We start from the raw sequence: 144,179 nt of genomic DNA on the forward strand, positions 1-144,179 counted from the left end.
AAACCCAGGAAGCTTGGTAGAATTTGAGCACCACTGGCCAACTCCCACATCCACACCAGAATTCCAAAGAATTTTTATCTCATTTGAGGCAATGAAAAATGGCTTCCTAGAAGGTTGAAGGCTTTTTATAGGATTGGATGGATGCCACCTCAAGGGTGTCCATAAAGGTGTGTTGTTAGTTATAATTGCCCTTGATGGGAATAATGGACTATTTCCTATTGCATTTGGTGTGGTGGACAGTGAGAGTGAAAGTAGCTGGACATTCTTTCAGAATCACTTGCACACCGTTATTGCTACTGGGACTGAACCAAGGCATTGGTGTTTCATGTCAGACATGCAGAAGGTATATTCCTCTCTTATTTAATTTTTTTTTTGTTGTATTCTTATTTAAATTGTTAATAACATGAACATGTATGTCATGTATGGATTCAATAGGGTCTTGAACAAGCAATAACCAACATTTTTCTTGATGCTTCTCATAAGAGATGTTGTAGACATCTCTTTAATAACTTTAAGAAGAACTACCCTGGGTTGATGGTAAAAAGATATTTTTGGAGGGCTGTTAGGGCATATAATGCGCTTGATTTTCAGGAAGCTATGAACCATTTGAGGGAGTTGTCACCTAAAGGTTATGATTGGTTAATGAGAAATGTTTTAGTTGAGAGTTAGTCTAGGCATGCATTTAAAGAGAGGGTTAAAAGTGATCATGTGACAATCAACATGGCAGAGAGCTTCAATAGTTGGGTGGGTGAACTTAGACATAAACCCATTTTAACTTTGTTGGATGGAATAAGGACTAAACTGATGGAAAGGATACAAAAAAGATTTGAAAAAGGGTGACTTTTCAGGAATGGTCACCCCTAAACATAAGGAAGAAGTTGAACAAAGTTTTGGAAGATTCAAGGACTTGCACTGTAATATTTGCTAGTGGTGAAGAATATGAGGTCATGGATCAGGGATTTATATATGTCATTCACCTTGGTAGGAGGACTTGTATTTGCAATTCATGGCAAGTCAATGGTTTTCCATGTAAGCATACAACAACAACTATTGCTTATAATATGTATAACATTGAGAGGTTCTATGATTCATTCTACACCAATAGGCAGTACTTGGCTGCTTATGAAAACATGATCCATCCAATTGTTGATCAAGAATTATGGCCATCTACTAAGGCTGAACGAGTAGATCCTCCAACTTTAAGAAGGTTACCTGGCAGACCTAGAAAGAACAGAAGAAGAGAAGTTGATGAGCTAACTGCAGATGTTAGTGAGGTGAGAAGGTCTCTAACTGTGAGATATAAGATATGTAAAGCATTTGGGCATAATAGGAGGACATGTCAAATAGCAGAAGTGAGAAATAAAGGGTGTAGCACACAGGCCAATGTTAACCACAAGCAGCATGTATTCCATGTTCTATTGCTTGTTTTATTTCAATAAATTATATGAAATCTTATTTTATTTAACTTGTTCTATAACTTTTGTTGTGTCAGCCACAAGTTAGAAGAAACAACATCACTCAAAGTAGTTAAGCAACTGCAGACCGTTCATGTATGAATGAGCAGCAGGTATACTTTTATTGATTGTTTTTAGAGCTCATTATTTTAGTTAATTTCATAAAGTATTTAAATTAATCATATATAGAGAGGGAGGGGAATTGGAAGGGGAGTCGATATGAACCGACAATAGGTATAATTATTTTGTTTAGTTATTTTTATTCTCTGCGGGTTTTTTTTCAGCTTATAATTTTATTTTATTTATTAATATTTTATTTTTTTGGAATGAATCATATAAAGAGAGGGATAGGAATGGGAATGAGAGTAAATAGTATGAGTCAACCACAGGTTGGAGTCAATGTGAACCAGCAGCAGGTATAATAATAATAATAATTATTATTATTATTATTATTATTATTATTATTATTATTTATTTTTTAGGTTGTATTTTTCAGCTTATAACCTTTTTTATTTGTTTTAATGAATCATATAAAGAGTGGGAGAGGAATGTAAATTGGTGTCAATGCGAACAAGCAACATGTATAGTTTTTTTTTTTAATTATTATTTTTCCCTTTGTTCAGTTTTTATTTATTTGTTTGTTTGCATATAACCTATTTTTTTTTTTTTTTTGAATGAATCATATAAAAAGAGGGAGAGGAAAGGGTATTGGAGTCAGTAGTATGCGTTAGCCACATGTTGGGGTCAATGTGACCCAGCAACAAGTATAATTATTTTTTTAGTTTGTTCTTTTTTTTTATTTTCTTTTTTCTTTTTTCAAGTTTTTTTTTCACATATTATAATTGAATGAATCATATACAGAGAGGGAGGGGGATGGGAAATCTGAGTCAACCAACACCAGTTCCACCAACGGCATATTCTGCAGGAAGGGGAGTTAGTAATATGAATCTACCACCTGCAAGGATGAATGTTAACCATCAGCTGGTATAGCCTTGGTTTTTTTTTTTTTTTTTTTTTTTTTTTTTTTTTTTTTTTGTAACTTATAACATATTTTAATTAGATGAATCATATACAGAGAGGGAGAGTGATAGGAAGTCTGCTTCAACCAACACCAGTTCCACCAATGGCATATTCTACAGGAAGGGGAATTAGTGGTATTAATCAACCACCTGCAAGGGTAAATGTCAACCATCAGTTGGTATTGTCTTGGTGTTTTCTTTTGTGTATAATTTTTTTTTTTTTTTAAATAGTTGTATATATATTCAGCTGGTACAATCTTGGTGTTTTTTTTTTTATAAAAAAAATACTTGTATATATATATATATATATATATATATTCAGCTTACAATAAACTTCAATTAAATGAATCATATACAGAGAGGGAAAGGAATGGGAAGTCTGAGTCAGGCAACACCAGTTCCATTAACATCTTCTGCAGGAGAGGGAGTTAACAATGTCAACGAACTTGTATGTTTTTCTTTTTCTTTTTCTTCTTGCATTAAAAAATAACTAATCACCATTTCTGTTATGCATGCATAGGTTGGAACGGTAAACAAACTACTAGGACAGAGAGGGAAGGGAATCTGTGTAGGATCTTTCCATGGAAGGATAGTTAGCAGGGGAATGACACATTCAACAATGGGTAGCAATGTTGGTCATGCATGGTGCAAGCTCCTCAAGCCAAACCAATTAATTACAGTTCCATTTGCAAATATCTTTTTTATTTATAAACTTTGTAGATGAATGCTAAGTACTGATGTGTAGCTCTTAACCCAGGTTTTTTGTGTTGTGATACAAGAAATTGCAAATGATGTGGTACAATGTTTTTTTGGGGGATGCAAGTGACTTTTTTTTTTTTTTTTTCTGGTGAAATGAAGTTATGTAATGACAATATAGAACCTGTTGGGTCTTTTATTAATTATGTAGTGAAAATTATGTTCACTATTAATTATGAATTTTTATTATATTTTTGGTTTTACTTCTCTTCTTGTGAATTTTTATTAAGAATTTTTACTATTTTATGTTTTTGTTTTAACTTATAACAAGTTGATCTAATTTTATTGATTTGTCATATGTGGCAATCTTAATTTTTTGCAAGTTAGGCAAATTCAACTGAGATGATTTCATCTGTAAACAAATTAAATAGGACAAATAATCAATATATTAATAGAAAATCTCTAATACAATACAAATCATCAAATATAGAAAATATTCAATATAATATATAGAGAGAAAATGAAGGGAAATGAACCTGTTCGATGTGACGTGAAAAATGGAAGGAAATGTGTGCTTCATTTAGGCGGGAGCATATTGTTTGGGCAAAATGGTGTTCATATATATTTGGTGGGCAATATGGGCTTTCTGTAGTTTTAGATTGCTGACATCATCAATTAATTGACGAAAGTTTGTTTTAAGGGAGGCAAATGATATTTTGAATAATTGAGAGGAGTTGTTTGAGCTTTTAGCTAACTAGAGGGGAGGTAAATATAATTTGCCCTATTTTTTTTTAATCTGATTAGGAAAGTTAGAATTTAGCAATTTCTTTTCCTACTATTATCAGGATGGTCAAACAGCTTTTCTATATATATATATCCCATACAAAAAAAACTACGTACGTTTCTATTCTCTCCTCTTTTGAGCCCTATAAAGCTGCTCCCTTCTTCTCTTCCCTTGTAAGTGTAGCTCGCTCGGAGAAGCCAAAGCCAACCCATAGTTTTCTCTAACAAGTTCTGGTAAATAATAATTTCGATCTATTGGGATCCAATTTCACTCGAAACTCATTATTTGATGTTTTTCTTTGTCTAAAATTTGGATTATTTTGTTTTGGGTTTTGTGGTGTAAATTCCTTTTGTTGTTGAATTGTGCCGATTGGGTATGCAATTAATGGGTAAAATTGTTTTTTGTTTTTGGGTTGGGGTTGAGCTGATGCTGCACGGATTAGACTTGTGTTTTGTTCCGGTAAAAGTTAGAATCGTTTTTTTAGTGTAAATTTTGTTGTATTTTAGGAAGGAAAAAAGAATTAAAATTTAACAAAAATAATTTATTATTAATTTTTGATAATTTTCAGGAAGTTATGTTATTTCTAATCTCAACATCTACCTAGACTTTGGACGTAAGAATAAATATAAAATTTTACCTAAATAAAAAAATATTTTACTCTGAGCCTTAGTTTTTAGTTTTTATATTTGTTGCCATTACTTCATTAATTTTTTTAGTCCAATTATCTTTCTTTTTGGGTGTTTGATTTTAAATTCTTTGATCTCCTTTTGTTGATGAATCGCCGACTGGGTATGCTATTTATGGGTAAAAAAATATGTTTTTTTTTTTTTTCTTTCAATTTTTAATTTTTTCTGATTTGGGAGTTGAGCTGATGCTAGGATTAGAGTTATGCTGATTTTGGTACAAGTTCAGAATTTTGAGTTTAGTTTCTCTATCTGTTACAATTACTTTTTTTTTTTTATATTTATTTTTTAATTCAATTTTTTTTGCCTGTCACATTGTATGATTTTAATTTCTTATATGTTTTTATTTTTATTTTTTATTGATCTCCTTTTGGATATCTCTCCTATTCTATTTTCTCAATTGACAATCTCACATTAATTTCCAGGAGAATGAACCAGTACAGAAGCAGCAGCAGCTTTAGCAGTGTGGAAGTCGTGTCACAGTGCGATGACCTTGTAAATGAGATTTTGCTTCGATTGCCTCTACACTCCGTCTTCAAGTTCAAGTGTGTATCCAAGACATGGAACCGTTTGATCTCTGATCCTATTTTTGTTAATAAAAATAATTTAATGTATCATATACTATAGTATAATTTATTTAAATATTATTTGTAAATATAATATATATTATAATAATCTATATATATATATTTATATAGTTTAATATCAAGAAAATAAAACTATAAAAGAACCTGATAAAGTCGAGGCTAGAATTTAATTCTATAGCCTTAAGACAGATACGCCCCGCTACGGTGCTAACGGACTCTTCGGCGTCTATCTCCCAGGATACAACGACTTTTCTTCCTTTGGTAGTAGCACTTCAAACCAATGGAATAGGCGAACCGGCTCGGTGTAGTACTCTCTGATGAACTCAGACTCGGAGACCAGGATTGAACCCTAACTCGGAAACCAAGGTTCGAACCCAATCCAAACCAGTTTAGGTTGAACCCAAACCAGTGGGTAAACCGAACAAGAAGAATTAGAAGAAGAAATTCAGAAGAAGAGAAGAAGATTTCTGAATTTGGTGTGAAATGAAATGAACCCAATGATGGGTATTTATAGGCTTGTTGGTGCCTATTCTCAATGGGTGCACCCATAGTCCGAATGGGTGCAACCATTGTTGACCAATCAGAATTAAAAATCTGTTGGTGGTTTTTAATTTGTAAAGGGTGCAACTCTTGGTTCAAAATTTAAAACTGAATCCTTTTAATTCTGATCCAGCCCAGCCCTTTAATTTCGTCCAGTCCAGCAAGCAAATAACCCAACTCGGCTATTAATTCAGCCCAGTAAACAGGCCCATTTTGATAAGTCCAGCAACAAAATAAAATTACCACACAGGCCCATCCTAACTTTGGGTAAAAAGTTAAACCCATTTCACAATCAAGCCCCGCCCCGCCCTAGCCCGGACCGGACCGGGCGGGCGGCGCGCGCGTGTGGTAGTTGGTTCGGATCCAGGCTAGCCTAGGTCCTCCCCCTCTTAAAAACTTGGGTGCCCTTGGGCCCAAACCCAAATCCCATACTAGACATATATATACTCAAGGTTGCTTTGCTACTTTTTCGATGTGGGACAAGCATTTCCCACTTTATTCACACCCATTTAGGCTTTATAAATCACTTACTTTGGAGCCAATTTCTCATTCACCCGGAAACGGATTTGAGAAAATAAATATACCACGTTCATCTCCTCGCAGAGAGGAACGCGCTCATCAATAGATTCGCAAAAAATTCTTAGCGGAATCTTTTTAATAATCCTTCCAAAGTTTGCGTTTTCTAATGCCGTTTCCAACAATCCCCCACATGAATGAAAATTTTCGCAGTTTATTATTGGAGAAGATACAGACACTATAGAGAGTACTATTGGAAAGTTACTGCATCGGGATAGGTAGCTTTTGGCCTTGAACCTTCCCTAGTGTATTACTATCGGATTTACTAGCTAACCAGTGAACATTATGTCTTGAACTGTTCAGCCATTGATGTAAACCAAGACAATAGCAAACACACAATTCCTTCCCACACAAAGTCGGTTCTCACGGTTGTGTTCATATGGCCCTGAACAACGCCTGGTATTTCATGAGCGCTCCAGAAAACTTAGCCTTGGAAGTTCTCATAGAAGCGGCCCCACTTCACACTCATATAGGTGACTTCTTATTAAGAGTATCCTACCATACCCCACTTGAATTTTCAAGGTATAAGAGTCATTAAAAGCATAGCTTATCCTACTCATCGCTGTAGGTAACACTGTTTCATCATAGAAATGGGTAGAAGATTGAATCTTCCCAGTGCTTCTGGTGAGCCATTCAGAATTTCTGTTGTCCCTTTGAACCTAGATCTTGGGATCTCCAGTCAACTAGGTTGGGTTTCCATTAAGATGACTCGTTAGCTTTCGGCTTTAATCCCATTCCCCTCGATGAACTATATACTTGCTCTCTTGTCAAACCTTTTGTAAACGGATCCGCTAAATTATCTTTTGACCTGATATAATCTATTGAGATTATCCCACTTGAGAGCAATTGTCTAACGGTATTATGTCGTCGACGTATATGTCGAGACTTACCGTTGTACATATTACTTTGTGCCCTTCCAATTGCTGATTGACTATCACAATGTATACATATAGCGGGCACCGGTTTAGGCCAATTTGGAATATCTTCTAAGAAATTACGAAGCCACTCAGCTTCTTCACCTGCTTTATCCAAAGCAATAAATTCAGATTCCATAGTGGATCTGGCAATACAAGTTTGTTTTGAAGATTTCCAAGATATGGCACCTCCTCCAATAGTAAAGACATAGCCACTTGTGGATTTAGAATCCTTAGTATCTGATATCCAATTAGCATCACTGTATCCTTCAAGTACTGCTGGATATCTAGAATAATGTAATCCATAACTTATAGTATATTTTAAATACCTTAGAACCCTAATTATTGCAGTCCAATGGTTCTTTCCTGGATTACTAGTATATCTACTCAATTTATTAACTGAGTATGCTATGTCTGGGCGTGTGCAATTCGTCAAGTACATTAAGCTTCCTATAATGCGAGAATACTCAAGTTGTAATATGCTAGGACCAGTATTTTTCGATAAATGAAGATTTACATCAACAGGAGTCTTTACAAGACTACTATCCCCTTTATTAAACTTTTCTAATATTTTCTCAATATAGTGAGATTGAGATAATACTAGACCATCTGATGTTCTAGAAATCTTAATTCCTAGTATGACATCTGCTATGCCTAAATCTTTCATATCAAAATTTTTGGTCAACATCTTTTTAGTAGTTTTGATTATAACATCATTACTACCCATTATTAGCATATCATCCACATATAGGCACACAATGACATATCCATTTTGAGTGTTTTTCACATACACACATTTATCACACTCATTAATTTTAAAACCATTTGACAACATCACTTTGTCAAATTTTTCATGCCATTGTTTAGGTGCTTGTTTTAATCCATATAAGGATTTTACAAGTTTGCACACCTTCTTTTCTTTCCCTGGAACTATAAACCCTTCAGGTTGTTCCATATAGATTTCCTCCTCTAATTCACCATTTAAGAAGGCAGTCTTAACATCCATTTGATGTATTTCTAAGTTTTGCAGTGCTGCAATAGCTAGTAACAATCTAATGGATGTTATTCTTGTGACTGGTGAATATGTATCAAAATAATCCAGGCCTTCTTTTTGCCTATATCCCTTAGCAACAAGTCGGGCTTTATATTTTTCAATTGAACCATCAGGCTTCATCTTCCTCTTGAAAATCCACTTATACCCTAAAGGTTTAGTACCAGGAGGAAGATCCACCAACTCCCAAGTATGATTTTGCATGATGGATTCAATTTCACTATTTATGGCTTCTTTCCATAAATTAGCTTCAGGAGAAGACATAGCTTCCTTGTAGCTTTGTGGCTCATTCTCCAATATATATGTCAGAAAGTCAGGACCGAATGACTTAGACGTTCTAGCTCTTTTGCTACGTCTAGGTTCTTCCTTATTTTTATCATCTATAGACTCTTGGTCTATATTCTCTTGTATATTGCTATTAGCAGTATCATAATTTCTTTTAAGAGGATTTTTGCAAGGAAATATATCCTCAAAGAAATAAGCATTCCTTGACTCAATAATTGTATTGACATGGATATCAGGAATGTCTGATTTATGCACAAGAAAACGATATGCACTACTATTCTGTGCATAGCCTATGAAAATACCATCAAAGGTTTTTGGTCCTAACTTAACTTTCTTAGGAGTAGGAACCGCAACCTTAGCTAAACACCCCCACACTTTTAAGAATTTATAGGAAGGTTTTTGACCTTTCCATAATTCATAAGGTGTCACATTTGATTTCTTTTGAGGTACCTTGTTGAGAACATAATTAGCAGAGAGCAAAGCTTCCCCCCACAAATTCTGGGTTAAACCAGAACTTATCAACATAGCATTCATCATTTCTTTTAAGGTACGATTTTTGCGTTCAGCAACACCGTTCTGTTGAGGTGAATAAGGAGCGGTAGTTTGGTGAATAATACCATGTTCTGAACAAATGTCAGCGAATGGTATTTCGTATTCACCACCTCTATCACTTCTAAACATCTTTATCTTTTTTCCAAGTTGATTCTCAACCTCATTCTTGTAATGTTTAAACATTTCCAAGGCTTCATCTTTACTTCTTAACAAGTATACATAACAATATCTTGTGCAGTCATCAATAAAAGTAACGAAATACTTTTTCCCACCTCTAGTTGGCACAGATTTAAAGTCACAGATATCACTGTGAATTAATGCTAGAGGTTCAGTACTTCGCTCTATGGAGTGAAATGAGGTTCTAGTCAATTTTGCTTCTACACATGTTTGGCATTTTTGATTTAAATCAATATTAAATTTAGGTATAGATTCCATGTTAATCAATCTACGAATAGTATCATAATTAACATGTCCTAACCTACCATGCCATACATCAGATGAGTCAATAATATAAGCAGAAGAAGCACTAGCTTTATTATTATCATTAATAGCTTTGGGTACAACAGTCATTACATTGAACTTAAATAGTCCATTACTTAAATACCCTTTGCCCACATACACCCCATTCTTAGTCAGCACAAACTTATCAGATACAAAGACCAGCTTGAACCCATTCTTGCTTAGTAGTGACCCAGAGACCAAGTTCTTCCTGATGTCTGGTACATGCAGCACATTATTAAGAGTGAGCTCTTTCCCTGAGGTCATTAGCAGCTTGATTTTTCCTTGTCCTTCAACCTTTGCAGTAGAAGAATTCCCCATGTAGAGTTGTTCTTCATTATTTATAGTTTCATAGGTAGTGAACATCCTCTTTTCAGAGCAAACATGACGAGTTGCTCCTGTGTCCACCCACCATTCTCTGTTGTTGCTTACCAGGTTGATTTCAGAAACCACAGCTGAAAGATTTAACTCTGATACATCAGCTGTCAACTTATCTTCTTCAGCTATGTGCACCTCAGTGGTCTTCTTCTTGGGGTTATGATGTGTTTTGCGGCTACGACAATCTTTAGCTCGGTGTCCTAGCTTGCCGCATATGAAACACTTCCCAGTGAACTTCTTGTAGTTTCCTTGGCTAGGACCTTCTCCAGAGTGCTTCCTCTTCTTATTTTTCTGTCCTGCTTCCACTACATTTGCCTTTGACACTATTGAAGAATTTCCGGCTCTTTTTTCAGATGTACGGTTATCTTCTTCAATTCTCAGCCTGACAATTAAGTCTTCGAGCCCCATTTCCTTGCGCTTATGCTTCAAGTAATTTTTGAAATCTTTCCAAGTAGGTGGCAGCTTTTCAATGATTGAAGCTACTTGAAAGGATTCACTCAATGTCATCTTCTCAGCATGTATCTCATGTAGGATTAACTGGAGCTCCTGCACTTGGCTCACGACTGTCTTGGAGTCTATCATTTTGAAGTCCAGAAATCGTCCAACCACGAATTTCTTCAATCCAGCATCCTCTGTTTTATACTTTTTGTCTAACGACTCCCAAAGCTCTTTAGCAGTATTTATTGGACTGTACACATTATATAAGGTGTTGTCCAATCCATTGAGGATGTAGTTCTTGCATAGGAAGTCTCCATGCTTCCATGTATCAACAGCTCCAAGCTTGGTAATGTCTGTATCACCCTCATCTAACACTGGAGCAGTCTCAGTCAGATACTTGCTTAGATTCAGAGTTGTAAGGTAGAACATCATTTTCTGTTGCCACCTTTTAAACTCTGTCCCGTTGAATTTTTCGGGCTTCTCCCCATGACTGACGGGAACATTAGGCACAATAATACTCGTACTTGCCATTTGTCTGTTATATATTGATATACAGACCACGAGTCAAATTATAATTATAACAAGAATAATAATTAAATAATTATTACTATAGTATAAAGTTATCTGTCTTAAGATTGTTAATAAAAATAATTTAATGTATCATATACTATAGTATAATTTATTTAAATATTATTTGTAAATATAATATATATTATAATAATCTATATATATATATATTTATATAGTTTAATATCAAGAAAATAAAACTATAAAAGAACCTGATAAAGTCGAGGCTAGAATTTAATTCTATAGCCTTAAGACAGATACGCCCCGCTACGGTGCTAACGGACTCTTCGGCGTCTATCTCCCAGGATACAACGACTTTTCTTCCTTTGGTAGTAGCACTTCAAACCAATGGAATAGGAGAACCGGCTCGGTGTAGTACTCTCTGATGAACTCAGACTCGGAGACCAGGATTGAACCCTAACTCGGAAACCAAGGTTCGAACCCAATCCAAACCAGTTTAGGTTGAACCCAAACCAGTGGGTAAACCGAACAAGAAGAATTAGAAGAAGAAATTCAGAAGAAGAGAAGAAGATTTCTGAATTTGGTGTGAAATGAAATGAACCCAATGATGGGTATTTATAGGCTTGTTGGTGCCTATTCTCAATGGGTGCACCCATAGTCCGAATGGGTGCAACCATTGTTGACCAATCAGAATTAAAAATCTGTTGGTGGTTTTTAATTTGTAAAGGGTGCAACTCTTGGTTCAAAATTTAAAACTGAATCCTTTTAATTCTGATCCAGCCCAGCCCTTTAATTTCGTCCAGTCCAGCAAGCAAATAACCCAACTCGGCTATTAATTCAGCCCAGTAAACAGGCCCATTTTGATAAGTCCAGCAACAAAATAAAATTACCACACAGGCCCATCCTAACTTTGGGTAAAAAGTTAAACCCATTTCACAATCAAGCCCCGCCCCGCCCTAGCCCGGACCGGACCGGGCGGGCGGCGCGCGCGTGTGGTAGTTGGTTCGGATCCAGGCTAGCCTAGGTCCTCCCCCTCTTAAAAACTTGGGTGCCCTTGGGCCCAAACCCAAATCCCATACTAGACATATATATACTCAAGGTTGCTTTGCTACTTTTTCGATGTGGGACAAGCATTTCCCACTTTATTCACACCCATTTAGGCTTTATAAATCACTTACTTTGGAGCCAATTTCTCATTCACCCGGAAACGGATTTGAGAAAATAAATATACCACGTTCATCTCCTCGCAGAGAGGAACGCGCTCATCAATAGATTCGCAAAAAATTCTTAGCGGAATCTTTTTAATAATCCTTCCAAAGTTTGCGTTTTCTAATGCCGTTTCCAACAATTTTCTGCATCAATTACCAGTCCCAGAGAAAGAATTCTCCTCCCCCATTGTTGGGATTCTTTCGGGTTACTCTCACCAATGATCAGTCAATACTTAAGCTTTCATTCCTTCGAAATTGTAAAGAAAGGAAAGTTACAAAGTTGGATTACATTGAAAACTATTTAGTTATAGATAGTTCTCCTGAAGGCCTAATACTATGCAATTTAGAAACGTTCCAGGGTTTCAATTACTTCGTTTGTAATCCCATCAGAAACCAATGGTTTGCTCTTCCTACACCAAACAATGGACACGGTCTATCCTTTGTGAATTTGTCGTGTGAAGAATGTAGCAAAGATGGTGTGGTACATTTCAAAGTAATTGCAGCTTTCTTTGAGAAAGAGGAGCCAGCCACATATAGAAACTTTCTCTTCTCGAACAGGCGAATGGAGTGAATCATTTCTCACTTCGCCATCTGAATTTTCACTTGGGAAGTCGTATGGAGGTCAATCAATAGATGGGATCTTCTACTGGAAAGTTGGTGGTCATTTCATCGCTTATGATCCCAACATGGGGGAAAATCGTCTCTGGCTGATAAGGTTGCCTGCTCGTTGCACCAAGAAAGAGCATCAGCCATTTATGAATTTTATATTGGGACAATCACCGGATGGTTGTGTACGGTTTGCCATAGATGACAGAGATCAATTCATAGTCTGGGATCTCAAAAAGAAGCTTTCTAGTTATAGTTTATGTCACACTATACCAAGCAGTGAATGGATGCTGAAGGAAGTTGTGGGTTACAAGATGTTGAACATCATTAACTATCGCGCCACTGGTGGTGATCCTTACATTCGTCAGCTTAAAAAATATCCAAGTCTGAATGCGTTTCATCCTCGGAATTCAAAACTGGTGTATCTCCGGCGGGGAAGCGTGATATTTTGCTATGATTTTGAGACTCGAAGAGTGGAACGAATTCAGTATCATGGAAAGGGAACTGTCATGGCAAACGATAGATTAGATCCTTACTTCGAACCTCCTTGGCGCCCGTCTTTGCCCCGTTTACGTTAGTTTTGAACTCTTCCTAGGCTTAGGTTACATCAATTTAGGAAGCCTAAATAACAAATTGGTCTATTTTAACAATTTATTTTTTCTTTGATTGTATTAAACAAAATAGGTGCATTGACAATAATTTGTATTTTGGCAATTTATGAAGCCTAAATAATAAATTGATTTTTTTAACAGTTTATTTTGTTTTTGGTTGAATTAAATAAAATAGTTACATATGCGTTAAGACAATTGGTTTCATTCAGTTTCTATTTGCATCCAAATTCAAGTAGACTATTAACCCATCTTTTCACAACGCTCCTTCACTGTCATTGTTTTTTTTGTCCCAAGGCAACGAAAATAAAATCCATTTCAACAAGCACCATGGTAGCGTGACTTAGCATATTTATGCTATCTCTATATATATATATTCAGTTTGCCTGTCAAAATTGTAAAACGTTTGGTTGATGCAAATGAATTATTCATTTAAATGCCTAATTGAAGGGTTGGGGATTAAAGGTTGACACAAATCTTTTTGGCCGAATAAGACACTAAACACTCTTTAAAACTATCAAATCTTATGTGACTTATTGGTGCATATATTTCTTAAAACATTCTTTGTGAGGTTCTTGGAATTATTTTATTTGAGAGGTGTAATTTAATATTTTAAAATAAGAGTTTGGAAGACATTTTAGAGCTAACTAATAATTGTCAATTCATACGTAATTATTTTATTTATATAATTAAATCAAAGTGAAAATAAAATTTTAAAATAAACGATTTTGTTATTTAGGACTTCTAATACCATACAAATTTGAGATTCCAATTTATATTGCATTATCTGAGCTTTGGTTTTTTAAGTGCATTGTTGTCATTTGGGAAACATGGAAGCAGAAACCATTCTCGAGAAGGTTGCTGGAGTAAGCTGTTTGTACAGATGAGCTCCTCTGAATAAAATAAAATAAAATAAAAATTAGATTTTAAGTGATCAAACTAAAATAAAATTGCTTTAAAGTGACTTCAATTGGAGTGGTTGGGTGATGGTAGTGGCATGGCCAATAGTGGTGGCGGGGTGCTGTCGTCAATTGTGGTGGTACCGGGCTGCCGGTGGTGGTGGTGTCGTCAATTATGATGGTGGTGGTGGCTGTGGTGTTTCCGTTGTGGCATTGATTTTGGGAGTGGTTGTCAACTAGAAAAGAAAATAAAAGAAAAATTATAGTTTAGTGGCTAAAATCAAAGATAATAGCAGTAAAGTCACCATAAAGTTACAAAAAAATAAATAGTTACTAATATTATAATTATATGGCTCTTAAAGGACCATTTGAGGGTACTTTTGTCAAATAATTTTATGTATTTGCCAATAACAAGTATATAATTATTTTGTTTTTTTAAGTTTGAACACAGCCAAGAAGAAAGGGAAAGAAGGGTTGGAATGGGAAATACAAACACCACGTTAAATGCAAAGAAAATATGAAACTTCCCCCTCCCCACCGCCCTCCCCCCAAAAAAATAATAAATAAATAAAAAAAATAAAATTTAGAACTTATCAATAGAGCTGCAAATATACCGACCTGAGCCTTGGCATGCTCGGGCTAGGCTCGCCACAATCAGGGAGGCACTCCGGCTCGGTTCGAGCGAGCCAAAAATAGCCAAGCTCGAGCTCGGCTCATCAGAAGGGCTTGTCTGCGTGCTCACGCATGCGCGCGCGCACACACACACACACATATATAGGACACAGAGATAGACAATGCCAATATACACAGCACGTACATATACAAGTATATATAATACAAAACAGATTAGTGTTTAAATATAACACAAATATATCATATATATCAATGTGTTGAGTTATAGATCTATATATATATATATATATATATGTTTGTATATGGGTCAAGTGCAGAAAACACCCTTCAACTATGCTTAAGTGCATATCATACCCTTCCCGTGCAAAAAACACTCCTTAAGTTTCAATTTGGTGCAATCAAGTCCCTCTGGCACATTTAAAATAAAACTGGACTAAGTTCCCTTAGTCAACAATTTTATAAAATATATAAAAATACAAAATATTGTAAAAAGACTAAAATGGACAATAAACAGTGACGTCTTTGTTATACACACCCATTCTGCAATTCGGTCTGGGTGAGGCATCGAGACTACGGTGAGGACGGCGGTGATGAGATGGCAGAGGAAGGAATGTCGATTATAGGTATGAAATTGGATTAACTCAATTGCTTGAGCTGAGCTTTGTTGAGAGCAGAGCATAGGAGAAAAATTAACAACATACATTAACACTAAAAAAATTCGAGGGTGTGGGTGATGGTTTGGGGAATTGAAGGCGTCGCGACCCTTGGAGAGAAGGAGATCAGCGGAGGAAGGGGTTTCGACAGTGGAGGAATCGGCCATTGCCGCCTCTCCCCAACCACATCCGCCAAAGGCAAAGAACAACAATGGATAAAGGCACCGACTAACCCAATTGCAATCAAAACATAGTCCAATCCATTTGCAAATTTGAAACTAAAAATCTCACCAAATCCATATGAAGGTGGTGACTGGTGAGCTTTAATATATATATAAACAATGGAGAGACCCAATCGGCGAAGCAACTCCGGCGATTATGAACACCGACGAGACTCGAGAACTTGTTCGATTTTAAGTTCTCTGCAAGAGCTGTGAGTTGCCGATGTGAGCACCAAAAGCCGAAATTCAACGTCGTTGAATCTACGGCTGTGTAGTCGTCGTCGAATCTGCATCATCGCCGTCGGCTGTGTAGTCGCCGTCGAATCTGCTCTTGGGGGCTCTACGTCATCGCCGATATCTTCTTCGGCTTGCCGTCACGTGCGAATTGGGTATCTTCAACGCGATCTTAAACGTTGAATACGACCAATTTCACTTAATTGTTCCTATAATTATAGTTTCTATGATGACCCAAGTTTTTATAGTTTCTGTGATGGCCCAAGTTTTTCAACCCGGTGCGTTAGTGATAAACAGAAAGATGACCCGATAACGGATCCGAAATGCGGAAGCAAAAGACAAACAACGGTCTCTAGAGATACAACACGACTCTAAGACACCATTGTGACCCTCAATGAGGTCACGGAACCCAAAGGAATCAAATGGGGAAGCAACGTTTCAAAAATGAACAAGATTGAACCTAGGGGCAAAATTGTCATTTTCAGCTTAAAAGTGGGTGCCACCGAGCACACCATTGGAAAGATAACGAAAAATCAATGAACTTAGACTCAAAAATCGCTTAATTCGGAGTCCGGATGAAGAAGATATGGCTTACGGAAGAAGAATGGGCAAAACGGTCAAAAATGCCAACCCAAGGTCATCTAACCGGTTAAGAGGCCAAAAACAGTGACAAAAACGCTGCCCACACTCATCTAACCGGTTACGAAACCCCTCGTAACTGTTTAGATGTGAAGGGGCAGTAAGGGTGCGACCCAAAAACCTGGCAGCAGGGGTTTTTTCGAGAAAAATGAAAATTTGAGGGCCAAGATGACATTTTCTGGAAAAACTCAAAGAAGAGACACCCCTCAAAATTGAGTTTTCTACGTGACTCTTGAGGAAAATCTAAAAATACATAATGTGAAATGCCCAAAATGCCCTCCTAAGAAAACTGGTCTAAAGGGTCCAAAAAGCTGCTAAATTTAAAAACTGAGAACTGAACTTCGGATGCGATTTCTGATGCCAAGATGGCATTTTTTTGGAAAAATACAAAAAAGAAACCCCCCCTAAAATCATATTTTGTAATCAACCATATAAAGAACGAAATTTATTTTCCAAAGAAAATTCCCAAAATACCCTTAAGTCAGATTATGCAACAAAAGTGAAAAATGAGTCCGTAGGAGGCTCATTTCACCAAAGAAGAAGCTTTGCCTAGAAACGACCATGCACGCAAACGTAACTTACCTAGTAAGATGTGCTATAATGGTCCATGGCCCAAAAATATGGCCGATACAAAATATGACCCCCTAACGGCCAAAATGCAAAAAATGAAGTTTGAAACGAAAACTTGGAATTTAAAATCATGCGATGGTTTCAAAATGCCGTTTGGCCCTTGGGCACACTTCATACATGGTAAATGAACGCTAATGGAAGAATCAAAATGAAATTCCCACACCCAATGCAAACATGGTGAAGCAAAAACTCAATATTTTTCAATATTTTCATAATATTCCATGAAGTCAAAAATTACATAGGATACAAATTACATGTCATTGGCCTCCGGCCTCATCTCATACATGTCAAATACATCGTAAAGAGTGTACTCATGTACACATTACATATAAGGAATCAAATGTACACATGTTGACCTATAAGATTACAATTGGCATTCCAAGCCAACCTTCACCAAAAATGGAAGTCTCCAAGTCCGCAAACCATCCAAGCATAATGAAGACCTCAACTTTAATTTTGTACTTGAAATATGCCCCAGTATCGTCGGGGTGAGTAACATAAAGCTACTCGTAGGAAATGAGTATGTATCGACCTACGTTTTACAAGTTTGCATGATTTAATTATTGTGGTTCATTCCACCTAACGTCTATGTCAAAGGTGAGACTCAAGGAGCATCCTAACTACCTAAGATCATTTCTAGCATCAATCACCTCATTCATGCAATTTTAGCAACATAGGTTCATACTTACACAAAGCAACAACATAGGAGCATGCTTACACAAAGCAACAACATAGGAACATGCTTACACAATCAACAACATATAGATTCTCAAGGTTATCAACTTGAAGTCTAAAATGCAACATCAACTAAATATAACAATTTAGCATAATTAGAATATCTAATACCACACATCAAAACATAGATTCTCTAGGTTATCAACTAGAAATCTAAAAGTGTGAAATCAACTAAATATATCAATTTAGTATGGATGTACTTAACAACATCAAAATCGCCAATAGCCAAAACCACAAGTTAACAAGGTAAACATGATTGCCAACTTGGAATTGAATGTGAAAACAACCAGTGGAATACTTGGACATCACGCTCGGAATTCTGCCGAGACCTCAATGGTTATTCCGAGCACTAACCCGTAGGGAAGACCACCCTAAGTGCGCACTATCTCAATGACTTAGAGGACTCACGTTCCCATACTAGAGCCAAACCCTAGCCATCTCAACTCAACAATGTTCCAAGATTCCAAAATAAGCCAAATAAGTTCATAACTTATACATATTACTATTACATAGTAACAAGTTAGCAATATAACTCTCAATTGTGCATAATAAGCATTTCATATCCATAATGCTACAAAATCACAAACCAATAATATATTCATATTAGAAACATACTCTCATGAATATAAACTTAACAACAATGCTCTTCAATGCATATAACACAATTTCGTGAATACATCACAAGTTTAAATCCATACTCTTAAAATAGAAACAACTTCTAAAACATGATTAGATTCATGGATACACAAGATAGAACTTAATTATATCAAAATAATTAAACTCTCTAGATTTCAAATCATTTCCAATTGGCCCCAATTTAATATATGTTAATAGACATATCATGGTCATTACATATATTCACATACAAGCTTAATTAGGCCCATGAAACCATCAAAATAGATTTTAATTAATTCCTTTAATTAAAGTCTCTAGATTTCCAAACTCAACCAAATGCTCTCAAATTAAAATATGTTAACAAACATACCAAAACTTAATTTAGAAGCATAATACAACTCAATTCCATGCAAGGTATGGCCATGAACTTAAATCTTTCACAAAAGATAAATATTAATTAAAAAGAGCAATTCTTATTTAATTAATCCAAATTTAATATATGTTAACCAACATGTTAAAACAAAATTTTCTACCATGCCACAATTCAAATCAAAGTCATATACTATCATGAATTTTAAATCTTATACAAAGAATTAAAAATTACCAACTTTCTAGATTTGATACAAGGTACATATATAAGTTGTATAATTATTCTAAATACTCAATACAACATATACAAAAGCCTAAAACATTCCCTACCTCCATTTGAGATGAAATCTCAAATCCCCACCAAAATAAATCGGCTCCGAATCCGACGAAACTCCTAGGTTTTATCGGGGACAACACCACGAACATGAATCCCAAGGAAACCCCATCAAAAACACAACTTGACTTCAAACCCAAACTCAAGAAATGGCCAAAACGAGATTCCAATCGATTGGAATCGAAGGCCTCGCCGAGGGGAACAATAAACACAAAGGTATCACCACTTTTTAATGAAGGGAAGAGGTCTAAAAGAGGAGAGAGAAGATGGCAGCCATGGATGGAGCTTGGACCGGCCATGAGAGAGGAGAGAGAGAGAGAGAAAAATCTGATTTTTCTTTCTAAGACTCCCTATTTATAGAAAATCTCAAAAAGTGCCCTGAACGGGCCCCGCCAAGTCCGGAAAAGTGAAATCTGAGCAGACGCGCTCAAACGGCAAACCTCTATGAACAAAAAAGATTCTAAATAAGAAAATATGAACAACGGGAGAAACGGCATCAAAAACTGAGTCTCGAGCAAAGAGTTATGCCCAAAACAAGTTTGGAGCAAATTGGGGCCAGAAACCCTAAAACTGGAAAACATCATCCAGGAGGAAATTCTAAGAGTCCATGACTCGACGAAATGTGAAAATGAATCCCGTACGAGGATCCAGGCTCAAAACAAGGTATTGAGCAATAACTTTCATTAATTGCACAATGACCCCTCCAAAAAGTGAAAACTACGAAACTGCCCCAGAATGAAAATATCTTTTACCCCTGAAGTAAAATATCTTCAAAAGATATTTATGAAAAACACCCCAAGAAAATGAAATGTTTCCAAAGAACTTTGCATTTATGCCCCTATGGGCACCGGGAGCAACCAGAGTACTTTCTCACGAAAGTAAAGATACGTATCTCATAGAAATCATTGGGAATGAAGATACGTGAAGTCAGAAACCAACTCCGAACGCAAGAAGTATGGTTACGCAAATAAAGTGACAAACGGGGAAAAGACGAAATAGGGAAGAAGACGAAATAAGGCATAGTGTCGAAAAAAGAAAAATGTGGAAACGACTTCGTACTCAAAGGAAGTTGTCAATCCACAGAAAAGAGTCTTGGAAATCACTCCAGAGTACTCGAGACGACACTAAGTGACATGAAACTGAACTCAGAAAGGAAAAGATCCACGGAAAAAATTTATCCGAAAAATCTGGGTCATTACAACCTTCCCACCTTAAAGGGTTTTCGTCCCTGAAATCCAACCCCAACAAAACAAAAAGGCGAAACCAGGACAACTACGGAGTACATTTCCGTGTACCCTACACAACACGCCACACCAGCGACCTCAAAGCTGAAAGGAACACACAAACCAGTGTCATTTCCACCCACGTGCTCATGACAAGACAACCTCTCGAAGGCAAAATGACCACATAGCCACACGACAAGTCAGAACTCACATACTAAACCCAAGGTCAGACAAGGGAATGAAAGACAACAACCGAAAGCATTCCTCCTGATAAACCATCAAACCGATCCAAAAATAACCACCAAAAAGACTCTAAGAAACCACATATCAAATCAGGGTACAGAACAAACACAATGTGGCAGTATGAATAATGACCAAAACCCGCCCAAGACGTACTCAAATGTGTGGTAGCAACGACAATACCTAGTGCCCGCCCACACTTACTCGTTAGTAAGGTAGCATCGACGACAACTAGTACTCGCCCACAACACTCAACTTTGTACGGTAGCATGACAGTATAAGGCACTAATTCATAACCTGCCCCCCACTAGGTCTACCCAAGAAACCTCTCGATACAAATGACATCAATATCAAAAATGATCATTGCCAAAAGCACTACGGAGACCAACATTTTGTGAGAGTTGAGATATGGTCCAAAGATGTCCGGCCGGACCATCCTGGCCAATCCCAAAACTCTGACAACAATACTATAGGTACCGCTATCTTAAGGCCCCAAATCCTCAATACAGCAAAACCAACATCTCTAATGTCTCAAAATGCTACTACCAACAACATCAATCGAGAATCCACAGCAGCCTGAGAAGCAAATCAAAACTTCCAAAGATCAAAACAAACCTCACTATAAGGCATTTCATCGAAAATCCTTCATATCTCCCTGAAACTGATCAACTACAAGACCAATCACCATGATCAAACATCAGATCCACATCCCTATCACGGATAACTAAATCCTCAAAATACAAATCCACCAAGTGGTACACACATCAAAATGCCAACAACCAAGGTCACAAGATGAATCTCTCAAAACCATGCTTGGCAACACCAAGCTAAATCAAAATTCCTCAATTTTTGATCCACAACCAATCATCAGAACTACGATTCCTCAAAACTATGCCTAGTCATAACTAGGACGAGAAACTCCATAACAAGCCATATCCAACAGCAATCCTCCAAAACTTTTCCTAAAAGTTAACCACATCCAGGTCTCTAAAACGGAAACAAGTTTCCAAAAGACATTCTTAAAAGAGCATCAAGCTCACCTCACAATCAAACAAATCCTCAATGATAGGGACACAAGGCCCCGAAAAATGATCCCACACCAATCAACTCACTCTGAGCACCATAGCCATCAACAACCACGGCAAAACTCCCCAAGGGAAGACACGAAAGAAAGGGAACCACCAGTCCTAAAAAAGGACAACTCCACAACTCCATCTCTGAAACGAAAGACAACAAGGTCAAAGATTTCACCCCCTACATGGAAGTAAGCCGACCAAAATACATCAAATCCTCACCAAGGACTCAAGACAACAACGATGATCCTCATGGACCAACCAACCCCAAAACAGAGCACAACACAACGAAAAGAAGAGACTCACTCCTTGTGAAGTCCCTAACACGAACCAACACAAAACCCTTGTGGAAACCCGCATACATACTACGTGCGACCGAGGGAAACGAATAGGAAAACCAAACCTGGAAGTCATGCATATGACAAGGAATGCAACTACCAGAAAGAAAATCTACTCACATAGATAAAAATCAAAGGTACATGCAACACGTTTCCACGTAAGCACAAAAGCATGTTACTAAAGCGCAATAACAACATGGTATCTCTAAGCATATAAAGAAGACATGCTAATGCCACACAACAAGAAGGCAAATGTGGATACATTTCCACCTACTCATGTATCACAACATCATAAATCATACTACTAACATGGTAGTAAACGAAACTACATAAGACAACATGATGCAACAATGAATCCTATGGACATCGTGTCTTAGAGTGTCTAGGTAAAAGGAAGGACAATTCCTAGTCACAAACTATCTTCAAAACCAATGCGACAACAACCTGTCTTCAAACAAACGTGAGCCCTTACCACAACGGTAAAACTCTAACAATCTAACTCCGAATCTAGAGGTGACACTACAAGTGACACTAACAGTGCAGTGCTCTCACTACCCGTAACATCAATCAATCGACTTGATCCCAAAAGCGTCATCGTCATCACGCAAGAACTTCTCAAGGAAAATGACAACTACAGCCATACCAATAACAACTAAATCAATCACCACGATTGATCGCCAAAATAACCATCATCATCACCGATCAAAAGACAACGCCTATCAAAACAAAACCAACATTGATTCCACCCGAACTGCGCTTGTAGCTAGCCAATACGGCAGCATGACAGTGCCATGCACCCGCCCACAAACGTACCCGCCCACGAAAATTGCAATCCCAGAGGAATCATCCTGATCAACCAAGGATCCTAAGAGGTCCATAACCTTATCATGGCTCAAAATCAACAAATCCACCACTACGGTAGCGCCAAATGACTCATCTCACAAGAGCCTAAACAAAAGGTGACCATCTACCTACCTTAAAACCAATGCTAGGTCGACAACAACCTACATTACCACGAGATTATGACTACAATCACCATCAACCTCAACTCGTGCTTCAATGACCAATCCCGTGTCATGTCAAGTATGCAACACAATTATGCATATACAATTCTAATCTAGCATACGTCACATGTCATGCTCTTTACATTATAATAAAACAATGTTAAACAAACGGCATACAGCATGTAGCACGTAAACACATAAACACGTTATCAACCAAAACATGTTATCATAAAACATATAAACAGATAGAGCATGGCAACAAAACATAAAATGCACCCAAAACCCGTCGTCCAAAGGTTTTCGAACCTAGGAGCTCTGATACCACTTGTGACGGCCCAAGTTTTTCAACCCGGTGCGTCAGTGATGAACCGAAAGATGACCCGATAACGGATCCAAAATACGGAAGCAAAGACAAACAACGGTCTCTAGAGACACAACACGACTCTAAGACACCATTGTGACCCTTAACGAGGTCACGGAACCCAAAGGAATCAAATAGGGAAGCAACGTTTCAAAAATGAACAAGATTGAACCTAGGGGTAAAATCGTCATTTCCAACTTAAAAGTGGGTGCCACCGAGCACACCATTGGAAAGACAACGAAAAATCAATGAACTTAGACTCAAAAATTGCTTAATTCGGAGTCCGGATGAAGAAGATATGGCTTACGGAAGAAGAAGGGGCAAAACGGTCAAAAAGTGCCAACCCAAGATCATCTAACCGGTTAGGAGACCTTCCTAACCGGTTAGGAAGGTCTCCTAACCGGTTAGATGATCTTGGGGAAGCAATGTTTCAAAAATGAACAAGATTGAACCTAGGGGCAAAATCGTCATTTCTAGCTTAAAAGTGGGTGCCACCAAGCACACCATTGGAAAGACAACGAAAAATCAATGAATTTAGACTCAAAAATCGCTTGATTCGTAGTCCGGATGAAGAAGATATGGCTTACGGAAGAAGAAGGGGTTAGGAGGCCAAAAACAGTGACAAAAACGCTGTCCACACTCATCTAACCGGTTAGATGATCTTGGGTTGACACTTTTTGACCGTTTTGCCCCTTCTTCTTCTATAAGCCATATCTTCTTCATCCGAACTCCGAATCAATCGATTTTTAAGTCTAAGTTCATTTATTTTTCGTTGTCTTTCCAATGGTGTGCTCGGTGGCACCCACTTTTAAGCTGGAAATGACAATTTTGCCCCTAGGTTCAATCTTGTTCATTTTTGAAACGTTGCTTCCCCATTTGATTCCTTTGGGTTCCGTGATCTCGTTGAGGGTCACAATGGTGTCTTAGAGTCGTGTTGTATCTCTAGAGACCTTTGTTTATCTTTTGCTTCCGCATTTCAGATCCATTATCGGGTCATCTTTCGGTTCATCACTGACGCACCGGGTTGAAAAACTTGGGCCGTCACAGTTTCTCAAGCTTTAATTGTTCACATTGATTCATAATTGCAAGTTTATTGCATTTCTAGAGTTTCAAATTGAAAATTGCACGTTGGTGGCTAAAGAGAAGGGTTGCGGATATTGCTTGTTGTTTGAGTTCTGGGTTTGAAATAATTTTGAGTTCACAGGCCTATTGTAGAAGGCGAAGAAAGTGGATCTTGATTCCATTTCACAGACCTATTATCCTGGGTTTGCAATCTTGGCATCGAGATCAGGTCACCGCCACCTCCAATCCACAACCTATAAACCATCGATACCGCCAGTGGTACCCTGATTAGCAGTCGCCGTGTATATATATATATATATATATATATATATATATATATATATATATGCGTGTGTGTATGAGATTGATGGGTGTATATATATGTGTGTGTATATATATGTATATTATGTATGTGTGTATATTTATATATATATGAATGGATGAGATTGATGTATGTGTATATATATAGATAGATATATACGTGTATGTGTGTATATATATATGGATGAGATTGATGGGTGAAGTTAAGGGGTGAATTATGGTGTGAGGAGGAGGAGGAGGCTGTACCATCAAATGGTGGTTGAAGAAGAAGAAGAAGTCGATGGTGGTGGGAGGAACTAGCGGCAGAGAGTAGAGAGAGAAGGTTGGGTATTTTCGAAAGACAAAAAGGACAAAATGGGTATTACAACAATAATTTAGGGGTGTTTACTGCATATAGGTGTAATTTTGCACAATTTTAAAAGATTAGGGGTGTTTATTGCACACTCTGTCAAATAGGGGGTAAAAGTACTACTCAGAGTATACTTCAGGGGTGTTTTCTGCACTTACCCCATATATATATATATATATATATATATATATATATATATATATATATATATATATACACACACACACCTCTTCACGTTGTTTGAAATCATTTACAATTAGCAATTATTTTCATTAGTCTTCCATTGTTGTCCTCAGAAAATGAAACATTGAAGGGCAGTCGGTGAAAAAAGAATCGTTGCAGAGAAGGAAAGAAGAGAATAGAGAAGATGAGAGGCGTTATGCTTGGTTCGTGGTAAAGAATGAAAGTAGAATAAGGTTTGTTTGTTAACATAAATGGGTTGGGTCTTTAAAATGAATATGTGCCATTTTTATTGGGCTTTGTTATTTAGATTGTAGTAATGGTTTTCAACTGGGCCTATTATGTATAATTGTAATGGACTCACATATATGGGCTGGATCAAAAATTTATAAATGGCTAATAAATGAGCCGTATTCATGAGCCTAAACGAGTCCATATTCATGAGCCCATATGAGCGCTTAACTTTTTTCGGGCTCGGCTTGTTTACTAAACGAGCCTAGAAATTGGGCTCGAGCTCGGCTCATTTTCTTAACGAACGAGTCCGAGCCAAACCCTTAGCAAGTCGAGCTCGAGCTGTTCATGAATAACTCAGTTCATTTGCAGTTTTACTTATCAATAGCTATTCTCATGAGAATAGAAAGAAGAAACTGTAGAGAGAGAGAAAAACAATATGGAACCAAAAGAGGAGAAGATATATATATATATATATATATATATTTTTTTTTTTTTTCTCAGTTGGCAGTTCAGATTGTTTGACTATAATTGTTTTGTAAATCTGAGTTTGATACATTTTAGAGAGATTTATAAAATGCACACTTATTTTTATAGAATTTGTATAGTGATTGAGTATCAAGGATTTGTTCCAAAAAATAGATAAGAGAAGATAACTATTATGTGATGTTTGTCAATAAAAAAGTACTAATAAAATTTATTCTCAAATAGTCACTAAACGACTTTTTGAAACTTTATGGTCACTTGACTAACTCTAAAGTTATTACATTTAAGGGTGAAATACTCTTAACTCCCTTCACGTTTGTCAAAATTGCTAATAGATTAAATCATATTATTCTCAATTCTCAAATAGTCATTAAACGACTTTTTGAAACTTTATGGTCACTTGACTAATTTTAAAGTTATTACATTTAAGGGTGAAATACTCTAACTCCCTTCACGTTTGTCAAAATTGCTAATAGATTAAACCAGTGAAAAAGAAAGGGAACCTCCCTTCAAGTTTGGTAAACTTTGTCCTCATACCTCCTTTGTTAGTTGACTGTTAGGTATGTCAAAAGTCAACTAATTTGAAAAAATAAAATATCAAAATTACCATTTCTTATTGTAAAATGCCCAAATAAACCTTACTCGCTTTTGAAAAGTACAATTTTAACCTTAACCACTTGGACCTTTACACCCTCACATGTACTCCTGCAACCTCATTCACTGATCCAACTTTGCAATCACCTTCTATCTTTGAGAAGGTGCATTTCAAGTTTGTTTGATCTATGAAAGAAAATCAGGCATGAGTTCTCATATACATGTCTTATCTTAAATAAATGAAGTAATGCTCAATTTGGGAAATTGGAATTTTGTGTCTGTTTAAGGTATTTTCATATTCGGGTACCTTGCTGCTATTGAAACTCCATCTATAAATAGACAAGCAATGGTGTTTGGCGCAGGTTAGCAGATGCCAACACCTAATTGAAGAGAGAGATAAGAGAACTGAGAGAGATTATTTTAACTTGTATCCTTTTTTGTTATTTTACAAAATCATGTATTTATAATTTTTTTTAACTTGTTTCCTTAATTGTGTTAGTTTAGGATTTATTTAACTTGTGTCTTTTTTTGTCATTTTACAAAATCATGTATTTTTATTTATTTTTAATTTGTGTCCTTAATTGTATTAGTTAGAATTTATTTATATATAGAATTACATATTTTGAGAGTATTTTGTATATATGAGAAATTGCATCAAACTATAAATATAATAGATGTGTGTTTTGGTCTCTATTTTAAATACAAAAGAGAGGCATTCATATTGAATTTCGAGTGGGAAAAAAGAGTAATTTAATTAGTAAAAGGAAATATATATTTTTTTGTTATCTGATTAGGAAATTAACTGATTGGCAACTTCTTTTCCTACTATTATTAGGATGGTCAAACAGCTTATAAATAAATAAATATATATATATATACACACACACACGTGTCTTCTCTCCTCGTTTGAGCCCTAAAAAGCTGCTCCCTTCTTCCAAATCAATCCACTGGTAAGTGTAGCTCACTTGGAGAAGCCAAATCCAATCCATAGTTCTCTCAGATCGGTTTCTTCAAGTTCAGGTAAATCATAATTTCGATCTATTTGGGATCCAATTTCACTCGAATCTCATTATTTGATGTTTTTCTTCGTATTAAATTTGGATTATTTTGTTTTGGGTTTTGTGTTGTAAATTCCATTTGTTGTTGAATTGTGCCGATTGGGTATGCAATTAATGGGTAAGAATGTGTTATTAAATTTTCTTTTCGGGGGTTCCTTCTTCTTTTGGGTTGGGGTTGAGCTGATGCTAGATGCACAGATTAGAGTTGTGTGTGTGTGTTTTTTTTTTTTTTTTTTTGTTTTCGGTAGGTTTAGAGGTGTGTTTTGTTCCGGTAAAAGTTCAGAATTTAGTTTTTATATTTGTTACCATTATTTCCTTAAATTTTTTTAGTCCAATTATCTTTCTTTTTGGTGTTTGATTTTAATTTCTTTGATCTCCTTTTGTTGATGAATTATGCCGACTGGGTATGCAATTTATGGGTAAAAAAATGTTTATTTTTTATTTTTTTTTTCCTGGGTTGGGAGTGGAGCTGATGCTAGCTGTACCTTGCGGGATTAGAATTATGCTGTGTTTTGATTTTTGTACAAGTTCATAATTTTTATTTTAGTTAAAATGAAACTATTTTTAGTTTCTCTAGTTGTTACAATTACTTTATTTTATTCAGGTTTTTTTTTGTCTGTCACATTTTCTTTGTTTTTTTTTTGTGTGTGATTTTAATTTCTATTTGTTTGTTTATTGATCTCCTTTTGGATATATCACCTATTCTACTTGCTCAATTGACAATCTCACCTTAATTTTCAAGAGAATGGTGTACAGCAGCAGCTGCTTTAGCAGTGTGGAAGTTGTGTCACACTGCGATGACCTTGTAAATGAGATTTTGCTTCGATTGCCTCTACACTCTGTCTTCAAGTTCAAGTGTGTATCCAAGACATGGAACCGTTTGATCTCTGGTCCTATTTTCTGCGTCAATTACCAGTCCCATAGAAAGAATTCTCTTTCCCCATTGTTGGGATTCTTCCGGGGTACTCTTGCCAATGATCGGTCAACACTTCAGCTTTCATTCCTTCCAAATTGTAAAGAAAGGAAAGTTACAAACTTGGATTACATTGAAAACTATCTAGTTAGAGAGAGTTCTCCTGAAGGCCTAATTTTTTGCAGTTTAAAGTTTGTACCACGTTTGTACTACGTTTGTAACCCCGTCAAAAACCAATGGTTTGCTCTTCCTACACCAAACAATGGACACGATCCATCCTTTGTGAATTTGTCGTGTGAAGAATGTAGCAAAGATGGCGTGGTACATTTCAAAGTAATTGCAGCTTTCTTTGAGAAAGAGGAGCCAGCCACATATGACAGAATACATATAGAAGCTTTCTCTTCTCGAACAGGCAAATGGAGTGAATCGTTTCTCACTTCTCCATCTGAATTTTCACGCAGGAAGTCGAATGGAGGTCGATCAATAGATGGGATCTTCTACTGGAGAGTTAGTGGTCATTTCGCCGCTTATGATCCCAACATGGGGGAAAATCGTCTCTGGCTGATAAGGTTTCCTGATCGTTGCTGCAAGAGAGAGCAATCTATGAAATTTATATTGGGACAGTCACCGGATGGTTGTCTACGGTTTGCCATAGATGAGGAAGATCAATTCAGAGTGTGGGTTCTCAAAAAGAAGCTTTCTAGTTATAGTTTATGTCACACTGTACCAAGCAGCGAATGGACGCTGAAGGAAGTTGTGGGTTACAAGAAGTTGAACCTCATTAACTATAACGCCACTAGTCGTAATCCTTACATTCGTCGGCTTAAAAAATATCCTCGTCTGGATTCATTTCATCCTCGGAATTCAAAACTGGTGTATATTCGGCGGGGAAGCGTGATGTTTTGCTATGATTTTGAGACTCGAAGAGTGGAACGAATTCAGTATCATGTAAATGGGACTGTCATGGCAAACGATAGATTAGTTCCTTACTTTGATCCTCCTTGGCGCCCTTCTTTGCCTCCTTTACATTAGTTTGAACTGTTCATAGGCTTAGCTTACATCGATTTGGGAAGCCTAAATAACAAATTGGTCTTTTTTAACAATTTATTTTTTTCTTTGATTGTATTAAACAAATTAGATGCATTAAGAATAATTTGTAGTTTTGCTTACATCTATTTATGAAGCCTAAATAACAAATTGATTTTTTTAACAGTTTATTTTTCCCTTTGTTGATTTAAATAAAATAGTTACATAGACCTTAAGACAAATCGTTCCATTCAGTTTCTATATATATATATATATATATATATATATATATTTCTGTTTTCGCCATTAGCCCCTTTTAATATATATAAACTGAAAAAAAAATATATACATGAAAGGAAGGACGGGTAAAAAGGCTAATGGCAACAATTTAGTAAAAAAAAAAGAAGGAAAAAAATAACTAGCTGCCACAATTGAAATAAAAAAGAAAGAAATAAAGGTAGGAAAATATATATATATATACACACGCACACACGTATATGGATTGAGAGAGGACATACAAGAAAGGTAATTAAAAAGAATTTAAAGGATAATTTTGTTTTTAAAGATTACTTTTATTTTAAAGTAGGTTATATTTTTTACGTTTTTTGATAATAGAGAAAGAGTAATTAATGAATAATGAGACTTAAAGTAGCCAATAAAGAGAGCGACTGTGTAAGAATAATTGCTTAGCATTCCTTTAATTGGAATTAGTTCTCAATGCCAAGGTTTTGCAATGGGCTTGTTGTTGCCTTTATTTTATTTTTTTACTTTTCGCTATGGGCTTGTTGCCTTTATTTTTTTGTTTTTGGTATGGGCTTTTGCCCAATGTTTTCCTTGGGAATGCTCCATATACATTTGTAAAGTTTTCTCATACTAATTTAACCGAAAAAAAAAAAAAAAAAAAAAAAAAAAAAATGACCCTTGTACAAAATGGTTTAATTTCTTGGTCCAAGCATCAAAGTTCAGCCTCTTATTTAGTGACAAGATCGATGAATTAAACTCTATTTTCCCTTCACTGTCGTGATCGATGGAGTTTAAATAATTGTATACTCCTCCTCCAGTCATGTAGCAAAGTGAAAATGATAATAGCTTTAATTAAGCATTTAAAATTTTTTCCTTAGGCGTGTTGTTTCAGAAAGCATCAGCGACTACACTTAAATGTAATATTGAAAGTACAAAATTTAATTTAATATATTGAGTTTCATTATCCATTTTAATTTGTCAAGGAGGCAAACTTGTTAGATATTTAGTTGTGTATAGGGAATGTTTTTTTCACTTTATTCTTATTTATATCCATTTTTTTTAATTGTTTATAGGGAGACTTCATCATTTTTTTAAAAGTTAATCTTAAATGAATTGTGATGACCTTGTGGGCGGGTGTGCAGTGGGCGGGTGCGAGAGACACTGTCAGGCTATCACACTGGCGAGTTACGGGTGCACAAGTCCCACATTGCCTGGGAGAGAGAAAGATGAAGTACTTTTATGTAAGTGTGTCATCTCCAATTGGTATGAGGCCTTTTGGGGTAAAGTCCAAAAGTAAAACTGTGCGGGCTCTGGCCCAAAGTGGACAATATCATACCATGTAGTGGAGTGGATCGTTACAAATGGTATCAGAGCCTGACCTAGCCGGAAGTCATTTGTCCACTTTGGGGTAAAGTCCACCACTTCTTCATCGCCACCATCACTTCTGCAGCTCTGTTAAATCCATTTGCAACACCTAAATAAAATAATGTGTTTGTGTGCAAAATTCGCACACAAACACACACACATAATACATATATGGTTGCAAATTCATACATACATACATATATATATATATATATATATAAATATCAGACCAGTCCGATCCGAACCAGTCATGGCAGTCCGCCACCGCCGCTGAGCTTCCGAACCAATCACGGTAATCCGTGATCGCCGCTAAGCTTCCGAACTAGTTACGGCAGCCATCACCATGCCCAGGTCTTTGCTCGCCGTGAATTTATCACCACCGCCCACCGTCCATTATGGCCGAAACATATATCTGAGCCACCGCAGCCGAGCCCATCTTCATCCTCGCCGGTCCGTCACCACTGTTGCACCACCCGCTTGAGGAATTTGTGGTGGCACGGTTGCAGAGCCCTCATCGATCCACCACCACTATCACCGATTGTAATCGAAACCCAATACCACCACAATCACGACACCGATTGCAGAACCCTAATCAAACCCAACACCACCCCCACTGTAGTGTCTTAATCAAACCCAACACCACTACCACCACCACTACCACCACCACCATCACCGATTCATTCATATTCCTTCTTCGTCACTCGAGTTCGCCTAAATCAATGGAGTTTCAGCATGATCTTCTTCATCAGGGTTTGGGTTTAGCTCTATTTTCTTCTTTGTTTCGCTGGAATCAATAGAGCGTCTAAACCTTGCCTTTGGCCGATTAGCTTGCCTTCAATTCGGTCTAACCTAGATGCTTACATTCAAAGCATTGTTGTACAATGCGGAACCGCCGCCTGAGGAGATAGGCTTGAGATTGAATATTGGAGATGGGTTTCAGTTTTGAAGAAGAAAAAGAGGAGATGGTGCTTGGTAGGGGTGGTGAAGATGGTGCTTGGTGGTGGTGGTATATATATATATATATATATATATATATATATATATACACGCATATAACCCGCGTGTCACTTGCTATACAAACCCACTTTGGTGGTGATGGTGGCACTGTGGGTGGTGATGATGGATGGTAGAAGTGGCCTGGGTAGAGTAATTGGTGGAGACGATAGAGAAGAAGAAGAGGATAAATGTTATTGGGTAAAAAGGTCATTTGTTATTTCTAGGTATTTTAATTTTTTAATAATATAATAATGAGGGTAGATATGTAAATTTATTGTAAAATCTGACGTTGGGGGGTCTTTGCAACAAAATGGCAAACCTCAGGTTTAGTTGCAATTAGTCCAAACCTCAGGGAAGGTCATTGTAGTTTGCCCTATTTATAATGTATGTCATCAACGCATAATGGTTACTCTGTAAAACAAAAAGAAGAAGCATTTTCGTGCAAAAACAATTACCAACAATGAGAGGATTGCTTTGATTATATATTTTGATGTCATAAATATGAAGTATGTTGCCTCGTTTTAGAAGATAGTTCGAAAAAAATAGATAAAGACACTCAAACAATCAAGCACACGAAAAATAAATAAATAGATAAATTACAATCATCCACAAAGTACATAACAATCTATGTGGTGTGATTTAGAAAGTCTACGTCCACAATCAATTAGTTTCACACCTCAAACTTCGAATTAACAATTATGATAAATTTAATGATTGTTGCAGAAACAAATATGGGATTTGTATTATTTTTTAATTATGCTAGGAACATAACTATATAAGAAAGAAACTTATATAATTATTCACTACAACAAAAGAGTGCATTTGTGACGGAGAAAAAAGTCATTAATATTCGATATTTTGTCACTAAATTTTTTTACTACATGAGGATGTTAAGACAGGCAATGCATAAGAGCGATTACTATATATAGAAGTAGTGAATGACTGATATGAGATTGAGTAGACCGAGTGAGCTGCTGTTACGAGAGTTGGTGAATTGTGACGAAATTCATTCTGTCACCACTAAATAATTTTGTGACGAAAAGTAATTGTGTCACTATTAAATAATTTTGTTTTCTTAATATTCAATTATTAAAATTGTATGCTTTAAATCCACTTTATTTGAACGTAGCAAAGAAGAAAACTTACAAGAGATCTTAATTTACACACAATAAAAAAAATAAAAATAATAATAAAATAAAATAAAATTTGAGCTTGTAATGATTGCTTGATCAATAAAAAACCATCTTGCTTAAAAAATAATAATAATAAAAAAAAAAATGTTGAGTTTGCGCGCACTAAATGGTTTATGGCATGAAAAGACAATTTTGTCAAAAGAAAATATATATAATTATTTGCACATATAACAAAATGGTGTAGGAAAATGTTTCAATTTTAATCAAACTTTTATTTTAGCAGTGGATGTGGGTGATGCAATTAGTTAATTCGGGGATGACATAAGATAGGTGTTTTTCTGATGTCAGGGATTGCTTTTGGGCTTTGCTTTTGTGGGCTGTAAGTAGATTACAGTTGGGCTTTTGGGTGCATTACTGTTGATACAGATTTGTATGGTTATTAGCAGATAGCCCATCAGGCCTTTTTTTGGGTGGATTTTGGGTTTGTCTTTGGGGCTATTTGGGCCTAGGTCTCGTTGTAAATCTCTTTATTTCAATATACACAAATTTACTTATCGAAAAATCACATATATCAAAGAGAATAATATCTATATATATATATAAATATAGTGGGAAAATTATACAAGAGATCAACTAATAAAAACTCTAAATTGAATTGGCTCGGCAAAAGAAGAGGCACACAAATTGCATTGTTTACAGTGGCATCACTAGTCTTTCAAGTCTAAAGTTGCAGATGTTAGGAAATAAGATAAAATTAAATAAATGAAGGTAAAAAAAAGAAGTCCAAATGTATATATAAATTAATAAAATTATGGTGTAAAATATTGGCTGAGAGTAATAGAGAGAATGATGTACAAAATACTGTGGAGAGAGAAATTGATTCTAATAAATAGAGAGAGGCTTTTTAATATTCCTTGCTTTTTATAGAGTTGTAGGGTCTTTCAATAATGTTAAAATTCATGGGCTAAAATTATGAAGAAAAAAAAATGGATACTAATTTTGTAATTGAAGACACAAAGGTTTTCCAGTTATAAATTGACTCAAAATATGTAACAAAATGGTGAAGAATAAATACGTGTTATTTCATCCGTTTCATATTAGTTATTTATTTAAATTTATATATTGTCATTTTTTAAAATTATCAAGTTATTCAATGAAGTTTATTTAAATACACTTATGAGTAATGTGGGTTGCGAAGAGCTTACTATAATTGCATTTTCCTGTTAATAATTAACAAAATAATTGAAATTGAGTAATGTAGTAACATGTGTTTAAGAAACAATTTCTTTTTTCATAGCCTGTCGTCCATATATAGTCCTAAGACAACACTTGTTTTTATACAATTCATGCTTGCGGCATGGGTCGCGTGGATTAGTCGGGGAAAGGCATGGACATTCCCATTATCGAAAAAAAAATTACTAGTTTTTTTATATACCTGCTGAGTCACTTTCTATTATCAACGGTTATTTTTTTTTATTATGCAAGCTTTTCTCTGGTAGCTTTTTGTTGATTAATTCTTAGACTAGAGCACTGGGCCTCTTCTTGGGCTGCAGTTTTGTAGGTTCCACTTTTGGGCTAGCCTGGCATGTTGGGCTCCCCTTTGGTCTCCTAACCATTCCAATAAATAAATAAATAATGTCTACGTGGAATATATGGTTGCTTTTGATTCTAACATCCCTCACACCTAAGAACTCGAACTAGCATTTATGTTGAATTTCGTGATTGTTACAGAAACAAATACGAGATCTGTTTTATTTTCTAGTCATATAATTAAGTGTATATTAAAAGAAATTTGTTTTATAAACTTTCAGTGAATCAATCAGATTTTAACGGAGCAAAAATTTAAGCTTCAAATTCTATGTAAAGAATGTTGTATGCTTTAAAGTTTAAATCCATTTTCTTTGGAAGGAGTGGAGAAGAAAACTTGAGAAGATGTTGAGTTTGCACACACCATAAAAAAGGAGATCTCAAATTTCATTTTCACATCATATATAACCATAAAAAGGTGACTACTTTAATACATCACATTGAAATACTATTGAATTTGAACTTCCAAGCAAAACATATATATAAAACTATAAAAGGGTGACTACTTTAATACAACACATTGAAATACTGAACTTCCAAACACAACATATATATAACTAGAACAAGAGAGTTTAATTTCTTGATTTAGCTATGAACATGTAGGATCTTCGATCAACCTCTTATTGAGTAACAGATGATATATATATATATATATATATATATATATATATTGTCTCTTACGAGTTTGGTTAATTATATCCTCCTCGTCCAGTTGTGTTATATGTATCGCCAAGAAGCCTCCGTTCTGCAAAAGGAAAATAATAATTGATCCAGTTAAGCTCTTAAAAGCAATATTGGATTTTTATATTCTTGTCACCATTTTCATGTCTACAATTTATATACTTACACCTTATGAGCAATAGTTAGAGTAGATCAAACTTGGTTGATATATATTTTTTCTGTGTCTTTTTTTGGTCTCAAAGTCTAGACCTAAACTATATTCTGTAAGTTCCAAAAATTAAACATCATCAATTACTATAACAAGCAATTTTTGCTACACGGATAGCTTATGATGTTCTTTTATAACCAGTTTGAACACAAACTGCAGCTCCAAAATTCATTCGAAAATTTAAAATGAAAAGCAAAAAAAATTGATTTAAAAAATGAAGTAATATACAAACCAAGTTGAAGTACTGGAGTAGCAGAATCAGAGGACGCGAACAACGTGATCACTACAAGAATGATCATCACCAAGACTTGGATGGCCTTGGAGAAGGCTGTTTCTGCCATTGTAGCTTCACTGGAAGAAGGTGGTTATTGCTTTGAAGTAAGGATAAGTATGAAGAGTTTTGTTTCACAACCCATATTTATATATAGTTGAAAGCTGAGGACAATGTCAAAATTAACCAGCTTGGAGAAAAGTATCTTGAATCACATGAACACACAACATTTTTTTATTTTTCTTATATATTTTTTTATCAGTAAACGATGTCACACGACGATTCACCTTCTAGATTTCTTCATTTCTTGGATTCCACATTAAATTAGACAGTGATGGATTAGTTTTAAATATTGATATAGGGATTCAGTTTCAAAGATTAGTCTCCACAAGTTTGATTTTAAAAATGTACTATAATCAAACGAGACGAGCATATTGACTCGACTTTATAATTTGTGGCATGAACAAACAATTATTTGCTTATACATCAAAATGTTGTATGAGAATGTTTCAATTTTAATCTGACTTTTATTTTGGCTGCGATTCTTGACCTGGGTGATACAATAATTGTTTTATAGTCAATTCCGGGATGACCAATTCAAGTTTGATTATGAAGATTTGTACCCTTTACACATCATGGATGTAAATCAGTGATCAGGTCAAGAATGCCCATCTTCCTGCTTGTTAGATTAAGCTTGTTCCAATTGTGAAAAATTAAACAATAAATACAATAAGAAACAGAGCCAAAGCAGAGTATCATTTAGCGAAAAATTGGTAAAACTTCTTTTTAGCAGGAATAACTACTATATACAATCAAAATATATTGAAATAAAACATTCAATGATTTGCGAATGAGGGGAAATAAAAATCAGGAAACACTACGGCTGATGATGAGAATGGTTGGATACAAATTGAGGCCTAATGTGCAAAATAAATTATTTTCGTTTGTTAACATTGTTACAACTACACCTGCCAAGAAAACAAAAAAAAAAGAAAGAAATTTGATATGGTTGAGATTAATTAGTTACTCCTTCAATTTCTTTTATTTATCCTTCATTAATATTGTTTTTCACTACTTTAAACCCTGAGTTTTGCCCATTGTTTGTGCTTAATTTGTTTCTACCAAACAGATTTTTAGAGAAATGGTTATGTAACATGTTACTTACCAAAATTAAAATAAAAATAAAAAATATAATAAAGAATAGGGAGGCACATCGGCTCTCTATTTTTTTTTTTTTTACTATTTCTAATATTACACTACAATCTCGAAATTACATTTATAATCGTAATTTTCAAATTAATAGTTATTTTTTTTTCAAATATCACAACTGTCATTTCAGTTATTGATGATAAAAGTTATTTTTGTTTGGACTATAAAATCACAAGAAAGAGATTTCGTAAAAAGAAAAATAAATAAATAAATAAGAGATGGATAGGCTGAAAATTTTACAGTTCTTAAATATTGCAACAGGTTATAACTGCAATGATGGCAAGAGGGTTTAACGTGCACTTGGTCCAATGCTTATCGAAAAATCCCTTGGAGGTTTGGTGAGATCTAAACTCTATTAATGAATTTTTTTGATCTATGTTACATGGATTCGGGTATGAGTGTCGGACACGGGTACGTGTTTAGAGGTCGAATCCATCTATCTATCAAATTATAGGACACAGGGACACGAAATATAAGTGTCCAAAATTTGGACACAGGTACTTGGACAGTTCATATATATTGTGCAAAGGAGCTGGAAATGTAAATTATAATTATTCGTGTTAAGCCATTCATCACAAATAAACATGAATTCTAGGATCTTAAAACTTCATTATTTTTTCACATAGTCTATAATGTATAAATAAATACTAGTTAGATATAAATACATCGATCTGTGATTGCAAATAACGTAGAGATTAAGTCCAATTTCGAGATCCTTTCTGCAGAACAAACAACGAGATAGAATGCAATAGCCAAAGCATGGAAACCGATTTCTCTCTCTTGGCCTTTTGCACACAAAAATATTATACGTGTTGTATTCATTATTGCACATAATTGATGGGATATATGCACTTTTATAAAGACAGAGAGAGGACTAGTTTTCCTTTTTAGTAACCTTGATTCCACTTTCCATCAAAGTAAAGAATAAATAGGAAAACACTTCTCCAATAAGGCGTTGGTGAAGGAAGAGTTTGGAAGTATATATGAAAGCATATATGGTAAATTATTGTTGGTTAGGCAGTTGGACTTCTTTTCAATATTTCAATAGTATAGGGTGAAAATTTAGAACAATGGGGCAACTTGCAAAAAGTCTATAGTATAGGGAAATTTTTTGCAATTAAACCTATATTTCTAGTATAAAAGACAAGTGTTGGACCTAAACAGATTGTATGGTTTAATTATAAACTTAATTCCACAAGTGGAGGAAAGGAAAGAGATTAGTTCACTATTTCCTAATCATGTAAGATATTTTTATTGTATATTTTTTTACTGTGTATATGTCTACAATTTTCTAAGGCATGTTTATTTGCTTTTCGGATTGAAGTTGGAGTGTAATTCAGCATTTGCCTTTTGGTTCACTTGAGTTAATGTTGTGCAAATGGTAAAATTCAAATTAAGTAGTTTCGAATAAATGGTGTTAAAGCTCTCTTTCTTCTTTTGTCCTAATTGTAAATAAGACAAACATACACACTAATCAGCTAACACTTAACTTCAATTTCAGTAGGTTATAACTATTAACTACTAAAATGAGGTAGGAAATTATATTATATAAAAAAATTTGAATGTATATATGCAGGTCAAGGTCAGTCATCAGAAAAAGTAATGGTAGCTGAAAGTAGGGGTGATGGAGTTAATGCAGGCAGCTCGACAACATCAGAAATAGAAAGGGCAGAGGCAGGTGAAAGTAGGGATGATGCAACTAAATATCTACATTTGTATAGGGCATTGGTGAAGGGTGATTTGGGAAGTATGAAAGCATATTTGGATGAGCATCCAGGAGCAATATCCGCTAAGATATCCACAATAGGGGAAACACCTCTTCATATTGCTATTTCGCATGGCCATCATAAGTTGGCTATGGAGCTTCTTGACAGGATACGTTATGATGAAGAAAAGCTAAGTAAAAAAGACGATTATGGTGAGACACCACTTCATATTGCTGCCAGGGGTGCTAACACATCAATAGCATTTAAATTAGCTAATAGCTCAGAAACACTGATGGGATTGGGAGATGCAGATGGACAAGTCCCACTCACCCTCGCTGCTATATATTTACGACAACAAGAATATGTTAAGTATGCTCGGGTTTAGCCGTTTGCTTGATGCCATGCATCTTCGCCCATAAGTAAGTTAAAAATTAATTAATTAAAATACTGTGTAGCATTGCCCAGGGCCCGGCTTAAACCTTAGGACATTAAGGCAAAAGCCTAAGGCTCCCCACTTGGTAAGTGTTTGATCACTTTAATATCTTTCTTTATGTTTTAAAATGGATTGCTTATATTAAAAATGCAAAGTTAAATATATAAATTTATATGATAAAATTTAAATTACACACAAAATTTTTAATTTTTTCTTATTGTTTTAAAAAATTACTCAGTTGTTAACATAACAAAATCAACAGACTTAAACAACCTAAATTAAAGTTGGGATTATGTTAAACTTGAGGAAAATTAAGACCATGCCATCACTCTCAAAGACTTGCAGTTATTACTTATTTTAAAAATAATTTCAAGTAATTTTCTTCATGCTTTTGCTCATAATATTAATTTTACGAAAAATGCATTTTTTTTTTATTTTTTTATTTTTTATTTATATCTTTCGTCCTGCAGTATCAATTGAATTAATCAGCTCTTACTGAAAGTTAAGTTCTTCATGGTATTATGCTCACTATATAAAGTGTGTAATTTGATCAGATTTCATGTCTAGTCCATATAATTTATTCCAAGTAAATATGCGTCACATGTTGATATATTTTTTTACAATATGAATTTTTATGCTACTATTTTGATGCCTTAGCGATGAGTAAAAATTACATGAAAATTTACAGTATAAGAGTTCAACTACAATGTCGTATAATTTTAAAAGGCCTCATTTAATATTGTCGCCTAACGTCTCAAATTATATTAAGTCATCATTGGCATTGCGTTTAATTAATTAATATTTACTCTTAAAATTTCTATATTATTCTCAATATTGATCAAGGACTCTAATTATATCTGACTTTCAGATAATATTGAAGCAAATAGATGGACGTTGTTCAACGAATTGATATTGAGCCAACGATTTGGTATGTAGTATATACACACACAAGTATGCATCTTATATTTGGATTTGAATGAAAACTTATAAATGCTAGCTGCTGATACATGCAAATTTTTATTATATATATATGATTGATACATGCATCCATAGATTTCGCATTGGACTTATGGGAGAAGGAGCAACCAGAATTGATGACTTTTAAAGAGGGCTTGTATAGAATGGCAGAGATGGTCGCAGTATTCTCAAGTGCAAATCAGTTCACAAATTATGAAAGATGGATATATAAATGTAATGAATTATGCTCGTTTGTTTTGTCTTTATTTATTATCATTTTACATGAATCTTAAATTGTTCCGGCCCAATTAGTCGTCCGCAGGTGCCGCACTTATAACAGATCAAGTTATATTTATCAATTAACTTGACCTTGATTTTTTTTTTTTTTTTTTCCCGAAAATTTTATAGCATGACCTTGATTTTAGTTGAATAAATTCGTTCATTCATTGCATGCAATTAATTAGCTAGTGTCAGCAACAATCCTAATTTATACTTAATTTTGGCACTCCAATTAAGTTCCATGCAATTAATTAGCTAGTGTCAGCAACAATCCTAATTTATACTTAATTTTGGCACTCCAATTAAGTTCCATGCAATTAATTGATTGATACATTCTGTCATACAAATGATATTTCTAGATGGTACAAATGATGCGTGTGTGAGTTACATAGTTAAAAATAAATAATAATAAATAAAAAAATTGACCAGCTATCATCTAGAAACATGATTTCTACATTTGTACTTTAAATGTAATTTTATTTTCTTTATTTTTTGTATTTTATTTTTGGTGTTGAAGTGAGGTAATATTAACATACAGTTTTAGAGTTGTTCTTGTTAGGAGAGATGACAATAAATAAATACAGCGGAATAATTTTTCTCTCTATATGTAAGCAAATATAGTATATCTCTACTTTTATATGTGCTGAAAATAATAGAGAAACAATCAATCACACAAAGCCACAAGAACACAAGCAATTTTTTACGTGGAAAACTTCCCCAGTGTGAGGAAGAAAAATCACGGGACCTAGTCCAGTTAAAATCTCCACTATCAACCAAATAATGGGTACACAAAGTCTTCTCTAATCGCAATTAGAGGTTACAAAACATCTTATCAAGATAGCAATAATTTTGGCAAAAAACAAAGAGAATTGGAGAGAAAAATACCAAAACCAGGTTACTGTTCACGGGCACGAATCACTCTTCCCGAACTCAAAATCTGATCTTCACCGTTCATATTTTAACTCATTGAGTCATGAACCTCTCCTCCAAATTTCAGCTCGATCGGACCACGGATAAAGTGGGATCGGACGTTTGATGAAATCTGGGCAAACTAGAAAAACCTGCGTTTTTCTACCAAAACCAGGTTACTGTTCATGGGCACGAATCATTGTTCTCGAGCTCAAAATCTGATCTTCACCGTTCAGATTATGTGTCATTGAGTCGTGAACCTCTCCTCCAAATTTCAGCTTGATTGGACCACGGACGAAGCGGGATCGGACGTTTGATCAAATCTGGGCGGAATGGAAAAACCTGCGTTTTTCTTCTCTTTGTACTTTCACTTGCGGCTAACCTCTCTCTCTTTTTATACTAACTTCCTTAAGGTTTTCTTTTCCCTAAAGGCTAGGCTTTGGGCTTTTAATAAAACCCACTTGGGCTTTCCTCCATATAGAAGGAAATAAACCCAACAAATCTCCCCCTTTCCGACTATGTGGAGGGAATCGCTATCTCGGCGATCGAACAACAAACTTCAAGCTTCTCTCTTGGTAATGTCTTTGTCAACATATTAGAGCAATTATCATCAGTGTGAACCTTCTCAAGTTCAAGTAACTTATTGTTCAATGCATCTCTGATCCAATGGTATCGTACCTCAATGTGCTTAGATCTTGCATGGAAATTGGAATTCTTAGCAAGATGAATAGCACTCTGGCTATCACAAAACAACACATACCTCTGTTGCTTCAAACCAAGTTCTCTCAAGAACTTTTTTGCCCATAGGAACTCTTTAGTCGCTTCCGTTGCTACAATAAACTCTACCTCTGTCGTAGAAAGAGCAATACACTTCTAAAGTCTCGATTGCCAACCTACAGCCCCACCTGCAAAAGTGATCAAATAACCTGAAGTTAACCTACGAGTATTCACATCCCCTGCCATATCTGCATCTGTGTAGCCAACTAACAATGGTTGTCCGTTTCCCAAACCAAGTCTCAAACTGGAAGTGCCTCGAAGATATCTCATGATCCACTTCACTGCATTCCAATGCTCTCTTCCCGGATTTGACAAGAATCGGTTAACTACACCAACTGCATGGGCTATATCTGGTCTTGTGCAAATCATTGCATACATCAAACTTCCTACTGCCGAGGCGTAAGGAACTCTTTCCATGTCTTCCTTTTCCTTATCTGTAGAAGGACATTGCTTTGTACTCAATCTGAAGTGGGTAGCAAGAGAGAGCTAACCACTTTAGTGTTGTCTATATTGAATCTCTGAAGCACTTTTTCAATGTACTCCTCCTGTGACAAATATAACTTCTTGGCACTCCTATCACGACTGATTCTTATGCCAAGAATTTTCTTTGCTGGCCCCAAATCCTTCATAGCAAATGACTTACTCAATTGCTTCTTCAATTGGTCAATCCTTGAAGCATTCCTACCAACAATCAACATGTCATCCACATAAAGCAGTAGAATAATAAAATCATCATCAGAGAATTTTTTAACAAATACACAGTGATCAGAAATTGTCTTCTTGTAGCCTTACTCCCCCATAACAGACTCAAACTTCTTATACCACTGTCTCGGTGCTTGTTTCAAACCATATAGGCTTTTCTTCAGCTTGCACACATAATCCTCTTTCCCTTTCATTTTGAAACCCTTTGGCTGCTTCATATAAATCTCTTCCTCCAAATCACCATGAAGAAAGGCAGTTTTCACATCCATCTGCTCAACTTCCAAGTCAAGACTAGCTGCTAGGCCGAGTGCTATATGGATCGATGACATCTTTACGACTAGAGAGAAGATCTCATCAAAGTCAATACCTTTTCTCTGACCGAACCCTTTGACAACGAATCTAGCTTTGTACCGTGGCCATGAAGATAACTCATTTTGCTTCTTCTTGTAAATCCACTTGTTTTCCAAAACTCTTTTTCCTTTAGGTAGCTTCACTAACTCAAAGGTGTGGTTATCATGCAATGACTGCATCTCATCTTGTATGGCCTCAACCCACTCTGTCTTTTGTTCATCTTCTATGGCTTCTGCAAAACACTGGGGCTTTCCCCTGTCAGTCAATAACATATACTGCTCTGCTGAATACCGAGTGGAAGGACGTTGGTCTCTGGCAGACTTTCTGGATGGAATCACTGGTGGAATCTCTGGCGTTGTCAACTGCTCATCAGTCTCAACATCTCCCTGAACCTGTAAGGGAACATCCACATCACCTATACACTGGTGGTCATCTTGACCATCATTCTCAACCTGAGATGGCAGATTCTTCAGAGGAGTTGGATCCATATCAGTCAATATATCACCTTGTTGAGACATAGATTTCCCTGCTTTCTCAATATCCTGAATCGTCTGATCTTCTACAAACACGACATCTCTGCTTCTCATAATTTTCTTCTCAACTGGATCATAAAGCTTATACCCAAACTCATCTTGGCCATAGCCAAGGAATATACACTGTCGCGTTTTCACATCAAGTTTGGACCTTTCATCTTTTAGAATATGCACAAATGTTTTGCACCCAAAAACCTGCAAATAATTATAGGATACATCCTTACCTATCCAAACTCGGTCTGGTACATCAAACTGTAGAGGAACACAAGGTGTAAGATTCAACACATGAATAACTGTGCTCAATGCCTCCCCCCAAAAAGATTTTGGCAACTGGGCTTGTGAAAGCAAACATCTCACTCTCTCAACCAGTGTCATGTTTATCCTTTCTGCTACGCTATTCAACTGAGGAGTTTTTAGAGTTGTCTTTTGATGCCGGATACCCTGTTGTCTACAATACTCATCAAAAGGACCAGAATACTCTCTGCCGTTATCAGTACGAATGCATCTCAGTTTCTTCCCAATCTGTCTCTCAACTAGGACTTGGAATTGCTTGAACATTGCTAACACTTGGTCTTTTGAATTCAAGGTATATACCCACAACTTCCTTGAATGATCATCTATGAAGGTCACAAAGTATATGGAGCCACCAAGTGTTCTTGTTTTCATAGGGCCACACACATCTGAATGTACCAAATTTAGTATCTCTGACTTTCTCGAATGAGGGGAATTCTTGAAGGAGACTATGCTCTGCTTCCCAGACAAACAATAAGTACACCTTTTCAGAAGTGTACTTTTCAGTCCACATAGTAGACTTTTCTTCCTTAGTAGAGCTAATCCTTTCTCACTCATATGAGCCAGTCTCTTGTGCCACAACTCTGTTGTATCACTATTCTCCATCGCATTAACAATGTCGTTGGAGATCTTTGCTTGCAGAACGTATAATGCAGAGTGTTTTATGCCTCGAGCCACAACCATAGCACCCCTAGTGAGCTTACACTGACCATCACTGAAAGTGCTATAATACCTTTCATCATCAAGTTTACCTGCAGAAATCAAATTCAAACGAATGTCAGGAACATGCTTCACATCTCTAAGAACTAACTTCGTGCTATTATTCGTCTTCAGATACACATCCCCAATTCTAATGACTTTAACCAAGCCATCGTTGCCCATCTTTACTGTTCTAAAATCACCAGATTTATAAGATGTAAAGAAATCCTTCCGAGATGTAGCATGAATTGAGGCACCACTGTCAATCACCCAACTGGTCTCATGGTATGAAACATTTATTGTCTCATCATCATAAACAATGAGGAAGTCTGCAGGAGTGGTGGTAGCAACTCTGTCATCACCATCTTTGTCATCTCCATTCTTAGTTCCCTTCCCTTTCTCATTCTTATTTTCTTTCTTCAATTGCCTGCAATATTTCTTGATGTGTCCCTTTTTCCCGCAATGATGACACTCAACATTTGCAAACTTGTTGAACTTGCTTCTGCTGTTATCTCTGTTCTTCGAACCTTTGCTCTTACTTCTCCCCCTCTTTTCTGTAACCAAGATCTCTGACTGTGAAGAGGATCCCTGTGTTTTTTTTCTCATCTCTTCATTTAGCAAACAACTCTTGGCCATATCCATTGTGATTACACCTTTTGGAGCGGAGTTAGACAATGAAGTTCTGAGAGTCTCCCACGAGTCCGGTAATGAACCAAGTAACCATAACCCTTGTATCTCATCATCAAACTTAATACCTATTCCAGCCAACTGATTACTAATTCCTTGGAATGTATTCAGGTGATCAGATAAAGGAGTCCCGTCCTGGTATCTCAAAGCCATCATCTGTTTAATTAAAAACAATTTATTATTTTCAATCTTTCTAGCATATAGTTATTCAAGCTTACTCCATAGAGAACGTGTATTTGTCTCTCTACTAATATGGTTCAAAACATTATCATCTACCCACTGCCTGATATACCCACACACCTGTCGATGTAAAAAAGTCCATTCCACATCAGATTTGTTTTCTGGTTTTTCAGCATTAAACACCGGTAGGTAATAATCTTTCACATAAGGAAGATCCTCTATTTTTCCTTTCCATATGTGATAATTTGAACCATTTAAATTAATCATTCTACTCGTATTTGCTTCCATAACTCAAACTGCCAACTTGGCAATCTGTCAACCTAAAGCTCTGATACCACTTTGTTGGGAGAGATAACAATAAACAAACACAGCGGAATAATTCTTGTTCCTATATGCAAGCAAAGATAGTATATCTCTACTTTTATATGTGCTGAAAATAATAGAGAAACAATCAATCATATAAAGCCACAAGAACACAAGCAATTTTTTACGTGGAAAACTTCCCCAGTGTGAGGAAGAAAAACCACGGGACCTAGTCCAGTTAAAATCTCCACTATCAACCAAATAATGGGTACACAAAGTCTTCTCTAATCGCAATTAGAGGCTACAAAACATCTCATCAAGATAGCAACAATCTTGGCAAAAAACAAAGAGAATTGGAGAGAAAAATATTAAAACCCGGTTACTGTTCACGGGCACGAATCACTGTTCCCGAGCTCAAAATCTGATCTTCACCTTTCAGATTTTAACTCATTGAGTCGTGAACCTCTCCTCCAAATTTCAGCTCGATCAAACCACGGACGAAGCGGAATCGGATGTTTGATGAAATCTAGGCAGACTAAAAAAACTTGCGTTTTTCTACCAAAACCCAGTTACTGCACGAATCACTGTTCCTGAGCTCAAAATCTGATCTCCACCGTTCAGATTGTGCGTCACTGAGTCTTAAACCTCTCCTCTAAATTTAAGCTTGATTGAACCATGTACGAAGCGGGACCGGATGTTTGGTCAAACCTTGGCAGAATGGAAAAACCTGCATTTTTCTTCTCTTTGTACTTTCACTTGCGGCTAACCTCTCTCTCTTTTTATACTAACTTCCTTAGGGTTTTCTTTTCCCTAAAGGCTGGGCTTGCTTTTAATAAAACCCACTTGGGCTTTCCTCCATATAGAAGGAAATAAACCCAACAGTTCTTTCTACTGATAGCAACAAACATTTGCAACTTAACCGGGAATTATCCCAATTACATTGTTCTGCAATCATTAAATTTCAAAGTCCTCTGCTTTTATCTCTGTCTTCCATTGGAGTCCGTCAATTATTGAGCACAGGCCTTACTTGGACTTATTTGTCCTGCTGTTTGTTTGACTTGCAGTCATTTATAGCTCTCAATTCCATCTCTCTTTATATGGAATTATCTCCTACCTGTTTGTATTTCTAGGAAATTTGCTTTAAATATTAGTGTGTTCTCTGTTGTTTCGATTCTATTTCCATTTGTTTCACTTTTTTACTTTTTCTTTTCTCATCTGGGATTGGTGGCACTGGGCTTCTTTTAGCTCTGGGAGTATGTTCCTTTGATATCTTGTATTAGTTTGTTTCTTGTTAATGAACTCTTTATTTTGAAAAAAAAAAAGAGTAATAATACTATAACTTTGATCAAATGTGTTTCTGTTAAATGATATATCATCCTTTTTCTTTTTAGTAGGTGCTGATGTCCTCGGCGACTGGATGGTTCGTGCTGTGCGTACCTCTCCCTCGGGTAATTTCTTGATCTCTCTTCCCATGTACTTGTATCCTTTGTGAAAAGGAAATTTTGCCATGTCTATCCATTGGACAAACCAACATCGATAACCAAAATTATATCAGAAAATACCCTTCAGCTATTAAATTTATACAGATAACCTTATAATTAAAATGTTGTTTTACCAATAAATAAATAAATAACCCTTTTTGTATTTACTGAAACCTGCAAATTACCCCCTGAAGTTGGTTGAACATTGAAAAAAAATGGACCAAAAAAATCCATCATAGGTGTATAAAAGTCATTTCATATGACTTTGATTAGAAGTTATTAAAAAAAATCAAATCTCATCAAATTTGTTCAAACAAAATTTTTTTTTCTCGTAACAAATTTTTTTTGAACAAATTTATCATAAAGTTTTTCTATTTAGTTTTTGACAGAATTATCTTATTTGCACCTCTATGTTGGTTTCCATGCATTGTACTTGTGATTTATGACGGCCAGTGTCTATAACATCTGGTAACTTAAGATGAGGGCCAATATGGGGAGGATGCCTGCAGGGTTCAAAACCATTGTATATTATATTATATGTTTTAGGAATTATTTTTAAACTAATTTTTCAAAACCATTGTATATGTTCTACTGAGACAATTCAATTGCTGTTTTTCTTATATATAACAGTGCTCCGTTTTCTGAAAGGATTAATGTTATGTGTTCTAATTGTTCCTGCATTACTAATAGGTACGCAGAGTACTATTATTCATAAGGTTACTACTGCACGCTTTCCTAATACTTTTCTTTATTTAAACTATTTGTATTTTTGGTATTTCTACTTAGGAGTTACAGGTAATATATTAAAATTTGATATGAAGGAGGAAAACGAGAAAGCCTATAAATTACTCGGCTTTATGTGTTACCCCAAATGGACTTTTGATTCTAAATATGTTGGAGTATACTTTGAGGCCATAAAAAGAGCCATCAAATGTGGGAATGTTGAATTTGTTGAGGAAGTCCTGAGGTCGAATCCTGCTTTGTTATGGGGGAATAAGGAAAGCGGAACCATATTTCACATTGCACTTGCTTTCCGTCAGGAGAAAATATGGAACCTCATTTATGGTTTAAGTGTTGAACAGAGAAACAAAATCATTGGAATTCTGGTAGGAAGTAACAACATGCTACATATAGCTGCATTCCCCATCATAACGGCTAAAACCAAAGGAGTTCCAGATGAAGCTTCAAAAATGCTTTATCAAGGAGAACAACAATTTTGGAAGGAATTTAATAAAGCTCCAGGTGCGGCTATGAAAGTGCAGAGAGAACTACAATGGTACAAGGTGCTAATCTCTTCACCTTATGTTTCTATATCATCCAAATAACTTTTTATATAGCTAGATTAAAATTAGTATTTAATTACTCAGGACTTTCTTTATTAAATTAATTAGTCTTTCTCATTAACCATGATAGGAGGTGGAGGGGATGGTACCATCTTCATATAGAATTCGTCCCAATGATAATGGAGAAACTCCTCATGCTTTGTTCACCACATGGTATTCTAAATTAGTCAAAGAAGGAGAACAATGGATGAGAGATACAGCAACGTCCTGTACAATTGTGGCCACACTCATTGTCACTGTTATGTTTGCCGCAGCCTTCACATTACCAGGTGGAAATTATAATGAATCAGAGAATTCAAGGAACTCCAAGTCAGCACATGCAGGGAACCCCAGGTTCCTATGGCATAACCCCTTTATGATATTCGTGATATCAGATGCATTATCTCTATTTTCTTCGATTACAACAGTGTTAATGTTGTTAGGAAACGTGCTAGTTTTAAAAAACTTTTTGAGGGATTATTGTTCATAGATCTTGATTCATCACATAGAGACAAGTTTTATGCAAAAATAAAATATGATGTATCATTCAATTAACAGATTGAATACTTACATCAAAGGTCTGAGTAAACCTTTAAATCTTTCCTCTAAAGTGAATGTTTTCACTTATTGTAAATCCCTTAGCAAGATATCTTCTCCTTGGATCTCCATCTTCTTGGTAATTGCTTTGCCTTTAGGAATCACTCATAAGCCTCCATGAATGACCTTGAAAAACTAGGCTTGTGGGAGCCTCCATTAGATGAGAACATAAACCCTAATTTTCTAGAGAGAGAAAATATATTCCTTTTTCCTTCTCATAAAAATCACCCCTAAAATATACATAGACTATCTATATTTACAAGCAACATAAAGATAAAGAAAAGGAAACAACAAATCCTTCTCAATCTCTAATTCACATGTCTCAAATCTAATAGGATTCCAATATCAAGTTGGGCTATGAGTGAGAATTCTTTGGGCTTATTATTTTATTGGCTATAATGAATTAATAATTGGCCCGGTCTATGGACCCAATTCAATTAATTCATAAATTAATTTCTACTCCACTAAAAGAAATTAATTAAACTCCAATTAAATAATAAATAACCTCTAAGTCAATGTTACACTTTGACCTCTCTATGCATAATTAGTTATCGGATAAATAAAGCCATCAATCCGACTACTTAATTAATATATTTATTTTGGTACCTTTGATTATGTCTGGCTCGATCACAATAAAACATTTGTTTGACAAAAATAATAATTTAAATAAATAAATATATAATAAATCATTTTGTCTAAAAACACACGAAGGCCTTCGAATTTACTTTGTGATCAACCATAATCAATACAAAATAAATTCAAGTAGTAATGATGCAAATATTGAAAATATAACCCTCTAACTATTAATTATATAATTACCCAAAGTGCCGGTTTAAGGATCCCGAAGTATCCGCCGAACAAATCAAAGTAATTATTAATTAATAAAAGAGTTTATACTTTTTTCATGCTTAAGAGTCAAAAGCCATGACAGTGATAGGGAGCAATTACATACGACGGCTCTCGCAATATATCTTAACCTAACGCGGATCCAGTTTAAGTCTTAATTAATTATGAGTCCATCCATAATTACCGACTATGAACAATTTATGATTACTATTTATATTCATGTATTGATCGCCATCACATACATATATAAATATCTCTTGTAATCAAGTGGGCACTATCAATTCTATAATGAATCGAAACATAATACATTGAATTCACTAATTGTATCAAGCATAAATATTTCAGAAACGTCAGGAACATATGTCACTATAATCCAAATAGGAATTTTCTATGCTAGGGCATATAAATCCCAACAACTCCCACTTGCCCTCATAGCCAATTCAAATTGCATCTAACTCCAATGTTATCCAGATGATGATAAAAACTATTGATCTATGACACCTTTGTTAATGGATCAACAAAGTTGTGTTCCAATGCAATGTTCTAGCCATGAGTACATTTTCTTGCCGAACAGTATCATGTAGGACATGATACTTTCCTCTCAATGTACCTTGTTCCTCTATGGAACCTTGAGTCATTGGTTTGGACTACTTCTGCACTATAGTCATAATATAGCTCGATAATAGGCTAGTATGCTTCGCAACCTCTAAATCAGTGAGATCAAACCAAAAGGCTTCCTTTGTTGCCTTTAAGGCTGCAATGTACTCCACCTTCAGGTTTGAGTTAGCAGTTGAAATCTGCTTAACAATCTACTAACTGATTTCTTATCCATTAAGTGAACATACACTAAGTCATGAACCTCATAGTATCTACTTCTGATTTGAAAACAGAACTATTATACCTGACTGGAACGACATCATCACATCCATAAATGAGTATGAGATCATTGGTTCTCCTAAGGTACTTAATGATATTTTTTACAACAGACCAGTTATCAAGTCCAAGATTGGACTGATATATTCTGACTATCACTACAATGTAGCGGATGTCCTATTTGGTATAGACCATGGCATATATGAGACTCCTATATGCCAAAGCATATAGTTACAGTCTCATTTGCTCAATCTCATCTGCTAGTCTTGGAAAACTACTTACTAGAGAAAGTAATCCATGTCAATAACGCAAGAACTCATTCTTTGAGTTTTGCATACCAAATCTGGTCAAAACTTTATCAATGTAAGATTATTAAGAGAAGCCTATTTTCCTTTTAACTTGATCTTGCAAAAGCTTGATCCTAGGAATATAGCTTACACCTTGAAAATCTTTTATTTCAAAATAATTGAACAACTACCTCTTTAATGATGACAAAACTTCCATGTCATCCTAAATGAGTAGGATGTCATCAATATATAAAGAATTAGAAAAATAATGACATTCCCTTATACACTCATGATTTAATTCCTAAGAAATCTTCTAGTATCCTTTTGTAGACTAACTTACCTTCCATAGGTATTACCCTACTAGAAAGTTCTACAAGATTCCAGAATTTATTAGAATACATAGATTCCAACTCTGATTTCATAACAACTCGCCAAAACGACCTGTATCCATATCGATTCACGTTTCCGTGTAGCTTACTGGGTCCAACTCATGTTTGACAGGGATGTCCATAAAAGTATCACCTAAAAACATGATTCTATCGGATTGGATGATAATCCTCCCACTAAATCAATGTACTAATGCAGGAATCTGTGTACAAGATGATGCTGACGCATCAATAGGGAATTCATCTATAATTCTAAATCTCTATAATAAATGTGTTCATCTTGTGGTACAACTAGTACTAATACCATATTCCCTAACATTATGCTACCAGGTATGTGATTTATAATATGATCCTCCTATAGATAAACAGTGAGTTTAAACAATCAACTTTTATCATTGAGATTATAACATAATCCATCCTAGTGACTTTAGAGTAGCTATCAAATCTATCATGTGTATGATCTGTTTCCAACTTACTTGTCCATATCAAGCGCACATGTGCAAGACTACCCCATATGTGCATGTGATTCAAACTAAGATTTAGTAAAAAACACAGCTCAAAAGATATCCTTGAGACAGACTAAGATGGAATACAGTTCATAATGCGCATCGATATCATTAACGCTAAACTCTTAAATGAAAGAGATAATGTAGCATAACTGTTCATAGATCTAACCATGTTAAGCGGAATTCTGTTATTCCCATTTGACACCTAAATCCATTTAGCGTCAACTGCGGAAAACTGGTACACAACACCCTCATTGACTATATATTCTTTGCACTATCCCAAGAAATACTCATATCCATGATCAGATCAAAGTGTTTTGATAAGTTTACCTAATCTGTGCTCCACGTTAGTCTTGACACTTTCGGAATATACCAAAAATTTAAGACTTGTGTCGCATCAGATAAGTTTATCCAAAACGTGAGTAATCTTGCTTGGATGTTCATATGACCACACGTGTCCGTGTGTACCGACTCCAATTGTCCTTTATGTCTATTTCATTTGGCTGATTAAGCCCTTAGAGTTATCTATCCTTCAAAACAGGATTCACAAGTTTGGTTTAGGCTCATCTGCCTCACTAGGTAATAAACCTTCTTTGACCAATCTTTGAATCTCATTTTGACTTATTATAACCCCAAAATAGATACTAAAAATACAATGAGTTAGGAATAACAAATTTTCTTTTAACATTCATTCTAGAAGATGCAACATTAATTTTTACATCTTGTAAATATTAAGAGCTTTTGGTTATAGTATATTAACAATCTTTCAATACACTAGAAGCAATCGCACATCTATTCAATTTTATAAAACCAGTTTTACAAAATAATAAAACAGTTTTTATAAACCAAAAGTAAAACAAGAATTAGATTGCGTTTAACATCTGTGTATAAAGATAGTTCTCAAATACTCATATCCTCATACTCTCTAATTTCAGATGTAATACTCCCACTGACTTAGCTGCAACCTTGGCATCAGGTTAAAAGACAAATATATATCCATATCATCGAGGCTTCTGGATTCCTAAAATCCTTGCAACGAATTGCAAACATGTTTAGTGGCGTCAGAATCTATCCATCAGGAATTAATAGATACAACCACATAACATGGCTCAATGATTAAATATACATTTTCCTATGCAACGTCATTGCTTAGACAGTTCGTCCTTTAGTGTCTTATACATCTATATATATATATATATATATATATATATGTTGTATGTTTTACAGATGCTCGTGACCGGTCCTTTGGCATTAGAATTGAAACGATCCAAGGCATAGAAGCTTGGATTCATCCCATTTACAGAACAAGAAAATTACAAAAAAATTAAAAAATCAAAACCCATTTACAGAACAAGAAGCTTGGATTCATCCTTGCCGGCCGGTCCACTCCACCGTCGCATTTCTTCCTCACGGCCGAGCCCTCGCCGGTCCATCACCGTCGTTGCATCACAGCCGACATCATCCAAAGCCGAAACCGCCGAGGCCACCTTCATCCTTTCCACCATCCGAAGCCTCCAACCCATAACCACCAGTCCACCACCACCTTCAACCAATTAAAACCATCACCGCTCTCCACCCAAAACCTCCACGGTCACCATTCTGCCCAACCAATCCACCCTAGCCAAAAAAATGAAATTGATCATGGTTTTGCCAAATTTCCCCAAATAATATTCAACCAAAAATAAAATAAAAAATAAAAAAAAAATCCCCAAATCACGAACTCTGTAACTGGTACGGTTTTTTGTTACCGTCGAACCCAGAAACGGCGCCGACGAGGACAGAGAACAGCGGCACAAGAAGTTACTGGTGAGGCGGTGAGGACGCGCTGGGTGTGGCACAAGGAGTTACGGGAGTCCATCACCGCCTACACCTTCGACAACACTGGGATGTCAGATCTGCTTTCGTCGTTTGCCGACGTGAAGAGGTCGGCTATGAAAAGGTCGTCCGGTGAGGACTCGGCGGTGATGGTCCATCTCCGCCGCCCGGGTCTTTGCCGCCTTTACTTCTATTCTTCGCGGGACACATGGGACATGTTGGTGATCTGGAACGCCGACGAGGACAACGGCTGCTTGCCGTCGGTGTCGCTGGTCAACGACACATGAACGAGGTGGCGTTATAACTGGCCGGCGAGATCGACGTGCTCCCTCTCCTCTCTGTGTCTATATATATATGTATATATATATATTATATACATATATTTATAATATATACACACATAGAGAAATAGAGAGGGGGAGATAGAAACGATGTAGTTTTGAATAAGGGTAAAATTGTCTTTTATCTTTTTCGGTGGCCTGAGTGGGCAAATTGCAAACAAGTGAAAGTTCAGGGGGGGTTTTTGTAATTCAGGGGGGTTAGTTGCAAAACCCCCATAGTTCAGGGGGGTTTAATGCACTTTACCCTATATTATATAATATATAGGGATTATTACATATAAATAGGGTTAGGGTTCCATATTTACTAAGGGGCTGAGTCAAAGTCCCATATTTCTTAAAAATGAGGTTGACTAAATTGATGACATGGCACATGAATTATGTCTCTGCGAAGGGGAAAGTACTGCAGCCATGGGGACGGCGATGAGGATCGGCCGGCAATGAAGGAACGGCGGTGAGCTCGGCTGGTTCGGATGGTGGTGGAAACGGAGGCTTCCCTATTCGAAGCCTTCGGCGCCACCGCCGGATACTTCTTTTTCCAATCTCTCTCTCTTCTTTGAATTTTCTAATTTAAGACTGCGAATCAGATTTCAAAATTTCTCTGGTTTTCTAGGTGTTCTTATGTTTTTTTTTTTTTTTTTTTGTAAATTTGGAGGATTTTATCTGAAATTTGAAAGAAAGGTACGGATTTATTGAAGGGTTTATGATTTGCGGAAGTGGAAAATCATGGCAGAGGCTAATGTGTTTTCACCAGGCTATTGTTTATGTCATCAACTTCAACAATTTCCCAGAAAGTTAGATTGCAAATCGGCCCCTGTTTCTTCTAGAATTGGGTTTCCTTCCTCTCTGAAGCTTTTAAACCGATAACCCTAACATCATCATCCATCAGCGATTTTCATGGCCGTAGAATGGTTGTTCAGAGGCGTCAAGCCATACCTACAATAGGAAATTACCAACTTCTTAATCCACCAGGTCTGTTGCTGCTCAATCTCTCCCTCCTCCCCACCATGGCTGCCGCCTCCTCCCACCTTCTCCCACTGCCCGCAACCATCTCTCTCCTCTCTAAACCCATCAACAATATACGCACAACCGGCCACCATCATCGCTTTGCAAAACCGCCACCACCGTCCCCACACATAATCACACGATTTAGGGTATCCCATTGTGTTTACCCTAACATAATTTTAATTATAAATCAGAAATCAACTAGAACAGTTTCAGACCTGCAAAGATTTGCTCACAGAGTTGCTTCTCTTTGGGAAAGAAATTTTGAACACAAAACTTGGCTGCACGTATCCACTGTTTGATCTTCACCTCCACCATTTGCCACTCCAACCTCCAGAGATCTTCAATGCTCAATTTCTCGATGCCAAGACGTTGAAAACTCCAAAATTCCAAAAAAAAAAAATTATAATTATAATTATAATTATAATTATAATTTTATTTTATGTGTCTATTGAAATGATAAAAAAAATTTTAAAAAAATTACTTGCATACGGAATTTGAGGAGAGAGAGATTTCTTGTAGGTATCAAGATTGAAATATGCACAAATGGGTGAGGGGCAAAATGGGATTTTCAGTCTTACTTTTTGTAAAAAGGTGGTCAGAGGGATTAATTGTACCTTTTTTGAATTTTTTGGACTTGCATTCACATTTTCAAAAAGTAGGGACTAGTTTTACATAAAGTCTATATATCAGGGAGGTTTTTTTGCACTTAACCCCTTTTCTAATATGGTATCAGAGCATTAGGTGTTTTTTCTTTTCAAAATCACGTTTTCCCTCATAGCAACGATTCCTTCAAATTTTGGGGAGCAGCAACGAGCTTCTTCTCAAGTTACGGCCACTTCTTCTTCTCATATTAGTGACCCTTTTCAAAACCCTTATGTTTTACACCATTCAGACAATCCTACTGCTGTTCTCGTCTCTCTTCTTCTTAATGGAGACAACTATAATACATGGTTCCACGCGATGCGTACGGCCTTACGCGCAAAAAATAAGCTTGGATTTGTTGATGGTATAATTCCAATGCCAGACCCATCTTCTTCAACCTATGAGCAATGGATTCGAGTGAATGATATGGTAATCTCCTGGATACTTCACTCGATGGTGCCGAAACTTGCTGCGAGTATTATTTATTCCGAGTCTGCTCAAGAAATTTGGAGTGATTTGAAGGAGCGTTTTTCTCAGCCTAATAGTACTAAGATTTTTGAAATCAAGCGGGGTATCTCTGAATGCAAACAAAATAATCTTTCTGCGACTCCTTATTATACTCAATTGAAGGCTCTTTGGGATGAACTAGCATCGTATGTGATGATTCCTCCTTGCTCATGTGGTGCAGCCAAAGCCATAAATGATTATCTTCTTCAAGATCATGCGATGCAATTTTTGCAGGGACTCCATGAATCATATGCACAATTTTGGAGTCAAATCTTATTACGGGAACCATTACCGTCAGTAAATAAGATTTATTTATTGTTACTACAGGAAGAAAAACAACGTTCCCTTTCATTACACACTCTCAATCTCCATGATGCTTCAACTATAGCCACATCTCCTGCACCAAATCAGATTACACGTCCCACTACCTCAACCTACAGTTGTGGCAGAGGTACTGGTCGTGGTAACAATCGTGGGGGGTCAAGGGCAAGATCACATTGTGACCACTGTGGTCGTGACGGTCATACTATTGCAACTTGCTACAAATTACATGGGTTCCCGCCACGTTCTAATGATGGTCCTACTGGGACATCTCGTCCTTTGGCACATGGGTTTACTGCTTCATCTGACCAATCACAGCCTCTCTTTGTATCTCCATCTCCTGTTATCACACTAGCACCTCAAAGCAACAACACACTAGCGCCTCAAAGCAACAGTTCTCCATCTTTAGCATCACCATCAATTTCGCAGGAGCAATACAATCAAATTTTGGCAATTTTGCAACAAGGTAGACATGACCATTCTACAAATTTAGCAGGTATTGCCCTCACATCTTTTTTTAATAATTCTTGGATTATTGATAGTGGGGCAACAAATCACATGTGTTCCTCGCCACATTTTTTCCAGTCTATTACTAAAAATACATCTTTGTCTCGGGTACAATTACCTGATGGCTCTAATTTGCCAGTTATGCAAACTGGCAGTGTTTCAATTAATCCATCCTTTCGTTTAAATAATGTTTTCCTTGTTCCCTCATTTAAGTTCAATTTGATGTCCATTTCTCAAATAACAAAATCTCTTAATTGTGCTATTATTTTTCTTCCTGACCGTTGCATTTTTCAGGACCTATCTTTGAGGAGAACGATTGGAGTGGGTAACTGCTGGAATGGTCTTTATTATCCATCCCAACCTAGTAGTCTTTATGCAATAGTGAAACCCACCTTTGATGTTTGGCATTAGCGATTGGGACACCCTTCAAATGATCGTTTAGTTTCAATTTCTGCTTTAGACTCTTCTGTCACTGTTTCCAACAAATCACTCTGTGATGTATGTCCTTTGGCAAAACATGTAAGAACTCATTTTCTGTTAAGTAATACAAAAACAAAATTTCCTTTTGAATTGGTTCATTGTGATATTTGGGGTGCTTTTCCTATTCCTAGTATTTCAGGTGCACATTATTTTTTTTGACTATTATTGATAATTTTAGTCGTTGCACTTGGTTATTTTTAATGTGGCGCGTGCTCTTCATTTCCAAAGCAATTTACCTCTTTCTTTTGGGGGTGAGTGTGTTCTTACAACTAGCTATTTAATAAACAAGATTCCTTCATCAGTTTTAAATGGAAAAACTCCACATGAGGTATTACTAGGAGCACCTCCTTTGTACTCTCATCTTCGAGTTTTCGGTTGCCTCTGCTTTGGTCGTAACCTCTCCCCACAAAGACATAAATTTGATTTACGCTCCAAACCTGGTATTTTTGTGGGATATCCTTTTGGTCAAAAGGGATATAAAATATTTGACATAACCACTAAAAAAATTTATATCTCTAGAGACGTTCTGTTTTATGAAAATATTTTTTCATATTGAGATGCTCAATTTCATCCTTTTGATAGGCCAGTTATGCCTTTGCCAATTTCAGATAATAGTGTCATTAATCCATCCTCTGACAATATTGCACCATTTCCTTCTTGTTCTGACAACTCAGTTCCTTTATCAGTTTTTCCCAATATAAATGAACCAAAACTCGAGGAACCTTCCTCACACCATGAAAATGATCTTTACTCTCTTTGCCAAACACGACCAAGTCATGATCGCCGAACCCCACTCTACTTACAGGATTATATTTGTAACAATGTGACCTCAACAGATTACCCGCAACAATCAACTTCTCATGGGTCAGGTACATTTTATCCTCTTTCACAAGTTCTTTCATATAATCGTTTGTCTTCTTCACATTCTGCTTTTCTTAATTCTCTTGATTCATGTATTGAGCCAACATCTTTCTCACAAGCTGTTAAGATCCCATAATGGCGAGAGGCTATAGAGGCAGAAATTAAAGCGTTGGAGGAAAATGACACTTGGAAAGTTATAACTCTGCCTCCTCACAAAAAACCCGTTGGTTGTAAATGGGTTTACAAAATCAAGTATCAGTCACATGGGACTATTAAGAGTTATAAAGCTCGCCTTGTAGCCAAAGGATTTACACAAACTGAAGGCATTGATTATAATGAAAATGATCACTGTCCGGTGTTTTTTTGCCATTGCTTCCATCAAAGGGTGGTCTCTACATCAACTTGATGTTAATAATGTTTTTCTTCATGATGTTAATAATGTTTTTCTTCATGGAGACTTAAATGAAGAAGTATATATGAAAATTCCTTCAGGTTATCACAAGTAGGGGGAGAATCGAGTTTATCGATTGAACAAGTCTTTATATGGGCTCAAACAAGCGAGTCGCAATTGGTTCGCTAAATTTTCTCAATCTTTGTGTTTTGCTGGCTACTCTCAGTCTAAAGCTGATTATTCCTTATTTTGTTAAACATGATGAGTATCGTGGTTCTACATTTGTTTTAGTCTATGTTGATGATATTTTGATTGGCGGTGATAACATAGAAGAAATTAAAGCTCTAAAGGCTAAGTTGAATGCTCAGTTCCGTATCAAGGATCTTGGGTTTCCAAAATATTTTCTTGGTATTGAGATTAACCGTTCTTCACGTGGTATTCTTCTTTGTCAAAGGAAGTACATCTTGGACATTTTGACTGACATGGGTATGTTGTGTTGTCGATCTGCTCGCACACCTATGGAACAAAATCTCAAGTTAAGTGACGTTGAGGGAAATCCCTTGCCCGATCCAATCATTTATCACCGGCTTATAGGCCACTTTATTTATTTGATGATTACACGCCCATATATTCTTTTTGCTGTGAATATCCTCAGTCAATTTATGCAGGCTCCATGAAAACCTCATTAAGATGCTGCTCTACGTCTTTTACGTTATCTAAAAGGCTGTCAGGGTAAGGGTATTATATTGTCTTCTACGAGTTCTCTTCAACTTATAGCTTATGCTGACTCTGATTGAGCTAATCGTCCAATTACACACTGGTCTACAAGTGGATATTGCAGTTTTCTTGGTTCAAGTCCAATCTCTTAGAGGGCTAAAGAACAACATGTTGTTTCACGTTCATCTGCTGAAGCTGAATATCGTGCCATGGCTCAAAGAACATGTGAGTTCCAGTGGCTAACTTTTCTTTTGGCTGGTTTTGGGGTCACTTCACCAACATCTACTTTATTTTGTGATAATCAAGCCGTTCTTCATATTGCTGCCAACCCCGTCTTTCATGAGCACACAAAGCACATTGAATTGGATTGCCATTTCATTAGTGAAAAAATTCAGCGTGGGTTGATTCGAACAGCTTATTTACATTCATCCAAGTAGCTTGTTGATGTCTTTACGAAGCCGTTAGCAAGTGAACATTTTCAATGTCTTCTTTGCAAGTTGAGCATGATTGATATTCATGCTCCAACTTGAGGGGGAGTATTGTGCCTTAATCTTCTCCTAGTCCTACAAAAGAATTTCCACCAAGAAATTTTGTTTCCTTTTCTAATTATTGTACCTTATTATATCTTTCTAGAATTATCTTACAAATTTTAGGAGATTTTCTTTCCTTTTCTATTTAGGGAACACTGTATTTATTCACGTCTCTTGTACAAAATTGTAGATGAATGAATATTTTTCTTCCCCAATTTTCTAATAGATGTCAACCATCATAGTAGATCCACATATGGTTTGTATTACGTCAAAAACTTGTTTGCACCTAGTGTAACGGGTGCATCAATCCGTTCATTATCTCGTATGAAAATTTTCTCATGTACTACCTTTTCTATATCTAATACTAGCCGTTAATGAACTCATCTACCAAAAAGCCATTTGTATTTGTTTTGTCACGCTGTCTTGTAACAGATAAGATATTGGGGGCATGGCATATCATGCATCGTGTTATATTTATGGTTCGAATAAGTGTAGTGCAAGATGTGTTAGCGCACCCAATATCTCTTTTCCAAAATTTTACTTATGATTTGAGTAGTTGTGACTTGTTTTTAACATTAATCATCATTTTAATAATTTTAATTGAATAAATTTTCTTTTGACCTAAAAAAAAAAAAGAAAATAAAATAAAGTGCATTTTTAGAAAAGAGAAATGTGAATATCGTCTCCCTAAATAATAAAATGATTCTAATAAATCTAGCCATTAGGTGGTGGTTGGGTTTGTCAATGGTTCATGCGGTTGAGCGAGTAAGGTTTGGGTGGGCTTGGGTTTACAAATTCACGGGCCGGGCTACGCATTAATGATTAATCCTTAAAAAATGGTGGGTAAAAAGTTTCACCAAATATTTAATTGTTTATAAATTTCAAAAATAACTATTTGGATGCATGACAAAATCTTAGTTGGTAGAGAGGCAATAATGGAATGTACAAACATAGCTCTGTAGCATTGAAAATGAAAGAAACATGGCTTTTAGTCATTTGATGTCAACCATCATAGTAAGTCCACATATGGTTTGTACTAAGTGAAAAATTTGTTTGCACCCGGTGTAACGGGCGCATCTATCCGTTCATTATTGCGCATGAAAATTTTCTCTTGTACTAGCTTTTCTGTATTTAATACTAGCTATTAATGCACTCATCTATCAAAAAGCCATTTGTATTTGTTTTGTCACGCGTCTTGTAAAGGATAAAGTATTGGAGGCATGGCGCATCATGCATCGTGTTATATTTATGGTTTGAATAAGTGTGTTGCATAATGTGCTAGCGCACCCAATATCTCTATTCCTTGTAACATTAATATGGTGGGCTCCTCTCTTATCTCTATTTATTCACCAAGTCCTTTGTATTGCCAATCCATGCAATACAAGGAAGAGTTCTAGTAGATGAGTGATATTAATAATTTGAGAATTCTGGGAAACTCTTATGTAAAAATTATAAAAGTGGTTCTGATTCCCGATCTCAGTCCTTTGATGAATGAGATGGGAGAGGAACTAGCGTGGTGAATTAGTAGAAAACTAGTGTTAATATTACCGTTTCTGACAAAAAGAAGAAACATCTTTTGTACCAAAACAATTACATACACTAAGACCGTAGCTTTGATTATATAATTTGATGTGTTGAATATGAAGTATGTTGCCTCATTTGAAACACAATCGGAAACAAAGAGATAAAATCACTAATAATTAAGCACACGAAAAATAAATACATACATAATAATCATACTCAATACATAACTATATCTACGTGATATATATAATTCCAAGTCTATGTAAACATTTACATAATTCTTATCATTGTTCAATATAATCGGCTATTTGTACTTGTCGTTATACATTTTGATGATAATATAGTGATTAACATCATATTGTGGACATATACGGTGTAATTTTAATGAGAAAATTAGATGCTAATTAATTATTATAAATCATTTATTAAATAGATGGACTTTCAACCTTGTTTTAAATTTTTAATGATAATTGTTACCCCTCATGATTCCATTTTAATAATATTTATATCTGGGAATAGGAATTTTCTTTATTTCATAGTTTGCCATTTATCATGATTAGTAAACGGTTATAATATTTGAATGATAATATTTTATCATATATTATCTATTTTAGAAAATCATAATTTGAGTAATCAAAATGATAACCCAGGTTGTCTGATCAAAAGAACTAGAACTAGCATTTAAGTTGAATTTCACGATTGTTGCAGAAATAACAATCTTAGTTGTTTATAAATTTCAAAAATAACTATTTGGATGCATGACAAAATCTTAGTTGGTAGAGGGGCAATAATGGAATTTACAAGCATAACTCTGTAGCATTGCAAATGAAAGAAACATGACTTTTAGTCATTTGATTTCAACCATCATAGTAGGTCCACAGATGATTTGTACTACGTGAAAAATTAGTTTGCGCCCGGTCTAAAGGGGTATCCACTCATTCGTTATGAAAATGTTCTCCAATACAACCTTTTTTTATCTTTCAATACTAGTTGTCAATGTACTCATCTATCAAAAAGTCATTTGTATTTGTTTTGTCAGGCGTCGATATTGGGTGCATGGCACATCATGCATTGTGTTATATTTATGGTTCAAATAAGTGTAGTATATGATGTGCTTGCGCACCAATATCTCTATTCCTTGTAACATTAATATGGTGGGCTCCTCCCTTATCTCTATTTATTCACCAAGTCCTTTGTATTGTCAACCCATGCAATACAAGGAAGAGTTATGGTAGCTGAGTGCAATTAATAATTTGAGATAAATGAGATGGGAGAGGAGCTAGCGTCCTAAAATTAACAGAAAACTAATGTTGATATTACCTTTTCCGACAAAAAGAAGAAAGACATTTTATACCAAAACAATTACCTACACTAAGACCAAAGCCTTGATTATATATTTTGATGTCATGAATATGACGTATTTTGCCTCATTTGAAACAGAGTTGGCAACAAAGAGATAAAGTCGCTAATAATTAAGCACACGAAAAATAAAATACATACATAACGATATCTATGTGGTATATATAATTCCAAGCAGCCTATGTAAACATTTACATAATTCTTATCATTGTTCAATATAATCGGCTATTTGTACTTGTCGTTATACATTTTGATGGGGAAACAGTGATCAACATCATATTGTGGACATATACGGTGTAATTTTGATGAGGAAATTAGATGTTAATTAATTATTACAAATCATTTATTAAATAGATGGACTTTCAACCTTGTTTTAAATTTTTAATGATAATTGTTACCTCTCATGATTCCATTTTAATAATATTTATGTCTGGGAATAGGAATTTTCTTTATTTCATAGTTTGCCATTTATCATGATTGGGTAAACGGTTATAATATTTGAATGATAATATTTTATCATATATTATCTATTTTAGGAAATCATAATTTGAGTAATCAAAATGATAACCCAGGTTGTCTGATCAAAAGAACTAGAACTAGCATTTAAGTTGAATTTCACGATTGTTGCATAAACAAGTATGGAAATTTACGATTTTAAGCTTTAAATTCATTTTTAAAACAACTTTATACAACACTGTTTACAAGTCTCACAATATTTTTTTTGATCACATCATGGATCCAAATAGTGATCAAGTCAAGTATGCCCATCTTCCTATTTGATTAAGGGTGAAAAATTAAACAATAAATACAATCAGAGTATCATTTAGCAAAAAAAGTTGGTTACTTCTTTTTAGCAGGAAATAAATTGAAATAGTTTGTGGAGCTTGATAAATTTTGTATCGCAATTCCGTGCATCCAATTTGAATAAAAATCAAGACACAATCCGGCTGAAGTAGAGTAAAAAAATAATTAAATAGTTTGAAGATATTTAACCTCCCACCCAAAAAAAAAAAAAAAAAAAAAAAGACATACTTAGGCCTAATGTGTAAAATCTATAATGTTCGTTTTGTTGAACATTGATACAACTACACTTGCCAGAAAAGAAAAAGGAAGAAAGAAAATTGATATAGTTGAGATTAATTTGTAATGCCTTCAATTTTTTATTTATTTATCGTATTTGTTTAATAAAGACCATTCTACACCTTTAATGCTTCTTTATCTGTGCCATCAACTATTTATATCATGTCACATAAGATTATCAATAATTGAACAAAGTAATAAGTTGTGAATAGGGACGCGGAACCAATTAAAACCGCTGAGGTGGGGGTGGGTCGTTCCCCCTAATGTGACCCCGTCCAATATAATACATGTGGTATTTTTTTTTATTTCATTATATGAAAATAAATTATAGTGGTTAAACTTTTCTTTAACTTTTTGGTTTTCTCATTTTTCTTTTTCTTTTTCTTTTCTACTTCTCCATCTTGAAATTCTTCTTTCTGTACATTTGAATATTTTTCTTCTTCATGTTAATAAATATGTAATTTTTTTTATAGTAAATATAAATCTTTTTCCAAATAATTATAAAAGACATACGACTGCATAAAAATAAGAACTTTTTATTTTTTTATTTTATATTTTTTATAATTTACCTAAGTTTTCAAACTCTTCTCAGTCGGCCAAACAAATTTTTAAGAGGAAGAGGGACATCAAAAGCTCTACCTATCAAAACCGAGCAAGAAAGTGAGAAAGAGCCGCATGCATCTTATAATTTAGCCAAGACATGGAAGAAAAGGCACAGCTGGCAGCATCATCATCTGTTTTTTTTTTTTTTTTTTTTTTTCTCTGAGAAATGGTAATCTAACATGTTACTTACCAAAAATAAAAATAAAAATATGATAGAAATAAGATGATTGTAATAAATCTACCAATTTTTAAGAAATATCTTAAATAATATGACATGTGCTCAGAAAAAATATATATATTATGATAAAAAATAAGATGATTACAATAGACCCACAATTTTTTTTTATAAGGAGTACCATTGATAATATGACTTGTTTCAAAAAATATAAAAAAAAATGTCAACAACTTTAATGAAAGGCCTCCTTTCACAAATTAAATATGGCATCTCTAACACAAAATGTCTACAAATTAAATCTGTCATTAACATTTGATTGTTTATATAGATTTCAAAAATAATTATTTGAATGGGTGACAAAATCAAGATTGGTAGAGGGGCAATAATGAAATGTACAAACGTGGCTTTCTAGCATTGAAAATGAAAGATGCATTTCATACATCATAGGGGTGGCACATGGTTTGTAGCATTCTTTGTGTCTTTAATAGTGCGCTATTAATGAAAAATTGTATGATATGTGTTGTAACATTAATATGGTGGACCCCTCTGTTAAATATATTTATTCAGCAAGTCCTTATCAATGAGGACTACTAAACGTGTTCCTGCCATGTGCTACCTATGGGCCATTATAGCTAAGGCTATGGTTGCTTACATTGTTTCTTTTTGACATATAAAAATGGCTAAAGTGCCCGATAAAACAAAAAAAACGAAAGAAAAAAAAAGGGTTTTTTATATACCAAATATGTAAAAAAACTTTCTTGATGTTTAAAAAAAAAAAATTGCATTTTTAAAATTAAACAAATAAAATATTTTATCAATTTAAAAACAGAAATACTTAAAATAACCTTAAGACATAATAAAAATAAAAATAAAAATAAACATTAATTTCAGTTTTTAAAGGTCTGTTTGGTGAGACAAAAAAAAAAAAAAAAATATTAAAGTGAAAGAAAGAGAAGTGAAGTAAAGAAAAGAAAAATTACGGACTTGATTGATTTGTAATTCTGAATAAGTTCTTAAAAATTCAAAAAATTGAAAATTATTCTATAGTTATCTTAGAATAGGTATTTTTATAACTGAATTTTTAAAAAATTGAATCAATCAAAATTAAAAAATTATTTGAAAAAAATTATTTGCGTTTTTGTGATTATCTCCTATGAGCAATTTGTTAAACAGAATTAAAAAATTATATAACTCTGATTTGAGAAGACTATATATTTTTATTATATTTAAAAAGACACCTCATATGGTTTTTGAGGCTTTAAAACGGTGGAGGTCACCAACAATTAAACAGAATTGTTTGAGAACTAAGGAACTACAGATCCTAGTCATAAGAGGACAACACTCCTAGGCCCACAGATCATAATCAGCCTTTATTGGGCAATTTGTATTGTCATGGGTTGTTGTAACATTACTATCGTCGACCCCTTTCAGCCCTCTATTTATTCACAATCATAAACATCCTAATCCCTTATCCAAACATTGTCCAGCCAGCAAACCTATGGCTTATGTTACCCGAATGCTTGGATCGCGAAACATGACAGGGGCAAAAGTGACATAATGCAGAGAAAGGGAAAAGAACAAAATTTAAAAGATAAGAATATATTTGCCACTAAAAACACCACATTTTTTTCAAGATAATATTGTATGCAAAATTGCTAATCAATTTATGCCATCATCACAATATTGAATAAGATAAAGTACAAAATAAATAAAACAATAATAAGAACCCTAAACCATCCAAAAAAAAAAAAAAAAACTTTCAATTTCGCATTAAAACCCTTTGTATTATCCCCTCTATTAGTATGCCATTTAAAATAGTCATAATTATTTAGACAAAATCACTCTTTTGCACAAATACTCTAAAAATTTATATTTCCTCCTTTTCCAAATGAACCACTTGTTGATATTGAGGTCCTTAGGTAGTGCCATTATTATTATTATTTTTTAGTGATATTCAAAATTGAATCTCTCACTTTTAAAGTATTTTAATAAATATGAAAGACACATCAGTTTGTAAAAATATCTAGTCGGGGCTTTTATAATTTTAGAAAATTGTGGTGTAAAAATATTAGCTGAGACGGAAGGTAACAGAGGATGATGTACAAAATAGTGTGCCAAAAAAGATGGGAATAGAGAGAGGCTTTTAATATTGCTATGCATTTTATAGAGTTGTAGGCAAGGGCGGGCCAGAAATTTAAGGTGACCGGATTTGAACTATGTAACAAAATTTTAAAAATTTATAAATCAATTGTAATATAATTTTTTTTTTTTAAATACTAGTCATAGTATATATATCTTGAGAAAATTCAAAAATGAGGAAAATATAACTTGGACAAAAAAAACTGAATCAATCATAGTTTTTTGGGCAATTTTCAGTTTTCAGATAGTAGAAAACCATTTCCATAGTTACAAACCAAGCAAGTCATACATAGTATGAAATTATAAAAAGAAATTACTATCATTTTTATTGGAAGGAAATTTTTTTTTTAAAAAATGTGAAAAATATTATTTTGTTAGTTCGAATAGTATGAAATTATATAAAAAAAAAAAAGAAAGAAAAAAGAAAAAGTGATCGTACATGCCAAAACTACCCTTATGATTTCAAACATAATAATATAAGTACTAAAGTGTTAAAGAAAGGTCTTGTAGAATATATATATATATATATAAATTTTTATTTTTTTATTTATCATAGTAGGTGCTGGATTTACAAAAAAAAAATTACTCCCATTATGAGTCATAATTCTCAAAGTGAACATCTATTTTGAAACAGATGAGGTATTATTTTATTGATTAACCTTGTTCAAGTGACTTGTGGTGAGTGATAATGTATAATTGAGGCAATTGGAGATACTATAAACATAGTTCATAAGGGGGTATAATAGGAATTTAAACTATAAAAACACAACTTTCAAGGGGAATTCTTTTTCGTGGGAGAAATCAAGTAGTTGCGCAACACATTTTTCATACAAAAAAAGTTCGTTTCATCATATTCAAATTCGTTTCTTTTCTTTCAATGCTACTTTTATTTAACCGGACTCACCATAAGTGTATTTTGATAATTTTATTTTTTTAAAAATTTGACTGTTAATAGATATTAAGAAACAATTTGTACATATCTTAAAATATTAAGAATTTATGTCCACATACTTATGTAACTCGATCACTTTTAAGTAATATTATCAATTACAATATATACAAGGGTATGTCTGCTTACATTGTTTTAGGTATACAAAGATTTCAACTTGCATGACATTGTTAGGATACACCTACGTTATAACAGACGTAAAGATAAGGTGGTAAAATATATATATATATATATATATATATATATATATATACATATATTTCTTTTTTGTGATTATCTCCTACGAGCAATTGTTAAACAGAATTAAAAAGTTATATAACTCTGATTTGATAAAACTATTTTTTTTTTATTATATTTAAAAAGACACCTCATATAGTTTTGGAGGCTTTAAAATGTTGGAGGTCACCAACAGTTAACACATAATTGTTTGAGAACTTAAACTACAGATCCTACATTGCTTTTAGTCATATGATGTCAACACTCTTAGGCTTAGGTTGGGGGATCATAATTCGAAATTTTTTCATGCCTCAACCGCCCGTCGTCAACGGCAAAATCATATATCTAGGGTTAAAGATTCCAATGGTAGATGGATTGAGGAGGAGTCGCAGATTCAGGATATATTTCTCAGTTACTTCCAAGATCTGTTCCATACGAATAGGCCTACGGGAATTGCTCCTTTTCTCAGGCATATTCCGTCTCGTGTTTGTTCGGACATGAATCAGACCTTAATTCAGCAACCTTCTAAAGACGAAATACGCTAGACGCTTTTTGACATGCAACCTTGCAAAGCTCCAAGTCCGGATGGTATGACTCCTTTGTTTTACCAGCAATATTGGCCTATTATTAAGAATGGGGTCATCGATGTGGTACGTAGTTTCATGCATTCAGGCCATTTATTATCTAGTATGAATCATACCAACATTGTTCTTATTCCTAAAATTGAGTCTCCCACATCTGTGTATCATTATAGATCTATTTCTTTATGTAATGTTGCTTATCGTATTGTTGCTAAGGTGCTTGCTAATAGACTTAGACAAGTTTTTCCCTTAGTAGTTAGTGAGTCCCAAAGTGCTTTTGTTCCGGGACATCACATAACTGATAATATACTCATCACTCATGAAATACTTCATTATCTTAAAAATAAACGTACAGGGCAAAAAGCTTTTATGGCTTTGAAACTGGATATGAGTAAGGCCTATGATAAAATTGAATGGAACTTTTTATTGGCCATGCTTAAAAAACTGGGGGTTTCATCCGCATTGGATTCAACTCATCCATGCGTGTATCTCTACGGTCTCATATTCGGTGCTAATTAATGGTAGACCAGTTGGTATGTTTCGACCCACGCTGGGGCTAAGACAAGGGGATTCTTTATCCCCGTATTTAGTTATTTTGTGTGCCGAGGCTTTATCATTGCCTTTACAGATTGCTCTTCAGCATCGTGTCATATCTGGGATCCGTATATGTCCCCAGGCGCCTCCTCTTTCACATTTGTTTTTTGCAGATGATTCGATTGTTTTTTATCAGGCATCTATTTATGAGATTGCATTTCTGCAACAGCTATTACAGCAATATAAACAGGCATCAGGATAATAGATAATTTTTTCTAAATCCTCTATTTTCTTCTCTATAAATACTAGTGCTGAGGATCGTGTTAGCTTAAGTCAGATACTGGGAATTCAGGAGGAAGGGTTGTGTGCGAAATATCTGGGCATGGCAGTAATTATCAGTCGTTCTAAATAGGATGTCTTCCATTATATTTCGGAATGCATTGCTAACCGTATGGCTAACTGGAAGTCTTTGCTTTTATCTCCCGCGGGTAAGGAAACTTTAATTAAAGCAGTTTTAAATGCCTTACCGACCTATGTGATGTCTTGTTTTCAGTTACCCCGTAAGCTCTGTTAGTCAATGAGAAAGATTATTCGAGGGTTTTGGTGGGGTACAGATGGGGAATCTGCTAAAATTAGTTGGGTTAAATGGGATATTTTATGCAAGGCTAAGGAGGAAGAGCGGTTAGGATTTCGCAATTTTGAGTCGTATAATGTTGCACTAGTGGCTAAGCAGGGGTGGAATTTTCAAGTTACTCAACAAGGGTTGGCTTTTAAACTTTTTAAAGCTAAATACTTTCAAAATTGCTCCTTTTTGGACGAGCCTTTGGGAATCTAATTGTGATACCCCTCGGATCCGAGACACGTGTTGATCAGGCCCATGCCCAAACCCGAGGGAATATAAAACAATTAATATTTTAAAACGAACACAGAATACAAAGTGAATTTAAGAAAATAAAAGTATAAAGCTGAATGAAAACTAAAATATAAAATCCTTTAATATTAAATACTTAAAATCCCAAATAACATAGATTAAATAATCCAATTCCAAAACCTCCAAGGGTACAACTCGGGAATCCATCCTATGGACCCCTAATAAGAAAACCAAACTGAACTGTAAAACTAAAAGAAAACCATATGAATAGAGATGCTACGTCATTGGAAGAATGAGTGGTCGTCTCTGCTCAGCATGAATAAGCTCAAGCCTGGAACTGATGTACACCTGAAAAATAGGAGTGGATCAGGCCCACGAACAAGTTCTACCCTACTACAATCCAAGTAGAGACTCGATACGCATATACACTCTAACCAACTCAACAATAACTATATAATCTGTGTATATATTTATATATATATATATCCACACTATGGACTCTCATTGGACTATGATATGGGTCTTAACCTGAATAGAAGGTACCATGCAAAACGCACCGGAGTGGGCATGACTACCTAAGCCTAACCGGGTGCACCTCAACCAGCATAACCAACTACGCGTCCTATTGCATATACGCTCCCTAACCGTCGACTCTGAGACTCAAGCTCATGTCATAGTACCATAATAATATATTTAAAATCCGTTCACATTCCTCCATAAGAAATCCAGTAAGTTGTTTAGCTTATTCAACCGTACAGACTTAAGTTGTTCAGCTTATTCAACCGCACAGACTTATACATAAGGAGGATTCTATTTTTATAATCCGTACCCTTATTCCAAAGTAGGTAGGACTTAGCAATTTGAGCTAATCCAAACCTGGTATGTCACCGTCCCATACCGGTGCATACAATCCAGTTCATTCAGCAGTTGATAGAATAAATAAAAAAAATATAACTATCAACCAATCCATGCATTCCACAATTGACAATAAAATATTAAGTACAAATATCAATTGTTCCATATTAAGCATGATAAAATAATTATCAATTAACAGGCTTAATCCATACTACTCCGAAATGTTCATTAATTGATACTACATGTTATACATGTAAACCAATTAATTCTAATCAACCATAACAGAATATAAATGTTCATAGTTTTTTATATATATATATTTTTAATAATTTTGGAACGTGACTAACTGCAAATCATCACTAAGAATTTTAATACCAAAGCTTAAACATCTTGCTGTTCCTCCCATCCAAACTGTAAACCAACTTAGGGCCAAATAAGCATACTAAACCATATAAATCCACACGCTTATTTTATAACACTGGGACAGGTTTAATTGAGAATTTTATTGCTAAGAACTGCTATTCCAAGTGTTAAGCAATTCTGCATCCTTTTATATAAAAAACACAGTTAACTTATTAATTAAGCATTGTCCACTGTCGCATTAAAACAAAGTTGTTTTATTTTGCATAAATTTTGTCTCATAGATTTTAATCAATCTTAGAACATCTCCAAACACCCCAATATAGCTTCTTCCAGAATCTGAAAATCCCAAAATCCAAGTCCCGTAGCCCAAACAGTCGCAGAAAAACGGAAAAACCGAAACCCGACGAAAGAGCCTACTTTACAAAAGAAAGAGCCTGCTATTTTAATCTTAGAGCCAGATCTTTTAATCTTAGAGCCTGCTCCAAGACCCCTAAGAGCCGCCTCTTTGGTTCTATGAGCTTGCTCTTTGGCTCCAAGAGCCTGCTCTTTAAAACAGTGAACCGTCTCTCTCTCTGTTCTTCATCGTTTTCAATTCCGGTGGGTTTCTGATGAACTGAACTTCATACCTAGGGTTCCTAAGTGTTTAAATCAGGTTCCAACTTATTCCAGAATCCACTAAATTTTTTGTTCAGTTACCAAAATCAATTTAAGCATGAATTTTGCATCAAGAGTTTAATACGAGCAGTTTATGCATTCCCAAACCCTAACTGTTTTAACACACCAAACTTGCAAAGTAAATTAATTCCAGTGATTCCCAACATGGTATAGAACTAATTAAAATCATTACTCATCAACTTACATGAATTAAAACAGAAATTACGCAACGAAGAATTTAATACAAACATTAAACAACTTGAACACACATCCAGTTTTAAGCATTTAAAACATGCAATCCAGTTCAATTTTTAATCCTTATTAAATCCTGGAATTGTATTAGTCGTGCAAAGAACACGAGCCTAAGGGAAAGAGATAGGTTTAGAACTTGCTTGTGAGATTCGGTTCAAAATCTCAACGTCTTTCTCCTAAGCTTTTCCGGCAATCATTTGGTTTTCCTTCTCTGTTCTCTCACAGACTCCTCTATACATCTCTCTGTTCTCTGTATGCCATGACTAGGGTTCTAAAACCCTAAACAGAACGAAACACACATATTTATAAGCCACCCTTAAACCTAAGTCCAACTAAACCCTAAACTGAAACTCGGCCCATAAAACACAACCTAGTTTATAAACCTTGTCGGCTAAAAGCGTGACTTCTAACAACACATGAAAACCTAACTTAATAAAAACACATTTAACCTAATTCAATTACAAAAACCATGCAATTAAAATAATTAACAATTTAAATAAAATAAAACGCAACTAAAATAATTAATAATTTAAATAAAACACTTAATAAAACAGGTCATTTAAAAACTCACAATTAAATCACACAAATTCATAGTTAACTAAATAAAAATCCAAGTTAAACAATTAAATAAATTCCAGGACTTCCTTTTAAATTAGGGGTATTACACTAATCCCTTTTAGGCTTGGCGGAGTATTTGGTTTTCTTAACCTCTTTTGGGTGCTGGAGCTCGATGGGTGGTGGGTAATGGTCGCTCTATTAATATTTGGAAGGATCGCTGGGTGCCTGGTCTTTCTGGTACCTTGCCTGGCCTGCTTTTAGGGGGACTCCGACTTTGGTGCATGAGCTTTTTAATTCCTCCGGGACTGGATGGAATGTGGAATTGTTTAACTCTTTATTTCAACCGTCCATTATGGCTAATATTCTTGCTTATAGTTTTAGTTTTTGCTCTAAGGAGGATGCGTTGGTTTGTGGCGAGGAGTCTAATGGTCGGCTCTCTATTAAGTCTGCCTATCATTTGGCAAACTGCATGACAAGATCTCCTGATTCCCTTTCTCTCGAAATCGATCCAATAGATTCTTTACACATTAATGGATGGCGCCGTTTGTGGAAATGTAACGTTCCCCCCAAAATCCAGCATTTTTTATGGAAATGTTGTCAATCTGCTCTTCCAGTGCATAGTTCCACCATCTTTCAATATTTCAGAATCTCTTATAGAAAGCATTCCATGCGATGCCTAACCAATAGCTGTTTTGGTGCTTCTTTTCTTAGGCGAATTGGGAACTAGATCTTCTAAATGACAGCAACATCTCCCTTACACCAAACATCTTATGGAACTTACGAGCTAGGAACACTGATTGAAGATTGTTACAAGAGGAGAGTCACTTACAAGGTTCACAGAGCTTGCTTTTCATGAATTGAGGAAGAAGTCCATCTATATTAAGGAAATACTCAAATGGGGTTGTCTGCTTCAAGCCAATCCTGTAGTTCTGTTGTGGGACATCTCACACCTAACCTTCGGGTTTAACAACCTGTTCTCCGGTTCCTTCGTATCGAACCTCATTCCCTGCAGAACTATTCATCACTCCGTCAACCAATTCAACTACGAGCCTGCCCTCCACAGCCGTTGTATGGGCTTGGTTTATTCACCTGCAGACTCCTCTCTACCCACATCCCATTCCGCCCCCTCATTTTTCCTCAACTCTCTCTCGGGCTTAGCGCTAGTTCCTTGTCAAAGCCTGAAGCCAGGTGTGTCCTAGGTGTGGTATGGTTGAGAAATCCATTGAGCATTTGTTATTTCAGTGCCCTCATTCTGTCTATGTTTAGAAATTATCGCCGTTGAGGTTAGTTTGTATGTCTAATGTTCCAGGTTCTTTTAAGGAATGGTGGCTGAACTTGCTGAACCAATGGGGGTAAGGGCTTGATCATCAGGATTCGCTTTGTTGGATAGTTTTTTGTTGCTGGGGTATATGGAAAGCACGCAATAGGTTTCTTTTCGAAGGTGAGCTGTTCTCTCCTTTGCAAATTGTTACCTGGGTTTCCTCTAAGTTTTGGGAATTTAAGGACTCCACTGCTTCCCATTCTTTGGCGACTGCTTCAAGGGGAGATGATTCCATTCTTCCCGTTCCTTCATCCTCTTCCCATTGGTCGCCCCCTCCTATGGGTATGGTTAAATGTAATATGGATGGATCATTTTCCTTGTCGAACTGGGTTGGTGGTGGAGGGGCTGTCTTCCAGAATTCCCAGGGTCAGATTCTGCAGTCGGTGGTTTTTTCCCCTTTCACATCGTCTAGTGCTTCCCAGGCTGAGGCTGTCTCTCTTCGTAAAGCAGTTTTGTGGGCTTTATCTCAGTGTTATGATAAGGTTTGGTTTGAATATGATTTGTTGCTGGTGGTTTAGGCGGTGAATGGCGTGGATGGTGGACCGGTTGAGATTCATTCTCTTTCTTTTGATGTGCAAGTGTTTTTGGAGCGGTTTTCCTATTCTCGCCTTAGTCATGTCCGTCGGCATGACAGCGGAGTTGCTCATGCTTTTGCCAAGCTTTCTCAGCCTCATATTAAGAGTGATATTACTTTTGTTTACATTCCTATCGATATTTTGGATTTGACAACAAAAGTAATCTTTTGTTGATCTAGTTGCTGTTTGTTTAAAAAAATGTCAACACTCCTAGGCCCACAAATCGTAATCAGTCATTAATATGGTCGACCCCTTTCCCTTTCCCTTTCCCTTTCATCACTCTCTTAATTGACAAATCACAAACATCCTAATCCCTTATCCAAACATGGTCCTGCCAGCAAACCTAGGGCTTATGTTACCCGAATGCTTAGATCGAGAAACATGACAGGGCAAAGTGACATAATGCAGAGAAACAGAAAATAACAAAATTAAAATAATTTGAGAGAGTGAGAAAAAGATAAGATGACATATTTGCTTTAGATAAACATTAGAATATAATTGTAATCATTAATAATTGGAGAGGTGGTTTTGTTTCTTTTGGTATATAATGACTCAAAATACAATGGCTTTCTTTTTGCCACTAAAAACACCATATTTTTTTCAAGATAATATTGTATGCTAATCAATTTATGCAATCATCACAATATTAAATAAGATAAATTACAAAATAAATAAAACAATAATAAGAAGCCTAAACTATACCCCCAAAAAAAAAAAAATAATAATAAATAAATAAAAACCTCCTATTCTTTCAATTTCGCATTATTATCCCCTCTATTTAAAAATAGTCATTATTATTTTGACAAAATCACTCTTTTGCACAAATACTCCTAAGAATTTATATTTCCTCCTTTTCCAAATGAACCTAACCGGTTGATATTCAGGTCTTTAGGTAGTGCCATTAATATGTATAATTTTTTTTAGCTTGTCAATGGTTAGTAATTAGTTTGGGAAGGGGAGAATCGAACCTAAAATCAATAGGACAGGGGCACTTTAGGTCTGACCTTTGTACACTCGGACAACACCGCCACATCTCCATTAATATTATTCAAGAGATATCTTTTTGGTGACTTCCCATTATCGGTAAAACCCTAGAGTTAAATTTGGTGGAGTATATCATAAAAAATAAATTAAGTCAAAATTAAAACAAAAAAAGCAGAACCCATCAAGGACAAGGTGATTAAAAAATTGATCTTTTAGATTAAACTCTATTTTTTTTATTATTATCAATACTAAATTTGATAATATGAAGTTCAATTTCATATCTTGTGGCGTGTATTTAACAGCAAACTAATGCTGGTTACACAGTTGGACTTCATTGGAATAATTCAAATGGCATGGGGGCAAATTTTAGAACAAGAGCACAACTTGCAAAATTGTCTGTAGTACGAAAGAATATTTTGCAATTAACCCATATTTTGCAATTAACCCAATATTTCTACTATAAAAGGGAAGTGTTGGAAGTAAATCGATTGTATAGTTATAAACATTTTCAGAAGGTGGACGAAAGTGAAGATGAACACCCACTTTTCTCCGATCATGTAAGATATATTATACTTGTGGACTTATTACATAATTTAAGTACCAATTCGTTTCAATATGTTTACCATTTTCTAAGGCATGTTTGCCTTTATTTTTTTATTTTTTTTCCTGTTCCTCTTCAAATGGTTTACATCAAGTGCCAAAAATTATTAAGAATATGAATAGGAGTGAAGCGGATTAAAAGCTTGCTAAGCATATTATTTTGAATATTATTTCATTCAATGTGGTTTAGACTCAAATTTTTTCTTGGTCAGATGGTAAAGCAAATTTAAAATTTCTGTAGATAAACATAGTTGATTCTTTGAATTAGAAATTTTTTAGTGAAGTGATCATATTAATTAATTATCTTTAGTTAGTTTATTTCTTCTACAATTATTGTGATAATGCCAATTTACATAAAATGAGATTTTTTTTTTGGTAAATAAAAAAAAAATGAGAATTTACTTTCTTTATTTGTAACATTTCTTATTTATTTTATTATTTGCTATATTTTCTTTACAAAGATATGATATATATATGTAATAGATGTGTATAGCTATCTACCGGGGGGGAAAAAAAAAATGCATGTATAGCAGAATTTTTAGTCCCGAATTTTTAATCCATACAACATAATATATTATGCACGTATTTGTATTTATACTTTTAGTTTTTCATTTTACTTTTTTTATTTTTTGTTTTACTGATTTTTTGTAAACAAGTTTTTTTAATTAAATGAAATTAAATTCGAACCTCCTAGAATCTGTCATTTTCCCTACCTTATTTTACCAACTAGAAGATAAGAAATTATTACCGAGCATTAGCGGGAGACATTGTGAATATATGCGTGTCTATATATATGCAATTAATTAATTGTGCGTATGAATTAAAACATGGATACAGGCCAACGGCTGCGCCACCACCACCCCCACCACCACCAGCACACCCATTGCGGCTGCTGCTGCAGCCACCACCACCATCATCAAAAGCCGGAAGGGATGATATAATTAAATATATACCCCTATATAGGGCGTTGGTGAACGGGGAGTTGGAAAGAGTGAAAGCTTTCCTGGAGAAAGATCCAAATGCAGTATATGCTAACATTTCCACAAAAGGGGAAAAACCGATTCATATTGCTGTTTTGCACGGGCACGAGAAGTTGGTGGAGGAACTTTTGAAGAACATCGATGCTAAGAGGTTAAGAATCCTACAAGATGATAATGGGGACACAGCACTTCATGTTGCTGCCAGGGGTGGAAACAAGAGAATAGCAGAAGCATTAGTTAATGCAGTACAATTTGCTCATTTCATGAATAAATATAAACATATCCCACTCGCACTCGCTGCAATTCACGGTAACAAGGAATCATTGGAGGTTATACGTCGGATTCATACTCAGGTTTTTTATCAAGCAGGCACGTAGCATTTATATATATATATATGTATGTATTACATGCCACACATGCATTTATTAATTAAATAAATTGTTTGTTTGACTTTCAGTTAAAGCTTTTGTTGCGAGTAAGACTCTGTTCAGGGAATTTATTGAGAGCCAGAACTTTGGTACGTAATATAATATATTTATTGAGAGCCAGAACTTTGGTACGTAATATATATATATATATATATATATATATATATATATATATATATTAGCAAAAAAACCCTTACACAGTCACTATCTAATATTTTAATTTTTGTATTGTCAACTATTTATCCTTCTTATACTACTCATTGAGTATCATATTATTTTACAATCAATTTTTTTTTTTTTTTTTTACGCTACACCCCCTTGAATTGAAATCATTGCTCCGCCCCCGTTCCTATGGGTTTCGTGTGAGTTGCGCCATGCGAAATGATAGTGGAATATCAGTTTAAAAACAGCTAGAGGTGGTGGATAGGTGTAACTTACTCCTTTGTATATCCAAATTTTACTCACACAATTAAAATTATAAAGGAAAGTAAAAAGCAAGTAAATAATCTAAAATTTAGAGAGACACCATGTTTTGAGCATGGATACCCTACATGGAAGAAATCCAACTAATCAAGATGAAAACCACAGTGACTTTCATAGTCTTGAGCGAAACGATCCACTATCTTAAAGCAACAGACTCACACCCACCCCACTAAGAACTAGTTGTTAAATGCCTCTAGTTTTGTGATTCCCCGTCCAAACACTCTCAACTTCAAGCTTACTCCTCAATCTTTGTACTCCTCATCCAAACACTCTCAACTTTAGGCTTACTCCTCAATCTTTGTAATAGGGTTCCTAGTACAACACGAATACTTCACGAATGTTCTGCCCCCTTTGTAGCACGATCGAATCCTTCTTGAACGAAAATCAAATATGAATTTGAGAAGGTAAAATAAAACTCTACTTCTTAAATGAAATTTGTATGAATTTTCATACTACTCGAACTCCATTCATAAAGAGAAACAACAACCTAATATCATTCAAGTGGAAATAGTATGTGCCCTCAAATTGAAAATACAGACACTGAGAAAATTCTCTAAAAAAAGGCTCTCTCAAATTGCTGAAAATTGATCTCAAAATTTGTAATTAATTATGAGAGAAAAAGTGCTTATAAAGACATTAGAGAGTCTGAACCTAACTTGGTAAAACAATTAAGGAATCAACAAGTTTTTATACTAAAACTAAAATTTTCTTTTTAATCTCGTAAAATGCGACCAATCAGACATAGTGCCACCGGTCGGACTTTAACAATTGCAATCACACAAATTTCAAAATTTTGATTCTTGAGTTCTGTTGAAGTTCGACTGGTGGAAGATAGTGTGACCGGTCGGACTTTGGCAGTTTGCAATTTTTAATTTAAAAACTTTATTGCAACCTATTCCAACTAAAATATAAATGTGCATTGTATATCCTCATTCACATACCTTTACTATATGATGTGTTGGGGAAATTACATGTAAATAATAACACATTAAAAAAATAATGCATATAATTTATTGATACATGAGTCAACAATATAAACAATATATCGATGAATAAAATAACAATATCAATATTTTCATTAAACTGAATAATACATCAACTTCAACAACATGAATATAACAATGAAAAGAATTATCATGTAGTATAAGAATATTGAAATAAACAACATTATTATCACAACAATGTAAGAAATTATTTGATAGAATAATATAAGGAAAAAAGAGAATAATAAAATAAGTTAAGAAAGAATTGACCTAGATAATGAGAGGCATGCGAGCAGTGTCCTAAAGTCATATAGCCTCCCTACGTACAGGTGATAGCGGTCCAATACGTACAACTCCAAGATACAACCCATATCCACCGGTGGTCTTCTCTAGGCACGCCCAAAAAGAGACAAAGATGTACCAGTCTCGTCTTCAAAGTTGACCCAAACACGATATAATATACACTTTATAAAATCTCTAAGTATTAAGAGAAAAATGATAAGCTCACAGCCTTACGGCCCTTACACCATTATACACTCAAGTATATCACCTAAAAGTGTCATACCCTAAGTATGGTAGAAATTTCTTTTTATATGCTTACAACTTGTAACTCTTTTTTACCATCAATACATTATTATAAATAAAATAAGAATGATATTAAATATAATAATATTTATGATTTATAATAAAAATACTTTAATAATATTTTAATTAAATACTAGTCACATGATGTTCTCATTGAACCAGAGTATGCTCAAGTGTGCTTGGACGTGTAGTTCCACTTTTGACATCGAGACTCAATATAGAACAAAATTACAATTTGATCAGACACATTTTGATACCAAAATAAGCTAATTACAAATTCACATCTCCTAACTTGAACCCCCGACATCTTCTTTGGAAGTTGAATAAATACCATTAGCCTTAAACACTTGGTTATATGTATATGTAAACGTATATATATATATATATATATATATATATGTATATGTATGTATGTATGTATGTATTGAAGAAATCTATTTTTTTTTTTCTTAGTTGGTACTCACACACCCATGCCTCCACTAAGGTTTAAACCCCTGACTTCCCTTTTAGAAATAGGAGTTTGGTACTGCTGGGCTACTAGCCCGTTGAAGAAGAAATACATTTTAAGACAACAAATCAACAAAATTGATGCTACTATGAGAGAACACTCACAAAAAAACTCACGAGCTCTCTTTTCTCAACCATATGATTCAAATACATCTTGGGGATTTAGGAAAATAAGGACTCAATGGCAAGGACAATACTTACCTACTCACTAGTGAGTGAGTATGTAACGACCCAAATCCAGGGATCCGAATTGCTAATTGGGTCCTTACCCAAGCCCGGGGTCATACAAGGGTACTTTAATCATTTCACGTCATTATACTAGCTCTAGAGTCCATAAGGGTATAATGGTCATTAACCGTGGAAAAATAATGGTTCAAAACCCATAAGGGCAAAATAGTCATTTAGTATATTTATTGTGGCTTCAAAACCCAAAAAGGGTAAAATTGTTATTTACAATGTAGGGACCCAAATCCGGTAGATCCGAATCACTAACGTGCGGTAACACAAAAATAACGCCACTTATGAGGTATGCAACGTACTTTGGAACGTGGTTTTAAGACAAGGATAAATGTTTCCCAATAGGGAATAATTTATGTAAAGTGATTAAAGTGGAGACTAAAGTCAATTGTGCAAATATCGGCATGTGATTAGGAGTAGGGGCGACGACCGGTAGCAGCATTGGACGACTGGTCATCCAGTGCCCCACGCACACATGAGCGCGCAAAGTGGTGCGTGCAGGCATGCGCCCTGACAAGTAACAACTGGCCGGTCGTCCCAACTCCAATTCTCTATTGAACAGTAACCAATCCCCAAAACTCAATTTATTCGCTAATCCCCCAAAACTCAATTTATTTTGTTGACGACCGATCATAGATAGCCGGTCGTTCCAGCCAAAAATGACACTTACAGGGTACATTATAATTAATAATCTAATTTTAATTAAATTTTTCCAAAACTCAACGCTACAAAATAGAATGCCATGTCACGTGTAAATGAACATATATATATATATACACGTGAAAAAAAATTTAGGATACAATAATTAATAGCGTAGTTCATTCCTATTGGTTTACATTATTATGTATACAAAATATATTCAAATTCATGGGTTACGTGCCCAAATGCTTATATCACTATCAACGTGCCCCAAATGCTCAAAAATGGTCCAAATGAATACGATTACCACGTTAATAATATAATAATACAATACCATTATTACCAATTATATACCCCAAAATAATAAGTTTACATTGCCATTGGAATGAATACAAATATTACATGTTTTAAGCCCAAAATTTTACAAAAAAATAATGTGCACTACAAATGACGTCAAATTTCACTTTCTATCAATGCCTACAATTGTGAAGATGTATTGTTCATTTCATTCCTTTCGAGTCTTAAAATATTTAAGATAAGGGGTGAGCACCACCGCTTAGTAGATGATGCCTAAATAACGTTTCCTCAAGTCGAGTAAATATAACAACAACCACGTAGGAGCATAATAAAATGGAGAGGGGTCATCCAAGGGACTTTCAGTCACAAATCAACCTCCAAGCACACAGACTATGATCCAAATGTCAAATGAATGTCATGCATTATGTGTCCATACCATACACACACAACCGACTCCAACACACCTACACTAAAGATGTACTAGTTAGCCGGACTTCAGGTACCTTATTCTGTCCATATAGCTAGTTAGTACCACCATTAAAGGGATACCTTCCTAATACCAGTTTTAAGAATAAACCTTTGCTCCATAAACTTTGAAAACTCATTTCCACCCACGACTTCCCACACACCACTCTATCCATACCAACACATGCCATTGTAATGTCATGAATATGCATTATAACAAATTTAGGACGACCATACATTCCATCATTAATACACAATTACAATTAGAAGAATAGGCATGCTTTTACTTATAAATCATCAAGAAGTTCATATTGGCAACAAAACCACATAGCATTTAACTTTAATACAAGAAATAGTCTCATGTAAGCAAGTTGTCTTATAATAAGCATGCTAGACATGGTTAAACTCACAATACTTAGCATCTACCTCAATTAAACCACATGCAATACACAATCATACACATAGTTAATACAATCTTTCAAATTGACACACTTAGCAACAAAATCATAATACTTTACAACACATAAAATGGCATTGATTTCCATCCAAGTAATAATTAAGTAATTAAAGATCATGCTTGAAACCCTAGGACACCATTAATCAACTCATACCAAATTAAGAATGCTTTCAAGGGGAAAACAAAGAATTGATTACCACAACCTAGGACTGTACAATTTAATCAAACCCCTACCTCAAGGATGCAAAGCCCTAGCTTGCTCCAAGCTTTAAACTCCACTAAATCAAAAGCTTATACCATCAAAGAGAAGAGGAAGGCAAGGGGAACAACATTCCCTCTCGGAGATACCCCCAAAACCACCAACTTGCCTTGGCCTAAATCTCAAAGATGTATCAATGGCCTCCAAAATCACATCATCTTGTAGATTAAGAGATGCTCTACAACTTCTTTATCTAGCCCCTCTTCTAAATCTAACCTCTAGGAATTTCAAATATTTCAAAGTGGTCAAATCTTTAATTTCTCACCATAGCTGTGTAAAGGAGAAGGAGGAGAATAACTTTATCTTCTTGGGTACTCTCAAAATCAAAGGCTAATGTCCTCAAAATGAAGCTTTTCAAAGCTTATACATAGAGGTGATATACTTATAGATATAGAGAGAGAATGAGGGGAAGAAGATGATGAATAATGTCCCTTGATTGCTAAACATCTCATATATATAGCCCCCTCTTAACTTCTTACTAATTACACCATTTAACCCAAATTTCATTACTAATTACTCCCTTCCTCTAAGTAACTTCCATGAAATTACCTCAAGGCAACAATCCACTGAAAATAAAATAATAATGCCCTCCAATGATCTTTCACTTAGGCCCTCGCCATACCTGTGCACTTAAGCCACCCGGACCCACACTGGATCCCTTGGTCTAAAACCCAAAAATTTCTGAAATGGATCAAAACGCATTTTTGAGTGTTCTAAACTCAATAAAATGCCCTAAATGACTCTCGGGGCCCACATGACACACTAATTAGTGCACAACATGCAAAATAAGGCGTCAAGAAAAATAAAAATCAAAAATCAGAAAAATGCCAAAAAATGAGGGACGTTACAATCTACCCCTCTTAAAAAGATTTCGTCCTTGAAATATACCCTCCTTAAAAGAAAGGCTCTATGCTGCTCACAATCATATAATCTACCAAGGAACTCAAAATGATGCCGTAACACAATTCGTGGAATCCAACCTACTCACACACTTAAGGTCAAAAAAATCACTACACATCTCAAGATCGCTAGTGATCCAAAACGTAACACTGTGCCAACGTCATCATCAAAAGACACCTCACCAAAAAATTGTTAGATTCCTACAGGATAGATCCAATACGCAACATACTACACAATCTATGCCAAACGCCAAAGGCACTCACAAGGATAGTGGTTACAAAACCGCTCGACGCACCTACTCATAAGCTTGACTCGCGACCCCATGAATATATACATAAAAACCATTCTCGACATCTATTGTCTCTGATAGCTATTCCATGGTTGCACAACCAACTACTGGCTCTAAGACCGAGCAACTTACCACACTAACCAGAAGGGCAACTCTTTAATGGTAAGAACCATCCATGCACTTACGTGCATGATCCACAACGTTTATTCTACATGAACTCACCTCCAAATAAAATATCTAATTCCCATATAAGGGATACACTGCATCTTTCCCTAGTCACCATTACTCACACGGAATGATCATTAACCTTTGACCCGACATTCTGTCAATGGCGGAACCGACTCAGGGAAAATGGTTAGCCAGACCACTTGCCTTTACTAGTCCACCCCTAACATTCATTTTGTTCTTGTTCTTAGGTTTAATCCTCAAGTAACACTCTTACACAATCCTTTAAAGGAGTCGTATATCTAAACTCTAAGCAACCTAAAAATCAGATGATATCGACACTAGTCCTCAAGACACCGTCAAACCAAAATTTGAAGTACATGGCTCACATCACCTCGCCTAACCATCCTCAACACATAATTCATACCACATCTTCTATTCAACATTACTGACACAAAAACTCTAGGAAAACAAGTTCATCGGTCCATGATCCATACCCCATACCCTGTTGGTCATAACCCCTCGAAACATTTTCTACCACAATAAAAGACTTCATCTCCTCCCACAGAGGCAAGTCATCCAATCACAATCAAATCCTCACCCGAGGCTTCCAACAAGAGAGGGGACTTAATTGAAGTCCACCCATCCACTGGCACGCACAGCTCCTATACGGAGAAACGAAACTCATAACAATAATGTCCTTTCCAGGACAAAATCAAGAAAAAAATAAGCAAACCCTGCTCTTATAACGGAACTGTATACATGCGCGTAAGGAAAAACTGAACCCTTATCGCATAAGGAATATCAACGAGACTGGAAAAAAACGCATCCTAGGACATCGCATCATATCCTGCCCAAAGAAGAAATCTCACCAAGCGATAACCTAAACCTTCCATCTCGAGAAGTAACTGCGTGTCACTAAGTAACCACGCCTACAACCCTTAAGGTAGCATGACTAAAGCTCGTCTATCATTAATCTAGCAATAAAACCAATACATTGTAACTCAACTACTCATAGAACACACATCATTATTTGGTGAAACAATATGTGAGTACACATACACAATCACATAAATACGTCCTTGCTCTATTACATAACGGTCATAACCTGTACAACATTATAATAATAAAATCCATGCTACATATTACAAATCATATTTGTGATACCCCTCGGATCCGAGACACGGGTTGATCAGGCCCAGGCCCGAGCCCGAGGGAATATCAAACAATTAATATTTTATAATGAACACGGAATACAAAATGAATTAAGAAATGAAATTAAAGCTGAAAGGAACTAAAAATAGAATCCGCAAAATATTATAATTATTAAAATCCATAAAACCCAAGCTCCAAAACTCCATCAATTTACAACTCAGGAATCTATCTCTAGTAGACCCTTAGTAAACATCCAAACGGAAAATAAAGCAACTGTAATAAGCATCCAGAAATAAACTATGGAGAGAATCCTACATCGTCGGAAAAGTGAATAGAGACCTCTGCTCAGCACGAACACGTCTAAGCCTGGAACTGTCGTGTACTTGAAAAATAGAAGTGGGTCAGGCCCACGCGCAAGTTCTATACTACTACAATCCAAACAGAGGCCCGATACGCATGTACACCCTAAACAATTTAACAATAGCTAATAGTCCGTAAGTGTATATATATATAGTCACACTAAAGGACTCTCACTGGACTACAGGCCGGTCTTAACCTGAATAGAGGTAACATGCTAAAAACGCACACGAAGTAGGCATGTGTACCTAAACCTAAACAGGGTACACCTCTAACCATCGTATCCAGCTATGCATCCCAACGCATATACGCTCCCTAACCGTCGATTCTGAGACTCAAGTTCATATCGAGGTACCATAACAATATATTTAAAATCCATCCTGAATCCTAGTAGTGCCGCTCAACTAGTTGTTGCCATGACACTACAATCAATAGGACTTAACTTTTAGTTAATCCAATTCTTAATCCAGAGTAGGTAGGTTTTGGCATTTTGGAACCAAACCGTCCCTAGTATACCACCGTCGCATACCGGTGTATACCGTCCCATCATCCAGCAGTTGATAATACCAATAATTAAAGTAGACCTCAACTGAATCCATATCTCCATCACAGATACTAAAATCATAGTATAAACATCTAGGAACACAGTCAACTATATATATATAATCATGTTCAGCTTTATCCATTACTGATACTAACAATGTTAATGTAAGCATCAATTCCCATAGTCACAGTATGTACATAAACCTACACAGTTTAGGTTGTTCCATAAAAACTGATATAGTGATAAGATTATTTCAAAATTGCATTCAATAGACTCAGCAGTTGATATTACAGACATTTAGAGTAAACATCAACGAAGTCCATACCTCCAACAGTTGATAGTATAGATATTAAAGTAATTATCAACTAAGTTCATAACTCCAACAACTGATACTAATAGTAATCACGAAAACATCAAAACACGAATTATAGTAGGTATATATACGTGCTTAACTTATAATGTTCCCAGAATCCAGTAGTGTTAAGTTTGTTTAAAACCTAAATCACTCGATACCAACTCATCCAAAACAAATATAATTTGAGTACATGATCATGATATGCAGTGAAACATGTTTTAATTATATTATCCCGCTCAGAAAATTACTAACAGAAACTTTAACTCTAGCCAGTGTATTAATTTATTTAAACCATCTACTGTCTGAGCTACCTAAGTAAATAATTTTATTAACAGCTCTTGGGACCTTAATAATTATCTCTAAGCATCCTCCATACATCCCACAGACATCACCAAACCCAACTGAAACCACTGAAAACCAACCCCTGTAACCAAATCTGGCTGGAAACGAAAAAAAATGAAAAATGCATAAAGGAGCCGACTCCCCAAAGTTTGGAGCCGCCTCCTTTAGCATTGGAGCCGGCTCCAAACCAAAGGAGCTGCCTCCAAATTAAAAAGGAGCCGGCTCCCTCTTAGGGAGAGCCGGCTCTCTCCCTCTCTGCCCCGTCTTCTCCGATCCCGATGTCTTCTGCACCCTCTTTATCCTTCTACTATGGTTTCCAGAGGTTGAAACTAAACCTTTAAACATTCCCAGTCTATGTTTAAGCCCTTATTACTTCACCAACAAGAATTTAAATAAACAATCATGCAAGTATAATTCATGTTTTAACAGGTTTCCATGCACACAACACATACTGATATGTTTCAGTTTTTTTTTTAGCACGAACAAAAACATCTTTTGTTTTAATTGATTCAATTTAATCCTAGAATTATTTAAGAATGCAAAGAACACGTAACCTAAGGGAGAGAGTAAGGATAGAACTTGCCTTTTGAGATTTTTGTTAAAAATCTCCACGTTGTCTTCTACGATCTCCGGCGATTCCTACTGCAAACTTCATCTGTTCCTCATCTCTATTTCCACAGATGTGTTTTGGGTTTTGTTTTTTTGTTTTTTTGTTTTTTTTAAACCCTAGTACAACATTATTACATCTATTTATAAGGTTACACAAACCTAAAGCTAATTGAAGCCCTAATGTGAAACCTAATCGGCCCATAACACCATCTAAGTGAAAAACATGTTGGCAACTTACCACCAATCTTACAGTAACGTGAATTTAGGAAAACAAATAACTTTAATTTATTTTAATTACCAATTAACCAAAAACTAAATAAAAAAAGAATTTACAGAACACAATTAAACCAATTAAAACATTAAATAAAACAATTAATGAAAAGAAAACAACTAATTACACTTAAACCAATTAAAATATTAAATAAAACAATTAATGAAAATAAAACAATTAAACAAAATACCGAGACTATCCTTTTGAAAATTAAGGGCATTACATTCTTCCCCCCTAACAAAAGGAATTCCGTCCTCGGAATTCGCTCTTACCTTCTTCCAAAATTTCAGGAAACTTCGAGCGAATGGTATCCTCCCGTTCCCAAGTAGACTCAGCCTTATTGTGATGGCTCCACTGAACACGAACCAAAGGAATAACCTTATTACAAAGAATCTGATCTCGTCGGTCGACGATACGACACGGTGGCTCTAAATAAGTTGCATCCGGCTGCAACTCAATCTCCCCAACATCGATATGCTGATACCGATCCTCATCTCGTAGAAATTTCCGTAACATGGAAACATGAATCACGTTGTGGACGCGATCCAAAATATCCGGAAGTGCCAACCAATAAGCAACAGCTCCAATGCGATCTGTAATCATGAATGGACCGACAAATCGCGGTGACAACTTCTCTTGCTTCCCAAAGCGCATAACACCCTTTATAGGAGACACTTTGAGTAGAACCTGATCCCCAACCTGAAACTCCAATGCCCGAGTATGACGATCAGCATAGCTCTTCTGCCTACTTTGGGTAGTACGCATGCGATCTCGAATAAGAGCTATCTTCTCAGAAGTATCCGTGATAAACTCAGGACCCAAGAATCGATTCTCTCCAACCGCCATCCAACAAACCGGTAATCGACACGGTCGACCGTATAACGCCTCAAAAGGTGCCATCCCAATAGTCTTCTGGAAACTATTGTTATAAGCAAACTCTGCAAGTGGCAAATAGTCCTCCCAGTGGCCCTTGAAATCCAGAACACACGACCGAAGCATATCTTCCATAATCTGATTCACCCTTTCAGTCTGTCCGTCAGTCTGAGGATGATAAGCAGTACTATGGTGTAACTCCGTACCTAAAGGCTGCTGAAAACTCTTCCAAAATCCAGATACAAAGCTCGAATCCCTATCCGATATAATAGACAATGGAATGCCATGTAGCTTCACAATCTCTGAAATGTAAAGCCTCGCCAACTGCTCTGAAGTGTAGTCAGTGCAAATAGGCAAGAAATGAGATGACTTGGTCAACCTATCCACAATGACCCATATGGAATTAAGCCCCTTGAAAGAATTTGGCAACCCTTCCACAAAATCCATAGATATGCTCTCCCATTTCCACTCCGGAATTGGTAGTGGCTGTAGAGCTCCTGGCGGCCTCTGATGATTAATCTTAACCATCTGACAAGTACTACACTGAGAAACAAAAAGAGCAATGTCCCTCTTCATACCTGCCCACCAAAACTGCCGCTTCATATCTTGATACATTTTATCACCTCCTAGATGAACAGAGAACTCAGAGTGATGAGTCTCAGTCATCACATCCTTCCTCAAATTATCAGCAGAAGGTACCACTAACCGTCCCTTGTACCTTAAACCTCCATCAGCCCAAACATAGTAGAATGGAACCTCTCCGGAAGCTATCTCTGCGACCTTGTCGACACACTGCTGATCGGTGAGTTGTGCTTGTAAAACCTTGCGAATGATGGAAGGTGTAACCACCATGCAATTCATAAAAGCATCTGATAACTCATCCACACTCTTCAAAGCATTCCACTCAGTAGTGAATAGAGCAGAAAGACTACCAACAGGTCAGCGACTGAGTGCATCCACCACCACATTCGCTTTCCCTGGATGGTACTGTATAGAAAAATGATAGTCTTTTACAAACTCCAACCATCTGCGCTGTCTCATATTCAGCTCCCGCTGAGTGAACAAGTACTGCAGACTCTTGTGATCACTGAATAATCTGAAGGACTCACCCAACAGATAATGCCTCCAAATACGCAAGGCAAAGACCACTGCTGCCAACTCCAAATCATGTGTTGGATAATTAAGCTTATGAGGCTTAAGTTTCCGAGATCCATAAGAAATCGGTCGCTCCTCCTGCATCAATACACATCCAAGACCCTGCAACAAAGCATCCATGTAAACAAGATACTCTATCCCGCTCTGCGGAGTAGCCAGAACTGATGCAGAAGTCAGCTTCCTTTTCAGCTCATCAAAAGCTCGCTGACAGTGTTCATCCCACACGAACTGTACACCCTTCTTGGTCAGATGAGTGAGTGGTCCTGCTATTTTGGAGAACCCCTGGATGAATCTCCTGTAATATCCTGCCAGATCGAGAAAACTCCGAATCTCAGTAGGTGATATAGGTTGTCCCCACTCAACCATCGCTGAAACCTTGGCCGGATCTACCGCTATCCCCTTTTCTGAAACCACGTGACCCAGAAATTTCACCTCCCGCTGCCAAAATTCACACTTTTCGAACTTGGCATATAACTGGTGCTCACGAAGCGTCTGCAAGACTATGCAAAGATGTCTAGCATGATCGTCCTCCGACCGAGAATAGATCAAGATGTCATCAATAAAGACAATAACAAACTGATCCAAATAAGCCCGGAAGACTCTATTCATTAAGTCCATGAATACTGCAGGTGCATTAGTCGTCCCAAACGGCATAAAACGAAACTCATAAGAACCATATCTCGTGAGAAATGCTGTCTTAGGAACATCCTGCTCCTTAACCCTCAGCTGATGATACCCAGAACACAGATCAATCTTGGAGAAGTATGTGGCTCCCCTTAACTGATCAAACAAGTCATCAATCTTGGGCAAAGGATACTTGTTACGAATCGTAACCTTGTTCAACTCCCTGTAATCTATACACAGACGAAGCGAACCATCATTCTTCTTCACAAACAGAACCGGTGCTCCCCAAGGTGATGTACTCCTACGAATAAAATCCTGGCTGAGTAACTGCTGAATCTGATCCCTCAGCTCTCTCATCTCCACCGGTGCCATCCTATAGGGTGCCCTAGCAATAGGCGCAGTGCCTGGAGCTAAGTCTATCACAAAATCAATCTCTCGACTAGGTGGCAACCCTGGAATCTCTTGAAATACATCCGGGAAATCCTGTACAATCGGTATGTTATCTAATGACACAGTAATCCCCTCCTCATTTTCCTCCTCCACATGGAACAAATAGGTGCTACCACCCCCTTTAGAACGTGGCGTAGCTACTACGTACATATCCTGACCAGGTATGGTGAAAATAATAGATCTATCAAAATAATCAACTTGGGCATGGTAGTGAGACAACCAATCCATCCCAAGTATCACATCATAAGTGTGTATGTCCAGGACCAATAGATTAGCTAGAAATCTGAGTCTACCAATATCTAGTGTCACAGGCCCATCACTCTCATGTATAATAGCTGTATCACCCAATGGTGTAGAAATACCCTAAGGTCTAGTGCATACCTTCGTCCTCATCCCAGATAAAGCAACAAAAGTCCTAGCTACAAATGAGTGTGTAGCACCTGTATCAAATAAAACACGTCCATGCAAACCATGAATAGGAAACTTACCCTCAATAGTCTGAGGTGCCTGAACATCCTGTGGCATGGGGTTATACACCCTGTTATAGTGCAACTGCTGTGGTGCCTGTCCCTAAGTCTGCGGAGGTGCCGTTAAAGCCAGATGTGTCTGTTCCTGAATCCGTGGAACCTGTGGAGCTGGTAGAGGCACTAGCGCCCTCTGTCCCTGCTGCACATACTGTCTCTGTCCCTGTCCTACTTTAGGACACTACCTGGTGGCATGACCATACTCTCCACAAGTGTAACAACTACCCTGGAAAGTACCAAATGGCCTCCTCTGTCGGTTAGCCTGTGGCTGACCCTGTCCTGCCTGTGGTCCTCCATTCTGTTGCCTCTGAATAGGTGCCCCATTCCGATGAGCATCTGAACTACCCTTGTGCTTCTTCCAAGGCTGTTGTCCTTGGAACTTGCCTTTGTCATTCTGCCGGTGACCATTGCCATTCCCCTTTCAGCTGACTGATTAGTAGAGTCTTTATCTCCCCGCTTCTCACCACGAGCCTGTCTGATGTCCATAGTTAACTGATACTGTTGTAGAGCGGCGTCTACCACCTGAGCATAGGTAGTATAGGCTGGACTACCTGTAATAGCTCTCTTGATAGACCACATCAGTCCCTTGACGAAACTGTTACGCTTCTTCTCATCTGTATCCACCTCCTCCGGTGCAAAGAGAGACAAGCGTGTGAACTGCTGCTCATACTCCGCCACTGTCATGTTTCCCTGCTGCAGATTTAGAAACTCGGTCTTCATAGCTGCCCTGACTGCATAGGGAAAATATTTCTCATCAAAGCGAGCACTGAACCCATCATAAGACAATGTCATCCTCTCCTCTGAGGTGGTAACTGACTCCCACCACTGTAGTGCATCCCCAACTAACTTGAAAGTAGCAAGCATCTACTTCTGAACCTCCGTGCACTGAACCAAATGAAGATGACGCTCAATGTCCTGTTTCCACGGGTGAGCTGCTCTCGCATCGGTTGAGCCTGAGAACACAGGTGGACTCCCCTTTGTGAAAGAGCTCCTAGCCTTTCCCCAAGAATCCGTCTGAATAATCGGTGCTGGTAGTGGTGCCGGTTGTACCTGAGGCTGATTCCGAAGTGCAGCTGTTACCCCAGCTTCTATAGCCTGAGCAACGAGGTCATTGAGGTGAGGAGGAATCTCTGGATCTCTGACCTGGTCCAGAGTCTGTTGAACATTCTCCTGTTCCTCTTGAAACTGATCCATGTCATCTTAAAACCCAAGCCTTTGCTGCTCTTCCTCCATTTGCTGACGCCGTAGGAGATATTGTTGCCTACGTGCCGCTCTTCTTTCCTTCTTAGTTCCTTACATGTTCTGTCCATTTCTAGCGTTAACCATCTGTTAACACGAAAAGACAGACGTCAGTACCATTTCTATACGAACCATAAGGAATACAATGAATCCTAACTTAAGCTCTACTCAAGAGAAAATGCTACGTGAAAGTCTTATATGATAGAATCCTAGAGACACTTGAACCTGGAGTGCTCTGATACCAACTGTGATACCCCTCGGATCCGAGACACGGGTTGATCAGGCCCAGGCCCGAGCCCGAGGGAATATCAAACAATTAATATTTTATAATGAACACGGAATACAAAATGAATTAAGAAATGAAATTAAAGCTGAAAGGAACTAAACATAGAATCCGCAAAATATTATAATTATTAAAATCCATCAAACCCAAACTCCAAAACTCCATCAATTTACAACTCGGGAATCCATCTCTAGTGGACCCCTGGTAAACATCCAAACGGAAAATAAAGCAACTGTAATAAGCATCCAGAAATAAACTATGGAGAGAATCCTACATCATCGGAAAAGTGAATAGAGACCTCTGCTCAGCACGAACACGTCTAAGCCTGGAACTGTCGTGTACCTGAAAAATAGAAGTGGGTCAGGCCCACGCGCAAGTTCTATACTACTACAATCCAAACAGAGGCCCGATACGCATGTACACCCTAAACAATTTAACAATAGCTAATAGTCCGTAAGTGTATATATATATAGTCATACTAAAGGACTCTCATTGGACTACAGGCTGGTCTCAACCTGAATAGAGGTAACATGCTAAAAACGCACACGAAGTGGGCATGTGTACCTAAACCTAAACAGGGTACACCTCTAACCATCGTATCCAGCTATGCATCCCAACACATATACGCTCCCTAACCGTCGATCCTGAGACTCAAGCTCATATCGAGGTACCATAACAATATATTTAAAATCCATCCTGAATCCTAGTAGTACCGCTCAACTAGTTGTTGCCATGACACTACAATCAATAGGACTTAACTTTTAGTTAATCCAATTCTTAATCCAGAGTAGGTAGGTTTTGGCATTTTGGAACCAAACCGTCCCTAGTATACCACCGTCCCATACCGATGTATACTGTCCCATCATCCAGCAGTTGATAATACCAATAATTAAAGTAGACCTCAACTGAATCCATATCTCCATCACAGATACTAAAATCATAGTATAAGCATCTAGGAACACAGTCAACTATATATATATAATCATGTTCAGCTTTATCCATTACTGATACTAACAATGTTAATGTAAGCATCAATTCCCATAGTCACAGTATGTACATAAACCTACACAGTTTAGGTTGTTCCATAAAAACTGATATAGTGATAAGATTATTTCAAAATTGCATTCAATAGACTCAGCAGTTGATATTACAGACATTTAGAGTAAACATCAACGAAGTCCATACCTCCAACAGTTGATAGTACAGATATTAAAGTAATTATCAACTAAGTTCATAACTCCAACAACTGATACTAATAGTAATCATGAAAACATCAAAACACAAATTATAGTAGGTATATATACGTACTTAACTTATAATGTTCCCAGAATCCAGTAGTGCTAAGTTTGTTTAAAACCTAAATCACTCGATACCAACTCATCCAAAACAAATATAATTCGAGTACATGATCATGATATGCAGTGAAACATGTTTTAATTATATTATCCGTCTCAGAAAATTACTAACAGAAACTTTAACTCTAGCCAGTGTATTAATTTATTTAAACCATCTACTGTCTGAGCTACCCAAGTAAATAATTTTATTAACAGCTCTTAGGACCTTAATAATTATCTCTAAGCATCCTCCATACATCCCACAGACATCACCAAACCCAACTGAAACCACTGAAAACCAACCCCTGTAACCAAATCTGGCTGGAAACGAAAAAAAATGAAAAATGCATAAAGGAGCTGGCTCCCCAAAGTTTGGACCCGCCTTCTTTAGCATTGGAGCCGGCTCCAAACCAAAGGAGCCTCCTACAAATTAAAAAGGAGCCGGCTCCCTCTTAGGGAGAGCCGGCTCTCTCCCTCTCTGCCCCGTTTTCTCCGATCCCGACGTCTTCTGCACTCTCTATATCCTTCTACTATGGTTTCCAGAGGTTGAAACTAAACCTCTAAACATTCCCAGTCTATGTTTAAGCCCTTATTACTTCACCAACAGGAATTTAAATAAACAATCATGCAAGTATAATTCATGTTTTAACAGGTTTCCATGCACACAACACATAGTGATATGTTTCAGTTTTTTTTTTAGCACGAACAAAACATCTTTTGTTTTAATGGATTCAATTTAATCCTAGAATTATTTAAGAATGCAAAGAACACGTAACCTAAGGGAGAGAGTAAGGATATAACTTGCCTTTTGAGATTTTTGTTAAAAATCTCCACGTTGTCTTCTACGATCTCCGGCGATTCCTACTGCAAACTTCCTCTGTTCCTCATCTCTATTTCCACAGACGTGTTTTGGGTTTTGTTTTTTTGTTTTTTTTTTTTTAAACCCTAGTACAACATTATTACATCTATTTATAAGGTTACACAAACCTAAAGCTAATTGAAGCCCTAATATGAAACCTAATCGGCCCATAACACCATCTAAGTGAAAAACATGTCGGCAACTTACCACCAATCTTACAGTAACGTGAATTTAGGAAAACAAGTAACTTTAATTTATTTTAATTACCAATTAACCAAAAACTAAATAAAACAATAATCAAAGAATTTACAGAACACAATTAAACCAATTAAAACATTAAATAAAACAATTAATGAAAAGAAAACAACTAATTACACTTAAACCAATTAAAACATTAAATAAAACAATTAATGAAAAGAAAACAATTAAACAAAATACCAAGACTATCCTTTTGAAAATTAGGGGTATTACAATATCCTACCTCACGGGCTCACACACTAACTATCACCATTCGATCTGAATCCACACTTTTGGATTTGTCCACAATTTTAGCATAGATAAACCCGCTACTGCACAAGACTCATGGGTAGCCCCCGTAACAACCAGAATAACAATGTACGTGTACTTCCTGTTACACACAAAACTCACGATTATCCCTCGTTACACAATGCAATCACAAGTAACCCCCTGTTACAAGACAAGGCTCACAAGTGTCCCCCATTACCAACACACACACACACACACACACACACACACACACACACACGACTTACGAGTAGCCCCCGTTACAACATAAGACATCACAGGTATCCCCTGTTACAACACAAGACATCACAGGTATCCCCTGTTACAACATAAGACTCATAGGTATCCCTTGTTACATCATAAGACTCACATTTATCCCCTGTTATAACACAAGACATACGACTCACAGGTAGCCCCCGTTACAACATACACGACTCACAGATATCCCCCCGTTACACAAAACAGTCACAGGTAACCTCCCATTATAATAAAAATCAACCATATGTAGTACCTTAACTTATCTTTGGATAGTCCCTGGCCTGGTTGACCACACTGAAAACAAACCTAGAACTAGGCCTATCAAGAGGACACTTTGTAGTGTCTTGGCTGTTTGCAATGATAGCACATCACACACATCCTTGAAGACCCTGAAGACATACCAACAGTAGGAGTATCGTATGCCGCCCGTTGTTCTTGAGAATATTACGAAACATCTCTGTGCCTCCTTCTTCCCTGACTCGTGGAAGAAGTACCCATACTCATACCTTGTACCTGAGAACCCCCAATACCACTAATTACTTGCCAGTCATTAGTTTTAGCTTCTACTATATGCACTTTCGTCACCGCCTTTGAATAACTCTTTAATCCCAAAAGTGTCATCCATGGCCTAATGGAATGATTTAGGCCATACACAAACCGCCATGTCTTTTTCTCCCCATTCCCTAACACATCAGTAGCGATTCTCATTCCCTATCACCGATATGTCACCTTGCTCAAGATTATCAAACTGCATTCTTAATTCCCGCTTCTTAGTCTTCTGGAAGTATTTATTAAAGAAAGATTTTTGAAAGTATCCCAACTCATATTGCCAATATTATGAGTGCTAGTCATGGTATTCTACCATACTGCCGTGTCGTTAATGAACTTATACGTGGCTAAGTGATCTTCAACCAATCATTGAGCACGACTATTGCCCTGAAATGCTTTTCAAATTGTTCTAACCAATCATCCGCAACTAATGGGTCTGAACCTCCATTAAACATTACCTTCATAAGCTTGTCAAACTGAATAAGGTACTGGTTATTCCGTCCATCCTCATGTCCTGTGGCTGAAGAATCGGTTGTGGTACCACTTGATGAACTGTGGTATGCACCAAGTTCTTAAAAGCTGAGGCTACAGTCCTTACTAATATAACATCGTCTACCGATACTTGTGGATTATCATCCACCTCCCTATCTTGGCCCTCTCCTAGTGAAACCCTATTCGGTTTGGATGACCCTTCATCTACTCGCTCTCCAACTTCACTTGGATCCACCACTTCACGTAGTCCTTAAGCACAGTACTATAAAAGCAAAGAGGAGGTCAAAAACAACAATGCACAAAATAGCTCAATGCATGAGTTAGGGTACTCACATTACTCATTCGATAAGAACTTAAACACACATAAACTTAGGAACGATTAAGTTTCCTACCTATTTAGATCACAACACACATATTCGAACGACTGACACCGTAATAAATAACGAACCATGATAATATATACAATACGCTCGCCCCCGGATGAACAACCTCCACGTGTACATTAGTCATGAAATATGTCCCGTCATATATATATATATATATATATATATATATATATATATATATATATATAAATTCATACTCAAATAATCATCATCTTAACATGTATAATATGCTTGCATAAGTTATGCTCAACTATATGCCATATTATTAGGTATAACATGCTTTCTTCAATAATAAAATTTAACAAGTAAGCACGTAACTAATCAAGTTTGCTTTAAACGAAATCAATTATTTCATTAATCATATAATTAATTGCACATAAATATCTAGCATTTAGCAGCTGAGCATGGTTTCACACTCAATAAATAATAAACTCAATACGCAATTAATACATTTACATTTACTAATCATGGCCATGAAATAAACATACGAGCATTTAAACGCTTATGCATATACTATCGCCAAGTCAACTCTGACCCCACCTAGGTCAACCTTACTCGTCGTCCTTAGGTTTTTGAACCTAAAGCTCTGATACCAATTCTATAACAACTCAAATCTAGGAATCCGCACCGCTAACCGGGTCCTTACCCTAACCCGAGGTCACACAAGGGTACTACGGCCATTTCACATCATTATACTAGCTTTAGAGTCCATAGGGGTATAATGATCATTTACCGTGGCCAAATAATGGTTCAAAACCCAAAAGGGAAAAATAGTTATTTAGTAATTTATTATGGCTTCAAGCCTAAAAAGGGTAAAACTGTCATTTACAATGTAGGGACCCAAATCTGATGGGTTCGAATCACTGACACAAAAATAACGCCACTAGTAAGGTGTGTAACAGACTTTGGAACGTGGTCTTAAAACATGGATAAAGGTTTCCAATAGGGAATAATTTATGTAACGTGATTAAAGTGGAAACCAAAGTCAATTGTGCAAATATTGACAGGTGATTAGGAATAGGGGCGATAACCGGTCGTCTAGTGCCCCCCGCACACATGCTTGTGCCGCACAAAGTGGTGCGTGCAGGCACGCGACCTGACAAGTGACGACCAATTGTAGGGTGGGACGACTGGTCGTCTTAACTCCAACTTTTTATTGAATAGTAACCAATCCTCCAAAACTTGATTTATTCGATTGACGACAGGTCTTACGAAGTGACGACCGGTCGTCCAAGCAAAGACGCCACTTATAGGGTACATTATAATTAATAATCCACTTACAATTAAATTTGCCCAAAACTCAATGCTACAAAAATAGAATGCCATGTGTAAATGTATATATAAGATTATACATGTGAAAAAAATAATTTAGGATACAATCATTAATAACGTAATTCATTCCCAATGGTTTACATTATTATGTATACAAAATATATTCAAATTCATGGGTTGCGTGCCCAAATGCTTGTACCACTATCAACGTGCCTTAAATGCTAAAAAATGGTCCAAATGAATACGGTTACCACATTAATAATATAAGGATTCAATACCATTGTTACCAATTACATACCTAAAATATTAAGTTTACATTGCCATTGGAATGAATATAAATAGTATATGCTTAAGCCCAAAATTTTACAAAAAAAATAATGTGTACTACAAATGATGTCAAATTTCACTTTCTATCAATGCCTACGATTGTGAAGATGTATCATCCACTTCATTCCTTTGAGTCCTAAAATATTTAAGATAAGGGGTAATCACTACCACTTAGTAGAGATGCCTAAATGACGTTTCCTTAAGTTGATTAAACATAACAATAACCACTTAGGAGTATAGTAAAATGAAAAAGGGTTATGTAAGGGAATTTTAATCACAAATCAACCTCAAAGCACATAGACTATGATCCAAAGGTCAAATAAATGCCATGCATTATGCGTCCACACCACACACACACAACTGACTCTGACACACCCACACCAAAGATGTACTAGTTAGCCAGACTTTTAGTACCCCATTCCGTCCTTATAGCTAGTTAGTACCGTCGTTAGAGGGATACCTTCCCAATATCAGTTTTAAGAAAAACCTTTGCTCCACAAATTTTGAAAACTCGTTTCCACCCATGACTTCCCACAAACCACTCCATCTACACCAATACCATGCTATGGTAATGTCATAAATATGCATTACAATAAATTTAGGACAACCATACATTCCATCATCAACACACAATTACAATTAGAACAATATGCATGCTTTTGCTCATAAATCATCAAGAATTTCATATTGGCAACCAAACCACATACCATTAACTTAAATGCAAGAGATAGTCTCATGTAAGCAAGTTGTCATATAATAAGCTTGCTAGACATGAATTAATTCACAATACTTAGCATCTACCTCAATTAAACCACAAGCAATACATAATTATACACATAGTTAATATAATCTTCCAAATTGGCACACTTAGTAACATAATAGTTATGCTTTACAACACATAAAATGGCATTGATTTCCATCTAATTAATAATTAAGCAATTGAAGATCATGCTTGAAACCCTAGGACACCATTAATCAATTCATACCAAATTAAGCATGCTTTCAAAGGGGAAATAAAGAATTGATTACCATAACCTAGGACTACACAATTTAAGCAAACCCCTGCCTCAAGGATGCAAAGCCCTAACTTGCTCCAAGCTTGAAACCCCACCAAATCGAAAGCTTATACCACCAAAATGTAGAGGAAGAGAAGGGGAACAACATTCCCTCTTGGAGCTACCCCAAAAACCATAAACTTGCTAGGCCGAAATCTCAAAAATGCATCAATGCCACCAAAATCACATCATCTTATACATCAAGAAATGTTGTATAACTTCTCTAACTAGCCTTTCTTCCAAATCCAAACCCTAGGAATTTTGGAAATTTCAAAGTGGTCAAATCTTTAATTTCTCACCATAGTTTTGTAGAGGAGAAGGAGGAGAAGAACTTTCTTTTCTTGGGTACACTCAAAATCAAAGGCTAAGGCCCTCAAAATGAAGCTTTTCAAAGCTTTTACATGGAGGTGATATATTTATAGATATAGAGAGAGAAAATGAGGGGAAGAAGATGATGAATAGTGTCCTTTGATTGCCAAACATCTCATATATATAACTCCCTCTCAACTTTTTACTAATTACACCACTTAACCCCAAATTTCATTACTAATTACTTATTTCCTCCAAGCAATTTTAATGAAATTACTTTAAGGCAACAATCCACCAAAAATAAAATAATAATGCCCTCCAATGATCTTTCACTTAGACCCTCGCCATACCCATGCACTTAAGCCACCCCGGACCCATACGGGATCCCCTAGTCCAAAACTCAAAAATGTTCGAAATGGATCAGAGTGCATTTCTAAGAGTTCTAAACTCAATGAAATACCTTAAATGACTCTCGGGACCCACACGACACACTAATTGGTCTATGGCATGCAAAACGTGGCGTAAAAAAACTAAAAAATTCAGAAATGCCGAAAAATCCGGGATGTCATAGAGTAGGCACTCTTTGCTTTTATGTCCATTATGTTTTATAAGGCTTCAGGTCCAATTTTTTTCCTTTGGGTTTAAAGGAAATTTGATTTTGCTAACTTAATGGACACAAAATTTGCTACATTAAAAGATGCCGGATATGAGTATTTTTTCGAACTGGTTTTGCCATTGCAATTTGAAAGTAAAAGAAAAATGTTATGAAAGAGGGAACAAATAATAAAGTAGGGAACAAATATTAACACAATTTGCTCATAGGCTCTGACCATGAAGAAATCCATTTTGAGATAAGAAATTAACAGAGACTGACTAAACTTCCAAGAATTCCAATATGAATTTTATCGAGTCTTTCTTAGTTATATACAACTCAGCTCTTATACTTGAGGAGTTTGAATCCTGATAACATACCTTCATAATCAATAAATTGATTTTACAACTATTCAAAGAATTTAAAATTGATTCATTTATCATATTATTTATCCATAAGATTTTACTCTTAGGTATTACCCCAAGATCTCACTCTATAAAGATAAGGGTAATTTTCACTCACACCCCTGAGGTTTCAAAAATGTTCATACACACCCCCTTTACCTGAGAAAATGACTATTTTAACCTTTGACTTGGTCAACAAATACATAAAAAGTGTAAATTACTAATATAACCCTGTAAACTAAATTTTTAAGGACCAAAATACCCTTTATTTTACTTCTCTCTTTAACCCTACACAATACACCTCTATCCTAAAGGTTCGGCAACGAGGTTGGAGGAAAGCTTAGAGGCGGCACCGTCGAAGAAGAGGTTTTCTTGTAATAGCGTTTTGGAGGGGAGCTGTGGCAGAGAATAGCGCTAGTCACGTCCCAACGACGAGCCGCCGTTCTAAAGGAATTGCCGATTTGCTCCCCGATCTGAAGCGTCAACGCGTCGAGGACGTCTCGATCGCCACAGCCGTCGAAGAGAAGAAGCTGTTGCCTTTGGATGAGCCACCATTCCACTGATTCACTTAACCAGCTGCCGGAATTGATAGCGTTGAGCGATGGTGGTGCTGTCTAGCGACATTAAGGTGTTGTGGTAGTGGCGGATTCGGCGATCTTGGCCTGGTCAGAGTTGGTGACTTTCGATAATTGCTCCGCCGCGAAGTATTTGGGTGAGTCTAACCTTGAGCGAGAATGGGTTCGTCTTGGTGGTGTGGGTGTGGCGGTGGTTGTTTGTGGCACTGGTTGTGGAGTAGGTGATGGCGCTATTGCTATATAGCGGTGGCAATGTGTGTGTGTGGTAGGGGGGGGGGGTGTGGAGGTGGTTGTGGTTGTGGCGGTGTGGGTGTGACGGTGGTTGTGGTAGTATATGTGTGGGTGTGACGGTGGGCGTGGGTGTGGCAGTGGGTGTGCGGTGGCGGTGTAGGTGGCGATGTATGGGTGTGGCGGTGGTGGGTAGGAGGGGATTAAGACTATTGATTAGGGTTATTTTTGTCAATTAACATATTCATGGGTAAATATGACTTTTGAAATCTCAGAGGGTGCCAATGAAAACTAGTACGTTAACCGGTTGCTGAGTGGTGTTGACTCAAACCTCAGGGGGTGTGAGTACAAATTACCCTAAAGATAAATAATGCACATGCACACAAACAAACAAGATTTATATGGTTTGTCAAATTGTCATTTGAAGAACTAGTACTTTCTTTCAATATCAAGATTACACACTCACTTCTCTTCTCACAAACTGAAGTGAACTCAACTCAACTCTCTCTCTCTCTCTTACAATTCTCTCTCTATCTCACTCTTCAAACTTCTCTTCTTACACTTTTTTTGTCAACTTCATCTCTATTCCCAATTTCTTGTTGCACCAGAGTTCTTGCCTACTAAAGAGTTACCAAAACAATTTCCAATTCTAAAATATAAGCATTCCAATGAGAAACAATTTCTTCCAATATATAGAAAAGTCCCGAAACAGAAAATGAAACTAATTTTTGCACATATCAGGGCTAATGGACTAGTACGTAGAAGTTGGACTGGTCCAATTCCTCTGGAATACAATCTTCAATTCTCCAGACATGTTGGATCGGTCCACACAATTTGGACCCAATTCTTCCAAAACTGAATCTTCAGCGGAATTTGAGGCGCACTCTAACAATTACAGCCATTTGAATTAAAAAATAATTGGCCGCCCATCTGATCATCCATTTGACCGTTCAAATTCAAAAATGATTGCCACTCATCTGATCATCCATTTCACATAATCTCTCTTACATGTACCCTAGCTATATGTCTCTCTCTCTCTCTCACTATATATATGTAGTAAACACACTTCAATGAAATCTTATAAAATGATGGTGACGCGTGGAAATTTTCATTAAATATTTCTCTCTTGTATATCAATACGTATATGCATCCATAGATTTGGCACTGGAGCTCTGGGAACGACGACAAAATTCAGCTGCGGTTAACCGGTTTTTGGAAGAGAACTTGCATAGGATGGCAAAAATGGTCTCCGCATTCTCAAGAGAAAATCAACTTGGATATTTTAAAAGCTGGATGTATAGTTGTACGTAAATCCTCGTCTACTTAATTTGCCTTTTATTTGTTTTTCTCTTTCTTTCTTTCCTAAATACGGTGGGCCTATTAACATATACTTTAGAAAACCAGAAAGTACCACAAAACTACAAGTCCCTTAGTCTAGCTCTTCTTAACAACTGAAAAGGACTGGGACAGACTTCTGGCATGCCCCAATCAGTTCACAATAATATCAACTTTTTTTATTTTATTCTTTTGAAGTTAATATTATTATTAGCTTTGATCAAATGTGTTTCTATTAAAATGATATTATCATTCTTTTTGTTTCTGGTAGATATTGATATGTTACCAGTTAGCTTTGAGGATTCCAAATCTTGTCCTCAATCCATTTCCATAGTTCAGTCAACGGGTATATATCTCTCCATCTCTCTATATTGTGCATTAATATTTTTTATTGATATATGGAAACAATTTGATTGGGTACATATCTACTTAGTTGCATCCTTTTGTGAGAAGGAAAATGCCTCTCTCGTCTCTCCATTGGATAAGACTGGGATTGATCCTGCTATCATCATCACATTCGTATGATACATGCATGCTTAATCAGAGTGATTAACATCATCCTTTTGTATTTACCATTTGTTTCACTCACAGTATTAATTAATGAGTGTGTAGTTCTATCTTTATTTTATTTATTTATTTATTTTTTTGTTTTTCCCCTAGACATATTGAAGTTCTCTAAATTTGGTCAACTGTGTTTCTATTAAAATGACCGACATTATCAATCTTTTGGTTTCCGGTAGGTGTGGATATGCAACCGGTTAACGTTCATACTAAGAGCGATATAGAAAAGCAACCTGAGGATTCCAGATCTCATCGTTTTTCCAGATTCAAAGATAAACTTTATTCAACAGGTGTCTCTTGATCTCTTTCCCATATTGCATATCCAATATTTTTCATTGAAACAATTTGATTGGGTAGACACCCATTCCAATATTGCTGGGCTGCAATACAGTACTTGGGCCAAATATTTTATTTTTTGTTATCCGAATGCACCTCTCTGTTATGGAATGCACCTTTCAAGGATGTGGAATGAATGACTTGTGATTTATATATGCTGGTGCATGCAACTCTCAATTTTGGACAGTTAATTATGGAAAGTCTCAATTTTGGATAGTTATGGGAACTCTCAATTTGCCTTTATACACTTGCATAATATATAACTTGTAGGAACTAATATTAATTAGATATGCTCTGTTGATCAGAAAGTATCTGTTTTTTTTTATGGTGTATAAGGAGTAATGTCAAATAAAGTTGCTAAAGAAATATGTTCGAATACAGGAAGCACTGTGAAAAGATTAATGTCAAAGGTTGCTAAAACAACAGGTATGGAAGCAGAGTACTACTATAGTTCTATTCAATTCATACGGTTACTGCTTAATTTCCCAATACCTTTTTTTTTATTATTATTATTTTTTTTTATGTAAAAATTTATTTATTTATTTCATTTTAAAATATTTCTACTTGGATACCAATTGCAGGTATTGAAGAAATATTGAATATGAAAAAAAAAGACATCCAAGCCCGACAATTACTCAGCAAGATGTGTTCCCCAATATGGACTTTTGATTTTAAATACATTGAATTATACTTTGAGGCAATAAAAGTAGCCATCAAATGTGGGAATGTTGGATTTGTTAAGGAAGTACTGAGGTCGAATCCTACTTTATTATGGGGGGATAAGAAAAATCAAACCATATTTCATATTGCAGTTGCTTGCCGTCAAGAGAAAATATGGAACCTCATATATGGTTTGACTACTGAACAAAGAAACAAAATCTTGGGAATTCTAGTAGAAACGAACAGCATGTTACACATAGCTGCATATCCATTAGTAGTTCAACATGAAGGTTCAGAAAAACAAGCTGCAGAGCAACTATTACGGACGGTATTCGTTAAGGCTCCAGGTGCAGCTATGAAAATGCAGAGAGAACTACAATGGTACGAGGTACGCAAGGACGCACGTAGTCTAATTAATTCATAGCTTTATATATATATATATATATTCTTCAAACTTCTGCTTTCCATCCATATATTATATATGGTGTGATTGATTTGGGAAGTTACAGCTATAAGTAATGAGTCATTGGCCTGCAGGGTCAATGATGAATTATTTGGTTGTTTTGTAGCATTAATCCACTCCAATCCATTTCAAGGGTAGTTTCTTAATTTTCAACTTCAGAATTAATTATCCCTCAAATCAGTGTTAATAGTCATGTCTTTGCGCCCTTCTATTAACTATATAAATAGTGGAATTAGACAAACTTTCATTATTAATTTAATTAGTTCTTTCTCATTAACAGTGATATATGTATATATTTGTGTATATATAGGAGGTGAAGAAGATGGTACCATCTTCATACAAGTTTCTTCCTAACGAGAATGGAGAAACTCCTCAAGCTTTGTTCTCAAAATGGCACTCTGATTTAGTCAAAGAAGGAGAAAAATGGATGAGAGATACAGCAACATCGTGTACAATTGTGGCCACTCTCATTGTCACTGTTATGTTTGCTGCAGTCTTCACAGTACCAGGTGGCATTGATGATTCAGGGAACCCCAAGTTCCTACAACATAACTCCTTTATAGTTTTCGTTGTATCAGATGCATTATCTCTATTCTCCTCAGTTACTGCAGTGTTAATGTTCCTAAGCATTCTCACTTCACGCTTTGAGGAAAAAGACTTCCTCAAGGCATTACCCAACAGATTGATAATTGGTCTTGCCGCCCTTTTCTTGTCTATTGCCACCATGATGGTAGCTTTTGGTGTCACTCTTGTTATTGTGATTGGCAAACGGATAAGATGGGCTGTTGCTGTTGCTCCAGTGGCTGTGCTTGCTAGTTTCCCAATAATCTTATTTGCTTTACTGCAACTTCCCCTGTTTGTCGACATGGTCTTATCCACCTATGGAGGTGGTATCTTCAACAGGAAAACAAAATGTTCCTTTTTCAACAACCCAAATGACGACTATGTTCCTCCACAACCCAAAGACAGAGTTGATACACAATGATTGGGGTATGATTATGTCATTTACATATATAATTCTAATCGTGGTTCAGTATAATCACTATTTGTAATTATAATTATATATGGATGATTCTTCAAGCAGAATAAGAATGTGCTTATATTTCTGAAAGATGAAATGCGTGTCCTTTCTATTTATCTTAGGTTTTTTTTTTTTTTTTTTTTTTTTTTTTTTTTTTTTTTAAATATAAGTGCATGCATCTCTCTCAAGAAAGATGAAATGCGTGTTCTTTCTATGGTTGAAATTAAACATTTTAAGTTGTTCATGTTGAGAATCTGCGCGTATAGTCATTTCTTCTATTCAAGAACAAACTCTAGTTATATGCATGCAGTCTTTCCTGAATAATTATGTGAAACTAGTGTCTACTTGCTGGTGATATTGTTATTGAGAATTTTTTACATATATAATAAGGTGAACAGAGATGTTCGTTATATGTAATATCCCTATATTTTAAAGGATTTATTAAATGAGATTAATTAATTATATTTATTTTTAAATGATTTGTTTGATTTAATTGGGATTAATTGCTTTTATTTTATTTTTAAATGATTTATTTTATTTAATTGAGTGTTTAGATTAATCTTTTTTATTTTAATTAGATTTTATTTTGTGATTATATTTGTTGAATTGATATGATGATTGTTGTGTGTGTGTTTGATAATTGATTGAATTATTGGTGTGTTGATTTTGTTGGTATGGTGTGACTTGGTTGTAATTTCTTTTTTTTTTTGTTTACGTGCTTCAGGTAATTAGTTATTTTAATTTAAGTATTTATTTAATTATTTGATTTATTTAAATTAATTGGATTTGGGCTTAAGGAAAGTTGGACCAAAGGATGTGATCTTGGGTTTGTATGAAACCTTATTGGGTTAATTAATAAAAGCCCATGGTTATATGATAATTTAAATGATCATTTTTGTATAATTATAAATATATAAATATAATTAATTAATTAATAGGTGTTGTGGAAGGATATATATATATATATATATACATATATATATATATATATATTGATATATATGTATATATGATTTAATTAATTAATAATTAATTATGGAAGGTATATATATATAAATATAATATAATATATGTCTATATATATATATTATTTAAAGATAATAATTATTATTTTTATTTGGTAGTCATAGTAGGAATAAGATTTGGATTATAATATGTATAAATAAACACATAAGACTTTAGGGTTAAAAGTTTACATGTTAGAAAAATAAGATAGGTAGAGAGAGAAGAAAAGAAGATTAACAAAGAGGAGGCTGAATTTGAGAAAGTGGACGCCGGAATTGGATGAGACAATCAAAACTTGAGCGTCGGTTTCATTTTGAAACCTTCAGACGAGTTCTTCTCTAACTTCCCTCTTAAGATCCATAAGGATTTCACCTTGAGTACCAAGACTTTAATTAAATTATTAATTTAAATCATGGTTAGAACGGGTTAATCAAAAGTATTAAGTTAATTTATTTGATTAAATCATGGTTAGATCGGATTAATTAAAATAATGAATTATTATTGTTTACACCCTTATTTTCCACATTCCAGAGGAATATTGCTCTGTCAATTCCAATGGAAAGGTACTACGACGTTCCAGTGGAAAGTCTTAGGACACATAGCAGCCAAGGAAGCAAGCGGTTACAAGTGGTTACATGCAAAGTCATGGGATACATGACAGCCTAGGAAGTGAGTGGTTACAAGTGGTTATATGCAAAGTCATGGGACACATGGCAGCTTAGAAAGTGAGCGGTTATAAGCGGTTACATGCAAAGTCATGGGACACATGGCAACCTAGGAAGTTGGTCGATTCCAATGGAAAGTTACTATGACATTCCAGTGAAAAGTCTTGGGACACATGGCAGCCAAGGAAGTAAGTGGTTACAAGCGGTTACATGCAAAGTCATGGGACACATGACAACCTAGGAAGTAAGTGGTTGCAAGTGGTTACATGCAAAATCATGGGACACATCCTAGGAAGTGAGCGGTTACATGCAAAGTGGGACACATAACAACCTAGGAAGCTGGTCGATTCTAATGGAAAGTTACTACGACATTCCAATGGAAAGTCTTAGGACACATGGCAGCGAAGGAAGGAAGCGGTTACATGCAAAGTGGGACACATGACAACTTAAGAAGCAAGTGGTTGCATGCAAGCTACCATTACTAAAGTCTATAAATAAGGCATATGTTGTAACTTACAAAGTCTGCTCAACGCTAAACATAACAACGCATTTCAATTCAAATTCTCATTTACATTGCAATGCAATTTCATTATGTTTAGTCGAAGTCCTGCACTTTACTTTACATTAGATAATCTTACTTTCTAGTTAATACTTTCTCAAGTAGTTCGTTCCTTCCTAGCCAGTTAACAATCCCGAAGTCCTTTATCAAAGGCAAAAAAAACCCAGAGGTGGTCATTCCAGACCTCTTCACAATCGCCTGGTCCCGCAGTCTTCCTTCTGGAATATTATTTGGATCTCTCTTTGGAACTACAATAGTTCCTAGCACGCCTATTCGGTTCCATCGGAATCGGCGCTCGCTTTTTCAAGGCCAAATATAGTGGCACGCCTGGCGGGACATTCTGAACGAAGTGTTTCCATGGAGGGAGGAGAAAGACAAGGCAAATCTTTTCAATATTTTGCCGAAATTTTTAGGGAACACGGCAAATCTTTTCAAGATCTTGCCGAAAGTTTTAAGGAAAATGACAAATCTTTTCAAGATCTTGCCGAAAGTTTTAGGGAACAGTGGCGCCTTGAAAGAGAGTTACGAGAGCTATTACGGAAGCCTTACTTGGTAGAAAGAAGTGGCTCCAAATATCAAGTACAAACCCTTCCACGAGCTCAGAAATAACCACCACCCGTGATGTCGATTCCACCAGCAGTGAAGTCGATTCCGCCAGTAGTGAAGTCGATTCCGCCAGCAGTAGCTCAACCACTTCCATCGCAGATGCAAGTTCCACCTAAGGTGCAGAACCCTTCAGCAACAGGGAAGTTGATTCCCTTGGCAATAGTTCAACCACTTCCATCGCAGGTGCAGGTTCCAATTAAGGTGCAGAACCCTCCACCAGTAGCAGTCCAAAAAGTTCAATTTTAGGTCCAACAAAATGTTCCACTTTCGAACATTCAGCAACCTACAAACATATCACCAAGGCCACTTATGGCCTTTCCAATGGCATTCGAAATTGAACGCCCTCCAAGGAAACCTCCCGATCAAAGAGTGAATCCAATCCAGTGGAGGAGTATTCCTTTGGTAGACCCAAACCCAATTCTAGTGGTATTTGGGGGGCATCCAATGGCCAACCTAACCAAAGGTTGGCCAAAGAATACAAGCCATATTGTTGACTTCTCCCAACAAGACTATGGCTTGGCCATGAGGAAGGTCGACAAACCTTTCCATGGGAAGCCGTTACCACTTTTTCCATTGGAAGAAGATTTTCCACAGCCAGATTTTCCTTCAGAAATGGCACAAGCTTCTCAATCATTGTATATTCTTCCACATGAAGAATATAACGGTCATAGTATTTTTCTTCCAATTTTGGGAAAAAAAAAATGCTACTATTTTATTTGTCCCAAATTCATATCTTATGATTTTTTGGGTGCAAAACTTGGCTAATCAACTATGTATTTGGCCAGAAGATGTACAAATTCGTCCTTCTCGTAAACCGCCATACCTCGAGGGGCAACGAAATTGGACGTGAGGCTTCAAATCTTCGTCTTCGTTAAATAAGTAAGCTGCTTAAAAGTTTTCGGCCCAATGGTACATTTCGGCTGAAAAGTTTTACTTGTTTAATTCCTTAATAATAGGAATATCACATGGCAAATTTTCACTCACATATAAAATTTGATATGCCTTACAATTCTTTAAAGAATATCAGGCACATCAAATTTGGGGGGTAATGTTTACACCCTTATTTTCCACATTTCAGAGGAAGATTACTCTGTCAATTCCAATGGAAAGGTACTATGATGTTCCAGTGGAAAGTCTTAGGACACATGGCAGCCAAGGAAGTAAACGGTTACAAGTGGTTACATGCAAAGTCATGGGACACATGGCAGCCTAGGAAGTGAGTGGTTACAAGTGGTTATATGCAAAGTCTTGGAACACATGGCAGCCTAGAAAGTGAGCGGTTACATGCAAAGTCATGGGACACATGGCAGCCTAGGAAGTTGGTCGATTCCAATGGAAAGTTACTACGACATTCCAATGGAAAGTCTTGGAACACATGGCAGCCAAGGAAGCAAGTGGTTACAAGCGATTACATGCAAAGTCATGGGACACATGGCAACCTAGGAAGTAAGTGGTTACAAGTGGTTACATGCAAAGTCATGGGACACATCCTAGGAAGTGAGCGGTTACAAGCGATTACATGCAAAGTGGGACAATGTAATACCCCTAATTTTAAAAAGGATATCTCGGGGATTTTAATTTAGTAGTTAATTGCATTTTATTTGATTATGTGTGATTAGTTGAATTAATTTGATTATTTAATTGTTTAAGTGTTTTAATTAGTAAATTGATTTAATTGTTTTAATTTATTTGAGTTAATTGTTTTGATTTAATTTATTTAATTCTAGTTAATTATTTAAGTGGTAGTAAATTGATTTAATTGTTTTAATTTATTTGAGTTAATTGTTTTGATTTAATTTATTTAATTATAGTTAATTATTTAAGTGGTAAACTTATTTGTTTTGTTTAATTTGGTTTTCACGGGACTGTATGGGACACATATAGTTATATTAGGGTTTCAGTTATAGCCGGTAATATATATATCATAGGTCGGTTTATGGGCCAAGGAGGGCTCTGTCTCTATTAAACAAGGATTAGGGTTTGGGATTTGTACGCCTATATATATCCATGCTTCTTGGTATTAAGGATTGGAAAAAAAGACTCTACTCGCGTAACATAAAAACAGAGAGATACAGAGTGAGGTTTTGAGAGAACAGCTTTTGTTTGGTGTGGGATTCGACGGGGATTTCAGGGTTGGACCTAGGAGAAGGGAAGGGCAGAGGTATTAGGAGGCTAGATAGTGTTGCAGTGGTTACCGGACGTTGGGAAGACGGCGACAAGTTTTGAGTCCAAAACTTCAGGCAAGTTCTTTTCTTCCTCCTTCCCGTTGGTCTGTGTTCTGTGCACCTAGACATACTCTAGGGTTCTAATGGATCAATAATTGAATTAAGCATGTTTTTATATGTCAATTTAACCTTATCTTTGCCTTGAATAAATTCGGTGATGGTTTTTTTAAGTTCATTACAGTAGTTGTTTTCCTAAGCATGATTTGTCTGTGGAACTTGTAGTTTTTGTTTTTGATTTCAACTGTTGTAAACACTCCATGGGGATTATACTGGACATAGTTAGGACCCTTGGGAACAGTCTAAAACTAAATAAAATGGATGGGAAGCGGCCGGCGTTGAAGAAGAAGGTCGCAGAAGTTACAGACGGACAGACGGCTCTCAGAGAGGGAGAGAGCCGGCTCCATGGAGGAGGGAGCCGGCTCCCCCCCTAGTGTAGAGCCGGCTCTAGGAGGTGTGGAGCCGGCTCTACCCAAGTAGAGCAGGCTCCAATAAAAATTGGAGCCGGCTCCCCCTTTGTTCATAACCTGTTCTCGCTCAGTTTGCTTCTGGAAGGTGTTTAATGCACTGTTTGAAGCTGTTGTGTGTTGGAACTGTTTAAAAAAAAATATTGGGACTTGCCATGGTGATTAAGAAGTTAACTTTGGGTATTAAGAGGTCTTTTAATTGATTAAAGTTTACCTCTAAATTAACGGAACAAACTGTATAAAATTTATGCACATTGTACACGATTAAGGGATGGAAGAAGACTTAATTGCTCAAGCTTATTTTTGAGCATTCCAGTGGGATCTAATATGTTTATAAATTGTTCTAAATACATTATAGGGTCATTGATGTATCGAAGTTGACCTATGCATGCTTCGGAGGCTAATTGTTGAAATAGTAAATACTTTCTGCAATGATATGGATTATCGTTTGGATTTTTAATTGCTAGAACATCAAATATCTTCCTGCAATTATTTGGATAATGTTTTGGAATGTAATTTACTAAATTATGATTTCTATACTGTAATTGGCATTGATATGGAGGATTGTATGCACCGGTATGGGACGGTGGCATACTAGGGATGGTTTAGCTTCAAAACGCTAAAACGTAACCTAATGGATTAATGGAATGGATTGTAAGATATCGAATCCTAATTGTGACTAAGTCAGATCAGCTGTAACCAAGTTGGATGACTTCCTGGATTAACTGATGGTAGTTAAGTCATATCCACTGAATAAGTTGAGTGACTAACTAGTTGGTTTATTGTAGGTCAGTTTAATAAATTGTTAAACTGCTTACCCTGGATTTGGACGGACTTTATATATATGTTTATGGTACCACGAGTTGAGCTTGAGTCTTAGACTCGTTGGTTAGGGTGCGTATATGCAGTGGATGCGTAGCTGGTTATAATAGGTTAAGGTGTACCCTATTAGGTCTAGGTACTCATGCCCACCTTTGGGTGCGTATTCAGATGTTGCCTTCTATTCAGGTTGAGACCCTTATTATAAACTAATGAATGTCCCTTAGTGTGGATATATTTATACGTATGGACTAGATAGATATTGTGAGATGTCTACGGTGTATCTGCGTATCGGGTCACTGTATGGATTGCAGTTAGATTAGAACTTGCTCGTGGGTCTGACCCACTCCTTTATTATTCTTTTCAGGTACAGGACGGTTCCAGCCTTAGAGCTTGATCGTGCTTGTCGAGGACAGTCTCACTTTCACCGGATTACGTAGGACTTTCCCCGATGTTTCTAGTATTATCTATTTTCAGTTTCAGTCTCAGTTGAATTTTTAGTTAGGGGTCCATCAGCGGATTCCCAAGTTGTAACTTTGAAGTTTTGAAGGATTGGAGTTTCAATTTTCAGTTACACATAGAGGATTTTATAATTATTATTTCTTGCAGTTTTATTCTATCTTTATTGTTCTTTTTGTCATCTCTGTTCGTTTTAAAATACTTTAATTGTTTGATATTCCCTCGGGTTTGGGCCTGGGCCTGATCAACCCGTGTCTCGGATCCGAGGGGTATCACAATTGGTATCAGAGCACTCCAGGTTCAAGTGTCTCTAGGACGTTTCGTATTAAGACTTCCGTGTAGCGTTTTTTTTATAGAGCTCATGTTTAGGATTCGTTGAATTCTTTTACGGTTCGTTTAAACTTGTATTGATGTCTGTCTTTCTATGTTAACAGCATGGTTAACACTGAAAGAGGACGGAACATGAACAGTCGACAGAGGAGAGCGGCACGTAGACAGCAGGAACGTCTACAACGTCGGCAAATGGAAGAAGAGCAGCAAATGCCAGGGTTTCAGGAGGAGCAGGAGGAAGTTCAACAGACTCAGGGTCGGGACAGAGATCCAGAGATTCCTCCACACCTCAATGACCTTGTTGCTCGGGCTATAGAGGCTGGGGTAACAGCTGCACTCCGGAACCAACCACAGGTTCAACAGGCACCTGTACCAGCACCAGTAGTTCAGACGGATTCTTGGGGAAAGGCTAGGAGCTCTTTCACAAAGGGGAGTCCACCTGTGTTCTCAGGCTCCACCGATGCGAGAGCAGCTCACCGGTGGAAGCAGGACATTGAGCATCATCTTCGTTTGGTTCAGTGCACGGAGGTTCAGAAGCAGATGCTTGCTACTTTCAAGTTAGTTGGGGATGCACTACAGTGGTGGGAGTCAGTTACCACCCCAGAGGAGAGGATGACATTGACTTATGATGAGTTCAGTGCTCGCTTTGAGGATAAATATTTTCCCTACGCAGTCAGGGCAGCTATGAAGACCGAGTTTCTAAATCTGCAGTAGGGAAACATGATAGTGGCGGAGTATGAGCAACAGTTCACACGTTTGTCTCTCTCTGCACCGGAGGAGGTGGATACAGAGGAGAAGAAGCGCAACAGTTTTGTCAAGGGACTGATGTGGTCTATCAAGAGAGCTATTACAGGTAGTCCAGCCTATACTACCTATGCTCAGGTGGTAGACGCCGCTCTACAGCAGTATCAGTTGACTGTGGACATCAGACAGGCTCGTGGTGAGAAGCGGGGAGATAAAGACTCTACTAATCAGTCAGCTGAAAAGGGGAATGGCAATGGTCACCGGCAGAATGACAAAGGCAAGTTCCAAGGGCAACAGCCTTGGAAGAAGCACAAGGGTGGTTCAGATGCTCATCGGAATGGGGTACCTATTCAGAGGCAACAGAATGGGGGACCACAAGCAAGACAGGGTCAGCCACAGGCTAACCGACAGAGGAGGCCATTTGGTACTTTCCAGGGTAGTTGTTACACTTGTGGAGAGTATGGTCATACCACCAGGCAGTGTCCTAAAGCGGGACAGGGACAGGGACAGGGACAGGGACAGTATGTGCAGCAGGGACAGAGGGCGCCAGTGCCTCTACTAGCTCCATAGGTTCCACGGATTCAGGGACAGACACATCTGGCTTTACCGGCACCGCCGCAAACTCAGGGACAGGCACCACAGTAGTTGCATTATGGTAGGGTGTATAACCCCAAGCCACAGGATGTTCAGGCACCTCAGACTATTGAGGGTAAGTTTCCTATTCATGGTTTACATGGACGTGTTTTATTTGATACGGGTGCTACACACTCATTTGTAGCTAGGACTTTTGTTGCTTTATCTGGGATGAGGACGAGGGTATGCACTAGACCTCAGGGTATTTCTACACCATTGGGTGATACAGCTATTATACATGAGAGTGATGGGCCTGTGACACTAGATATTGGCAGACTCAGATTTCTAGCCAATCTACTGGTCCTGGACATGCACACTTATGATGTGATACTTGGGATGGATTGGTTGTCTCACTACCATGCCCAAGTTGATTGTTTTGATAGATCTATTATTTTTACCATACCTGGTCAGGATATGTACGTAGTAGCTATGCCACATTCTAAAGGAGGCGGTAGCACCTATTTGTTCCATGTGGAGGAGGAAAAGGATGAGGGGATTACTGTGTCATTGGATAACATACTAATTGTACAGGATTTCCCGGATGTATTTCAGGAGATTCCAGGGTTGCCACCTAGTCGCGAGATCAATTTTGTGATAGACTTAGCTCCAGGCACTGTGCCTATTGCTAGGGCACCCTATAGGATGGCACCGGTAGAGATGAGAGAGCTGAGGGATCAGATTTAGCAGTTACTCAGCCAGGGTTTTATTCATAGGAGTACATCACCTTGGGGAGCACCAATTCTGTTTGTGAAGAAGAAGGATGGTTCACTTCGTCTGTGTATAGATTACAGGGAGTTGAACAAGGTTACGATTCGTAACAAGTATCCTTTGCCCAGGATTGATGACTTGTTTGATCAGTTAAGGGGAGCCACATACTTCTCCAAGATTGATCTGCGTTCTGGGTATCATCAGCTGAGGGTTAGGGAGCAGGATGTTCCTAAGACAGCGTTTCTCACGAGATATGGTTCTTATGAGTTTCGTGTTATGCCGTTTGGGACGACTAATGCACCTGCAGTGTTCATGGACTTAATGAATAGAGTCTTCCGGGCTTATTTGGATCAGTTTGTTATTGTCTTTATTGATGACATCTTGATCTATTCTCGGTCGGAGGACGATCATGCTAGACATCTTTGCATAGTCTTGCAGACGCTTCGTGAACACCAGTTATATGCCAAGTTCGAGAAGTGTGAATTTTGGCAGCGGGAGGTGAAATTTCTGGGTCACGTGGTGTCAGAAAAGGGGATCGCAGTGGATCCGGCTAAGGTTTCGGCGGTGGTTGAGTGGGGACAGCCTACATCACCTACAGAGATTCGAAGTTTTCTCGGTCTGGCAGGATATTACAGGAGATTCATCCAGGGGTTCTCCAAGATAGCAGGACCACTCACTCATCTGACCAAGAAGGGTGTACAGTTCGTGTGGGATGAACACTGTCAGCGAGCTTTTGATGAGCTGAAAAGGAAGCTAACTTCTGCACCGGTTCTGGCTACTCCGCAGAGCGGGATAAAGTATCTTGTTTACACGGATGCATCGTTGCAGGGTCTTGGATGTGTATTGATGCAGGAGGAGCGACCGATTTCTTATGGATCTCAGAAACTTAAGCCTCATGAGCTTAATTATCCAACACATGATTTGGAATTGGCAGCAGTGGTCTTTGCCTTGCGTATTTGGAGGCATTATCTATTAGGTGAGTCCTTCAGATTATTCAGTGATCACAAGAGTCTGCAATACTTGTTCACTTAGCGGGAGCTGAATATGAGACAGTGCAGATGGTTGGAGTTTGTAAAAGACTATCATTTTTCTATACAGTACCATCCAGGGAAAGCGAATGTGGTGGCGGATGCACTCAGTCGCCGACCTGTTGGTAGTCTTTCTGCTCTATTCACTACTGAGCGGAATGCCTTGAAGAATGTAGATGAGTTGTCAGATGCTTTTATTGCTTGCATGGTGGTTACACCTTCCATCATTCGCAAGGTTTTACAAGCACAACTCACTGATCAGCAATGTGTCGACAAGGTCACAGAGATAGCTTCCGGAGAGGTTCCATTCTACTATGTTGGGGCTGATGGAGGTTTAAGGTACAAGGGACGGCTAGTGGTACCTTCTGCTGATAATTTGAGGAAGGATGTGATGACTGAGACTCATCACTCTGAGTTCTCTGTTCATCCAGGAGGCGATAAGATGTATCAAGATATGAAGCGGCAGTTTTGGTGGGCAGATATGAAGAGGGACATTGCTCTTTTTGTTTCTCAGTGTAGTACTTGTCAGATGGTTAAGATTGATCATCAGAGGCCGCCAGGAGCTCTACAGTCACTACCAATTCCAGAATGGAAATGGGAGAGCATATCTATGGATTTTGTGGAAGGGTTGCCAAATTCTTTCAAGGGGCATAATTCCATATGGGTCATTGTGGATAGGTTGACCAAGTCAGCTCATTTCTTGCCTATTTGCACTGACTACACTTCGGAGCAGTTGGCGAGTCTTTACATTTCAGAGATTGTGAAGCTACACGGCATTCCATTGTCTATTATATCGGACAAGGATTCAAGCTTTGTATCTGGATTTTAGAAGAGTTTTCAGCAGACTTTAGGTACGGAGTTACACCTTAGTACTGCTTATCATCCTCAGACTGACGGACAGACTGAGAGGATGAATCAGATTATGAAAGATATGCTTCGGTCGTGTGTTCTGGATTTCAAGGGCCATTGGGAGGACTATTTGCCACTTGTGGAGTTTGCTTATAACAATAGTTTCCAGAAGACTATTGGGATGGCACCTTTTGAGGCGTTATACGGTCGACCGTGTCGATCACCTGTTTGTTGGATGGAGGTTGGAGAGAATCGATTCTTAGGTCCTGAGTTCATCAAGGATACCTCTAAAAAGATTGCTCTTATTCGAGATCGCATGCATACTGCCCAAAGTAGGCAGAAGAGCTATGCTGATCGTCGCACTCGTGCTTTGGAGTTTCAGGTTGGGGATCAGGTTCTTCTTAAAGTATCTCCTATGAAGTGTGTTATGCGCTTTGGGAAGAAAGGGAAGTTGTCTCCGCGGTTTGTCGGTCCATTCATGATTACGGATCAGGTTGGAGCTGTTGCTTATCGGTTGGCACTGCTGGATAATTTGGACCGCGTACACAACGTATTCCATGTGTCCATGTTGTGGAAATTTCTGCGCGATGAGGATCGGTATCAGCATATTGATGTTGGGGAGATTGAGTTGCAGCCGGATGCAACTTATTTGGAGCCACCGTGTCGTATTGTCGACCGTCAGGATCAAATCCTTCGTAATAAGGTTATCCCATTAGTTCGTGTGCAGTGGAGTCATCACAATGAGGCTGAGTCTACTTGGGAACGGGAGGATGTCATTCGCTCGCAGTTTCTTGTAATACTTGAAGAAGGTAAGAACGAATTCTGAGGACGGAATTCCTTTTGTTAGGGGGGAAGAATGTAATACCCCTAATTTTAAAAAGGATATCCCGGGGATTTTAATTTAGTAGTTAATTGCATTTTATTTGATTATGTGTGATTAGTTGAATTAATTTGATTATTTAATTGTTTAAGTGTTTTAATTAGTAAATTGATTTAATTGTTTTAATTTATTTGAGTTAATTGTTTTGATTTAATTTATTTAATTCTAGTTAATTATTTAAGTGGTAGTAAATTGATTTAATTGTTTTAATTTATTTGAGTTAATTGTTTTGATTTAATTTATTTAATTATAGTTAATTATTTAAGTGGTAAACTTATTTGTTTTGTTTAATTTGGTTTTCACGGGACTGTATGGGACACATATAGTTATATTAGGGTTTCAGTTATAGCCGGCAATGTATATATCATAGGTCGGTTTATGGGCCAAGGAGGGCTCTGTCTCTTTGGGATTTGTACGCCTATATATATACATGCTTCTTGGTATTAAGGATTGGAAAAAAAGACTCTACTCGCGTAACATAAAAACAGAGAGATACAGAGTGAGGTTTTGAGAGAACAGCTTTTGTTTGGTGTGGGATTCGACGGGGATTTCAGGGTTGGACCTAGGAGAAGGGAAGGGCAGAGGTATTAGGAGGCTAGATAGTGTTGCAGTGGTTACCGGACGTTGGGAAGACGACGATAAGTTTTGAGTCCAAAACTTCAGGCAAGTTCTTTTCTTCCTCCTTCCCGTTGGCCTGTGTTCTGTGCACCTAGACATACTCTAGGGTTCTAATGGATCAATAATTGAATTAAGCATATTTTTATATGTCAATTTAACCTTATCTTTGCGTTGAATAAATTCGGTGATGGTTTTTTTAAGTTCATTACAGTAGTTGTTTTCCTAAGCATGATTTGTATGTGGAACTTGTAGTTTTTGTTTTTGATTTCAACTGTTGTAAACACTCCATGGGGATTATACTGGACATAGTTAGGACCCTTGGGAACAGTCCAAAACTAAATAAAATGGATGGGAAGCGGCCGGCGTTGAAGAAGAAGGTCGCAGAAGTTACAGACGGACAGACGGCTCACAGAGAGGGAGAGAGCCGGCTCCATGGAGGAGGGAGCCGGCTCCCCCCCTAGTGTAGAGCCGGCTCTAGGAGGTGTAGAGCCGGCTCTACACAAGTAGAGCGGGCTCCAATAAAAATTGGAGCCGGCTCCCCCTTTGTTCATAACCTGTTCTCGCTCAGTTTGCTTCCGGAAGGTGTTTAATGCACTGTTTGAAGCTGTTGTGTGTTGGAACTGTTTAAAAAAAAAATATTGGGACTTGCCATGGTGATTAAGAAGTTAACTTTGGGTATTAAGAGGTCTTTTAATTGATTAAAGTTTACCTCTAAATTAACGGAACAAACTGTATAAAATTTATGCACATTGTACACGATTAAGGGATGGAAGAAGACTTAATTGCTCAAGCTTATTTTTGAGCATTCCAGTGGGATCTAATATGTTTATAAATTGTTCTAAATACATTATAGGGTCATTGATGTATCGAAGTTGACCTATGCATGCTTTGGAGGCTAATTGTTGAAATAGTAAATACTTTCTGCAATGATATGGATTATCGTTTGGATTTTTAATTGCTAGAACATCAAATATCTTCCTGCAATTATTTGGATAATGTTTTGGAATGTAATTTACTAAATTATGATTTCTATACTGTAATTGGCATTGATATGGAGGATTGTATGCACCGGTATGAGACGGTGGCATACTAGGGATGGTTTAGCTTCAAAACGCTAAAACGTAACCTAATGGATTAATGGAATGGATTGTAAGATATCGAATCCTAATTGTGACTAAGTCAGATCAGCTGTAACCAAGTTGGATGACTTCCTGGATTAACGGATGGTAGTTAAGTCATATCCACTGAATAAGTTGAGTGACTAACTAGTTGGTTTATTGTAGGTCAGTTTAATAAATTGTTAAACTGCTTACCCTAGATTTGGACGGACTTTATATATATGTTTATGGTACCACGAGTTGAGCTTGAGTCTCAGACTCGTTGGTTAGGGTGCGTATATGCAGTGGATGCATAGCTGGTTATAATAGGTTGAGGTGTACCCTGTTAGGTCTAGGTACTCATGCCCACCTTTTGGTACGTATTCGCATGTTGCCTTCTATTCAGGTTGAGACCCTTATTATAGACTAGTGAATGTCCCTTAGTGTGGATATATTTATACGTATGGACTAAATAGATATTGTGAGATGTCTACGGTGTATCTGCGTATCGGGTCACTGTATGGATTGCAGTTAGATTAGAACTTGCTCGTGGGTCTGACCCACTCCTTTATTATTCTTTTCAGGTACAGGACGGTTCCAGCCTTAGAGCTTGATCGTGCTTGTCGAGAACAGTCTCACTTTCACCGGATTACGTAGGACTTTCCCCGATGTTTCTAGTATTATCTATTTTCAGTTTCAGTCTCAGTTGAATTTTTAGTTAGGGGTCCATCAGCGGATTCCCAAGTTGTAACTTTGAAGTTTTAAAGGATTGGAGTTTCAATTTTCAGTTACACATGGAGGATTTTATAATTATTATTTCTTGCAGTTTTATTCTATCTTTATTGTTCTTTTTGTCATCTGTGTTCGTTTTAAAATACTTTAATTGTTTGATATTCCCTCGGGTTTGGGCCTGGGCCTGATCAACCCGTGTCTCGGATCCGAGGGGTATCACAGACACATGGCAGACTAGGAAGCTGGTCGATTCTAAAGGAAAGTTACTACGATATTCCAATGGAAAGTCTTAGGACACATGGCAGTGAAGGAAGCAAACGGTTACATGCAAAGTGGGACACATGGTAGCTTAGGAAGCAAGTGGTTGCATGCAAGCTACCATTACTAAAGTCTATAAATAGGGCATATGTTGTAACTTAGAAAGTCTGCTCAACGCTAAACACAACAACGCATTTCAATACAAATTCTCATTTACATTGTAATACAATTCCATTATGTTTAGTCTAAGTCCTGCACTTTACTTTACATTAGATAATCTTACTTTCCAATTAATTACTTTCTCAAGTAGTTTGTACCTTCCTAGCCAGTTAACAATCCTGAAGTTCTTTATCAAAGGCAAAAAGAACCCAGAGGTGGTCATTCCAGACCTCTTCACAATCGCCTTGTCCCGCAGTCTTCCTTCTGGAATATTGTTTGGATCTCTCTTTGGAACTACCGCAGTTCTTGGCACGCCTATCCGGTTCTATCGGAATTGGCGCCCGCTTTTTCAAGGCCAAACAATTATATTTTATTTTCTTTTAACTTTGGATTTTAAATTGTTGATGTATGTGTTGTATTTATTTTTATATTCAACTGTTATACTTGATCTGTGACCCAAGAGGATTAATTAGGGTTTATGAAATATTTAGAATTTTTTTGTAATTTTCTGAATTTGTTTTATATTTTTCCAAAATTATTAGAATTTGTTTCATAATTAAATTGGACTTATTTTAATTAACATAATACATAATCGAGGCAGTTGTATATACAACGGCATGTCTATAAGGGAGTGCATCCTGTGCGGTGCGGCTCAGTGAGCTTTAGTGCGCCCAAATCAGGACCATTCCACGGTCCTAATGCTCATGGGATGGGGAGAGGGTGCACACGCTGATTTGGCCTTTGGTTTAATTTAGTATAAGGGAGTTGATCTGGTGTGGTGGAGTTCCATGGAAAATAGGGCGCAATAGATCTGGACCATGAAGTGGGTCTGGTCAACAGAAGAGTAATTTGGTGTGGGCGAGTGCACAAGCATGCAGATGTCAGCCAAACCAGAATAAGACAACACACACAGAAGGCCCAATCAGGCACGTGCAGGCACGTGGACGCACCTACAAGTGAGGGGAAGCGTGTGCCAGTGCGTGGGGACATTCTGGGCGTGGATGGAGGCTTGTGGGAGCGCGTAACGATGCATGCGGGGTCCCGAAAAGTTCCCATGGGGTCCGGTGATGTCCCAGAGCTGATTTTAAGCTTATTAAGGTGGAAATTAACCATTAGAGGGTGTGTTCTTGGTGTTCTGAGAGCCTTAGAGCGTTACTAAGATATTTAGTAGCATTTAGTTAGCATAAATATAATTAAAATGTTGCTATTATATTTAAATAGATAACCTTCTAATTAAAATGTTGCTTTACCAATAAAATAAAACCCTTTTCGTATTTACTGAAACCTGCAAATTACCCATTGAAGTAAGTTGAACATTGAAAAAAATGGACCAAACGAATCCATTGCAGGTGTATAAAAGTCATTTCATATGACTTTGATTAGAAGTTATTAAAAATTTCAAATCTCATCAAATTTGTTCAAACAAAATTTTTTCTCTCTCATAACAACTTTTTTTTTAGAACAAATTTATCAAAATGTTTTACTATTTAGTTTTGACAGAACGGTCTAATTTATATTGGTTTCCATGCATTGTCCTTGTAAATTAAATGATGTGGAATGACATGTGGTAAGTTGAGGTGAGGGCCAATATGGGGAGGATGCCTGCAGGGTTCAAAATCATTGTATATTATATTATATGTTTTAGGAATTATTTTTAAACTAATTGTTCAAAACCATTGTATAAGCTCTGGTGAGACAATTCAATTGCTGTTTTTCTTATGTATAACAGTGCTCCGTTTTCTGAATGGATTAATGTTCTGTGTTCTAATTGTTCCTACACTAATAGGTACGCAAAGTACTACTATTCATAAGGTTACTCCATACTTTCCTAATACTTTTCTCTATTTAAACTTTTTGTCTTTTTGGTATTTCTACTTGGATAGGATTTGCAGTTGGTATTACATGCTAAAATTTGATATGAAGCAAGTAAACGAGGACGCCTATAAACTACTCAGCTTTATGTGTTCCCCCAAATGGACTTTTGATTCTAAACATGTCAGAGTATACTTTTAGGCGATAAAAAGAGCCATCAAATGTGGGAATGTTGAATTTATTGAGGAAGTCCTGAGATCGAATCCTACTTTGTTATGGGGGAATAAGGAAAGCGGAACCATATTTCATATTGCACTTATTTTCCGTTAAGAGAAAATATGGAACCTCATTTATGGTTTAAGTGTTGAACAAAGAAACAAAATCATTGGAATTCTGGTAGAAAGGAACAACATGCTACATATAGCTGCATGCTCGATCATAACGGCTAAAACAACAGGAATTCCAGATGAAACTTAAAAAATGCTGAAGCAAGGAGAACAACAGTTTTGGAAGTTATTTAGTAAAGCTCCAGGTGCGGCTATGAAAGTGCAAAGAGAACTACAATGGTACAAGGTGCTAATCTCTTTAACTTATCTTTCTATATCATCCAAATATTAATTCTTCAACCTTTTGTACTTAATTACTTAGAACTTTCTTTATTAAATTAATTAGTCTTTCTCATTAACCATGATAGGAGGTGGAGGGGATGATACCATCTTCACATAGAATTCGTCTAAATGGTAATGGAGAAACTCCTCATGCTTTGTTCACCAGATGGCACTCTGAATTAGTCAAAGAAGGAGAAAAATGGATGAGAGATACAACAACGTCTTGTACAATTGTGGCCACACTCATTGTCACTGTTATGTTTGCCACGGCCTTCACATTACCAGGTGGAAATTATGATCAATCAGAGAATTCAGGAAACTTCAAGTCAGCACATGCAGGAACCCAGTTTCCTATTGCGTAACTCCTTTATGATTTTTGTGATATTAGATGCATTATCTCTATTCTCTTTGGTTACTGTTGTGTTAATGTTCCTAAGCATTACCCATAAGATTGATAATTGGTCTTGCCACCATTTTCTTGTCCATTGCTTCCAGAAAGTCCAATGAGCAAGCTGGCATGAATTTTTTGGGTAAGTTTTTGTTCAAAGGCAATGGCTTGGTTTAATCTATTGGGAAAGTTACCTAAAGAATTTAGATATTCTAAGGGCATGTCTTTTGGTATGATAACACTATAGATCATTCCTAATTCTAATAGCTTATTCAAATAATAGATGGTTGTTTTTGTAGAGAAAAGAGTTTTTCTGGTTATTTCAAAAGGAATAAAGAAAACAAGGTCTATATCTAACAAGATGATGGCATTTGGGACAAGGTTACTAGTTTGTATTAATTGCATGAAAGTATAATTATATCTGGTTCATTTGGGTGGACTGTTGTTTCTGAGGTAATTTTGGATATCAACCCATTCTTTGAGACCATCAGATTTTACTTCTTCAAGGATAAGATCCTTGAGATCATCAGGAAAAAGTTCAACTTGTTGTCTCGGGATTTCTCTATAGGTTGGAGAGAACATGGGTAATAGCCTGGCGTGCTTGGTTTGTACCTGCAGAAATTGAACTTTCGAAAGATTTTCATCTTCATTAGTCCGTTGCTCAGAAAGAGTTAGTTTTATGGGATTAGCTGTCGATTTTTGATAAGCTAAATTTAACTTTTTATAATGAGATATAAGAATATGGTGTTCTTTCTAGAGATTCTGAAAGGCTTCATTAGATATTACAAAATATTCACTTAAAGTATTTAGTTTTCTGACGAGGGTTCTATCGGGGTTATTTGTGGAAAACCAAATATTATCTAAAATAAGTATTTGGTCAGGAAAAAGATTATGTCTAGCGCAGAACTGTTGAGCTGGGTTTTGGATAATCAAAAGAGGATTAGAAGTGCCTGGTATAAGGCTATAGCTGTTGTTGCTCTTTATTTCCATTCCTGCAAAATTTAACAGTCAATTAGTAAACGAGATAGAATATCTGCTAAATAATTATCTTTTCCTTTAACATGTTCAAATATGAGTTTAAAACTTCTTCCAGTAATACAGTCAATAAAGGAAATCCATCTTTTTGCAGACATCCTCTGTTGCTTTGCTTTGTTTGCAAATTTAACTATGTTATCACAATCTGTTCTTATAAAAAATTGAGGAATATCTGAAATTTTTCAATAGAGTTGGTTACTCCTAGAATTTCTAGATCTGTTGAGGGTAAAGTAGATTGTGTTTATTAAAAGTTCCACTAGCATGGCGACAAATTTGTTCTTCGTCTCGAGAAGATTCTTTTGTAGATCTTTGAAGAAGTAAACCTGTTCATCCTTGAGCTGATGCATGTGTTTGAATGATTTAATAACTCTTTTCAAGTGGGAGTTGTAAAGGTTCTAACTGAGTGACTAGAGATTTAATTTTTTTAACTAGTTCTATATCTTGAGTATTAAAATATTTTTGACCATACTTACCTAATTTTGAATATAATGGTCCTACTAACTGTCCTAATTTTGGGATAAAATTACAACCATAATTTAATAATCCTAAAAATGCTTGCAGTAATTTAGTTTCTTCTAATTTATCTGGGAAGTCTCAAATCTTCTTAACAATGTGTGATTATAGTTCTACTTTTCCATCTTTGATATACAAGCCTAAAAATTTAATGTCTTGTTTTTCTAATATCATCTTTTTACTACTTATAATGAGTCCTTGTGTTATAAATTCATTAAATATAACTTCGAGATGTTGATCGGTTGGTCAATCATACATCAACCTTCGCAATAGCACGAATCATTGTAAAATAGGGCTATTGGTCGGATAACTCGAACCACTGGGACTGCGCTAGTCTAAGGCAACCTAAAGGGTTTGTTTGTTTATCACTAAACTAGAAATGTAAAGATGCATAAACTAGTAGATTGCAAGGAATGTAAAGAGGTGAAATGCAAGTAGAGAAGACTAGGGAGATGAATCCGTCTCCATCCCTATACACATGCTAGATTAGAACTAATTAAGGGGAAAAATAACATATAATGGTCAAGAATTATATAACAACACATGGTTGCCATGTAATTGATCAAGAAGTACATTAAGTCTCAAACAAGTATAATCTATCAAAAGGGTAAACATGCTTAGACTACCTAACTAAGGTGTAGCTTATACACATTTACTTAAATGAAAGACTATCAAGTTCTTGACAAAATGATGAAGCACATGGAGCTAGAGATTAAGCATACACCATTAAAGGATTTCCTAAGCAATGGTCTATCAAAGTCACCTATCAACATGCCATGAAACCATTTCATAACCTTGTTCCCATTCTCACCATGAAAACTCAAGCAATAAGATTCATACAAGACATCACCTAACAATCAAGATAATGAACTTGAAGAAATCAACCATACATATATAAACATTCATTATAACAAATGAAAGGCTCTTAGTTATGAAAAAGACCATAGAAATATACATTGCAATCCCCCAAAATAGACTACCCTAGGACATGCTTACAAGGGAGGGACTTCATCACCTCCCTAGAGGAAGAGTTAGTTACCCATGATAGCTCTAGATGAAGGAAGAAGCAAGGCCTCCAACTCTATTTTCGTGCTCCCCTCTTTTTGCTTGAAGAACATTTCCTTCTTTCTCTTTTCTCTCTCCTCTATCTTGTAAAATGAAGCTTAGCTAAGATATGTGTGGCTCCCCTCCTTTGTAGACATCTTATCCACCCAAAAAGGCCACCAACCAACATCTCCAACCAACCATTAAAGAGGAAAATTACAATTGAGGAAACCAAGAAGCAAGTGGCTGAAATTGAGCATTTTCGGAGACCAATCTGCCCAAAATTCGAGTGCTCGAAATAAGGGCTTCGAGCACTCGAAAATGGGGCAGAATGCTTCATTCTTGAGTTGCTCCGCCCGGACCTATTTTGGTAAAATGGTCATAACTTTGCGTTCTAAACTCCGAATGATGAACTATTTGAATATTTGGAAAGCTAATTCAGATCTCTAAAAATTTTATGTTTTGGTGAAGATCCAATTCTCAAGTCTGGTAGGTCAAAATTGAAGAGCAAGGCAGAAATTCATTGCTGCCAGGCAGTTCTAAGCACTCTGATAACAAGGCTACAACTCTCTGCTCCGAACTCCGAATGACAAACCGTTTGAAGATTTGGAAAGCTAATTCAGAGCTCTAAATATGTCTTGTTATGATAGAAGTCCAATTCTTGAGTTTGCAAGGTCAAAATGGTGAGCAAAGTCTAGGATCCACTGCTGCCAGAAATTCAGCATTAGCACTTTGATATTCAAGACTTTGTCAAAACATCACTCTTGCTCCTTTTTGGCCAATGGACCTGAAAATATACAAAAACATGCAAATGAAAGTAATCTACATAATATAAGCAAACAATGGACTTAAATAATGTAATTAAGGGCGCTTGAATATACAATATTCGGCGTTTATCACACCCCCAAACTTACATTTTGCTAGTCCCTTAGCAAAACTAAAATGAAAAACTCAATGAAAAGACAACCATGGACATGCTACTACAAAAATATCATCCATGGTAAAATGAAATATATACATAGATCAAATACAACTTGAAACAGTCAAAAACTGGAGATGGGGTCATTGGGAAGACTACCTTGCATATATGAAACATTGATACAAAAATTGGCTAAATACATTTCCACATACATGCATCAACATCAAAGTCTATATAAATAACTCAATTATCATCTCTTGAATGGAAATCAACTCTAGCTTCAGTGAAAGTGAATTTGATTCTCAACATACGGCTTTTACTTTCTTTTCCAATTCCAAAGCACAAGTTTTCAAATCATTGAATTCCCCTTTAAATGAGGTCCCTAAGGCATGATTTTATTTACAAGACAACTTTTGTTGCTTTTTAACAATTTATTATAACTTATAAGCGAAACATAGAATGGTTGTGCAATGTTCAAGTCCCTTAAGCTTTCTAACCAACCTATGTAGCAAGCGTTAGGCCAACAACTCCCAAACCAGATGGCTTTAGGGTGTTAAGTGTAGAGACACTCCATAGGGCTTAATAGCTCAAGTTGGAAAGGCTACGAACTCCAACTAACCATGTTTATTACCAGTTTATTTTTTGAATAACCGTGCAATGTTTAAGTCCTTTAAGCTTTCTAACCAAACCCTGTAACAAGCGTTAGGCCAACAACTCCCAAACCAGACCGCTTTAGGGTGATAAGTGTAGAGACACTCCATAGGGCTTAATAGCTCGAGTTGGAAAGGTTACGAACTTCAACTGGTCATTATTTTCTTTCTTTCTCATTTTTTTTTTTAGACAACTTAAATCATGCCAAAGATATTCATCTATCAGGTTCATCAAATCAGATTAACTAGGCCAAGGTCAAGGTTGATCAAGTTGCATGCCTCACAGTTAAGTTTCCAATGTGCATCTGTGCATTGTGAAGCTTAAAAGAGTGTCAAATCCAGTGAGAATCTAATTGAGACATTTATACAGACTAATTTGAATCCACATATTTTCAAAAATGTCAATTGCTTCTATACACAAGGTATTAAACATATGTTTCATCTCCAACTAGTGTCAAGTTATACTATCATTGCTTAGCAAAAATTATGAAACCAAAAATGCATAAATGCACCCCCAAACTTGAATGTCACATTGTCCTCAATGTGAGAAGACAAGTAAATGAAAATAAGAACATAGAGGGTTAAAGAACAATAATACCAAGTGGAGTGACGACGACGTAGATGTTCAGCCATGTGAGTGCGCAACGACGTCCCCCAAACTTGAATATGAAGACCTATCAAAACACAACTAAAATATACAGGTAAAAGCATTGGTCTCGTAAGGAGAACGAGAACAGACAAAAAATAGGACTAACAGGAATTGTAATAAAAGATAGAAATCTATAATAATTTTTTTTTTTTTTTAAGAGAATACAAGAAGGTTGGATGGGTGGTGGGTTTTGGAGGTTGAAGCCGAGATGGGTTTGGGGTGTTGGAGAGGGTTGGGATGGTGGGGTTGCTTGGTGCAGCGAGGGGTGGTAGAGGAAGCAAGGATGGTGAATTGGTTAGTGAGAGAGAGAGAAGCCAAGAGAGAGAGTTGCTGCAACGAGCACTAGAAGTGAGCTCGCATGGGGTTGGTTGAGGTGTGAGGTTGAGCAATGCATGGGGAGAGTTGGTGCTCGGCTGGGTGGGTGATGGGTGACATGCAATGCATGCATGAGGGGGTGGTTGGTTGTTTTGGGGGGGTGAGGTGGTTTGGTGTGGGTGGTGAGGTTGGGGTATGCTTGCATGGTGGTGAGGGAAGGGGCATGCATGGGAGTGGGTTGCTTGGAGATGAGGTTGTAGGGTGGGAGATGGTGAGAGGGTGGTGGTTTATGGGAATGGTGTGTGTGAGGTGAGAATGGAGGGTTGGGATGTGCATGGGGTGAGGTTGGTTGCTGTGGGTTGTGAGGAGGTTGGTTTGCAGGGAGTGAGCATTGGGTTTACATGCAGGATGGGCTGCATGCATTGAGGAGGTGGTGGTTTGTAAGGGTGGCCGAGAATGGGATGCATGAGGTTGGAGTTGGTGTGAGGTGGAGGGGCTCGGTTGTGTAGAGAGAGGTTGTTGTGGGTTGTGAGAAGGTTGGTTTAATGCAGAGGGTGGAGGTGAGATGGTTGGTGTTGAGGTTGATGAGGTTGAAAGGAGTTAGGGTAGTGAAGTGAGGGATGCCGAGAGCTAGGTTGTTGGTTTGGGTTGTGGTGAGCATGCATGGAAGTGGTGGACAAGAGAGTGAGGAAGCAGATTCGAGTGCTCGAACTGAGCCTGCGAGCACTCGAATTGAAGGCAGTGGGCTCGGCATGGTTAGTACAGGAAATTCGAGCACTCTAACAGGAATTGAGAGTGCTCGAAAATGAGGCAGTGGGTTGGGAAGTTGGGCTGAAAATTTGGAGCAATCCAAATGGAATTTAGAGTGCTCTAAAATTGGGCAGTGGTGTATGCAAGATTGGTTCACATTTAGAGCACTCTAAAATGGAATTAGAGTGCTCTAAATACAAGCAGCAGCCTCGAAATGATGGTGGAGAAGTTTGGAGCAATCCAAATGGTAGCTAGAGTGCTCTAAATGAAGGCAGTAGGCTCAGCATTGTGGGTTGAAGAATTTGGAGCACTCAAATTGGAATTTGGAGTGCACGAAATTGGCTCAGTAGCTTGTAAATGAATTGGCACATGGAGATGGAATGTTTCAGCCAACTTGAATGCATGGATGATCTTGCATGGATGGATTGTATGGCTGCATTTTGAGTGCATGGATGAATGCATTTGATGGATTGCCATGCATGGTGCTTCCAACCATCCATCCATCATGTAAGATTGCAACAAAGAAATGCATGGAATGCATGCAACATAGAAATGCATGCAACATAAAAAAAAATGCATGCAACATAGAAATGAATGGAATGCATGCAAGCAAGGTGTCTATGCATGCAAAAATGCAATATTGCATGGATGAACTTCTAACTTTTGAACTTCAATCCATTCTAATGCAAAGAGGGAAAATTGTCAAACTCTACACTTCATTGCAATGCATGGAAAATTTAGAAAAATTTTCAAATTGTGCAAATTTTTTTTTTTTTTTTTTCAATGAGTGCATGGATGATTTCAAGAAGATTTCCCAACTTTTGAAACCTCACACAATGCATGGATGATTTTGAGAAAATTTTCAAGCTTTGGAACATCTCTTCAATGCATGAATGAGATTAAGAACATTTCAATAATGCATTGAAGATGAGAGGTTATGCATGTGAGTGCCATGTCGAAAGTCCGAGAAAATTGCCTGATAAAGCCGGAAACTTCCGGGAATGAAAACAAGAGTTGAGAAGGTCTAAGAAGCCGGTCTAAAATTGTGGAACACAACTGAAGAGCATTCCAAAAAAATCAAATTTTTGGCTTTTCGAAACCATTTCACAGAAAATTTCAAGGCTCAGGCAATTGAAAGGAGGGAAGCTTGGAAATTGAAAGAATTACTTCCCATGAGTGCTAAATTTAGCGTCGATAGCTAGACGCACCGAGATCAGGTTAGTCCTCATCACCCTATACCATGTCTCTCAAGAGATTCAAGCTTCCCTAAATAAGAAAGTTCTTTTGGAAGCGGAAGAAAAAGAGCTTGAAGACAAAAGTTGGAAAGAGATAATGGAAAGACTTTTTTCGACTCTTCATCCTCAATGAAGAATTTTGGATTATGGGGCTGATTTGGATGAGGGAAAGGTGAATCAAATGAAGGCACATCAAGCAAAGACTTGTGAAGGGCCATATTGAGCACGGGTATGCTCGACCAATTATCCTTGAAAATTTCAACATCCTCCTCACACTTATCCGGCGGTTCAGGCTCAACAACTTGAGATAACTCAAGTGAGGGAATGGGATGAGATGCAAGCTCCCAAGAAAGAGATACATTTGATGTTGACAAAGGAAGAGAATGAATAGGAGGAATATCAAGCAAAGAATTGACCTGGCAAACAGAATTGGCAACATCAAAATCCTCATAATGAAAATGAGCTAAGCATGTTTTTAGAGGATCCTCCATTAAAGGAGGTGCATCAAGCAAGGGATTATGTAGGGGCTGTGCTGGATTTTTATAAGATACAATCTCATCATCATTAATTTCCTCATTTTGAACCACAAATTCTTTAATTTTTTGTGTGGCTACAATTTGATCTTCACCCACTATTTCTTCATTTTCACATGCGGTAACCACTTGAACATTCTCGTGATGAAAATTACTAGAAGTAAACTCATCATTCATAGAATTCTCTTTTGGATTGACCACAAGTTCAATTGGAAATTCTTCTTCCTTTTCCTGATTTAGAACATCAACCATTTGTTGAATTTGGGCTATTTGGTCATCTAAATCAACTCTGGATTGGGAATGAGAATAGGCGGTGGATTGCATGCTAACAATGTCATCCAATATTTGCTTGTTGGACTCCATCATTTGCGTATGCATAGACTCTATCATTTGTTCGTTGGCAGCTATTAACTCATCCAATGGAGACGGTAGAAAAGAAGAAGAAGAGGGCTGGAAATAATGATCATTGGGTTGAAAATTGGAGTGAAAATGTTGCCCAAGAGATTGTGGGGCTGAATTTCCTATGTCAAGCCACAAGAAGTTTTGATGATCTCCTGAACCCGAGTTATAACCATTGAAGTATGGATCACTACCCGGTTTAGAGAAATTTGCATTTGGTTGCTCTAGATAGAAATCCGAGAATTGTCTCGTTGGAAGACAATCTCTTGTATGATGTGTATTACTAGAGCAAAAAGCACAAAACGCATATGGTGTGTAGAATTGAGTTGGGCGATAATTATTCTCCATCTAGGAGTAATTCAACAATACACAAAGCAATCAACACAACACTTCATCACCATAACCTCCACATATGATATTTCCTCTCTCCTCAATTATCAAGACAAAAATTAAATTGGCTACGACAAGGACCGATGCTTGAACACGAAATTTAAACAGGATAAGAGCCTCAACAAGGGCTTCACAACTAAACTAAAACTAAATTTAACACATGCACAATATTCACAACTAGAAACTAGAAGTCACGAGACTTACCTGGGGTCCTCTAGACCTACAATTTGCTAGCATTCCCCCGGCGAGTTTCGAGTCCCTAGAATCTTACAACACTTAAAACATTGAGATGGTTAAAACACACAAGAAATATTCACAAGACACAATATTCACAATCTAACTAAAATTAACCCTAGAACTTTGGTCGCTAAACCCTTTGCAGTCCCCGACAACGGCGCCAAAAATTGATCGGTTGGTCAATCATACATTAACCTTCGCAATAGCACGAATCATTGTAAAATAGGGCTATTGGTCGGGTAAGTCGAACCACTGGGACTGCACTAGTCTAAGGCAACCTAAATGTCTAGAATCATTCTTAGAATGATAAGGGGTAATAAGGGTTTGTTTGTTTATCACTAAACTAGAAATGTAAAGATGCATAAACTAGTAGATTGCAAGGAATGTAAAGAGGTGAAATGCAAGTAGAGAAGACTAGGGAGATGAATCCGTCTCCATCCCTATACACATGCTAGATTAGAACTAATTAAGGGGAAAAATAACATATAATGGTCAAGAATTACATAACAACACGTGGTTGCCATATAATTGATCAAGAAGTACATTAAGTCTCAAACAAGTATAATCTATCAAAAGGGTAAACATGCTTAGACTACCTAACTAAGGTGTAGCTTATACACATTTACTTAAATGAAAGACTATCAAGTTCTTGACAAAATGATGAAGCACATGGAGCTAGAGATTAAGCATACACCATCAAAGGATTTCCTAAGCAATGGTCTATCAAAGTCACCTATCAACATGCCATGAAACCATTTCATAACCTTGTTCCCATTCTCACCATGAAAACTCAAGCAATAAGATTCATACAAGACATCACCTAACAATCAAGATAATGAACTTGAAGAAATCAACCATACATATATAAACATTCATTACAACAAATGAAAGGCTCTTAGTTATGAAAAAGACCATAGAAATATACATTGCAACCCCCCAAAATAGACTACCCTAGGACATGCTTACAAGGGAGGGACTTCATCACCTCCCTAGAGGAAGAGTTAGTTACCCATGGTAGCTCTAGATGAAGGAAGAAGCAAGGCCTCCAACTCCATTTTCGTGCTCCCCTCTTTTTGCTTGAAGAACACTTCCTTCTTTCTCTCTTCTCTCTCCTCTATCTTGTAAAATGAAGCTTAGCTAAGATATGTGTGGCTCCCCTCCTTTGTAGACATCTTATCCACCCAAAAAGGCCACCAACCAACTTCTCCAACCAACCATTAAAGAGGAAAATTACAATTGAGGAAACCAAGAAGCAAGTGGCTGAAATTGAGCATTTTCGGAGACCAATCTGCCCAAAATTTGAGTGCTCGAAATAAGGGCTTCGAGCACTCGAAAATGGGGCAGAATGCTTCATTCTTGAGTTGCTCCGCCCGGACCTACTTTGGTAAAATGGCCATAACTTTGTACTCTAAACTCTGAATGATGAACCGTTTGAATATTTGGAAAGCTAATTCAGATCTCTAAAAACTTTATGTTTTGGTGAAGATCCAATTCTCAAGTCTGGTATGTCAAAATTGAAGAGCAAGGCAGAAATTCATTGCTGCCAGAAAGTTCTGAGCACCTCTGATAACAAGGCCATAACTCTCTACTCCAAACTCCGAATGATGAACCGTTTGAAGATTTGGAAAGCTAATTCAGAGCTCTAAATATGTCCTGTTATGATAGAAGTCCAATTCTTGAGTTTACAAGGTCAAAATGGCGAGCAAAGTCCAGGATCCATTGCTGCCAGAAATTCAGCATTAGCACTTTGATATTCAAGACTTTGTCAAAACATCACTCTTGCTCCTTTTTGGCCAATGGACCTGAAAATATACAAAAACATGCAAATGAAAGTAATCTACATAATATAAGCAAACAATGGACTTAAATAATGCAATTAAGGGCGCTTGAATATACAATATTCGGCGTTTATCAGATGTTTTCTATGTTCTTCCTTAGTTTGACTAAAAATTAGAAGATCATCTATGTAAACACAATAGAACTTTGAATGTTTATTGAAAATCGTATCCATTTTTCGTTAAAATTCTTGTGGTGCATTTTTTAATTCAAAGGGCATAACAAACCATTCATAATGTCCTTCAGGACATGTGAATGCTGTCCATTCAATGGACTCGTCAGCCATATGGATATGCCAAAATCCTGATATACAATCAAATTTAGAAAGCCATTTTCTATCTTGTATTCGATTTATTAACACATCTTTATTAGGGATTTTATAACTGTCATCGTATGTGTTATCATTCAATCGTTTATAATTTATAACCATACGAGCTTTTCCTCTTTTTATTTCGGAATGATTTCTAACCATAAAAGCTGGACTCCTATATCTACTATTGCTTTTTCTTATTACCTTTAGCAATAAAAGTTCTTTAATTTGTTTTTGGAATTCTTCCTGATCATCCAGGGTATGTGGATTATCTTGTGTTTTTATAGTTATGAACGGATTTATTATATTTAATTTAGCTTCTATTTTATTTTTATACCAATATTTCTGAGGATCTTCTCCTAAAATCTTAGTAGTTTCAGGTAGTCTTATAAGATTGTCTATGTTTAATTTGGAATTTTTTAATATAGCTTTATTATTGAGTAAAATCTTTGGTTCATCTAAGTGACTAAGAAACATTAATGCTTCAGAAACATCTTCTACAAATTTTGTTACGTCAAATAAATTTTTTGTTTTTTCCTCTAATTCGGTCATAGGTAAAGTATTAATATATGTAATAGCTCCTTTTTCTTTCTGAGGAATACAAGGAGGGTTAGATAGAATAAAGGTTCCTTTCTTAAAAAACTGTAAACCGGTAGGTGTATACATGAATCCTCCAATGAGTGAATTTATAAAATTTAATCTTAAAATAAAATCATAAGTACTAGGACTATTATTAACTACATAGGTTTGTGGTAAAACAAACTTTTCATTATTAATTATTATAGGAACATTCTGGACACAATGAGTTATTGGCAGCTTTTCATTATTATATTGAATAATATTAACATTATAATTTTATTTTATTAATGCTTCCTCTGGTACTAAATGTCTTTTAATTATACTTTTAGATGCTCCAGTATCTAACATAGCTAAAGTTTGGACTAATTTTTCTTTAAATTCCAATGTTACAGGAAATTGGATTAAACTAGATAGTTTATATATTGAATTTATAGATTCAACTAGTATATTTTCTAGCTTATTTTCGTATTTATTATAACAATCGAGACATAATAAATTTTTACAATGATCTTTACAATAATATCCTTCTTTAATAGAAAAGCTACATTGTTTACAGTTGTATTCAGAGAAATGAAATTTAACTAACTCATAATGACATGAAGAATTGCTTATAATGCAAAGATAATCTTCCATAGAATGAAGTCCTTATTCAAGATCTTCATCATCCTCAATACCAATACTTTCTATATTATATATACTTTCATTATCATCATCGGAATCATAAACACTATCTAATTCATATAATTCCTCTATCTATTCCTCAATATCCTCAAGTATATTGATTTTTTCTTGTATTTGCTTAATAGGGTTTTGCTTATATCTATAAGGGCAATTTAGTCCTATATAACCTGGATCTCCACAAATAAAACATTTACAACTTCTTTCTTTTGTGGGTAATGTAGTTACTTTACTATCTTTGTTGTCCTTATTATCTTTTTTATTCTTAATTATTTTGCGTTTTTTATACCAAGGACGCTTTCTAAATGGTTTTGGATTGCTTTTAAAATAGGGTTTTTTATTATAATTTTTATAGGTTTTACTTTTTCTTAATTTGTATTTTCTTGGTTTATTTCGTTTATAGGTTTTTTAGGGTATGCATCTATATTGTGGAGGAAAGTCTAATTGCTTACATACATCAAAAAATTGTTTCTTAATTTGCTTGGACTCTCTACGTTGTCTACACTCCTTTTTTAACATGTCATAGACATGATTAACTCTGTCTCCTATAGTTAATCTATCTCTTCGAGGATTTTCTAACCATTTTTCCCAAATTTTAGTTCCTACACTTCCTGGTAATTTCTGAAGATATCTATCTAATAAAGTTAGATCTCCAGTTTTTCCTGTGGCTGGGAAGTATTCAAAGAGCTTATTAGTATAGTCACGTATGTATTTAAAATCACAGATTTGTAATAACTCTAGATTACGTAAAGCTTCATTTTGTTTTACTTGAGTTTCCTCTAACAATCTATCTTCTCCTAATAATAACTTTTTGATTAAACTAGTAAACTGTTGAATTGTAAAATTATCTTTTAAAATATTGTAATCATTAACATAATTAACTTTATAAGCTTGCCACCAGTTTTGAATTGTACCTCTTAGTAGAGTTTCACAATAAGTTAATGCTTGTGTTCCATTATCAAACCGAGTTAGAATAACGACTCTAATACAGTCTTGTTCCCAATCATCGATTACTTTTGACCAATCTTGGGGATCGTGTCTTGATATATCTAATATGGTTCCTGCATCATGTGCTGGGATATTATCATATCATCTACGCTGTGGTGTCCACGTGTACATGTCTGGTATATTTATATTTTCTACGTATGTTTCTTGTGTAGGTTGAAGTCTTTGGCATGTGAGATATTCATCATTTGTTCTAGTTGTACTACTAGTTGCATTATGCATTTCTTAATCTACAGGATCGGTATAGATATAGATCATTCTGGTTGTTTTCCTTCTCTATGATCTACTTGTTCTTCATTAACATTTAATTCTTCTTTTAGTGTATTTAGTTCGTGTGTCGTGTAAAAGGATTCAAAACCTACTTGTAATATATTTCGCTTAATATCATCATTATTTCCTTTGCCTAGATAAATGCTTTCTATGAGTTGATAGTTTGGCTCCGGATATTTTTCTTTCAAATCGTCTAATTCAAATTATCAAAATCATGCATTATTTTATCTAATATTTCGTCTTCTAATCTATCATAAAGAACATTTATTTCTTCAGGAGATTCTATTTCTATTAGTGTACATAAAAAATCTTCTTGGGTATCATCTACCAAATTGTCTTGTCTTTTATAATTACTAAACTTTATACTAGCTTCTCCACTATTTTGAACATATATCTTATTACTTTCAGGTATCTTTTTAGTTGTAGTAGTAAGATTAGGTAATTTCCATTCTGTTTCTTCATGGGTAATACTACTTACTTTTCTAGCTTCGATCATCTGGACATATTTATTACTAAAAGGTTTAACTATTTCACTAAATTGAGCTTTGAATTTTAAGTTATATTGATTAACTGTCTTTCGCATAAATAAAGTATTAACTAGCAGATTATCAAATTGTCCTGTCATATTATATCATTTAGTGGATATAGCTATCTTAATATGTTTACTGAATTCTCTAGTGGTCATGGTGAAATTGCGAATACATCCTACTATTGCTGCATTATCTGCTAAATCTATTTCAGCGCTGGCTATTTGTGCTTGTTGATGGTTATTCCATCGATCATCATATATATAAACAAGTGCTCTAGTTCCTATTTCTGCTCTGTTTAATCATACTATTCCTATCTTATGACACCTAGATGCATAGGTCTTAAATTATTCTCATTTAACTCTTGACATGCTTCGGGTGTTATAAGGTCTAAAACTAATTGATTGTTAACTACACTTATTTGTCTCTGGTTAAAATGATTATATATCTTGCTCTGGAAGTCTAATAAATTATTGGAATAAAGATTAACTTTATTTTTTACCTTCTTCATTCTTTGTTCTATATATTTTTAGCATCATGTTCATTGTCATATAAATCTTCCACTCTCATTATCTCTTTGGCTTTTCTAAGAATGATGGCCATTGTGGTATTTTACTATGAGGTTCTAATATATTTAATCGCTTGGTGATTTCAGGATACGAGAGCTAATTAGTAGTTGATAATTTTATCTCCTTTATTTTATCTGATAATTCAGATAATTCTTTAGAAGATTCTCTGGGAATACTTTCTTGTATAACCTCTAATTTTTCTTCAAGTTTATTAACTTTTTCAGGTAACTGGAGTAATAGTTGAATTAAAAAGTTATTTTGTCTAATATGTTTATTAGTTGATTGTACGTCTGTTTTAAAACTTGTAAATCCTATGGGTTCTTTATCAATTTTATAAAGTTCTGCTAAAACTGATAGATAATCAGGATTACTAGTGCTCATAAAACTATTGTAATAACTTTTGAATATCGGTTTTGATAGATTTTAAATAGTCTATAATTATTTTTTGGTTTTCTGTAATATTTTTATTATCGTTATTTATATCTTTAATTGCTACTAATTTCGAATTATGTACTACTTGTTTTTTTTAATATAATCGAGACTTTCTCTTAGGCGTTTTATTGAGTTATCTAAATTATTAAAGTCTAATCTATTCATAAACTAAAATAGTTGCCTTCTAGCTTCTAAAATATTTTGTATTCGGATAATTCTAGATCTAAGTTCTTCTATTCGTCGTTGTAAGCTACGTGTTGTGTTTCCTAATTCTTGGGCGAAGTAACAGTTTCTAAGTGCTATTTGACAAAAATCTAGAGTTTGTAGAAGTTCCTCTTTAGGTATATTGTACATAAAATAGAATTTATGGGCAAGAATATAATTTTAACTTACTAAAGGGTTAAAATAGAACTTAGTTCATGTATTTGCAAATATGCAAACTACGTTCATTTATGGGTAATATACTTATGTTACTGCCATTTTACTGTAAAATTCCCTATTTTTTTCCTGTCATAAATATCTCTTTTTGTGATTTTTTTTTTATTTTTTATTATGTCACAAATACCTTTATTTTGTAACAATTTCTTTTTTTTGGTCACAAGTATATATTTTTTTTTGTGAGTTTTTTTTTCTTCGTTCATAAATATCCCTTTTTGTGACATTTTTTTTTTTATTACGTCACAAATACTTTCATTTTGTAACAATTTTTTCTTCTGTCACTTTTACAGTAGGGCTGTAACTCAGGCGGGTTGAGCGGGTTTAAGATATAACTTGAGCCCAACCCACCATATGAAATGCTAAACCCAAGCCCAACCCTAACCCTATCCTTAACCTTAACTACTCAATCCAAGCCCAACCCATTCTTCTGCTTTTAAGTTCAGGCTTACAACTTGAACTTAGATTTTGGATAAAAATTTCGAGTTAATTTGGTTTACTCATATGGCTAATCTTTATATAAAAAATTTAATATGATTTTGAATTAGTTTTAAATTAAATTACTCTTAAATAAAAAAAAAAGTTTAAAGATTTTTTGTAGATTTTTAATAAATTTCAAACATATTTTTAGAAAACTAATTCTCCTAAATGTTAACATATAATAAGTTAAGATTTAACAAAAGAAGTTGAAAAGAAAAAAAGTAATCATAATTTAAATATTATATATAATGTATTTAAAAGTAAAAATATATAGGAAAATAATATTAGAATTCGGGTTTGAGTTGACTCGGGTTGCTATCACTTGAACCCAAGTCCAATCCTAATTAAATTCGGGTTGAGATTTTTTAACCCAATTCCAACCCTAATTGTAAAAATGATTGCCCAAACAAGTGAAAAATCGGGTTGGGTTTAGATTACCCAACCTAAGTTGCACCCCCTTACAATGTTTTTCTCCTATGATAAATATCAAAAAAAAATTTGGTGGCAGAGTCAAAAAAAAATCTGTCACAAATATTGACATTTCTTGTATTGATTTATGCAAAAGATTTATATTTGTATGTGACTTCAACTCCCTAGTATTATAATTTATTTTCTTAATATTCCATTATTAAAACTGTATGCTTTAAATTCATTTTATTTGAACGTAGTGAAGAAGAAAACTTACAGAAGATGTTAATTTGCACACAATTTAAAAAAAAAAAAAAAAAAAAAAAAAAAAAAAAATTTGAGCTTGTAACGATTGCTTGATCAATAAAAAACCATCTTGCTTAAAAAAATAATAAAAAATAAATAAATAAATTTGCGCACACAATAAAATGGTTTGTGGCATGAAAAAACAATTTTATCAAAAGAATATATATATATATATATATATTTATTTTGCACATACAACAAAATGGTGCATGGAAATGTTTCAGTTTTAATCAAACTTTTATTTTAGCGGTGATTCTCGACCCGGGTGATGCAATTAGTTAATTAGGGATATGACAGAAGATAGGTTTTTTCTGGTGTCACAAAATGGTGGAGGGATTGGTTTTGGGCTTTTGGATGCATTACTATTGATACAGCTTTGTATGGTTGTTTTCAGATAGCCCATCAGGCCTTTTTTGGGTGGCTTTTGGGTTTGTCTTTGGGGGCTATTTGGGCCCAAGTCTAGTTGTAAATCTTTTTATTTCAATATATACAAATTTACATACAAATTTACTTATCGAAAAATCACAAATATCAAAGAGAATATATATATACTGGGAAAATTATACAAGAGATCAACTAATAAAAACTCTAAATTTAACTGGCTTGGCAAAAGATGAGGAACACAAATTGCATTGTTTACAATCGCATCACTAGCCTTTCAAGTCTAAAGTTGAAGATGTTAGGAAATAAGATAAATTTTAATAAATGAAGGTGAAAAAAAAGTCCAAATGTATATATAAATTAACAAAATTATGGGGTAAAATATTGGCTGAGAGTAATTGAGAGAATGATGTACAAAATAGTGTGGAGAGAGAAATTGATTCTAATAAATAGAGAGAGGCTTTTTAATATTCCTATGCTTTTTATAGAGTTGTAGGGTCTTTCATTAATGTTAAAATACATGGGCTAAAATTATGAAGAAAAAATGGATACTAATTTTGTAATGGAAGACACAAAGGCGGAAATGTGGGTTGGGTTGGGTTGGGTTGGGGTGGCTTCTTTCTTCTATAGGGCATTACCTGTTATTTCATCCGTCCCATATTAGTTATTTATTGTAATTAATATATCGTCATTTTTTAAAATTATCAAGTTATTCTTTTAAATGTAACATGAAGTTTATTTAAATACACTTATGAGTAATGTGGGTTGCGAAGAGCTTGCTACAATTGCATTTTCCTGGTAATAATTAACAAAAAAATTTAAAGAATAACTTGATAATTTTTTTTAAAAAAAGTTTATTTAAATACACTTATGAGTAATGAGGGTTGCGAAGAGCGCGTACTACAATTGCATTTTCCTGTTAATAATTAACAAAATAATTGAAATTGAGTAATGAAGTAACATGAGTTGAAGAAACAATTTCTTTTTTCATAACTTGTCATCCATATATAGTCTTAGGACAACACTCCTTTTTATACAATTCACAATCGCAGGTCGCGTGGATTAGTCAAGGCAAAGCCTTGAACATTCCAGTTATCGAAAAAAAATACTCGGTTTTTTTATATACCTGCAAAGTCACTTTCTATAATCAACGGTTTTTTTTTATTTATTATTCAAGCTTTTCTCTGGTAGCTTTTTGTTGATTAATTCTTAGATTAGAGCACTGGGCCTCTTCTTGGGCTGCGGTTTTGTGGGTTCCTCTTTTGGGCTAGCCTGGCATGTTGGGCTCCCCTTCGGCCTCCTTGGCCGTCTACATTTTCCTATACATGTATATACATTGCCTAACCATTACAATAAATAAATTAAAAAAAAAAAAAAAAAATGTCTACGTGGAATATATGGTTGCTTTTATTTCTAAGATCCCTCACCCCTAAGAATTCGAACTAACATTTATGTTGAATTTCATGATTGTTACATAACCAAATATGGGATTTGTTTTATTTTCTAGTCATATAATTAAGTGTATATTAAAAGAAATTTGTTTTACAAACTTTTTGTGAATCAGATCAGATTCTAACGGAGCAAAAATTTAAGCTTCAAATTCCACGTAAAAAAATGTTGTATGCTTTAAGTTTAAATCCATTTTCTTTGAAAGCAGCGAAGAAGAAAACTTAGAAGATGTTGAGTTGCGCACACCATATAAAAAAGGAGGTTTCAAACTTTGTTTTCATATCATATATAACCATAAAAAGGTGACTATTTTAATACTACACATTGAAATATTATTGAATTTTCAAACACAACATATATATAACCGGAAGAAGAGGGTTTAGTTTCTTGGTTCAGCCATCAAACGTACATCCTATGAACATGTAGGGTCTTCGATTAACCTCTTATTTACTAACAGTTGATATATATATATATATATATTCTGTCTCTCACGAGTTTGGTTAATTATATCCTCCTCGTCCAGTTGTGTTATATGTATCGCCAAGAAGCCTCCGTCCTGCAAAAGGAAAATTATAATAGATTCGGTTAAGCTCTTAAAAGAACTATTGGAATTTTATTTTCTTGACACCATTTTCATGTCTAGAATTTATATACTTACACCTTATGAGTAATAGTTCGAGTGGATCAAACTCTTTGGCGGATCCAGGATAGGGTTGCCCCAAATAAATAAATTTAAATTATGTTATTTATCTAGATTATGTTATTAAAAAAACATTTGCTTAAGAAATTGTGTTATTAAATTTATGTTTAATTTTAGGTCACTCCATTGACAATTTCTGGATCCGCCCTTGATCAAACTTGGTTGATACATATTTTTTCTTTTCTTTTTTTTGGTCTCAAAGTCTAGACCTAAACTTTATTCTGTATGTTCCAAAAATTAAACATCATCATTTACTATAACAAGCAAATTTTGCTACACGGATAGCTTATGATGTTCTTTTATTGTTCAACCAAAATTCATACGAAAATTTAATATAAAAAGCAAAAAAAAAAAAAATTGATTTAAAAAATGATGTAATAGACAAACCAAGTTGTAGTACTGGAGTAGCATCAGAGGACGCGAACAACGTGATCATTACAAGAATGATCATCACCGAGACTTGGATGGCCTTGGAGAAGGCTGTTTCTGCCATTGTAGCTTCACTGGAAGAAGGAAAGTTATTACTTTGAAGTAAGGATAAGTATGAAGATTTTAACCCAAAAAAAAAA

General features: G+C 36.1%; 3 protein-coding genes across 5 annotated transcripts; all 3 read left to right on the forward strand.

Annotated features, from left to right (window-relative positions):
* The first annotated feature begins 27,708 nt into the window (after nucleotides 1–27,708).
* LOC132274390 (F-box protein At5g03970-like) lies at nucleotides 27,709–30,018 on the forward strand. Its single transcript, XM_059775662.1, has 2 exons — nucleotides 27,709–27,849; nucleotides 28,630–30,018. The coding sequence occupies exon 2, from the start codon at nucleotides 28,633–28,635 to the stop codon at nucleotides 29,830–29,832; it is 1,200 nt and encodes a 399-aa protein (XP_059631645.1). The 5' UTR covers nucleotides 27,709–27,849; nucleotides 28,630–28,632; the 3' UTR covers nucleotides 29,833–30,018.
* An 18,604-nt stretch (nucleotides 30,019–48,622) lies between these two features.
* Nucleotides 48,623–54,726, forward strand: LOC132273836 (ankyrin repeat-containing protein ITN1-like). Its single transcript, XM_059774917.1, has 3 exons — nucleotides 48,623–49,090; nucleotides 49,221–49,577; nucleotides 54,385–54,726. Exons 1-3 carry the CDS (start codon nucleotides 48,623–48,625, stop codon nucleotides 54,724–54,726), a joined length of 1,167 nt encoding a protein of 388 aa, XP_059630900.1.
* A 22,083-nt stretch (nucleotides 54,727–76,809) lies between these two features.
* LOC132274389 (ankyrin repeat-containing protein ITN1-like) lies at nucleotides 76,810–107,034 on the forward strand. Of its 3 annotated transcripts, XM_059775659.1 has the most exons (9): nucleotides 76,810–76,891; nucleotides 77,772–78,283; nucleotides 78,372–78,431; nucleotides 103,711–103,857; nucleotides 104,161–104,235; nucleotides 104,630–104,740; nucleotides 105,168–105,212; nucleotides 105,368–105,834; nucleotides 106,220–107,034. In XM_059775659.1, the coding sequence occupies exons 1-9, from the start codon at nucleotides 76,866–76,868 to the stop codon at nucleotides 106,892–106,894; spliced, it is 2,118 nt and encodes a 705-aa protein (XP_059631642.1). In that variant the 5' UTR covers nucleotides 76,810–76,865; the 3' UTR covers nucleotides 106,895–107,034. The 3 variants fall into 3 exon arrangements, with proteins under 3 accessions (XP_059631642.1, XP_059631643.1, XP_059631644.1); XM_059775660.1 differs by lacking the exon at nucleotides 103,711–103,857 and having other exon boundaries at nucleotides 106,220–107,033; XM_059775661.1 differs by lacking the exons at nucleotides 103,711–103,857; nucleotides 104,161–104,235 and having other exon boundaries at nucleotides 106,220–107,033.
* The last annotated feature ends 37,145 nt before the right edge of the window (nucleotides 107,035–144,179 follow it).

Source organism: Cornus florida, unplaced genomic scaffold, assembly GCF_030987335.1.
Source record: "Cornus florida cultivar Cherokee Brave unplaced genomic scaffold, ASM3098733v1 CherokeeBrave_3.0.0_Hap2_Chr09, whole genome shotgun sequence".
NCBI classification, from domain to species: domain Eukaryota; kingdom Viridiplantae; phylum Streptophyta; class Magnoliopsida; order Cornales; family Cornaceae; genus Cornus; species Cornus florida.

What these genes read in the sequence shown, in the direction of transcription:
- LOC132274390 (XM_059775662.1), top strand. Translation starts at nt 28,633, where the DNA reads ATGGTGTACAGCAGCAGCTGCTTTAGCAGTGTGGAAGTTGTGTCACAC.
- LOC132273836 (XM_059774917.1), top strand. Translation starts at nt 48,623, where the DNA reads ATGAAGGAGGAAAACGAGAAAGCCTATAAATTACTCGGCTTTATGTGT. An exon ending in GAGAACTACAATGGTACAAG is followed by an intron (nt 49,091 to 49,220) that starts GTGCTAATCTCT and finishes TAACCATGATAG; the next exon opens with GAGGTGGAGGGGATGGTACC. An exon ending in TGTTAATGTTGTTAGGAAAC is followed by an intron (nt 49,578 to 54,384) that starts GTGCTAGTTTTA and finishes CGTCGAACCCAG; the next exon opens with AAACGGCGCCGACGAGGACA.
- LOC132274389 (XM_059775659.1), top strand. Translation starts at nt 76,866, where the DNA reads ATGAACACCCACTTTTCTCCGATCAT. An exon ending in ACCCACTTTTCTCCGATCAT is followed by an intron (nt 76,892 to 77,771) that starts GTAAGATATATT and finishes ACATGGATACAG; the next exon opens with GCCAACGGCTGCGCCACCAC. An exon ending in AGATAAACTTTATTCAACAG is followed by an intron (nt 104,741 to 105,167) that starts GTGTCTCTTGAT and finishes GTTCGAATACAG; the next exon opens with GAAGCACTGTGAAAAGATTA.